This window comes from Lactuca serriola, chromosome 6, assembly GCF_051521515.1.
Source record: "Lactuca serriola cultivar US96UC23 chromosome 6, Lser_US96UC23_V15, whole genome shotgun sequence".
Lineage (NCBI taxonomy): Eukaryota > Viridiplantae > Streptophyta > Magnoliopsida > Asterales > Asteraceae > Lactuca > Lactuca serriola.
In genome coordinates, this window is record NC_136413.1 from 58,074,909 (window position 1) to 58,219,087 (window position 144,179).

The window sequence follows — 144,179 nt, forward strand, 5'->3', positions numbered from 1 at the left end:
TGGATTCACATGTTTTGTGAAAATTATCATATCCGAGTTCTTGTTATTACTACATAAGAAGTAAGGTAAACATCCAAACCCTTTTGTTATATAATTTTTGAGATTGTATGCTAGATCTAGGGTTTATTGTTTTGGTATTCAATTTGCATGTTCACCTAGTGAAAAACTTAGATCCAAAGCAATTACGTTTTCATGATCACATATGATGTAGTTATGCTCAAAACCCTTCATATGTAACTAGCTTGAGAAGACGTCTAAGGTGATTCTAAATGCTACCAAAACATGGGCCTGCTATGAACCAAAATTCCACACTACCATTATGGATAAACATACCCAGGGACCAATAAAACATGTTGAACTTCATGATAGGTCGACACATCCATTGAACTTCAACTGACTCAACCCAAACTTCCGAAAAACCTCCGCTTTGATGATACATGAAACGACCAATGGTTGATAACACATTGACACTTAATCCAGGGAACTAGAACCCACATGGAGCTGAACATACCCGTCTCTGGAACCGATTTACCGATTTACATCTGCCCATTCTAGACTAAAAATAACAACCCAAACAACTAGATGACAAATTCTCTCAAGAATCCTCCTGCTCACTCCCACGCCAACATACTATTGCCAAACACCATGACCAATAGAATCCATGCAGGTTTTACATCCTAACTTTCCTTAATTCAAGTATGGATCCTGTGCTTCCGGTAGTATGGGCCTAATACTACCTTCCACACCTATTCAGACTTTCCTCAAGGATCATCTCGGGTCCTCTTAGACATACTCATAAAATTCTCCCGATACCTGCTAAACAGCGAAATAACCGCACGAAAAATACTTCCCATGTTCTCCTAGGATTCCCCACATCCCTTGCCACCAGATTCTGAGGGGCTCCAATCAATGCCAGCAACCACTTCATGAATATAATTACATGAAACAAAAATTGAATAGTCTTTCGATTAAAGGACCCAAACCTATAACGGTTAGACTCAAACAAAAGCTACGTAATAGGGCCAAATCCTCCACTCTAAGATTATTTAACCACCATAACATGTAACTTACTGTATTCTTTGATAGTTAGTTCCCATCAATGTGAGTACCACAAAGCACAAAGCAAGCAACATTCGAGCAGTGGAGTCGACTGACACTAAAATACAATAGAATCAGATAGATCCTCATATGCAGTTCTCGATCTCTATCTCCCAGCATCTCAGATACACGTTCACCCTGACCTCACTCACTCAAGAGTAGTTGATAATCCTCACGCTGACCCGCCATATACTGCACCCACTCATGAAACTTCCACCAACCCTGCAACACTCGTGTATGCTAATCATACATAACACTGGATCCTATAGAAATTCAAATACTCGATTCTACCCTAATCCCTTCATCGAACAAGAACAGGAAATAAGGCTAAACCAAACATTCTCAGGCTATACAATCTTTGTTAAGTACAACTATAATGCATACACTAAGTAACAACTATAGTAATGATGTCAATTTCATATAGAGAAGACCCTAGGCTATCATGCATCATATAATCAGACAATTCTATCATGCAATTCCTAAAGATCCCTAGCCTATCGCTAGCATGATGTTCTAACATATCATAATATCAAATAACGTGTGGTAATTTGGGTCTACTTATTGGCTCCCGCTGATCATACACATCACATCCTCGTTGATTATTTTAAAAACATTTTATAAATCATTTTTAAAATCTTTTTGCTTAGTTTGAGACTGGATTCACACAAGTGTTCCTCCAATTCACACAAACCAAAGCACTGATACCAACTTGTAACATCCAAATATTTCAACAAAATTTAAACCTTTCAAAAGAACCCATTTAGTAATAAAAAGCTTTACAAAATAGTTGTTTCCTAAAGATTATTTAAAATCAAAGTCTCCCAAAATCAACAACATAAAAATCAGGAAGTGTATAGTCACGCCTTCGCCTTGCCAAGGTCCTCTGAAGTACGTGAAACCAAAAACTAAAATTATAAGCACGAAGCTTAGTAATTTCACCCAAAATACCACCACATAAACAAATAACGTATATAACAACATGTCGGGTCCGATCATCCTCGGGATGGAATACCCCAGGCAAAATGCCAATATATAATGGGTCTACAACCTATCGAGGTTGGAATGCCTGTACATACTAGGTCCACAATCTATCGAGGTTGGATTACCCTCGGCCCACAACCTATCGAGGTTGGAATGCCCACACATATTGGGTCCAAAAACTATCGAGGTTGGATTACCCCCGACCCACAACCTATCAAGGTTGGAATGCCCACACATACTAGGTCCACAACCTATCGAGGTTGAATTACCCCCGGCCCACAACCTATTGAGGTTGGAATGCCCCAGTCTGTTGACTGGCGCACAACGCGGTAGAGTCTTAACCCACCACAATATGTCAACATATAAAACAAATAAACATATAACCAATCAACAGAAAATAAGGTAGATCTACAAATCACTAAGCATAGTATCATCCTATATACCAGGACACCCATCTAACAGATCACAACAACATACTACCATATCATAGGATATCCAATACAATGGGCCGGCCTTGGTGCCTTCGACCCATACGTACAGTCAGGAAAACTCGCCTCTCGATCTGAACAATAGTAGATGAGGTCCCAACTTCGAATCTCAGCTCTAACCGCGACATATCCAACTATAAGACCACTTCTCAAACACCATCCAAAATACCCCTCAGTCAAACTTGGTCAAAAGTGAACGATCAACGAAATTCAACAGTCATAAGACCCTCACGACGTGACCATTTATGGCTCATGTCGTGAGCCACTCACAGGATAAAATTGTCGCGTCTTATACTCCTCACGACATGACATGCATCTTCCTCATGTTGTGATATTCGTCTGAGTGCCATAATGTTTCAAAAACCTCTTAATCCATTAAGCTATTGATCCACCTATTCCACGAGGCTTCCTAACACCCTAAGGATCATAAAAATCAGTGTTTTAAGATCTTGTATGTCCAATACAAGACATAAGCTCAAAGTGGGTCATTCATGAAGAAAAAAAAGGACCAATACTCACGCATGAACTCAAACATCATTCAAACTTCAAATCCATGACATATCTAGGGACCCTAAGGACCCATAAAGTTGCCAACTTTATGGATTCCCAACACTCCAACACTTAAGATATTGGATAAATATGTGTAAAACCTTAGATCTCGCAAGAAGAGAACATAAAGATTCGGTGTTGATTATTCACATTGGTTCAGAAGTGTAGCTAAAGTTTGCAAATGAAACTTCCAAGCTGCAACTGTGCTTCCATGGTGATCTCCTCCTCTTCAGTCCATCAAAACACCACCAAAAGCTCAAAAAACACAAAGATAGGTTAGGGTTAGGGTTTTATTGAGTTTAGGGAAGAAGGAGGCTGGTTTGGAACCCTAAAATGAGGTTTATGGGGTTTAAATATGATGGAAACCCTAAAAGATTGCGGGCTTGGGCTACAGCGCACCTCACGTCATGAGCTCTTAATGCTCACATCGTGATCTCTGTTTAAATCAAAATCCTTATTGATTATACCTCACGTCGTGACCCTTCAATGGTTACGTCGCGAGCCTTGAGTTTACCCAAAAACCAGACCTTTGACTCCTTGAACCCCAAAATGGATATGATTTGGAAACGGAGTGTTACATTTGGCAAGCCTAAAAACATATTCTTCAATATGTCATTTTATATCTTCCACGTAGCTTATCAACTAGGTTTAATAAACATCATTTTTATCAGCTACCTTATAAGCTAGCAGCTAGTTTATAAGATAACAACTAATTTTTTAGTTACCATCTAACTTTTCAGCTAGTCTATTGAACTTTTATTTACAAATATAAAATAGTTTTATTACTTTCAAAATAATTTATTAAATCAAGAGCTTGGTAACTAATCTGTAAAATTAAAACTAAAACGTTAATTTATAAAAATAAATTTTATAAAAATATTGACAAAATTGAAAAAATGTTCCTTGTGGTTTTTCATTTTAAGTGGTTATGGTCCAAACCTTTGAAAAGTTGTAAATTTGGTTCTTTTCAACAAATTTTGTTGTGGTTTGGTCTCTCTTCTGTTAACTTTAATAGATTGACTTTTAACTATTTTTAAAATGATTATTTTACCCTCATAGACTATTTCTACTACTAAACTACAAGGATCATTTCTATATATCTTCTTTTTGCTTTTATTGAATTATTATATATTAATAAATCTTATTTTTAATATATACTATTTATATATTAATAAATATTATTTATTAAATTATTAATTTCTTTTAATTATTTTTTTAATTTCTTTGTTATCAGATATTTTAATTGGGTTATTATATGTTAATAAACATAATTTTTAATATATAATATTTATATATTAATAAACATTATTTTTAATATATAGTATTTATATATTAATAAATATTATTATAATGGATTATTAACTTATTTTAGCTAATTTTGTTATTCGAGTAATCCTTCTTTATTGGATTATTATATATTAATAAATATTATTTTTAATTTATAATATTTATATTCTAATCAATATTAAATTATCATATTATCAATTTCTTTTGGTTAAATTTTTTTATTTCTTTTCTTGGGTTAATTCTTTTTTATTGTAGTATTGTTTTTAATTTCTTATTTTTTTATATAATAAAAATTATTTATTATATTATTAATTTATTTTTATTGTATAATATTAATTCTTTTTAATTTTATTAGTTCCACCACAAAATTGTTGGATACGTAAAAGCACCACCTTTCATCAACTAAAATTGTCGGGATGACTGCCAAACCCTACTAACTTTTTCCACCCAACATCATCGCAAGTCACCTGCGACAACCTCTTCACGATCCGTTGAAATCCTCCATATCTTACACAATGCGCAACAAACATTAAAAGTGGTGATGGTGATCAGGTGATGGTAGTGATGTTATCGTAGGTGACTACCGTCACCATTGGTTGGAAAATGTTGGTGGATTTCTGTCAAACCTCTGATGAAGATGTTTTGTGGTGATCCTGACAATTTTCGATGATGAGAGGCAACACTTTTATGGTATGCAGTTATAGCGGTTCAAAATCAAATATCGGTCAAGGACAGATATTCCATATATAGGTTATCGCAGTAGGATATAGGTGGGATATCGGTTTTTTAATGTTATGTAGGGCCTTTGTAACCTTGTGTTTTATTGGATGAATACATGGTCATTAAGTAAAACATATAGTAAATTAGAAAATGTTTGAAGCAAATGTTTATCAATCTCATAAAACCCCCACCATATATCTACATTTTAATAACAAATGAAGCGACTTAAATTTTTTTTAGCTATAAACGCTATTTCACTGCTATCCCACTGATATTTGTCAAATATCAGTCAAATATCGGTCACTATCACCACTATTTTGGACCGCTATTTTACCAGCTACCGATAACCGCTCTCCCACCGCTATTGACTGCATAACTTTTACGTATTCAGACGACTTTGTGGTGAAACTAATAAAATTAAAAAGAATTACTAGTATACATTAAAAATAAACTAACACTCCAACAAAATAGTATTTATTATATAAAGAAAATAATAAATTAAAAGTAATAATTGAATAAAAGAGAATTATTCCAAAAAGGAATTAAAAAAACTTAACAAAAGAAGTTAATAATCCAATAAATGTAATATTTATTAGGATATAAATATTATATATATATATATATATATATATATTAAAAATAATATTTTTTTTAATGTATAATTTTCTAATAAAAAAGAATACTCAAATAAAAAAATTAACTAAAATAAATTAATAATCCAAAAAAAATAATATTTATTAATATATAAATATTATACGTTAATATTAATATCTATTCATATATAATAATCCAATTAAAAAGTCCAATAACAAAGAAATTAAAAAAGTTTAATTAAAAGAAATTAATAATCTTATAAAATAATATTTATTAATAAGGTTATTGTCACTGGAGCCCAACAATCTTTAGTATATTGGTTTAAATGACCCCTCATGATTTTTTTTTGCCTTTGAAGGATATGAACTTTTGTTTTTAGGTTTTAAAAGGTCATTATGGAAAATTTGAAGGGGTCACTCAGTGACTCCTCATCCTAATCATCATTTTTCATATGCCACGTTGGTTTCCTTCATCCTAATCATCAGTTTCCTCAAAAGTCAAAGGTCTTTGCCTCACCCATTCCCTCAAATACACCATCACAGCTTCGTCTTTACATCTTTTATTGTTGTTTTTGTTTGTGAAGTTCTATACAGAGAGAGAAAGAGATGGGAAACAACAAGAGAGCAACCACATTCTTCATTCCTCTCACGATTTTTCCCAAATGCTTCAAGTTGGGAGTAATCTAAATCGTTTTCAGAAAACTTCGCATAAACAAATGACACAATCAAAGGATGAAGACCCATTTGGGAATCGATTTCAGAATGTTTGATCTGAATCGGAATCATGTAAATGTAAATTCTATTGGAGTTACCAGATGGAGACCCATCGGGGAATCGATTTGATTGAGTTGAATGTGATTGAGAGTTGTGTTTTGTTAAGAATCTAACGAGTAAACTGGAGATGAAGAACAACACGGTCAAAATCACGACAATGAACAGAACAGAACAATTGTGCTAATTTTCGGAGAAGATGAAGAAGGGCATCATGTTTTATGGAAAGTTATAGTAAATGAAGGTGAAATCGATGAGCTACAATGGCAGACGATGAGTCGTCATCTATACATATAGCCTCGGAGAACCCCATCCCTCCACCGCTACATCCCTCTCCACCCCCTTCACAAAAAATGCATTGTACTCCTCCAAAACCTTATCGAGTTCATCGGAAGAGTTTTCGATGACCGTCAAACTGTAGTTCAACACATTCTCCAATGCGACATCGTTTTCGAATCGGGAAGGTACACGAAGTGTGAAGAAGTATTGAGACCCGTCTAGTTTCACGACGGCTTCGTCCTTGGCTAATGGCCATTCGATTTCGCAAATGACACGAACGAGAGCCGTGATGAAGGTGTCACCTTGTCGGATACGGATTATTTCGAACACTCCGGAAGCAAATTGGATGCTCTATTGTTTGTCGATTGAGTGAATGATTAATCCATGGATTTTGATTAGAAATTCATCTGAAGATTCAAAAGCAATTGCTTGTTGTTCTTGTTCATGGCTTTGATTGTTGTTCGGGAACAGTTTCTCAACGAGATCTTTGGTCTCGAGTGATGGGTACATAGATGGAGCTAAAGGATTTGATGAAGAAAATGAGGAATATGAATCTGGGTTTGATTGATCAACTCGTGGGTGATTTTTAGAGGAGTGTGACACCATGTTTGATTGTAGTTGTTGCATGTTTTCAAGATTTTGGCGATATTATTGACTGACCTGCTTACTGGGCACTTGACAAAGTAGTGTTACCTTCTAATGTGGGTAAAAGTACCAAAATGACCGGTAAAATACAAGTTGATACCCTTTAAAGGCAAAAAAAAATCACGAGAGGCCATTTAAACCATTATACTAAAGATTGTTGGGCTATAGTGACAATAACCCTTATTAATATATAATACTTCAAGAAAGCTAAAAAGAATATATATATATATATATATATATATATATATATATATATATATATATATATATATAGAAATGTTCATTGTAGTTTCGTTGTAGAAATGATATCTGAGGGTAAAATAGTCATTTTAAAAAAAAAGTTAACAGCCAAACTGTTATAGTTAGCGGAAAATGGACCAAAACCACAACAAAACTAGTTGAAAATGACTAAATCTATAAGTTTTCAAATGTTTGGACCTTAACCACATAAAATAAAAAACCATATGAACCGGTTTTACATTTTTGTCAAAAATATATTCTGAATTGTTTATTCGGTTATTTGGTTTATCCAAAATAGAGAAAAATTAACCAAAATCAAACCAAATAAAATCCTCTTTATGCTTATTGGGTTAATCAAATTAAATTCCCCGAAATTGATAAATCCAACTAAATAATTCAAACATCATTAACTTTACTTGATTATTAGGTTTCTATCTATCATTTAATTCAAGTGATCTCCCCAGGGACAACCAAAACATATAAAGTTAAAAATAAAAAAAATAAAAAAAATAAAAAAAAGTTCCCTCGACACGTGAACATCCAATCCTAACATGAAATCCACAACACAGTACATAATCCACAACACAGTACATAATCAACAACTCTATATTCAAAGCAGAAAAATAAAACATTAGTCCTTCTCACTTCTTGAAAAACAATTGTTTAACAATGGTTCTTCAACAACGAGTTTTCAACAATCGTGTTCAACGGTTTTTCAATAGCTCTGTTTAAAAAAGATTACAGAGTTTCATGAATTTTATAGTCGCAATCCGTAATGGTTAAGCACAGGGATGGGTCATTGAAGAGTGTTTCACGGGGTTGAGCAATATATGTGTGACCACAAAATTCAAAGACAATTTAGTTTAACTCGTGGATAAATTTGTCAATTTCAATTGGATGGAGAACAGAGTGAAAAAAACGAGGTTTAGTAAAGAATGAAAAGTCTGAAAGGTTAAAGAGACACGATTACTTATACATTGAATCATTATTTTCCACAAAACAATACAAGGTTTTTCTGGAATGGAATGTTTCTTTCTATTCTCTTTCCATTCAACTATACCAAACACAATTATTTTTCTCTTTATTTTAAATTTTAAATGTTTTTAGTCCTAGTTTTAAGAACAACGACCTCGTCATTTTAAGACTAGTAACGATCTTTATGTACAAATGCACCAAATTCCTCAAAAAGTCAAAAGTGTTTGCAAGAAGTGCTCTCCTACCAACTCGAGTACCAAATTATAAAATATATCCAAAAAAAACTACAAAAACGTATGACTAGACTACACGTTAACATTTTCATGTAATTCATCCCAATCAAAATTTGTGGTCGTTTCATTTTAGTTTTATAAATTCAATGACTTGAAGTATTTAATTCGGATATCCGTTTTTTGTCCACTTAGTCTCAACTTAATAATTTAAGGGTAACTAACACAAAAACATTCTGTATATACCAAAATTCTAATTTGACACTGTATTATTTTTTGTCTCAAATTTGATACTGTATTTTTCAATTTGTTACAATTCTGACCACTTGACCCGTCAACCAAGTTACATGCTGATGTGGCATGATGACGTGTCAGTTTTGATGACGTGATATGCTGACGTGTCAAAATTGAATTTTTTCCAAAAAAAAACATTAAGTTTTCATTTTTTTTTTTGATTTTGACACTAAGTTTAATTTTTTTCTTTCAATTTTCACACTATGTTTTTTTGTTCCAAAACGGACATCATTTTTTTCAATTTTTCTCAATGTTGATAATTTTCTATTTAAAATCGTATAAATATTTTTTAATACATTTAAACCGTATAAATACGTTTTTTTTCAATTAAAAACCATAGTTTTGTACAAATAGAAGGTTTTTTTACATTCAAACCATAATTTTATGGATAAATGTGTATTGGTTATATATAAAAACCGTATTTTATATTAATTACGCAACTTTAAATGAGTTTGAAGGTTTGGAAGCGTGTAGTCGATCAAAACTCAGATGTCAAGTTTGCAACCCGTGAAATTTTTACATCTTATTAGTAGATTATATTTAGTTTGATTCTCATGATATAATTAATGCATATTTATACATTATGCTTTGAATGTAAAAAAAATACAAAAAAACAATAAAAAAAAAATCACCTTGTATTTAAATAAAAATGTGGTTTTTAAACGAAAAAAAACATATTTATACGGTTTAAAATGTAATAATAAATATATTTATATGGTTTCAAATGGAAAATGGTCAAAATTGAACAAAATTTGATAAATGATGTTCAATTTGGAACAAAAAATCGAAGTGTCAAAATTGAAAGAAAAAATTAACCTTAGTGTCAAAATCAAAAAAAGTGAAAACTTAGTGTTTTTTGTGGAAAAAAAATTCAATTTTGACACGTCAGCATATAATGTCAACATGTCACGTCATCATAAAGGCCTTGGGCTTCACATGAATATGGTTTAGACCCTATTGGATTTTGATAATATTGGATATATGATCTAAGCCCTTAGGTTGTGTTTTAGAGCCAAATGGTAAAATAGGAAAAGATATATGTTAGTCTTATTACATGGATTTTGGTTTTTAGTTCGATATGTTTAAGCCAAAATTAACTATATAGAAGTGTGGGGCTCGGCAATACCTTTCCGTGGATATAAAGATCGCCGAAAACGGAGTTGAAACGAAGAAGTTATGGTTGTTTGAAGTTGAAGTAGATTTGGGTTTAAAGTCGTGGCTATGACGTGGGGATCAGAGCCCACTGTGTGGCGATCAATCAGGCCCAAGCCCATGATTTTAGGGTTTTCAACATATTTTAGCTTAATGTTCCGTATTTTTGGACATTTTATCAGTCTCCATCATCTCTAGAACCCCTTAGGGGAAACCCTAGCCTCCACCTTCAAGATTTGAACTTCTCTTCTCTCTTCCCTCCTCTTTCTGGACTATTGTAAAAAAAAAGTCTCAATCTTGCTATCTAGTTCTTTAGATCTTGTCATTTGGGGTTTTGACACTTTAGGTCCATTTTGTGGGTGATCTTGGAGTTGAGGAGGCTCCAACATATTTTGATCAGTATGTTATGTTTCTTAGACCCCATAGACTAGGATAGTTATACTCTTTTGCCTTTCCTTTTAGCCATGCAAGTTATCTTGGTCCATTATGCCATTTTGGTGAATCAAAGTTTAGATCTTGAATGATTGGGGCATTATTATGGATAAAATTGGAAACATTATCCCACTAGTGTAACACCAGTAAAAATAGGTCAAAAACAATCACATGTGATTATGCCAATCATGTAATGTGATTTTGTTAAACTAGTAAAGTGACAAACTTTCTATATAATTCATGATAAAGTATGAACTTTCATACATAATTTATGATACAACTCAAAGTATACATCCACACGATTCCAAAAATATAGAGAACATCTAAATCTGACTCCGCGTGAAGAAGTTATGATAAACCGAACACTATAAATCTCTATAATAAGAGGAATTTAAAATAGAATTAGAATTAGATATTTAAGTCTAAAATAGAGTTGTAGTGCTCGTAAATACCTACGCTTTCATATAAAGAACATCAAAAACGGAGTTCGTATGCAAAACTTATGGCATTCCGAAGATTTAGCTTTTAAAAACCCTAAACTAGCTAATTCACGACGTGAGTTTTATGACACTCACGAAATTCTTTCATAATTCGGAATCTAGAAGCTGCGAGAGGATAAGAATCAATTCACGACGTGAGTTTTATGACACTCACGACGTGAGGAGAAATTCTGTCATAAATCGGAATCTAGAAGCTGCGAGAGGATAAGATCCAAAAATTCACGACGTGAGTTTTATGACACTCACGAACTGAGGTGTCACATGGCCACCTTTCGAAGCTAGGGACGCAAATGGCAAGTCTACGGAGTGAATCATGAGACTCACGACGTGAGTGTCATAAAATCTTACTATAAATTGCCATTTCGACCCCAAGGCTTATTACACCATTTCTTTCATTCTCTCTCGTTTCCGAAGGCTGTTTTCCCTTCCTGAGCTTGACAACGACAAATCTCTGACCGTTTAAATTCTATAAACACGCTACTAAGGTGAGTTTTACGGCCCCACTTTCTATATTTCGAGGGAAAACGCATGCTAGTCATTGTATATATGTTATTATTATGTCTATATGATAATATATAGTTATAATAGTCGGGGTATAGTTGTTCTAAATATAATATTTTGAATATATACAACTATTATCAACTTATCGGTATGTTAATATATTAATGTAGATCTTGAGTTATACTTAAGATTCTATATATATTTTGTGTGCGATATAGTTCCGAAGTTATATTCGGAAGTTTTATATGTTAAGTTATATAGTATGTTGCAATTAATAGTTTTATGTCAAGATAAAACTAGAAACGTTATATGTTGTTATTATTGGTTTTAGGTCAAGATAAAACCTGGTTTTTACTTCAAGATATAACTATTATACTGTCTAAATATTATGAAGTTAGGAGTAATGTTTAAAAGCAAAGTCTAGTAACCTAAGGTTTTAGACATGAAAATGCTTTTGTTGTTAGAGCTATAGGAAGCCGTCAAAGTCTACATGAGCTACCTCATTCATCAACTAAGATTGGGGATCTTAGTGGAAGTCCTCTGACCTGTAACCGTTAATCCCGTGGGAGCGAGGAAGTCGTGTATAATTAGTATATGGGCTGACCACCCCACTTGTGACTGTTAGCTACAGTCAACCAAAAACAAGTGATGAACTACCCTTTTATTTTTTATCATTCCGGCGTCGATGAAATGTGCGGAAACTACCGCAAGGTGTGACCCTTGTACTACCACAAGGTGTAATTCTTGTACTACCGCAAGGTGTGATCCTTGTACTACCGCAAGGTGTAATCCTTGTACTACCGCAAGGTGTAATTCTTGTACTACCGCAAGGTGTGATCCTTGTACTACCGCAAGGTGTAATCCTTGTACTACCGCAATGTGTGATTCTTGTGATAATAATAGGATGTATATGACTATGTCATACAGTCGCAACTACAGACTCATGGTAGCAACTTGTTAGAAACATTATACTTCGTCGCTATACAAGTATTAATGTTAAGTATAAGTTTCCCCTACTTATACCCTAGGTACTACTTCTATATTAAGTAGATAATTATACCTAGCACACATACTCGTATAGAATTGAAATAGATTTATACGTAGTGGTTTTACTCGTATAGAATTGAAATAAGATTTATACATAACAACTCTCGTTTGTATGGAATTACATACACTTATATCCATAGTATATGAGACTTATAGGTAAACTACTTATTTGGTAAGTAAACTTTTATACCTAGGATATATATATAGTAAATGTTGGAGAGTCAAAATTATACTTTCAAAACTATACTTTTGAAACTCGGAATATGTATTATTTTATATGGAGTCAAAACCTGTGAACTCACCAACTTTATGTTGATGTATTTTAAATTGCATGTGTTTTCAGGAAGTTGATAACTATGATACGAGAAATGACGTTACACTGCCCGGTGTTTCCGCCGACGGCCGGGGTGTGACAGATTGGTATCAGAGCTATTAACTATAGTTACACTACTAGAAAACAGCCTTTTACTACCACAAGGTGTAATTCTTGTACTACCGCAAGGTGTGATCCTTGTAGTACCGCAAGGTGTAATTCTTGTACTACCGCAAGGTGTGATCCTTGTACTACCGCAAGGTGTAATCCTTGTACTACCGCAATGTGTGATTCTTGTGATAATAATAGGATGTATATGACTATGTCATACATTCGCAACTACAGACTCATGGTAGCAACTTGTTAGAAACATTATACTTCGTTGCTGTACAAGTATTAATGTTAAGTATAAGTTTCCCCTACTTATACCCTAGGTACTACTTCTATATTAAGTAGATAATTATACCTAGCACACATACTCGTATAGAATTGAAATAGATTTATACGTAGTGGTTTTACTCGTATAGAATTGAAATAAGATTTATACATAACAACTCTCGTTTGTATGGAATTACATACACTTATATCCATAGTATATGAGACTTATAGGTAAACTACTTATTTGGTAAGTAAACTTTTATACCTAGGATATATATATAGTAAATGTTGGAGAGTCAAAATTATACTTTCAAAACTATACTTTTGAAACTCGAAATATGTATTATTTTATATGGAGTCAAAACCTGTGAACTCACCAACTTTATGTTGATGTATTTTAAATTGCATGTGTTTTCAGGAAGTTCATAACTATGATACGAGAAATGACGTTACACTGCCCGGTGTTTCCGCCGACGGCCGGGGTGTGACAGATTGGTATCAGAGCTATTAACTATAGTTACACTACTAGAAAACAGCCTTTTACGACGCTCATTGCGCGTCGTAAAGGGACCAGACGACGCGCAAATGCGCATCAAGGAAGGCCCTATCATAAAGAGAGACGATGCGCATTTACGACGCTCATTTACGACGCACGTTTATGACACGCAATGCGTATCAAGAAAGGCCCTGTCATAAAGGAAGACGACACGCATTTGCGTATCGTAACCTTACGACGCGCGTGTTAATGACACGCAATGCGTATCAAGAAAGCCCCTGTCAAGAAAGGCCATGTCATAAATGCAGATGACACACATTTTTGCGTATCATAATTTTAACTGTTTAAAAAAATTATTTATAGATTTACTAATTTTCAAATTAAATTTCCATTTCATGTCTCATAATAGAAAATAAAATACCATATAGAAAAAATATAATACATTGCACAAAAGTTGATGTCATACAAATAATCATTCCAATAGTAGGCAAATGGATAAATCTCAAAGGGATCAAAAATATGTTTGTCTTCTAATAGAACTTATACACAAGAAAGTAATGAATTTGCTATTGAACTTATACACAAGAAGAAGGTGTTTGAATTCAGAAAATGTCGCAGCAACTGAATTGGCCCCGGAAGCTTGTGATTTGACTGCAACTGAGATAAGGATACCATGTTTATTCTTCTTAAGCTTACTAAACAAACTTGAAAATAAGATAATATAAAACTGAATTATTATTAAGATTAAGCCATAGATGCACTCAAGCTATACAATAAGATAATTGGGTAGATTTTTCGAAGTACAATGTTCTAATAAGAAAATATGAAATTAGGATGTTATAAACTTGTAATAAATAAATAAATCAATGAAAGTGCATTGTTACTTTATGAATCTAACCCTAAAAAAAGCTATAGAACTGAGGAGGCGAATATTACCACAACTTTATTTTGCAGCATGAATGTCCCTGTTATGATGGATACCTGTTGATAACAAGAAACCAAATTATCAAGATAAAAATAATTATAACATTTCTTGCATTTTGCAGAAATATGTGCAAATATTATCTTATATTAAGTAATAAACTAATAGTAGCATGCAATTAATGAAGTAGACAGATTTAGTCCCTAAAAAACTTACAGATAAAACATTCTTTATAATGGATGCACAATTTAAAGTCAACGAGAGAGCAAATCCAGTCAACATGGCTATGAATGGATAACTTGTGAGTAGTGGTATAGACACAACCTACACAAAACATATTCAAGACCTCACTTATCAAACAAACATCCCATTTTTCAAGATTCATATATAAAACTTTTTTTCTCTCATGCAAAATCAATATTTACATAAAAAATGAATAATTAAATTAAACAAATGGTAAAAGAAAAACTAAATTAAAGAAAAATTGCTTACTCCTGCAAACGAGCTACTACTATGGGGCCGAATATCCTCTCCATAATTGGATACATTGTGAACTGGAAGTGTAAATCATATTCATACCTGTTTATAACCAGGAAGCAGCTATGAAACATCATTATGTAGCTCCTCGCTTCTAATTTCCTGCAAGTGTAAATCAAAATAATAAGCTAAATAGTAAATATGCATCAAGCCAAGGGCAAAAGGTGGAATTTTTAATACCTGACTTAGGAGCTTTGGTATGTCTATTGTTGGAAATGTGATCTCATGCATAGGCCTGCACTATCCCAGTTTAAAAGGAACATTTAGTTAGATGATTGTGTACAAAAGTTAATAATTGTCCTGATGTCTAGTGGCTTGGGATTAAAGGACTTACAACAAATCTTGTAAGAGCATACATAAACAAATAAAATCCATAACAATAATGGAATAGATCATTACATTCCATTATCATGTTTGGTTGGCTAGAGGAAATGGAATGAATTTCAGTCAATTCCATACGTATAGTTGCACAATTGCTATAACAGAAAATAAGAGGCTGTATACAAACGCCAGGTGTCTCTGTATGTTGTATTGAACTAATACCCTTTGAATAACATACTTCAGCTTCTGATAAATCTCCACTCTTATAAGCCTCGTTTCCCCTGCACAAATCAATTTATTTTAGAAATCAAAAGCATATTAGGTTTATACAAATGTAAAATATCAAAAAAAAGGGGGGGGGGGCTAAAACAACACCTTTTTCGCCAATTGTCACATGTTTCTTGAGCTGTAGCCTTTGTGTGCTCCATGTTACCAGGTTTATGAGAATGGGACACATTAACACAGCCAGTTCTTAGCTTATACATCTTCCGATGTGGTTGTTGTCTCACTGCCATGTCAGCACTAGCAAAAGATGTAACAGAAGGTGAATACATAGATTTTCATGTAAAAAAAAACTTACAAGAACAACTAGCGGATCACGAGTAAGAGCAAGGCCATTGATCAAGTTAATAGGAAGCATGTTCCCATCTCGATCTATTGTGTTCACTAGAGTCTCATCAACACATTCTAGCTTTGAGTCTTTCATCATTGGTATATGGCTGACACTTCACTTGATAGACCACATCCTAATTATGTATCACAAATAAACATATTTTATGCTAATATTAAGCTAAATTTGTTTCATGTATGCAAAATAGTAGTTTAATTATATACCTCCATCTACAATTTCTCCTTCAGTATTTCTGGAAATATGGAATGCCAGAGAAAATATGGTTCCATTTGAAAAAGATTATGTTATCTCACATCCCTACATCATATCAAAAAGAAACACTTTCACTTTGTGAGAATCCATAATTAGAAGATATTGCCATTTATCTTATGATGATGATTGATGAAAATGAAATCCAAAAGTCAAACAACAAATGGAAAGATATATGATTACCTCAGAATCCACAGACATGTTGTTGATTGCAATATAAGAATCATTATCCAAACATATGCCTCTAGCATTTAAATTAGTTGCATCAACATTCTCCTTGCTATCCTTTGGGTAGGTGGCTGCTGCTAGTTACAAAAGATATAGATACATAAAGCATCCAAATTTATAATCCTCAGTGAACAAAAAGTAATAATAATGTCAAAAAATAAAAAAGGGTAACCAACTAACCTGGTTTTTTTTTTTCTAGCAGAGGATGTAATCATCTGAGAGGCTTTGTTCTCTTGGTTGTTGACATCTTCAAGCACCTTCTTCTGAGTTTTTGAAACTTTTGGACTAGCAAGTGCTTTAGAAGAATTTCTTCCCATTGCTACTTTCTTGGCTTGCATCTCAAACTTGGGAAAGAACCAGATTCAGATGCTTAACAACTTCAATTTTTTGGTAGATATGTTTATAAGTTGTGATCTTCCACAGATTGTCTGACTGACATAAAGTTTCCTAATAGATTGGGAAATTTTATTTTAAGTTTGAACAACAACATGAATAATAATAATAATAAAGAATAGAGATTGAAATGTAAAGAAACATATGGGCGGGGGTATGATGTTTGCCTGGATTGTATTGTGTGCAAGGTATCTTTGGTTACTTCCTTTAAAGCTGACATCAACCCGTTCCCAGCTTATTTGACTCAATCCCTTAATCATCATTTCTGCATTTTTAATTGATGGTATTAGAATTCATATAACTCAGCAGTTGAATAATGAATTAGTTGCTACCTTCCATGCTGGCAGTGGCAGTGACTGTCTTAGTCTCGTGGGTTTTGGGCTGTGGGTCCAGAGAGGTTTCTTATTTTGTGATATTTTCTGCATCTTCCTTGAGAATATGGGGATATCTACCAATTCTCACAAGATTTTTAATCTATAAAAATACCGAGATAAATTAATTACACTATACCCAATAGTATTATTTTATTTTATTTTTTTACCTTAGGCAGCTGAATCTGATGACGGATTGATGATGTGCTCCATCCCACAAGATCTATTTCAAGTGCTTGAGTTAAGGAAAAAAAACATCCAAAACTTAATGGTAGATTTTTTTCAGGAAAAAATATTAGGATACGGTCTGAATGGACATTTGCATAAACAACAAGGCGTTTGAACGACTGCAATGCGGATCTACAAAATCAACCACAAAATTCATGCAAACAGATCTCCAATTTCTCCTTCTTTTCTACTGTGTTTAGCTGGAAAAAGGGGGGGGGGATGTTAATGAAAGACTTACATGAACTTTAGGTGTTCTTAATCATTGGCCATCTAAACCAAGAGAGGGGTCTGTCTCTGTCTATTAGCCTTGTCTTTCAAATACAGATGTCTTCCTGTTCTTCTAACCACCACTGAACTGTGGTACCCTACTTTCTCAAGGCCTCTAACTCCACAGAACATTCGGACCTGAAACCACCAACACTTCCATCAACTATTTCCAAATAATTAACTCACAATTTACAAACCTGTCTGTGTCCTCTTGAGCCAAGGTGTGGAGTTGCAACTGTAATAAAGTTAATAGCCTCAACTCCAACAATTTTTCCAGATCTGTCTTGGTATGTTTGATTCTGTACGTAGAGCTTAGCAATAGCATATCTTGATATCAGGCCACCAAGTGAGTGACCTATAAATGATATCTTTTCAACTTTAGGATTGCGTTCTATCACAGATATCACCTGCAACCAAAACCACCACTTTTACTTCAAACTACAATGTTGTGTCATAGTAGAAATGAATATTTCTAGGTCTTGGATTTAACCCTAAAAATGATTAAGGAGGAGGATACTCACCTCATCTGCTAATCTGCTTCCCATCACATCAATTCCATCAGGTGCTGCTAGTGCAGAGTTACGTCTAGTGCCTGTAGAGCATATCGATACACAAGATATAGTATGGAAAATAAAAATGATAATACCAATAATACAACCAAAGTTCAACAACACTTTTAACCAACACTAATTCTTTTTCTCAGCTTCCAGTAATAACATCAAGTTCATAAACATTTGGTATGCACAACTGAGAAGTATCTTCTGAAAAAAGGAGAGGAGTGCTATAGAAATGATTACAGTGAACAATAAGATCCTTGGGATACTTATTTAACAACTTCTAATAAAATTTTTTGGTAGATATGTTTATAAGTTGTGATCTTCAATTTTTTGCATCTCAAACCCCAAGTCTCTACGAGAGTTCGCTGCACAGCATTCACCTGTTACGAAATCAAATTTTACCAAACCCATATAAGCAATAGATCGAACACCTTATCTGCACGACCCAAACAAACTACTAAAAAAGATGATCGAACTGAACACCTACCTCATGAGTACGAGAACCTAGGAATGCTATTGTTAAGGACTCAGCAAGAGTTGGCGAATCTAAACAAACAAAGACTGCAGCAGCGAGCCCGATCAAACCTTTAGCGATTGAATCAATCAATTTCTTATTGGATTCAACTGATTCGTTCGAATTTGCCTTGGGTAAAGCTTGAGGTGTTGTTGGTACTTTACACTTGCTATGGTAACCATTGAAATTGGAAGAAGATAATCGATACTTATAGGGAAAAGTTGAAGAGGTTGGTATTTGAGGGGTTTTGGTGTAAATTGATGAAATGGGTGAAGAATTACTAAGATCGAGATTAGGTCGACGTACAACATCCATGGTAGATACTCTAACTGGGGGATTTAGGGGGTTTGTAGATCATAATCAAGATGAAGGGATTTATGGGGAATGAATGAGTAATGGTTGGATTTAGGGGGATTTATGGTAATCCGTAAAAATCGGACCCAAAAATCTCTATATCGGGTTTACAAATACACAAACCACGCTTTTTCCTTTTCGTTAGAACCAAGTGAAGGTCAGATGACGGCGACGATAGTGGTAACTGATACACAAGGAAAACCTTTTCAACCACCATGAAACAATTAAGACAAAGTTACAATGTTTTCGTTGCTTCAGCCTTCGGTGTGTGATTCGCGGCGACGACGTGATTAGGGCAAGAGGGAAACAACCATCGAAATAGAGAAACAAAAGGGGAGATTCGATTGTGAAGATGAAGAAAAGAAGGTAGAAAAGAAAGGCGGGTTTTCAAAATTTTAGGGTTTCGTTTCCCCCCGTTATCTTCTCAAGGCGCGTTTCCTTAAAATTATAAAGCGACACCTAGAGAAGATGCGCGCTTAAGATAAAGCACCCTCTGTGTTTTTAATTTTTTTTCTTGAAACACTAATTTAAGGGCACGCAAAAATGCGCGTCCATTATCCTTCAAATTTTGGAAGTCTGACAATATTTTTAAGGACGCCCAAAAATGCGTAACGTGAATCAGCGAGTATCATTGTTTGCGCGTCATTAAAGGCTGTTTTTCTTGTAGTGTTAATTAGTACTTTCTTAGGAAAGAACAACTATAGTTTAGGGCTTACTCTGTTAGGTTTAGGTAATATCCCGTAACCTACAAATAAAAAGTATTAGTAATTATACTACTGAAGGACTAATTACGGGAGCGGTGACAAGGATAGACATGTCGATTTGGGTTGCTGGATTTCAGAATGGCTATATGCTAAAATGATCCTGCCCTTTCGACTATCCTGACTGGCCGATGCCTTATCAGCTAGACTTGAAGTAGCAAACAATAATTAATACTACTCGTGAATACAACAAACACAAAGATATAGAGTTATGTATGAACTCAGTCCCGCAATGAGAACACATGTATAAACCAAAAATATAGAAAACCCAAACCCTCGATAAGAATTCAACACAATGTTTTAGGCCAAACTACTTAGTCGAGTTTTATTGTACATGGGACAAACCACAACTAAACGTAGACTGATCACCTATGTTTAATTATGGTTAGACCGATGCACAACTAAAATTGGATATGGTGTTTGGTAGACTAAAACACATGAAGATTCTAGAAGATTAAAAATAGATCTCAGATCATGATACCATCAACTCGGAGTACAAGAAGACGATGTTTCGAAAACAACATTTAGGACTCGGTATGGTCATTCAGAGTTCTTAGTTATGCCTTTGGATTGACCAACGCTCTAACAATGTTCAAGGACCTCATGAATAGTGTTTGCAAACCGTACTTGGATAAATTCGTGATAGTATTATTGATGATATATTGATATATTCACAAACCAAGGAAGAACACGGTCAACACTTGCAAATAATCTTGGAACTACTAAGAAAAGAAAAGTTGTACGCCAAATTCTCCGAATGTGAATTTTGGATTAGAGAAGTACAAATTTTTAGAACATGTAGTTAGTAACAAAAGGATTCATGTCCAACCCTCCAAGATTGAAGCAATTAAGAATTAGGAAGCATCGAAGACGCCAACAAAAGTGCGTCAATTCCTAGGACTTGCTGGCTATTACCGCAAATTCATAGAGAATTTCTCCAGAATAGCCAAGCCGCTTAGAACACTAACCCAGAAGGATATGAAGTTCAACTGGGAAGATAAACAAGAAGCAACTTTTCAGAAACTGAAGCAAATGTTGTGTAGTTCACCAATCCTATCCCTTCCAAAGGGGACAGAAAATTTTGTCGTATACTGCGATGCATCAAATCAAGGATTGGGATGTGTGTTGATGTAAAGAGGAAAAGTTATTGCCTACGCATCACGACAATTTAAGGTGCATTACACTACCCATGACCTTGAATTGGGAGCTGTAGTTTTTGCACTGGGAAGTTGGAGACACACAATTGGCCAGAGAACATATAGGTGATACCTTATGTGCCGAGCTAGAAATAATCCACGAGACAACTCAAAAGATCATGCAAATTAAGATTAAAGGCAGCACGTGATCGTCAAAAGAGCTATACTGACGTAAGACGTAAGCCTTTAGAATTCCAAGTTGGAGATAAAGTAATATTGAAGGTATCTCCTTGGAAAGGCATGATTTGATTCGGGAAACGAGGCAAGCTAAACCCACGATATATAGAACCTATTGAAATTCTAGCAAGAATTGGTTTTGTCGCATATTAACTTAAGTTACATCAAGTGCTAAGCAATATCCACAGAATTTTCCCCAAACTAATTAACAATTTTCCATCCACAAGATAAATTTCGAGACGAAATTATTCTAACGGGGGGAGAATGTAACACCAGTCAAAATAGGTCAAAAACAATCACATGTGATTATGCCAATCATGTAATGTGATTTTGTTAAACTAGTAAAGTGAAAAACTTTCTATATAATTCATGATAAAGTATGAACTTTCATACATAATATATGATACAACTCAAAGTATACATCCACACGATTCCAAAAATATAGAGAACATCTAAATCTGACTCCGCGTGAAGAAGTTATGATAAACCGAACACTATAAATCTCTATAATAAGAGGAATTTAAAATAGAATTAGAATTAGATATCTAACTCTAAAAGAGAGTTGTAGTTCTCGTAAATACCTACATGTTCATATAAAGAACATCAAAAACGGAGTTCGTATGCAAAAGTTATGGCATTCCGAAGATTTAGCTTTTAAAAACCCTAAACTAGCTAATTCACGACGTGAGTTTTATGACACTCACGAAATTCTTTCATAATTCGGAATCTAGAAGCTGCGAGAGGATAAGAATCAATTCACGACGTGAGTTTTATGACACTCACGACGTGAGGAGAAATTCTGTCATAAATCGGAATCTAGAAGCTGCGAGAGGATAAGATCCAAAAATTCACGACGTGAGTTTTATGACACTCACGACCTGAGGTGTCACATGGCCACCTTTCGAAGCTAGGGACGCAAATGGCAAGTCTACGGAGTGAATCATGAGACTCACGACGTGAGTGTCATAAAATCTTACTATAAATTGCCATTTCGACCGCAAGGCTTAGTACACCATTTCTTTCATTCTCTCTCGTTTCCGAAGGCTGTTTTCCCTTCCCGAGCTTGACTACGACGAACCTCTCACCGTTTATATTCTATAAACACGCTACTAAGGTGAGTTTCACGGCCCCATTTTCTAATATTTCGGTGGCACGCATGCTAGTCATTGTATATATGTTATTATTATGTCTATATGATAATATATAGTTATAATAGCCGGGGTATAGTTGTTCTAAATATAATATTTTGAATATATACAACTATTATCAACTTATCGGTATGTTAATATATTAATGTAGATCTTGATTTATACTTAAGATTCTATATATATTTTGTGTGCGATATAGTTCCGAAGTTATATTCGGAAGTTTTATATGTTAAGTTATATAGTATGTTGCAATTAATAGTTTTATGTCAAGATAAAACTAGATATGTTATATGTTGTTATTATTAGTTTTATGTCAAGATAAAACTGGATATGTTGTTATTGTTAGTTTTATGTCAAGATAAAACTAGAAACGTTATATGTTGTTATTATTGGTTTTAGGTCAAGATAAAACCTGGTTTTTACTTCAAGATATAGCTGTTATACTGCCTAAATATTATGAAGTTAGGAGTAATATTTAAAAGCAAAGTCTAGTAACCTAAGGTTTTAGACATGAAAATGCTTTTGTTGTTAGAGCTATAGGAAGCCGTCAAAGTCTACATGAGCTACCTCATTCATCAACTAAGATTGGGGATCTTAGTGGAAGTCCTCTGACCTATAACCGTTAATCCCGTGTGAGCGAGGAAGTCGTGTATAATTAGTATACGGGCTGACCACCCCACTTGTGACTGTTAGCTACAGTCAACCAAAAACAAGTGATGAACTACCCTTTTATTTGTTATTGTTCCGGCGTCGATGAAACGTGCGGAAACTACCGCAAGGTGTGATCCTTGTACTACCACAAGGTGTAATTCTTGTACTACCGCAAGGTGTGATCCTTGTAGTACCGCAAGGTGTAATTCTTGTACTACCGCAAGGTGTGATCCTTGTACTACCGCAAGGTGTAATCCTTGTACTACCGCAATGTGTGATTCTTGTGATAATAATAGGATGTATATGACTATGTCATACATTCGCAACTACAGACTCATGGTAGCAACTTGTTAGAAACATTATACTTCGTTGCTGTACAAGTATTAATGTTAAGTATAAGTTTCCCCTACTTATACCCTAGGTACTACTTCTATATTAAGTAGATAATTATACCTAGCACACATACTCGTATAGAATTGAAATAGATTTATACGTAGTGGTTTTACTCGTATAGAATTGAAATAAGATTTATACATAACAACTCTCGTTTGTATGGAATTACATACACTTATATCCATAGTATATGAGACTTATAGGTAAACTACTTATTTGGTAAGTAAACTTTTATACCTAGGATATATATATAGTAAATGTTGGAGAGTCAAAAGTATACTTTCAAAACTATACTTTTGAAACTCGGAATATGTATTATTTTATATGGAGTCAAAACCTGTGAACTCACCAACTTTATGTTGACGTATTTTAAATTGCATGTGTTTTCAGGAAGTTGATAACTATGATACGAGAAATGACGTTACACTGCCCGGTGTTTCCGCCGACGGCCGGGGTGTGACAACTAGACATGTTGTTGACTCAAATTTGGAAGTGGGAAACTTGGACTTAATGAATTAAGTTGGGAAAGATGCATTTTTGGGTCCTTTTGAGACTTAAATTCAAGATCTTTGTGGCTTGGACGTTCCTGATAGTTAGAAACTTTATTCATTAAGACCTTGGAAAGAATCAAATCTAAGCTTTGGAGCTCTTGAAATCGGAAGAAAATGGATTAAGCTCGTTTGAGCTGTTCAGAACAATCCCCACGGTGTGGCCTTTGGCTGCCATAACGTGGCGACTAGGGAATCATCGACTATTTTGGCATTTAGTGCCTACGACGTGGCCAAGGAAGGCTAAGACGTGGAGGGATGCTATTGGCAGTTTTGACCTTATCTTTGACCGTTGAATTTTTGACCGTTTTTTACTTTTGGTCAAACTTGGGTAGAATTGAATATTTGTCTAAGGTTGGTTTTGGTTTGGCTTTAGGAAACTTGGGTTGGTTGTTTTGATGTTGAGGTAGTTGTTAGGCTTCTGTTGAGTAGTTAAGGTGAGTCTCTTCACTGTACTTATGGGTCGAAGGCACCAATGTCAGTCCATTGGATTATGTTTGTAGGATGATAGTTCTCTTTGTGACACTTGTTGATATGCCTGTATGGGTTTGTTGTCTTTGTAACTCATGTTGATATGTCTATATGCTTATGTATGTGGGGTGAAATAGACCCGGGGGTTGTTACGGAACCGACACAACTACATGTTATTATATGGAGTCATTATGGACTCGAGGTTGATTTGGACCCGAGGATTGTTACGGACCTGACACATCTACATGTTGTTATATGGAATCATTATGGACTCAGGCTTGATATGGATACGGGGGTTGTTACGGACCCGGCACAACTTCATGTTGTTATATATATATATATATATATATATATATATATATATATATATATATTGCATGTGATATTTTGGGGAACTCATTAAGCTTTGTGCTTATGGTTTGTGGTTTAAACATTTTCAACTACTTCCAATTTCAAAAGGAAGAACCCGGCTTTATCACACCTCATCCCGTAGATGATTGTTTATGATTTTACTATGATGTTTTTAGAATACTCTTACTCTGATCGTCTTTTGGGATAATGAATGAATGGGTTTAAAAATGAAATTTTTACTCGGTATTTTTGGGACGTTACATAAAACTTGTTATTCGTTAATGGTACCTTTAGGACGGTGTCTAATGATTTTTATTCATGGAAAAGTAGAAAACGTTAAAGAGCATCTACAAAGAGACTACTAATGTCTCTTGATTCCTCCATTAAGAATACCAATGTCTCTTGATTCCTCCATTGAGCAAACTACAAATGTGAATTTTTCAGAAAGGATGTGTAATACTTTCTCTACTATCTTGTTATCTTGCATGTCTTCACTTAGGTTTCACGTCTCTATGTTCACCAAGATAACTCATGAGAAATACTCGGTAATGGTCACGCCTTCCCCCATCTCTAGTATGTAACGACGTAAATTTTCAAAACAATTTTTTTTTCATTTTTAAATCATATTTTCAATCACCAAAAACAATATCCAACAACTGTATCTAATGTCATCATAACAAACAAATCCCAGAATCTCAAAAGATCTCAACTACATAAATCCTCTCAGTGTCTACGGATCATGCCGACGCCTTCCCACAGTCCTCACTAGTACCTGAAACACTCAACACAAAAACTGTAAGCATAAATGCTTAGTGAGTTCCCCAAAATACCAGATACAACACATATGCCTTTCCAGGCCATAACTCTGTGGGACCTTCCGGTCCAAGTGTCTCAGGGGACTTCTGTCCCAAATCCCGGTAGACCTTCCGGTCCTACCCGTATCAACCTTCCGGTCCGTAACTTCCTGACCTTCCGGTCCATATCCTCTTGACCTTCTGATCCATATCATCTTGACATTCCGGTCCTTATCATACATAGCATACATATCACATATCAGCATATAGCACATATAAGACGTTCCGGTCACACATAGGTACCCTTCCAGGTACAGTATAGTAAGAACTGAGAAGACTCACCTCGGCTATCTCGGATAATCTCGCACACGTATACACAGATCTAGCCTCCGCCTAAACACATAAACAATTATCTCAAATCAATAACGGCTCTCCAGGCTAGACTAGTCTCTTCCATGTCCCTTAAGAAGGCTAAAAGACCATTTTACCCTTCAAATGGTCCACAAGTCCGATTGTTGACCAAACCCTAAAAGTCAACAGTCAAACTTTGACCAGACTCGTCGAGTGCACTCGTGCGACTCGGCGAGTCCATGCATGTCCTCTTCGCCCCTGGTCCTCACTCGACTCGCTGAGTCAATCCTATACTCAACGGTTTATTACAGGTCGCGAATCGCGGGGCAACCCGACTCGATTCGTCAAGTCCCTTATGTGCTCGGAGAGTTCCTCCCATGAAAAACTCAAAAGATCCTTTGAGTTCAGATCTGTCTCACCAACCAGTAGATCTAACCTCCTAATACTCAAAAGTCACGTAAAGGTTCAAACTTTACATTCATGCAACGCTTATAAGACCAAAAATGGAGAAATAACCTTTAAAATGGGATTCTATGCTCAAGGCTCACATGAAACCTCATAAAGCTGGAAGCTTGGGACCTCATATGCTTCACAATCTAACTCAAAATTGTGCAAAGGAAACCCTAGATTCAAGGAATCTACCAAATACACGAAATGGGAAGGAACTTATACCTCAAAACGTGAATCTTAGTGTGAACAACACAGATCCAAGCTCCACAATCGATCTAGCTTGGATTTTCCCACTCCTTCTTGCAAGATCACACCAAAGGATGAAGAATTAGCCTCCAAAATGCTCTCCAAGCTCTCTTTGCTCTCTAAGGTTTTCACAGGGGAGTAGTGGCTGCAAATGACGGCCATAAGGGCCTTTAACTAGAGCTCAGGCCCTGAAATTTAGGGTTTCACTTAACAGCGTGGACTCGCTGAGTCCACCCATCGACTCGTCGAGTCCGGTCATTAATCCAGACAAGAATTTGCGATCCTGCTCGGCGAGTCTGAGCGCCTACTCGCCGAGTCCCTCCCTAAAACTCAAGATATAAACTTAAAATAAGATATCTGGGAATCTGGATGTTACATAGTATCTCAAATTCTCTTCAGAGACGTTGGATTTATGCTCGCTAAACATGTTGATTCCCTTGGTATACCAGTCTTAACATACTCCCATAGTTGCTTGGTTGTATCTTTATGAATGATGGGTTTCATAATCGACTTATCTATATTAATGTTTGTCTCTATACTACATTAAGAATTTCACCTCGTCCAAGCTCAGCATATCCAATTTCAATCAGTTGCCATCATTCTTTAGATCTTAGCGGATTCTTAATCAACATGATCCTGTGTCTGTAATCACCATCAAACTTAGGAATGATGAGCATATTGTCTCTTTCTACTGTCATCTCTTAGTCTCCCCTCTTTTACACTTGTGTTTACCCGGACTTGCCCGATATCAGATGTTAAGAAAAACAATTAGGTAACAAAGAAATACACTTGCAATATTGAGACTTCAACCTCTCCATTTTATTTTACTAAGGACTCTTATAAATGGCCTAGATTACAACCAAAATCCTAATAAACAGGAAAAGACCAATTCATCCTAAATAGGTGAAATACTTAATTAAACAAGTTGTTATTCCTAGTACATATGTATATTTATTCAAGACAAATTAACCAACATATTTGTACTGTTCTTAGTCATGTGGATTTTTTTTTCTTATGATTTTAAAAGTTCAAAGACTATTAATTGTAACAATATAAAAATCAGTAAGATATATGACAATAACTTGAAATACTAACAAACTAATAAATTAAATACTTAACAATTAAAATCTTAACAACTATGACAATAACTTAAAATACTAACAAACTAATAAATTAAATACTTAACAATTAAAATCTTATAAACCCTCTGATTTCAATAAGTTATGTAAAAATTAAAATACCACCAAACCATATTTTTAGAAGTTCAAAACATTTTAAAACACCATCAAACAAATAGATTAAGTGATTATATTATATATTATTATTAACTTAATAATATATATATTATAGTTAATTGTTTCATATATTAAATTCAGTATGGTTCTCTTATTTGTGGTATTGGAAAATTAAAAACTGCATCGCATCGAAAATTTACAGACGATACATGAAAAAATAATTCATTATTAAATCCAATGTGATTAGGCTCGTAGATTTTAATTTGTATTTTGTACAGAAACCATAGAACTATCTCTTTAAATTGAGATTTTATTATTTAACGGTTCAATTGAGTTTTTTAGAAACCTGACCGGTGTCATTCAAAACAGAAATAGCCAAATACCCGTTAATAATTGATCCACTCTCTTCACCCACTCATGGTGAAACAGGTTGAACCACCGGGTCAATCCATATTTTATAACGTTAGCAAGATTTGTTTATTTGTCTTTTTCCCTCTTCAAATTACTCTAGTGTTAAAAACTTAAATTAATAAATATTTAAAGATGATTGATATTATAAAGTTTAATTTTTTCATATGTAAATTGGTCACCACGTCTTTCTTCATACGGTTAATTAAATATACAATAAAGCTAACATTATTTATACATCATTTTATACAGTCAACCATCAATATTCAATCATTTTACCAAAAACATAACTTTGAAAATCAAAAAAAAAACTACGCTTTAGCATTTATTACTTCTTGGGATCGTGATCCAAGTCGCATGCTTTTGGTCAAAAAATATGAATAACTAATAGGAACACAACATTAATAAAAAAATTTCATATTGTGTCACGAACATAATAAATCAATATTATTTTTCTGCTAGATCTCTATTTTAAACAAACATAACATACAAATATTTTGATCTCATATAACAAATCATCAACAAAATAAAACTACAAAATAAAATAACCAAAATATAGTTTTGGTTTTCATCCAAAGTTGGCATGTTTCTTTTTCCTGATTTAGTCAATATTTAAAAGAAAAAGTCGTCTAAATATACAAAAAAAAAAAAAAAAAAAAAAAAAAAAAAAAAAAAAAAAAATCATTTCAAAGAGAATAAAATGAAAAAAAAATGTAAATTTAGGTCTTATTAACTTAACTCTTCGTCGCGTATATTAATAAAGAAAACTCTTTCTTCTTCACTTTGTCTTCCAACCATAACCTGCTATCCAACCCATTTCGTGTTCTGAACAAAAAAACTGCCTGACCCGAACCGGATCCGGATCTAGACCCGGTATTGAAGAACCAATCATGAACATCCCACATTAGATCCACTGACAACCCGTCAACGAATATGGTTTGGTTCCCTCTGAAATTCCATTGGAGCCTCTTGACCCGAATCACGACCCGTTTATCGATAGAAACTGATAAAGATGGGTACTTTACACCGTCGTCGTCTCCGTTGCACTGGATCATGATATCATGGCAAGTTCCGGCATCGGAAAACTGAGCTTTTGTAGCGTAAAGGGTGTTGCCATAAAAATGTTCCCGGCGGGAAAGTAGGGAGAATTTCGCCGTTTGTTTGTTGGTTTTGACTTTCTTCACGACGGCTTCCTCCGCCATATCTCCGACGAATAACGCCAGCTCGGAATCAACCATCACCAAAACGTAGTACCCTTCAACTGGTTCTGCTCCGGCATGGTATTGCGCCGAAGAAAGATCGTAGAAAACCTCGAACTTGGAGTTGTTGATTTCGAACGCTTTGCTGCCCTTTTTCTTCCGAAATAATCTTGAATTTGTGTTTAGACGGAAAGCCATGGTGGGATCGTCACCGGAGCTTATCTGGAGGCCTTGGGTCGTGGCGTTCCGACACCATGTGACGGTGATCAGGTGGTGATTGCCAGTTGAGAGGGTGGTTTTGTATAGATTCGTAGCGGCGGTTAGGATTGAGGGGGGTAAATTCGGAGAAACACAGGAGGAAACATTCTTGTAACTTGAACATGATGAAGATTCAGAAACTTGAACTGAAAACTCACTGTAACAATTAATCAAACCCATCATTTTTTCTGCTACTTTTTCCGGTGAGGAAACTCCGATGAGAGATATCTCTGTGTGTGAACTGTGAAATTAATGCGTAGAACCTTGTGTTTAGGTGTGTAATGAATATGATTTTGTGTCCTATCCTCATAAGTTAAATTTTGTTGCATCTAATAAGAAATACGAATGGCAGAATAGCAGTGTATATATTTGGAAAACTTCGGGATATAATCAACTTTATAAAAATAAATTTCATTATATATTATTTTAATCAGACATAATTATGTAAATAGTCCCTACAATTTTCAGATTCTTGGTTTTGGTCCTTATCGTTGAGGGCTGGTTTGAACTTCTTTATTTTTATTTTTATATAATTGTTTTTAATACCTACATAATTATATTCAAAAAGTAAAAACCAGCTGGGCCCACCAGGGAGGGAGGGGAGGGTTTTGTTTTGATTAGACTTTACAAAACATGAAACGACACAAGAATTCGATACTAAATTAGCGGGTTAGGGTCAGAGATTTCAACACGTTTATATAAATGGATTGACACGACACGATACGATAATTAAACGGGTAGCATTAGGGTCAAAATTTTCAACTCGAAGATGTCTCGAATATGACCTGTTTAATTATATATTGTTTATTACAAATTTCATATTTTTATAAATATATTATATGTTATAGATTTATAGTCGGCCAAACTCAATAATTAGAAGTAATATTTAAAATTTTAAAGAAACTTAATTTTAGTCATCCCTACCATCTATCTCTTTGCTCTCCAACTTTAACTTTTTTCATTTTTCCTTCTAAACTTACTATAAATTTTGTCATTCCATCTCATAACTCCAGTGTTTCACTTTTTTCTTTTTGCCTCTACAACTCCTATTTTCCAACCTCTAAAATATTTCAACCCGACATGACACAACATATTAACAAGGTCTAAACCTTAACTCGAAACCCAACACGAATATAAACGGGTTGACACGACACAACACGATAATTAAACGGGTCGGGTTAGGGTCAAGCTCTTTCAACCCGTTTAATGTCTTGACACGACACGACACGTTTGTCAGGTCTAAATGTAATGACTGCTTAATATTTTCGTATGCAGTTTAAAAAATTTCGATTTTTTTTACTATCGTGTCACCACTTAAATTTCTTGTATTATCCTGTGCCACCTCTACTACTTAAATTTTTCGTAGGCTCACCACCCTTCTCTCTCTCTCTCTCTCTTTCTCTTTCTCTTTCTCTCTCTCTATCTCTCTCTCTCTCTCTCTCTCTCTCTCATCTAACCTTATTCCCTCCTTTTCCCTTAAATAATGACCCATCCTCAATTACTTATTTCTCTTTCATCGTCTACCACCACATATCGTAGCCACTAGAAATCCTCCACCACCCACCACATTGTTGAACATCATCCAATAACGTAACCCTCCGATCGTCACGGTTACAAGCTAAACCAGGGTCATCGGCAAACCCATCCTGCTCACACCCTTCGGTACTACAAACTAATTATCGAAAGTGAGTGGTTCAAATTCCAAACCTATTTAGGTCTAAAAAACGCTTAAGCCACAACCCAAGAAACATCAACAGGGTTAAACAAATAGGTGATTCCTACTCATGTCTTTGGTTCAATTTTAAACTTGTAACGATGTTGAAATCATGTAAAGATCCATCATTTTTTTCCATTAATGCATCTTCCGATCAATGTTTCACTTCAATTCTAAACTTGCATCCACACCAATATATAATTATGGATCCTAAAACCCTAATTGGACACAACTTATAGCTTAAAACAATCACAATAAACCTTAAATTCAACCCACTGCCACATTTTAGTTATAAGAGGAAGGGAGGGGGAAAAGGTTGAAGAAAGATAGTCACCTGATCTGTAACACCCATGTTCCAGTGGGTTATGAATTATATTGAGAGACCGATTTCCATCCTCGACAAAGAAGACAAAAACCTTTAGGAACAAGGTTGTGGAGTTGGTGAAGGTGCAGTGGCAGCACCGAAAAGGGTCTAAATGGACATGGGAGCCTGAGGACGAGATGAGGAGCATTACCTAGAGTTATTTGCAAAAACGAACTTCGAGGATGATGTCTGATTCAAGTGGGGGAATTTGTAACGCCAGTTTCCAGGTATTTGCATTGTTGGCCTAGCTTTGTGTTAATTTTGCATTTTGGTCCCAAACGCCGAACGTTAGGAATGGAATGGTAGGCGTTGGAACGATAGGCGTAAGTTTGTAGACGCTAGGCATTCGCACGTAGAGGACAAACCCTAATTTTTAGGGTTTGCATCTTATTTAAAGGCCATTATAGCCTTAAAACATTTCTTAACTCCAGCCTCTGTCCCTTATAGCCCTCATTTCGAAACCATAAGTGTTTGTGAATGTTTTAAAGCCTTGGAGTAACATTTTGGTATCATTTTAGTGTTCTTGTTGGAGAAGGAAGATCTTTGGAATGTCAGTGTTGCAACATAAAAATACATAACATTTGACTATTACCCACAATATCCTTCAAAAGTCAACAAAGACATCAATGATACAATCTTAGCTTCAAATGGAAGCTACAATCTTCATTCTACAATAATTCACTCCATTCACCCTCTCCATATTCAATACCTCCTTCTAATTCTCTTTTTTGGGGTTCTCGGTAATCACCTCCTACCAGAGGTGTGTGATATCTTGGCCACCGGAGAAAGGGAAAATGACCTTCCTTCTCCCTCTTCTGGCGTCGAGAAACACCACCAAACATCCCAGCTGCGATTTCCGAACAACATTAGCTGAACAAAACCCTTCCCTCTCATTTTGTGGTGGACCGTAGAAGAAGAAACGACGAGGAGCTACCGAAGAAGCCCCTCTCACCACTGTTGTCGGTGACAGCAGCCACTTGTTGCTTGTGTCTTCGTTCCTTGGCCAGCCAAAGCAACGATGGTGCTTCTTACTTCAACCACTACCCATCCACCCCATTGCACCTACTTAGCTTCACGTGAAAGGTGTATTAACGGATGAAGACACCCTTTTATTTTGTACCTTTGGTCCACCACCAGACGACCACCTTGGTTACTTCCGTCGTTCCTTTTTCCCCGATTAGATGAAGACACCCCTTTCTTTTGTACCTTTGGTGATTTTGGCAAAACAAGCCCCTCGCCTTTACTGATCGACCAAAAAAAAGAAACCATTGTGGTGTTAATATGACAAATTAGTCCCTCCTTTGATAAGTATTACAAATCAGTCCCTCCAGTTGTAGTTTTGAAATCAAAACAACCCTTATTTGAATTTTTTAACCAAAAAAAACCCCTTAGTTTTATTAATAGATCAAAAACAACCATAGTCTGGAAATTTTAACAAAAATAGTCCCTTTAGTTAAAATATTACAAAAATAGTCATGAGCTTTGTTTTAATTCAAAAAGATGTCAAGATACGGTTTCTTACGACAAGCTTCACAAAACGAACCTAGATCGAGATCATGCATCGAATGTGAGTTTTTATGGCCCCTCTTTTATGGTTTTTAATATTTGGGGGAGAATACATGAGTGTCTATTAAAGTGTTGATGATTTTCAAGTTTTATACACAAAATAACATCATATTTTATTATTGGTCAAAATTTATGAAATAGCAATCTAAAATGTATAAATCGTCAATAAATCATATAAGTTATAATAGAATGCTATAAATTATATAAGTATACCTTGTTGTGATATATTATTTAATATTAAGAAAAATCACAATTTTTAAGTAGATTACTATAAAGATATAAGTTATTTGACAAATTATAAATTGTAATACTCATCGTATGTGTGTGTGTGTGTGTGTATATATATATATATATATATATATATATATATAGACTTAGGTTCAAATGTTTTTACTATCTATTGCGTGCATGTATGATTAATTCTGGACCAATCATTTTAGTTATTTTAAGAAAGTAATTAATGCATATTAAATGTTGAAGATGTAATTAATATTCATTATATCTTCAACATGTAAAATGCATTAATTACTTTCTTAAAATAACTAAAATGATTGGTCCAGAATCAATCATACATGCACACAATAGATAGTAAAAACAAAATAACCTAAGTCTATATATATATATATATATATATATATATATATATATATATATATATATATATATATATATATATATATATCATACATACTTATAAATCTAGCATTTTTTCTTGAATCTCATGTATTTGAAACCCCCATTCTTTTTTCCTTTCACCACATTCATTTGAAACTCCCATGACTTTTCAATTTCTTTATAATAATAATAATAATTATAATTTGGTAATTAGGTTAAATAAATATCAAACCTAAAGTGTAATCATATATAAACTAAATTTCAATATTAAAATAATATCTTTACTTCTACTTATAAAATTATGTTTTTTATAAAAATAATATATTTACTTCTACTTATAAATGATGCATTTTTCCTTTCACCACATTCATTTGAAACTCACATGCATTTTTCCTTTCCCCACATTCATTTGAAACTTCCTTGACTTTTCAATTTTTTTCTAATAATAAATATAAGTTGGTGAATAAGGTTAAATAAATATCAAACCTAAAGTGTAATCATATATAAATTAAATTTCAATATTAAAATAATATTTTTACTTCTACTTATAAAGTTATGTTTTTTAACTTTTAACATATTATAGTTAATTTATTAGTTTTAATATATTGTTGGATGTAAACCATTATCATTTTAAATATACAATTTTGGAAAAATTTGTATAATATACTTACATTATTAATTTAAATATAATATTATAGGGTCAACTTAAATATAAATTTTAGTTTGACTTAAACAACCCAAAAAATATATTGTAAATAGTTAAAAATGATAAATTGTAGTGTCTTTCTAATAATGATTATAAGTTGGTTATTAAGGTTAAATAAATATCAAACCTAAAGTGTAATCATAAATAATCTAAATTTCAATTTTAAAATAATATAATTACTTATACTTATAAACTTATGTCTTTAAGTTTTAACATATTATACTTAATTTAATAGATTTAAAATGTTGTTATATGGAAACTATTATCAGTTTAAAGCTACAACTTTTGAACAGTTTGGACAAAATACTTAAATTGTTAATTTAAATATAAAATTACAGTGTCAACTTAAATATAAATTTCAGATCTACTTAAAAAACCGAAGAATATTTTGTAAATAGTTAAAAGTGATAAATTGTATTGATAAATGCAAAAACTAAATTGTAATATCAATTTAACTAAAATATTTCTTAAAGATATTTTTATAATCGTGAAAATTTTTCAAATAAGTAGCTTAAAATAATTACAATAAAAATAGTTAAAAATAAATCTATATAAATAATTATATTGTTACCTTTAAAATAAAAAAACAATGTTTGATATTTTAACAAGTTATAATGATAGAAATTAAAACATTAAGCAAATAAATTTTAAAAATTAATTATTAATCAGAACACTATAAATAACATTAAACCATATATTATATTTAAATTTATTCATGAGTAACTCGTTGATAGAAGTCATTCAAACGATTGATATTATGCAGTATAATATATTTATATATTATCATATAGTTCAAAATAATCTATATATTATATCAATTTAGTATACAAATTATTATATCAAATTTAGCAATAATGTTATTGTTATATTTAAATAAAAACATATATTTGTAAAGACTTCAACTATATAGGTGTTTTTGCGCAACGCGCGGGTATTCGCCTAGTATATATATATATATATATATATATATATATATATATATATATGAACGAATATGTTGAGAAAGCATGGAAAGACATTATACATAAGACCAAATATGTTATTCAACATAATTATGTACAAAAGAAATGTACATTGCTTAAACGGTTGATAAATGAAGATTTGATAAATACATAATAATTAATTGAAAATATTCCAAAATCCAATTATTGTTATTATACTCTAGATCATCATCTAGAAATGATTTGTAAATAAACGATATATTTTATTTTTATAATTATTATAAAAATATAAATCATTTTAGTTGTAATATGAAATTCGTCATATATGATAACATAATTGATTCTTGGATTTTAGGAATTGTTACCTAATAAATTAAACATCATATCAATTATGCAACTTATCGAATATTATGGAAATAATTGGTTTTCACATTGGTTGAAAATTGAAAAATATTATAAAAATACCTGTTAGGCTGTCCGAATTTCGTCATGACAGACAATAAGATTTGGAAATATATTAATTCTTATGAATCTCAAATACTAAAAGTCATAAATCAAAATCATTCCTAAACATCAAAGAATTATAAGTATTCTAAAGTTATATATCATAGAGTTTAGGATTAGGATTCCTAGGCATATTGTTAGGTTCCATCACACCTACGGGACGCTCTATGTGAGCTATGTTTGTTTCTAAAAGCTTTATGAGCTAGGATTATTTACTAAGCTATGGACTATGTTGTTGTGTAAACTAAAACCAGTTGTCTTATTCAAAATCCTCTAAGTTATAATCGTTAATCCAGGAGGGGTCTTATAAAGAACTTTGGTGTAGATCTATTATGTATGGAAAGATTTAGGCAAGTCGATATTCTCCGTCTATGGCTGCTAGCTACAACTTTGTCTAACGAGGAAACAGGCGTCAAATGTTTCTTTCTTTGTTACTACACGACTATTCAAAAACATTAGTAATGATCTAGATACCTCTAATGTATTATTCTCTTACGGGGCAGGAACGTGTATAGTGTCGGTTAAATGCTCGTCTTAGATCTCAAATTTGTTTGTTAGCGTATAAAATTTGCATTAGATTTATACAGGGTCTTTGTTTACTCATACTATTTGGAAGATACTATATCTAGTGGGATAGTTTATGACTCAAAACGATAAGTGTCAATACCAGAAATTAAGTTATATAACACTTAATTAACAATATGACACGACTGGTTAAGGTTTATTAACTTACAATTAATAAGTTGTTTATATAAACCCTTTGTTTCTATACGAAAACACAATATTTGTGGGGGAGGAGTTTGCCCCACTAGTTAAGTATCGATTTCCAAAATGAGTAAGGTAACACCTGATTAATACTACGATATGAATTTACAAAGTTTATAAATTCGAAACTTGTCAATTTTAAATATAAACTATACAAACACATGTACAAGGTTTCAAAAGTAAATTTGGATATTTTATGTTTTCACAAAGAATGATATGACTTTCTTTTATATAAATTGGTATCCAGAATCCTTATATAAAAACATTTTGGTCATGGGAGCCGTAAAAGTTTGTTATAAGCTTGAATTATATATATATATATATATATATATATATATATATATATATATATATATATATATATATTCAACTAGATACATTTTATAAAACAATTTTTAGTATAAAATTACTTTGTGTCAAAACCTGAAGAACACACTAACAATTTTGTTGACTTATCTTAATGAATGTATTCTCATGTTATTTATAAGGTCGAAAGTGTTCGCATAGAAGACCCTCCATTATTTTTATCATACATTTGTGTACGTTGGATTGTTAGGCGTGTGTCGCGATTTAGCAATAGCTATAGTTAATGTAAATTTATTTCAGTAATAATAAAAGATTTTATTTGTACTGTTCAATGTATTTTCAATAACTGTGATCACTGATTTATGTTGTGCACCTCGGCGTTTTCACCAGCGGCCGAGGGTGTGACAAATTGGTATCAGAGCTATAGGCTATAGTGAACTAGTACTTACTTAGGTAAGCACGACTATAGCCTAAGGCTTATTCTCTTAGGTTAGGTATATTCCTTAACCTACAAAAATAGGATTACATATATATATATATATATATATATATATATATATATATATATATATATATATATATAAACTCGAACCCTCGAGTATTAATACAATGCAAGGTTTTAGGTCAAACACTTTAGCTAAGTTGATTTTAGGTGGGGCAAACCACATCTAGATGTAGACTGATCAACTATGTTTAATTATGGTTAGACCGATGAACAATCAAGCTTGGATTCGATTGTTGATAGACTAAAACGTTTGGAATCCACAATATTTAAAGAAAATCACAGTTCGAAATGCTTAAGAACCTACACGAGTTTAATAAACACTTTACGAATATTTGGCAAATAGTTACCTCAAATGCTCATGAAACTGTAAGTATCATAAACATAAATCATGTTCGAAGTTTATTTCAGAATTCTAATTTCTCGGCTATGATATTCTATGAGTACTTCTGTTAGACATCTCATGAATACCTTGCAAAAATACTCACATTCATGAATCATTTTGAATTTGAATTAAGTATTCAACCAATCTGTTTCTTTCTATTGTGAACTGTCCGACTTATGTTTGAACCATCCAAGTTCAAAAGAAGTCCTCCTACACCTTTAAGGACACGGGCTTTACTGGGTAGAACTACTATACATAAATCATAAGCATTGACTCCACTTATGCCACGACTTGAGAATAACTAAATATGATGCTCATGGTAGTGAGATACAGAAATAAGAACAAGCACTAGTTAAAGAAAAGCTTGTTATGAAGGTGGTGAAACTGCCCAAGACCGAAGAACCAGGAGATGACAACTTGAGTCAGAGCAATCGTGATCGGAACAAGGAATGAAATCCAGGAAACATCAGTAGTAACTAGCGTGTTAGGATATGCAAAGAAATCCTTACGAAGCCTAAACCTAAACCTATTATGAGTCATGGACCTACTAGTTTGGAGAAAACCTGTAGAGTAGAGACAACTAGTGAGCTGTCGGAAATCTACTCGCGAAATTTTAATAAATTTCATCCTAAAACTTACCAAATCATGTTTGTCACGTTAATCTAGTGCGTATGTCACCGAAAGTCCAATATCATTGTCTATATGACACGACTTTGTTTGTGTCACGTTAGGTCGTATACGACTCCCTTTAACTGATAAAATAACCATGAACAATCAATCTTTACTTATAGACTTTATGCCAATTTTGAGCGGAAGTTTCGACATTATCATAGGTATGAACCGACTACCTCCTCATTGTGTCTAGATCTGTACTAAAATAAATTTGTACAATCAAATCTACCCACGACAAAACCATGGTCATTCATGATGACAAGTCGGAGAAGAACTTAAAGTTTCTTTCGTACCCTAATAATCAAATGGGAAGGCTTTGATAAAATGTGAAGGATTTAATCAAATGAGAATGATTTGATAAAATGTGAAGGATTTAATCAAATGAGAAAGATTTGATAAAATGTGAAGGATTTAATCAAATGAGAAGGATTTGATAAAATGTGAAGGATTTGATAAAATGTGAAGGATTTGATCAGACGTGGACGATTTGGGGAAGATTTCTCCTTAAGGAATGAATGCTAGAATTTTAACAACAAAAGAATTCATGATGGTTACTACTAGAGACCTATCATGGATTTATCCAAAATAAGCCCAACTGTAAACTATGTTAACACCAAAAGGAAACAAATTTCAACTAGAGAAATAAGCAAGAGATTATATTTCAGAAGTTGGAACAACTATGGTGTAACGCATCGATCCTACTTTTCTGAAAGACCAGAGAACTTGTTCGTATACGCCGACATGTACATAAAAGATTGAGGTGCACATAGATGAATCGAGACAAGGTTTTTGCCTATGCTTTTGGTTGAATGACATAAATGAGAAATTTGTCGTCATCATGATGTATGAGATTCGTTAACATTGTAATGAGCCGAAAAGAATGTACCAAACCTCGTTGAGTACGAATATTAACTATGAATATCCATTCACAGCATACGGCTCAAATTTGAGAAGTTTTACTCGAGACCTTAGAGAGAAAAGCTTCGCGAGTGAAGCTCTATGAAGAGCGGATAAATAGGTAAAGTTCATGGATGACGAGACGTGACACTTTTATGAGCCAAATTTGTACGCCTAAGTGTAGTGAACGCGGGAGTATAGTCTTGGACGATGCTCACAGACTAAATTGTCCCATCCATGTTAAATTCTTATGTGTCACGATATGTAAACAATAGTAATGATAAATCATTAAAAATGTAAGTAAAAATAATTTATTGTTACAACTTAATTACATTGTTGTCTCTAAAAATCAACAATAACCACGATAATATCTATAATCGGTGATTATAAATAAAGATTTTTCATTGCATAGACGAAATCATGTCATTATAAGTATTTTATGGTGACTATCAAATTTCTGGTGGGTAACTACATGTAAACATTTGTCACTATATAGAAAAAAAAACATGTCACACTATGTATTTTATGGTCACTGTCGAATTTTTTGGGGGTGACTACACGTAAACATTTGTCATTGTATAGGAATAAACATGTCATAAGTATTTTATCGTCACCGTCGAATTTCTGTAAGTGAGTAAACGTACATAATAGTAATTTTATAAGAATGTTCCCATCACTAAAACTACTTTATAGTGGCTCTTACCTTCTACTGGTGATACACAATAGTCATATAAAATAAATTAAAAATGACTATAAGTGTATTATTATTGACGGTTATCAAAATAAGATAAATATAACTCAAAAAAATCCTACCAAATAATGACGTGTTTAATATATAACGACGGACATGGATTATAGTCACCACAATTCAATGTCATCATAACTTATCATCAATGACACGACCTTTCCTTATGCATTAAATGAAAAAAAAAAAACATAATAAAATGTCTTTAACGACAGGTTTTTTGTGTCAGCAAAACCCAGTTTTGTACTAACGAAAGTGTTAACAAATGAACTAGATATCAAATTATCCGTCATGTTAACTTACCACACCAATATCAAGAGAACCATCCCTGGCTACCACCCTTTGATTCCAAATGATCATATCATGTATTTATTTATTTATTTTATTTTATTTTTTGGTTCTTAAAACAACAAAATTAAAAAAATAAAAAGGTAAAACAAAAAAATCCAGATATACATGTGTTAAACAACTCGGATTCAAAACATACTGTTAGAACAAAAGCCTTCCCTTTTTTATTAAAAAAAAAGTTAAAAGCAGCCAAATCTATTTTTGATTTTTACTTCAAAAACGTGATTTATGTCATCATGTTGCTCATATTCATTAATAAAGAAAGTTGTTTCATAATTATGTAAAGTTGTTTTTTTAAGAGTGTGTGTTTGTACCCAATAACAAAATGGTTTTGACATTATTACCAATTATAGAGATGTTCCAAACCTTAGGCCACTTTTGTTAGTTGCAACAACACAAGATCCAATTAGGCCACTTTCATTAGGCTATAAGCAATATAGAAGTCAACTGTAGATAGATCCAGTGTCGTTTTCATATCATTTTAAGTGTAATCACCACAACTTCTAGGTACCTTCGAACACTCTTCAATCATCATTGACAAATAGCTAAACTAATCCTTTACTTATGTACCATTCAAGTTTATACCCGTTAATTAATTATATTATTAGTCTACAGAATCTTTATTTGTATTAGAAATCTTCATATTGAGATATAAATATTCAATGTTTGACATAAAACACCATTTTAGTCTGTTTTATTTTATAGATACGAAGTTAAATCATGATAGTTTTTAATCGGCAAGACAACTACAACTACAACTAAAATTGATGAAAATGTAAGAAGTTAAAAGAAAAGTCAAGGCTTAGCAGATGAAAGCCCATGAAAACCTGCAAATTGGAACATATATTTAATACGAGTTTTATAAAGACCCGATATTTGAAAGACCGACTTAATGGTCATTTTCAAAATCAACATAGAAGATAACTTTACCCGTACTTTTACATATTTAAGTATCATTTTGTAATTAGTAACTTAAAAGCAAGATAACATTTAAATTGTATGGCAAAAGTTAGAACTTAATTTGAAACAAAAGGAATGTAATATAATTGTGTTAAGGCGAAAATTTTATGTCGCTTCTAATTAATTAAGGTAAAGAAAACCATATTTGTTACGTGACTCATGTAGTCATGTTTAGCAAAAGATTAATCCAAGGCCGTCTTATATAAACACGAAACACGAAACAGATCAATGACAAAATGAAAAGATATGTCATTAATTTATGCATCTCTAGTTACATTGAATTATACAAAACTTCCAAAGATAACAAAATGACATCTTATAGGAAATATATGTAACTATGAGCATGTTCGGCAAAACTAGCTGGTAGATGGTAGCTTCTAGCTTGTAGCGTTTTGTTAAATGCTACATGAAGTATCATTTGGATTTGGAGCGTTTTGATTAAACTAAACGCTAGAAGCTTGTACTGCCAAACGAAACTTTTTGTTTTAAACGGAGCGTTTTGTCAAACGCTAGAAGCTAAAAGCTCTCAAACGCTCCGTACCGAACACGCCTATTGTCTCTCCAAAAAAATTATTGTATAGAGAATGAAGACTCCAACATATATAGTTATTTATAAGACCCCTTAGAGTTGGAGGCTCGATGATGATACACATAGATGTCCTGAGCCATAGGGGTGCGTGACTATTATATAAATATATGTAGAAGTCAAAATTGTTTCTCCAAAAGAAGCTTTGTATAAAGAACGAAGACTCCAACATATAATCATCCAAGACAAAACTTCAAAAATGGTCCCTGTGGTTTTCGAAAATATCAAGTTTAGTCCTTAAGTTCAAAAAACCTCACAGATGGTCCCTGAGGTTTCAAAACTTTTAACAAATGATCCTTTTCGCTAACTTCGTTAACTCTTGGTCGTTAAATGAAGGGCATTTCTGTTTTTTCACTGTCATATGGACCATTTATGAAGTTTTGCCTTAGAAACAATAATAATAATTATTTAATATTAAAGTCTCTCTCTCTCTCTCTCTCTCTCTCTCTCTCTCTCTCCAAACTGGATACCCAAATTCATAATCTTCGTATCACAAATTAATAATTTTCGTATAAAAAATTAGTAAAATTGCAGAAAAATAGACAAGTATATATCACCACAGTGGTAGAAGAAGTAGCGATATCAGTCCTCATCGATTATCGTAAAGTTGTAGAGATATTGAGAGATGGGTAAGGGAGGAAAGAGTGATCGCTTAAATGTTGAAGAAGAAAACATGGCTGCTTGGCTTGTTTCCACCAACACCCTCAAGATCCAACCCTTTAAGCTTCTACCTCTTGGTATCCTTTCTATCTTCATCTTCCACTTCTTAATTTCTAGTTTGTACAAGTAAATCAAGATTAATTTCAAAAGTTGATCAACTTGATTGAATCAATTCAGGGCCTTATGATGTTAGAGTAAGAATGAAAGTTGTTGGTATATGCAATAGTGATGTTCACTATCTCAAGGTCCGTCATCATCCCCCTCACCCCTTTTAGGGTTTCATCTGATTATGGATATGTGATTTTGCCAAATTGAATAATCAAAATCCTCTTTTGAATTATGGGTGCTTCTTGATTGTTATTTCTATTTACTTGATAGAATATATAGAGTAACAATCGATGTAATTGATCCCCGATACAAATTTTACTGTGAAAACATACACAGACATTAAGATGTGCATATTTTGTGGTGAAAGAACCGATGGATATCGGATATGAATGTGCTGGCGTGATTAAAGAAATTCTGAGCAATGTGAAGGATCTTGTCCCTGTTGATCGTGTAGCTCTTGAGCCTGGAACTAGCTGCTCGAGATGTACACAATGCATAAAAGGCCGATACAATCTTTGCCTGGATATGAAATTTTTCGCCACTCCTCCCGTCAACGGATCTCTTGCCAATCAGGTAAAGTTTATACTTTTACATCATCATCATCCCCAATAAGATGTTGAAACCCTAATTTTGATTATGGGTACAATCAACAGGTGGTGCATCCGGTGGATTTATGTTTCAAACTGTGGGAATCCATCAGATTTAATAAACTTAGGATATGGAAGGAGAAGTGGAATCCATACAGAAAGCCATGGGAAGTGGAGTGGATGTGAGCTTTGATTGTACAGGTTTCAACAAGATAATGACAACGGCTATCACCGCCACACGTGCCGGCAACAAAGCGTGTCTGGTAGGGATGGGCCACCATGAGATGAATGTTCTGCTTACGAGAGGTGTGAAGTTTACATCGGGATTTTTGTGAATGAGAGAGAACCTTTTATATTAAATAATTATTTTTAAAATAAGACAAAACTTCATAAATGGTCCCTGTGGTAGTGAAAAGACATAAATGTCCTTAACTTAACGGCTAAAAGCTAACGGCATTAGCGAAAAAGACCATTTGTTAAAAGTTTTGAAACCACATGGACCATCTATTAGTTTTTTTTAAACTTAAGGACTAAACTTGATATTTTCGAAAACCACATGACAATTTTTGAAGTTTTGTCATTATCCAATTAAGATCCTCCTAGTTTGACTCAAACAAATCTATTTTTATTTGATACTTTTGTAAAAAAAATTGTTATTTTTGTGTTGTTTTTTTTTTTCTCTTTTGTCTTTTAATTTTCTTTTAATTTATTATTATTATTATTATTATTATAAATTTCAATAACCATATAAAATTTGGACAACATTTTAAAATTCAACAACATTATAAATTCGGATGATATTATAAAATTTGAACGGCTATATAAAATGAAACAAAAGTAAAGTTTATTTTCAATCCACATAACGCACCACACAAATGTAATACCGAACCAATTAATATATCCGTGATAAATAAAGACAAACTTTGTTTTTGTTCTGTTTTATATAGTCGTTTGAATTTTATTATGTCGTCCAAATTTATAATGTCGTTCGAATTTTAAAATTTCATCCGAATTTTAAAATGTTGTCCAAATTTTATACGGTTATCGAAATTTATAATAATAATAATAATAATTATTATTATTATTATTATAATATTAACTAGAAAAGTGTCCCCCGCATAGAAAATCTACCTAATCATAGCATTATACTTTATAAAAAACTATCCTTATTAGATATTATATGTTTGAAAATCTACCTGAATATGATAGCTTATTATAGAAACCTACTTATGATTATTTCTTTAACAACAAAAATCTATCAACATTCAAGCATTCCCTACAATTAACCATAAGAAACATAAGACAATTTTTTTATAATAATCTTCAGTTTGAAGTACCAAAGACTCAAAAAAAAGTTAAAAGAACTATAAAACAAAATGTATAAAAATGTATAGATTTGGGCATTGAGATTTAGCATACATTTTTGTCACTAATGACCTTGAACAGATCACACCTTTCCAATGATCTCCACAAGCATCGGCACCATTTGAGGTCTATTTGGTCAACTTTCCTGGACAATTTAAATATACATAATCCTCTAAGCAGAGAATGTAAATAACAAAGTCACCAAACTTACATTTCAAAAACATTCAAATTTTAAAGAAGATAATAATATTATACACTAAAACCCAATAATTATCATAGTGGAATTCTATTTTCTAGTTCTTTTTTTTTTTTTTTTTTTTTTTTTTTTTTGTAGAAAATGGCTAGAAAATAGCTCGAAAAATTATCATATTCATGTCTTTAAAAAGTTTATAAATAAAAATGTATACATCATAGTTTTTCATTTCATTCCATTCTATCACATTCCTTCATAAAATTTTTATTCCATTCCATCAAAGAAAAGAAACAACCTTATTTTGCACTCCAACGTAATTGAAACAAATAGGTAAGATGGTTAAGATTCTAGACCTCTCTAACTTGATTATATTAATAATTTAATTAAAGAATTAAATATTAATTTAAAGAAATGAATAGAAAAAAGAGAGATGTTCACTTTGTTTTCTTTTCTTGTTCTGTATGTTATTCCGTGTTCCTCTATCCCATAGATGTGCTTCAAAAAAAAGATAATAAATCAAAACATATGTAATATTGATATATCATAAAAAAAAAAAGGACATAAGAAAAATTCACCATTTTCCGGAGGTAACATTAATTGAGCCCTTGATTTTAATATTAATTATACTTTGTGTTCAAGCAATTTCACAGCATTTTCAAGGAAGTAGTGTTTGACTGCATATTTAGCATGCATGTTGACAGCACGTTTAAGCAATTTGACAACATTTTGTAACCATTAATTTGATGGCATATTTAAGTAATTTCATAGCATTTTCAACCTTTTCGACAGCATTTTTAACCATTTGACAGTTTTTTTACCAATATGTCAGCATATTTAACGCAACATATTTAACAAATTTGAGAGTAACTTGAGATAACTTATTCTGCAAAAATTTAACAGACTGGAAAATTGTCATCAGAATAGCTTAGCGATGATCCAGACCAATGGAAGCGATTTAAACAACAAACTACTATAGTCCAACTTCTAGGCTACTAATGTGGATAGAATATCAGAAATAACCTCTAAAACTGTGTAACCGGATAATAAGGTCTTCCCATTAATAACAATGCTTATATATGATATTGCTTTGTGTCAGCGACGTGAAATGTAAATTATAGGCATTAAGTATTCATTCTTTGATATTAAGTGTGCAGGAATGTTTCATTAAAAAAGATATAGGAAGGGCATTTTGGGAAATCTAATTTGTGGAGTACTTTCTTGATAACCTAAAAAAAACCTTTAGATCCTGGTTCGGGCTACCTTCATTGACAATGCCTTTGTCTGGTCCGGTAACAAAAATTCTCAGAACTGATGAAGTGAAACCACTAAACCTGCATGCAATATTGTAGCATTAATCAAAATTATATACCAGGAAATACATACTAATAGACATAAAGGATAAATTCAAAAAGAAAAAATATACAATATACTAAGTAAATGAATATAACTTATATAATTAGATGAACATTCAAAGCATAATAAACTTATAAGTTGTTTTTTAGTGTTTTGGCTGATTCCGATTATATATGTAACATGACCAAAGAGCACATTTTTCAATAACTGTAATAATACTTTAAAACTATTTGTCGCCTAAACATAAACATCTTAACATATATAATTTATCATCTATATAAACTTAGATTTGAAGAGCTTTAGAAGCATTAAATTAGAAACGGATATCTTAATAATTTTGCAAATATTTATAGTTTATCTTCAAATATCTATTATAAAACGAACAAAATAAAAGCAATTCAGCCGTTTATTATTAAAATATCTATCACCTGAAGATATATGCATCAAGTCCAAGCCCATAGTAACCCTCGATCCAAATTTTCATCTAGAAATAACTTTCAAGTAACCTAGAAATTACACGGACCAGTTATGTGCATATCTGATTAGAATCCACAGGGAGAAATGAAAAACTTAAATGTTGATCTCCATTTATTTGAACATCCAAGCACACACCAATATAAAACATAAAATTTTAATTTATACAACAATCATAACCCAAAAAAAACCTTTTAAATTGCAACAATACACTACACCTGCTATCCAAATTATTAATAGAATGAGAAAGAACCTGAAAGATCGATCAATGATGGTTTCTCTAGTTTCATTAATCTACATCGAATTCATGTAAGAAAACACAATAATAACAAATAGTACTTACATAAAGTTGGAAAGTGTTCGTGAGCTAAATGGATATTGGCATTTGAAAATGGGTTCTTACCGGGAGATCTGGATTTGTGAACTTCTAACAAATAGATTTTCCCCTTTGTTTTCGCCATTCCACCAGGTTCCTTGAAAATACATAGTATACACAACAATTAGCTTGAGCATTGAGGGCATTCATGTCTTTTTAACATTGTCAAATCCACAAAAAGTTAGAAAGTTTGTCCATCGGTCCCTGATCTGTTAATAGTAATTCCAATTTCATGTAGATTGTTGCTTATGTTAACTCTCACGATTTGATCAAATTCAATTTCATATAGATTAGTTCTCATTATTTTGCAACGCATTAAAAACAAATATGTGAATTTCTGTATGAATTTCCACTGTGCTTTTGTGATCATGATGTAAAGGAAACCAAATAAACCAATTGAAAGGAAGCAAACTGAATATTCACACAACTAGTCATAATAAAGTGCAATAATCGGTTGTCATCATCAAGCGATTAAGAAGTCTTCAAAGTTTACCATAAGACAAAAATGACCATCTTCATCTACAAAACACAACAACACAACAAATCTCAAACCTAAAACTAATATGATAAACCCTAAATCGAAACTGATGCAGGCGATTGTGGGAATTTAGAAAAGAAAAATAATCAAAATTTATAAAGGCTTGAAAAGATGCTTTACCCGGGGACCTTGTCGAACTCAACTTTGACGCCGTCTATGTCTTCTGTGGGTGAAGAAGAATCGACGTTGTCTAGAAACTAATAACCCAAAAAAAACACTAAATGATGGTAGATCATTGAAGAACCAATAACCATCAGTCCAAAACCTCCCAACAACACCTGAATCCTCTGAAAATGGAACCACAACGGAAAAAGATGGAGAATCGGTTTAAGTGGTTGACTCGGTTGATGAGAGAACCTGAAGAGATGACGATGAAGAGAAAAATACAGAAGGAACAAACCAAACAAAAATACGACAATAGAAGAAACAAAGGAAGAAATTCACCAGGGATAGAAAGAAGAAACGACGCAGAGAAACAGAAGCGGAGGGTGAACAAAAAAGAGAGAAAAGAAAAAGAAGAGAAGATGTGGAAAGTCAAACAACAAGAAGACTATGCATGGAAAGTAAAACATTTGACACGAAGCAGGAAAGTGATTAAAAGAAAAAAATATTAAAAAAAATGTTAACCCAAAACCAACAATGGAAGTAAAATAAAAATAAAAAAGTGACAAATATAGAAAACACAGGGACCTAGAATGATAGAAATGAGCAATGGAAGTACGAGGGCCAAAATAGACAAAAAAGATGGTTGTTTACTGTTGCTAAGGAAGGACTTCCTTAATATATATATATATATATATATATATATATATATATATATATATATATATATATATATTAATAAAATTTAAAAAAATAAATAAAAACAACAAAAAAAAAAACAAAATAAGGAAGAAATAAAAAACAAAAAAACAAAAAAAATCAAATGGTGGAATTAGAAAAGAAGGAAGTGTACTCATCAAATATCACTTTCACCATTCCACCTTCAACTTTGTAATCTGTCACTTTTTTCTATCACTTTCAACTCCTCTATTTGAAAAATGATATTTTTCATACCTTTACTTTTTAAAATATCACTTTCACTTCTCCAGCTTCAACTTTGTAAATTTATACTTTTACTCATTCGTTTCTATACTTTCGTGTTTATCCACTGTCCCTGTAGTGTGTGTGTGTGTATATATATATATATATATATATATATATATATATATATATATGATTTTCCCTCCTATACTTTACTAATAATCAACAAAATCACATAAAAGCTCGCGGTAAAGCGCTGGCTCAAATACTAGTTTAAATAATCAAACAAAAAAACAATTGGACTTTAATTTAGGAACTTTGAAATTAGAAAGAAAGTTGAATTAATGAAATTAATATACATTGACTGTTATATATATATATATATATATATATATATATATATATATATATATATATATATATATATATATATAAAAGAAGGACCATGTTAGGAACAGTAAAGTTCTTAAGCTTTTGGCAAAATGGGTCATTCGTTTATGTGTGTGGTTACAATTCTGGTTCGTTTCTTTGGGGGGGGGGGGGGGGGGGTCATATTTTGTCATTTTGTATACACTTGGTGGATACGTGTTCTTCCACCACGACTAGTTTTTGATAGGATTACATACGTGGTTTTCTCCCTTTGTTTCTTCTTCATCTCCTTGCTTCATTTCCAGTTCCACCGCCAATCTAAACCAATAGACATTGGATTGGTGTTGATCAGTCGGTGTACTCTCCCAAAAAAAGCCCTGATTCTCTCAAATCTTTCCATCAATGACGATTGCTCCACCGGCGACTCCACCACCATTGGAGTATGGTTGTCGCCTACGAATCCTTCCCACCGCCTCTCTTATCAAATATCTTCCGTTTCTGTCTTGACCCCCTTTCTATATCTGGAAGGGAGGTAGTTCCTCATATCGCCGGCTTCAAACCCTCTTTAATCGTCTCCTTTCACAGAACGCCGATCCAGATATACATCGAGACGCATTTCGATCCGGTTAAACGGGTTACGATCCTTCTCCAAGACTGATGCAAAATTCCCAAAATTTGTAAGGGAAACACACATTCTGAAACATCCCAAAAATATGACCCCAAAATTTTTGTTTTCAAATCATTATTAAAATCATAAACCATCCAAATTCATAAGTAAAATCGTAAATCATGTATCATAAAACATCATAGTATCTGTCTTAAATCAAAATCTCATAACAAAAATATCAGAGTAAAACTCCCAGGCTGAAGACTATGGTGTGTGCCATGCGAACATCCCGAGCCCTTCCCTTTGCTAGTGGAAGTACCTGAAACCAAAACTGAAAACCGTAAACACGAAGCTTAGTGAGATCCCCCAAACTACCACATACCATACAATAACACATATATCACATAGTGGGCCTTGCCCACTGCATCAGTCCCCGCCCGACATCGGACCGAAGTCTGAAATAACTTGGGCCTCGCCCAGCATCGGACCGAAGTCTGGAATGAACTGAACATATCATAAACATGAACACATAACATAAACATGCATGAATCACAAATACATCAAGCATACATAACTACTTCTCGGGACTACCTCGACATTGGACCGAAGTCTGAGAACATATGTCTTATGTGGGTAAAGAAGAATTGACGTTGTCTAGAAACCAATAACCCAAAAAAAATACTAAATAATGGTAGATCATTGACGAACCAATAAACATCAGTCCAAAACCTCCCAAAAACACCTGACTCCTCTGAAAATGGAACCACAACGGAAAAAGATGGAGAATCGGTTTAAGTGGTTAACTCAGTTGATGAGAGAACCTGAAGAGATGACGATGAAGAGAGAAATACAGAAGGAACAAACCAAAAAAATACGACAATAGAAGAAAACAAAGGAAGAAGAACGGAAGAAATTTACCAGGTACAGAAAGAAGAAACGACGCAGAGAAACAGAAGCGGAGGGTGAACAAAAGAGAGAGAAAAGAAAAAGAAGAGAAGATGTGGAAAGTAAAACATTTGACACGAAGCAGGAAAGTGATTAAAAGAAAAAAATATTAAAAAAATTGTTAACCCAAAACCAACAATGGAAGTAAAATAAAAACAAAAAAGTGACAAATACAGAAAATACAGGGACCTAGAATGACATAAATGAGCAATGGAAGTAGGAGGTTTAAAATAGACAAAAAAAGATGGTTGTTTACTATTGCTAAGGAAGGACATCCTTAATATATATATATATATATATATATATATATATATATATATATATATATATATATATATATATACACACTAGGCGAATGCCCGCGCGTTTCACAGAAACAACTATATAGTTGAAGTCTTTACAAATATATGATTTTTTAAATATGACAGTAATGTCGTTGTTAAATTTGATATAATAATTTGTATATACTAAATTGATATAATATATTGATTATTTTGAATTATATGATAATATATACATTTATTATAACTTCATAATCTCAATCGCTTGAATGACTTCTACTCGCGAGTTACACATGAATAAAATTAAATATAACATATGATTTGATGTTATTTATAGTTGTTTTTATTGTTAATTAATTCTTTAAAATTTATTTGCTTAATGTTTTAATTTCTATCATTATAATTATTTAAAACATCAAACATTGTTTTTTTTTATTTTAAAGCTAACAATATAATCATTTATATAGAGTTGTTTTTAACTGTTGTTATTGTAAGTTAATTTAAGTTACTTATTTGGAAACTTTTAACGATTATAAAAATATATTTAAGAAATATTTTAGTTAAATTGAGATTACAATTTAGTTTTTGCTTTTATCACTATAATTTATCACTTTTAACTATTTATAAAATATTCTTTAGTTTTTTTAAATGGAACTGAAATTTATATTTGAGTTGACATTGTAATGCGCAGAAACACCTATATAGTTGAAGTCTTTACAAATATATATTTTTTAAAATATATCACTAACGTTGTTGTTAAATTTGATATAATAATTCGTATATTAATTTGATAGTATATTGATTATTTTGAATATATGATAATATATAAATCTATTATAACGTCATAATCTCAATCGTTTGAATGACTTCTACTCGTGAGTTACACATTAATAAAATTAAATATTATATATGGTTTAATATAATTTATAGTTGTTATTTTTAACTAATTTTTTAAAATTTATTTGTTTAATGTTTTAATTTATATCATTATAAGTATTTAAAACATCAAACATTATTTTTTGATTTTAAAGGTAACAATATAATCATTTATATAGAGTTATTTTTAACTATTGTTATTATAAGTTATTTTAAGCTACTTATTTGAAATTTTTAACGATTATATAAATATATTTAGGAATTATTTTAGTTAAACTGATATTACAATTTAGTTTTTGCATTTATCACTATAACTTATCACTTTTAACTATTTACAAAATATTATTTGGTTTTTTAGTGGAACTAAAATTTATATTTAAGTTGACACTGTAATGTTATATTTAAATTAACAATTTAAGCATTTTGTTCAAACTGTTCAAAGATTGTAGCTTTAAACTGATAATGGTTTATATACAATAACATTTTAAATCTAATAAATTAATTATAATATGTTGAAATTTAAAGACATAACTTTATAAATAGAAGTAAAGATATTATTTTAAAATTGACATTTAGTCTATTTATGATTACACTTTAGGTTTGATATTTATTTAACCTTATTAACCAACTTACAATCATTATTAGAAAGACACTACAATTTATCACTTTTAACTATTTATAAAATAATCTTTGGGTTGTTTAAGTTAAATAAAATTTATATTTAAGATGAGCCTATAATGTTATATTTTAATTAATATTTTAAGTATTTTATACAAATTGTTCAAAAATTATACCTTTAAAATGATAATGGTTTACATCCAACAATATATTAAAACTAATAAATTAAGTATAATATGTTAAAAGTTAAAAAAAAACATAGTTTTATAAGTAGAATTAAAGATATTATTTTAATATTGAAATTTAGTTTATATATGAATACACTTTAGATTTGATATTTATTTAACCTAATTACCAAATTATAATTATTATTATAAAGAAATTGAAAAGTCATGGGAGTTTCAAATGAATGTGGTGAAAGAAAAAAAAAGAATGGAGGTTTCAAATGCATGAGATTCAAGAAAAAATGTTAGCTTTATAAGTATGTATGCATTATATATATATATATATATATATATATATATATATATATATATATATATATATATATATATATATATATATATATAATATTTAATAAATAAATAAAAACAACAACAAAAAAACAAAATAAGGAAGAAACAAAAAAAAAACAAAAAACAAAAAAATCACATCAAATGGTGGAATTAGAAAAGAAGGAAGTGTACATACCAAATATCACTTTCACCATTCCACCTTCAACTTTGTAAACTGTCACTTTTTTCCATCACTTTCAACTCCTTTATTTGTAAAATGATATTTTTCATACCTTACTTTTTAAAATATCACTTTCACTCCTCCACCTTCAACTTTGTAAATTTTTACTTTTACCCATTCGTTTTCTATACTTTCGTGTTTATCCATCGTCCCTGTAGTGTGTGTGTGTGTGTGTGTATATATATATATATATAATATGATTTTCCCTCCTATACTTTACTAATAATCAACAAAATCACATAAAAGCTCACGGTAAAGCGCTGACTCAAATACTAGTTTAAATAATCAAACAAAAAAACAATTGGACTTTAATTTAGGATCTTTGAAATTAGAAAGAAAGTTGAATTAATGAAATTGATATACATTGACTATTATATTTATTAATATTACTATATATATATATATATATATATATATATATATATATATATATATATATATATATTAAAGAAGGACCATGTTAGGAACAGTAAAGTTCTTAAGCTTTTGGCAAAATGGGTCATTTGTTTATGTGTGTGGTTACAATTTTGGGTCGTTTCTTTTAAGGGGGGTCATATTTTTTCATTTTGTATACACTTGGTGGATACGTGTTCTTCCACCACGACTAGTTTTTGATAGGATTACATACGTGGTTTCCTCCCTTTGTTTCTTCTTCATCTCCTTGCTTCATTTCCAGTTCCACCGCCAATCTAAACCAATAGAGATTGGATTGGTGTCGATCAGTCGGTGTACTCTCCCAAAAAAAGCCCTGATTCTCTCAACTCCTTCCATCAATGACGACCTCTCCACCGGCGACTCCACCACCATTGGAGTATGGTTGCCGCCTACGAATCCTTCCCACCGCCTCTCTTATCAAATATCTTCCGTTTCCGTCTTGACCCCCTTTCTATATCTGGAAGGGAGGTAGTTCCTCATATCGCCGGCTTCAAACCCTCTTTAATCGTCTCCTTTCATAGAACGCGGATTCAGATATACATCGAGGTACGCATTTCGATCCGTTTAAACGGGTTACGATCCTTCTCCAGGTCTGATGCATAATTCCCAAAATTTGTAAAGGAAACACACATTCTGAAATATCCCAAAAATATGACCCCAAAATTTTTGTTTTCAAATCATTATTAAAATCATAAACCATCCAAAGTCATAAGTAAAATCGTAAATCATGTATCATAAAACATCATAGTATCTGTCTCAAATCAAAATCTCATAACAAAAATATCAGAGTAAAACTCCTAGGCTGAAGACTGTGGTGTGTGCCAGGCGATCATCCCGAGCCCTTCCCTTTGCTAGTGGAAGTACCTGAAACCAAAACTAAAAACCATAAACACGAAGCTTAGTGAGGTCCCCCAAACTACCACATACCATACAATAACACATATATCACATGGTAGGCCTTGCCCACTGCATCGGGCCCCGCCCGACATTAGACCGAAGTTCGGAATAACTTGAGCCCCGCCCGGCATCGGACCGAAGTCCGGAATGAACTGAACATATCATAAAAATGAACACATAACATAAACATGCATGAATCACAAAGACATCAAGCATACATAACTACATCTCGGGACTACCTCCACATTGGGCCGAAGTCCGGGAACATATAACTGCATCAGGCTAACCTTGGCATCGAGCTTACCCTGACACACTGCTACTACATAAACGAGTCGGCATTGGTGCCTTAGACCCGTTCCTACTAGAGGAAAACTCAGCTCGTATGACTGACTGCTGAAAATCTGGGTGGGGGATCCCTATCTGCTGCTCCGGCGACTCTCTGGCTATAAATTCCATAACAACGCTCAATCAAAAAACTAATGATCCTTCTTAGGGTAAAATGACCATATTACACCTGGTCAAAGTCAACGCCATGGTCAAAGTCAACCTTTTGGGTTGACCTACTCGCTGAGTCAGCCTATTGACTCGCCGAGTTATAGAACTCAGAAACCCTAAAATTTGCGACTCGACTCGTCGAGTCACCCTTGACATGTCGAGTCCCCAAGCTAACTGTCATCGTGATTGGATGAACTGACTCGTCGAGTCGTCCTCAAAATCGCCGAGTCCTAGCGTAATCAGAAAAGGGACATATCGACTCTAACTCGTCGAGTGCCTTCTTAGACTCGTCAAGTTCTTCAAATTTTGTGTCCAAGTCCTGTCCAACCCACTGAGTCACCACCTCAACTCACTGGTCCTACTCAAAATAAAAAAAAAAAGGTGTTAGGGTTCACAGCCCGACTCATCGAGTCCAAGAACAACTCGTCGAGTCCTCCTTGTGACATATCCATTCAGTCGATTCTAATCCATTTCAATGCTTCCAACTCACAGATCTGGATTCCCTAGGCTAGCTTTACACGTAAAGTTGCCAACTTTACGTTCATGCATGATGATATGGAGCTTAAACACCAAAACTTAGCTAGTAATGGATGTTAAATGCATAGAATGGGGACATGGCTGAATAAAGGTGGCAACTTTGAGCTTCTGGAGCTCATGAGTGCCTAGATCTGAAGTCCTTACATCCCCAAATGCTCACTACTCGAAAATGAACTTAGAAATGACCCAAAAGTGACAACAAGCAAGCTTTCATGAAGATCTAAATGAAAAGAAGCCAAGGTATAAGCTTTATACCTTCAAAGGGTTTGAAATGCAACAAAAGCTCTGGATCTAATGCCTCTTCTTGAATCACCGAGGGTTTCCAACCTTCTCCTAGCTTCAAATCACACAAAATGGAAAGAAAAACTTAAGAACACTCAATGGCTACTAGGGTTTCGATAGTGAGGAGTGGAGGTAATGGAGGCTGGAATGGGGGCCTAAAATGTTGCTTAAATAAGGTGCAAAACCTAAAGATTAGGGTTTCTCACTGGCATTCCTACTCGTCAAGTTCATGCTTGGACTCGCCAAGTAGACTCTTTAAATCCCCGCGTCTTTTCAGTCATATACTCGATGAGTTACGGCTGCCAACTCGTCGAGTAGCTTAACTAAATACTTGAATAATTTCAATAATTGTATACCTGGAACGGGGCATTGTAATTCTCTCCCACTTGTCTTAGACTTCTTCCTCGAAGTCTGTTGCATCTGAAAACAACTATGGGTAGCGCTCCTTCATTTCCTCATCGGGCTCCTACGTCCACTCTGAACCCTTGTGGTACTGCCACTGCACCTTCACTAGCTCAACCCTTTTGTTCCTCAGCTCCTTGGTCTTGCGATCCAGAATCACCACTGGTCTCTCTATGTAATTCAGGCTGTCACCAACCTGAATATCCTCAAATGGTACCACCACTGAATCATCCACCAAGCACTTCCGTAGCTGCGAAACATGGAAAGTGTTGTGGATTTGGCTGAGCTCTGCTGGAAGATCTAGTTGGTAAGCAACCCGACCTACTTGGGCCAAAACCCTAAACCGACCAATGAACCTGGGGCTTAGCTTTCCCCGCTTCTGAAACCTGATGACACAGTTACAGGGTGACACCTTCAGGAGGACCATATCGCCCGCCTGAAACTCCAAGTCCGAACACCGCTTGTCGGCGTAACTCTTCTGCCGACTCTGAGCGGTCTGGAGTCTGCTACGAACTTGTTGAATCTGCTCCATGGTCTTGAGAACTACCTTCGTAATCCCCATGACCCTCTGACTAACCTCACCCCAATAGATTGGGGTCCTACATTTCCTCCCATAAAGCATCTCAAAGGGAGGTCGGTCTATATTGGCGTGGTAGTTGTTGTTATATGAAAATTCTGCTAACGGAAGATACATATCCCAACTGCCACCAAAATCTAGCACACATGCCCGAAGCATGTCCTTGAGAGTCTGAATCGTCCTCTCGCTCTGTCCGTCCTTCTGAGGGTGGAAATCGATGCTGAAATGGAGACGAGTACCCATCTCGTTTTGAAATTGCTTCCCAAACCTGAAAGTAAACCGGAAATCTCGGTCTAACACCACCGAGACAGGCACTCCATGACGTGCCACTATCTCTTGCACATAAATCTCGGCCAGTATCTTGGCCGTTATGCTCTCCTGGATCGGTATAACATGAGCACTCTTGGTAAACCGATCCACGATAACCCATATCGAATCGACCCTACGTGCGGTCTTGGGAAGGTTAGTAATGAAATCCATAGTGATATCTTCCCATTTCCACACGGGATTGTCTAACGGCTACATCTTGCCGTGAGGCATCTGGTGCTCCGCATTGACCTTCTCGCAGGTTATGCATCTCTCCACGTACCAAGCTACTTCCCACTTCATGCAGGGCCACCAGTAATAGGGTCAAAGATCTCTGTACATCTTCGTTGCCCCTGGATGGATGGAGAACCGGGACTTATGGGCCTCATCCATCAATACCTGCCGTACTATGCCCCAGTACGGTACCCAGACCCTCCTATACAGGATCAATAATCCTTGACTATCGTAATCAAACGAAGCCACTCGATCCACAATCCTCTCGCACTTCTGATGCTCCTCCTTCAGGCCCTCAACCTACGCCTCCCTAATCTGCTCTAGCAGTGGAGTCACCACTGTTATCCTCAAACAGATGTCTTGGATCGGGACCGCCACCGCCTTGCGGCTCAAGGCATCTGCCACTACATTGGCCTTTCCTGGGTGGTAAAGGATCTCATAATCGTAATCCTTCACCACGTCTAACCACCAGCATTGCCTCATGTTCAGATTCGGCTGATCCATGAGGTACCTCAAACTCTTATGGTCCTTGTAAATGGTACACAGGACCCCGTAAAGGTAATGACGCCAAATCTTGAGGTCGAACACCACATACCCTAGCTCCAAATCATGCGTCGGATAGTTAGCCTCGTGAGGCTTCAGCTGCCTCAAAGCGTAGGCTATCACGTGACCTCGCTTCATCAATACTGCTCCCATACCTATGGTCGAAGCATCGCAGTATACTACGAATTCATCTACTCCCTCTGGCAAGGTGAATGGTTCAATTTGATATTTTTCCCTATATCACATTCTAAGAGAATTGAATGGTTCAATTTCATCTGTTCACATTCTGCTAATCTTTTTCCCTATATCACACTTTCTGCTAGAAGGGTCTTAGAAATTTTGGAAATTGAAGTTCTATTTCTGTTCTTGAATTCCCAACCATAAAGAAGCTTCACATTTTAGTTTTATCCATGAAATGATGGTTTTAGGTTGTAAAATTTAGTCATGGTTCTCTTTAATGATCTGGACATTAATTTTCATGTAAAGAACAAGTAAAGTTCAAAAATCCTATTTTGATCAGGAAATTGACTGGGCATGTTGGCTATAATGCACCATGTCCATCTCCAAGAAGCAACAACAATTCAAAAAATGAAGGTGTTGAATGAGATTATAAAGGTAAGAGATGTGTTCAATTAAAGAAGATTAATGTAATGGTTAAATCAATGTTTTCCTTTCATTGATTATCTTCTACTTTACCAGAGATTGTTCCTTTCTTTCTGTTGATTAAGTTATTTTCCTAAATAGAATAGCTTCGTCGGTTTCTAATTGTTACTTACCTTTCTTTTTGCATAACAGCTTCAAATGATGTTCTTGAAGCATCTGAATCAACCTACATGGAGAACTTATAAGGTAAATGGAATTATACTCTTCTTCAGTTTTTATTTTGCACATATTTGACGCATGTTGTTTCGAGTTTGGACGTTTCTTTAATTAAATGTTCTACTCATTTACTGTTTTCCATTTTATTTTAGACCTCTTCAAAGCATTATATTTAAATTTTGTTGGCGTTGCTTTTTTTTATAATTTTCTCATGGAAAATAAGGTTATAATTTCAACAATGGAAGCTTTGAAGTTCCCTGGACTTGATGCTAGAAGTAAACTACTCAGATGGCAAATGTTTGAAACTGCCACTCATAAAGTTTGGAACCAACAATGAATCAACAAACATTGATAACCCGAAAGCAACATTGATGTATCGTTCATTTCGTGCAAGTGCAACTTCATAGGTTCTAATGCCATTGCCCTTCTCAATAATTTAGTAAAACAGTGACAAATGATATTACGATGTTTTTGACTTTTTTCTGTTTAAATAGTTGCAATCTATCAACCAACATTTTTGTCTAATCAACAAATTGAAATTAATGTTGCGAATTCCATTAGACAATCAAATGCAAGAATGTTTTTCTTTGTGAATGAAGTATATATAAGTCTCAAGTAAAGTCTAAAGGGTCGTTTCTTCTTTTGTTTAATGGCAATGCTTAATATGAAAATTTGAAAGTTAGATGTTATTATAAACAAAACTAACAAAAGTATGTTATTGTATCTATCAATAAGGATGTGGCATTAAAATTAACTAAAATTTAGTTTTTTTTTTCTACAGTGTATCAGTTAAGTTGAAAAAAACAACAAATTAGGATGTTATTATAAACAAAACAGACAATCGGGATTTTTTTCAATTGTTGAGACTTCAATAGTTTAGGTTCGAAACATCAAAGAAGGATATCTATCAAAACGCTTCTCAAATTTGAGGGGAGATTGAAAGAGAAGATTCTTTGTACCTGATAACTGAGGGATGTTGTATTATTGTCACAAACAATTAGCCGAACCTTCTGTAAGTGAATTACATTCATTCTTCTTTAATAAATGAGCACAATCTTTATCTACATATTTATCTCCCATAGCCTGAGCCTGGTAGACCGACCAGGTGGTTATATTTTCATTATCATGGTGGTGTGTAGGACAATCAGATTTGAATTTTGTTTATGGATTATCTCACCAATCAAGATATACACTTTACAAGTGACTTGACTTTTCTTTATATTTCTACTCATCATAATACCATCTTAAACATGATTTTTTTTAAATTATGATCCTCTAAAACTATATTGTAACATCCTGTTTCGGATCGTTTGTGATTTAGGGTTTGTGGGCTACAACCCAGACATGAGGAAGCTTGGAGCTGCGACGGGTTACTAGAAGCATAGGGCTTCTCGCCACCTTTCCGTGGATATGAGGTTCATTGGAAATGGACTTATAACGAAGAAGCTATGATGGTTTGAAGTTTTGGCAAGTTTAGTCCCTTATTTGAGAAAATGTGGCAGCTGAGTAAGCGGGGTGTACGTGTGTGTACGCTTAGCGTACTCATGTGCGTGATTTGGAAGCGGAGCCACCTAGTACGTTGGGCGTACTAGGCACATGGTGAAAACCCTAAATGAGGGGTGTGTCCCTATTTAAAGAACATGATGGCCTCATTTCTGGCCACCATTTCCAGCCTTCAACCCTCTCAAAACCCTAATTTCTATTCCTTTAGCTTGAGTGTCTATTTGTGAGCTTATAAGTGTTCTTTTGGTACCCTTAGAGTGAAGAAGGAGCATTGATGAGAACGAAGTTGGAGTCCAGGCCTGAGATCTGAGCTTTTCTGTGGTTGGAGAATCATTTGAAGGTATAAAGCTCAAAGCTTTCTCATCCTTTTTTATTTGAGCATGTTATGGTCTATTTTAGGGTTTTTGGTCGCAAAGCTTGAAGCTTTATGAGTTGTTGAACTCCAGAGCCTAATATCCATCCTTTTAAGTGTTTCTAGTGGAGAGGATTCATAAAAATGATGTATTGGACGTTAAAGCCACCCCATGCATGAGATATGAGCATTTTTTGGAGTAAAGAGTGAGTATATTTGGGTTTGGGACTTTATCATCCATGCAAAGGCTTAAAGTCATGAACTTTATGGAGTATGAGCCTTTAGGAGTCCAGATCCGAGAGTATAGCTATGGTCTTAATGGGTTAAGACCAAGAGAGTGGGAAAAAGCAAGTCTGGACGTACGCCAAGTGTAAATCCAGTACACCCTACGTATTAGTCAAGTGTCCCCGATCAGGGTTTGTGCGTACGTTGAGCGTACCAAGGGAGGTATGCCCCATGTAACCTTGATGTGGGCCTTTTGGACTAAAACTCACATTAGGCCTTAAGTGTTGGGCCTGGATTTTAGGCTTATTTTGCTGGAGATTTTGATCAGATAAATATTGTATATGTCTTGGACCTTTGTGTTGAACTTCCCATTTGGACTTAAGTTTAAGAGTTAGGCCTTGGGAGAGCTCATTAAGTATTGGGCCTTGGTGGGCCCAAGGAGCTTGAGTTAATTGTGGGTCGGGTAATGAGCTATCTTTATACCTAAGGAGTGAGGTTTGGTCTTAGATCTTAATTGGGTTAATTGTGGGTTTTGGTTTAGTGTTAGAGGCTGATATGCAGTAGCAACATCTATAGGAGTTGTTCGTCATCCGAGGTGAGTCTTCTCATTATGCTTACCTAGAGTGGTAATCTTTGTGTGACCGGAAGGTCTTATGTGCTTATATTGAGTATTGTGATATCCTGCGTTATGTCTTTGTGATTTATGATGTGTATTATCCTGATCTTACTGAGTTAGGACCAGAGGGTCCACCCGAGTTGTGGGACCGAAGGGTTCCACTAAGATACATTGACTGGAGGGTCTTATTCGAGATATAGCCATGAGAGGCTAATGAGATATGTGTGGTATTTTGGGAAACTCACTAAGTTTTGTGCTTACCGTGTTATGTGATACGTGTTTCAGGTACTTCTCAGGATCGCGGGAAGGTGCCGACTTGATTGTACACATGAGATAGAGTTATGTTTTGAGGATCCTGGATTTTCATTCAATGATTTAAGGATATGTGTTTTTGGATAATTTTATACTTTGGGGTTTTTGTGAAATGTGTTATTGAGAATTATCACATTTTAAAATGAAAAAAAAATGTTTGAAAATTTACGGTGTTACATATATGCATGCATAAAAATCACTGGAACAAATGGATTGGATTGAAAAAAATAAATGGAGTAATAGTTTCACTCTTAAGTTCCCAATCATCTGAGATGGTAGGTTTCAATAGGGTATATGTTAAATATCAGATATTGAATGTCATAACTGATCTCAAGGGGTTGAAGCCAGTTGTACAACAAAATCTTGGAAAGTAATCAACAAAATATACATATCAATCAAATGGGTGGAGTAAACTTCCTCAAACGAAATTGTTAGGAAGCGAACTTCACTATATATATGTATCGTTATTTTTCTTCCATTTGTATTCATTTTGTGTGGATATTATACCTCTTTTATAACTTATATCATATTTCCTTAATTGCACTTAAAAGTTACAACCATAATAATTCTTGATAAACTTCATAAAACAATTTTTCGGATTTAATATTGAGTAATCACGTATATGTATTTTTGATTAGTATAAATTACAGGTAAAAAGGATGTACTTTCAATTTTGATCAATTTTTATTTTAGGGACTGATAACGTGCCCTAGCCTGCATGAAAGAACTGCGCCCGACACAAAGACTAGCACGCCCATCAGAACATACTCAATGGAGCTTTGTGCCCGCCAATGCCCCTAAGAGCAGGGCGCTCTGGTAAAAGGTTGGCGCCCGCTAGAGGCGCTCTCATTGAAAGCTCGCGCCCACCAAGGGCGCTCTCAGCTCCAATTCAAATGATATGGTCAGGCGACAAAACAGACGATCAGGGCATTATCGTCGCAACCAATGGCAGCACTCTGACAGTTAGAGGAGCAGGATCACTGAGTATAAATGGAGATACTCACGACCCCAAAAGGTAAGTGATCCACTATAAGAAATACCTATACTCACACTCACAACCCTACTAACTTGACTGTCGAAGCGTCTTTCAGGGAGCCACCTCTCGGGAAACGGCTGACGACCCTCATTTCTCTGTGACCTTGCAGGACCAGCTAGAAAATGGTTGTTGGAGCTCGAGCAAAATAGCAGCGAGGTCGCATCATTTGGCGCCATCCGTTTTTGTGACAAAGAACAAATTTAAAAGCACACTGTCCAACGAAAAAAATGGCATCTAACGACACCGGAGGAACTAGTGGGACGCGAGCCAGTCCCATCCGGTCGATGACGACGTTAGACGAAATGGCGCCGCCCATGGTGGCTAACAGGGAGACTTCAGGCAAAGGTGGTTCTACTATAACAGCCGAACCACTGGACGACCAACAACCACCAACTCCCGAAGGGCATCTCCCACCCACCATTGTCTCAACGGCGTCTGCCCCAACACCACCACCCCAACCGCCGCTACTGTTGTCAATGGCGAGCACTTATGTCACAACACTAATCCCACTTCAGCAACATACACTGGTTCAGATGACGATACCACCAACCACACTCCTCCAAACGCCGTTATCGGGCCAACCAGTAGTGGTGCAAACCACAATGTCCAAAATGCCACCACCACTCAACTCAATGACGCAAGGAAAGTTGCCAATCCTTCAAACAACATGGCCATTGAACCAAATTACCAGCACTCAATTGCCATTTTACGCGCCGCCAGTAAACCACGCACCGGTAGAAACGCAACCAGCATTCTCGTTGCCACCACTAGCCCAAGCCATGGCGACCCAGTTGCCAGCCTTTTTCTCTCCACCATTTGCGACAAATGTAACCCTTGTCGCTACAAACCCCTATCACCAGCAAACTACCATGAGCAACCAGCAAACCCAAAACCAACCCTCATCCTCTGGTCAACTGCTTCAACTACCGTTCCAGCACCAAGCATATTAAGGGCCAAACCCAGGCTATCACGCATTCCACAATAACACAGGTGCACAACCATACAACACTCCTCACCCCTACAACATGCAAGGGCCGCAAACCATCCCAAACCAAGATTGTTTATCAAGAAGTGTCACATCTCCATTCGCTAAAGAGCTGCTGGATAACGAAATACCGAACACCTCTAAACTCCCAAACTTGAAAACCTACAATGGAACCATAAATCCGGATAGCCACATAGATACCTACAAATAGACGTCACTCAAATTAGACGAGCGGTTATGGTCCATGTATTTTCCAACAACCCTGGACGGCAATGCGGGAACATGGTGCAAAACGCTACGCCCATACAACATATACAACTTCGGCCAACTAAAATACCTTTTCCTCACAAATTTCATGAAGTTGAAAAAGTACAAAGGTAATTCACACTCAATCATTGGTTTCAATAAAAAAGAAGGAGAGACGGTGAGAGAATACTTCACGAGGTTTAAAAACACCACGCTCGATGTCCCAGGAGACGACGAAGGCTTGATCGCAGGAGCCTTCACGTGGAGACTGTTGCCATGCCCCTATCCCAAAAACTCATGGGAAAAAACCCGTAAATGCGGTCCGAGCTAAAAGAAAATGTAGAATGGTAGTTGAGGCAAGAGGAAGGAGAGGCAACAAAACAAGCATACCTCAACGCCATGACTTTTCCCGTCAAGCGCCACGACCGGAATTACACAGAAGCGTCTGGTGGGAACAGACATTTCGGAAGGGGAAGGCGCTTACAAGGGCGTTTCAGACCATTCACCAGAGAGGATAGGCAGGACCGTCCGCCAGATGTCTACGTAGTCACAGACAAGTCACAACCGGTGAAAGCTGCGAAGGGATGGTACTGTGAGTACCACAAGAGCAAAACGAACGACACCACTAATTGCTCGGTTCTAAAGAAAGAAATGGAGGAAAACAATTAAAGGGAAACCTCATCGAGATAGCATGAAACCTCCTCGCCAAATTTGATGTCGAAAATGCTAAGGGTACAACAAAAGAGCACGCCCAGCCAAGGGAAATATTCATCGTACGCGTCAAGAGGGAACGGAAAGACGAACAAGGTGACCCGGTAAGTTTCACAACAACAGCGCAAGGGCTCATGTTTTCAGTAAGAGACCCCAGGCCTAGAGGCTGGAAAGGTGATAATCCACTCGTAATCCAGGGGTCCATAAAGAATGTCACCATCCACAGGGGCTACATAGACACGGGCAGCTCAACAGATATAATCTACGAACATCGCTTATGTCTCCTCCATGATATATGGAAGGATAATCTCAAACCTACCACAGGAAGGATTGTGGGATTCACGGGGTACAGCTTATGGCCCACAGTGTAACGCCCACAGATCTTGGCTAGTCAATTTAGAGGCAATAAGTGTCGAAAACGACTTTTCAGCAAAAGATTATTTATAATAAATAGTCTTAACCAAGTTTTAGAATATGTCACAAGGTTTCCGTACATATAAATAACGCCAAAATCTGAGTTATAACGAAGAAGTTATGGCCCGTCGAAGTTTCGCGACGGAACCGGCACGACACCGGGAAGCGTAAACAGTGAATTTATGATAGAGAGAGATTTAGCCTTAGCGATCTAAACAAAATTCGTAGAATACGTTAAAATGAGAGAATCCATAAAAAGAACGCCCAAATCAAACTTCGTATGAGGAAGTAATGATTTTTCGAAGTTTCAGATTAGCAGTGTACAGCCCGAAAATCGAATATTAGATTGAGCGGTTTTTAGCCGACACAACCTAAACGAGAATCGAAGATCTCGTTAAGATTAGCGTAACGAGAAAAAGATGGGCGAAAACGGACGTCAGATGAAGAAGTTATGAGAATTTAACGGACCAACCCTGTCCCGGCCTGTTAATAATATAAATTTTAAAATAAAGTCAAAATTAGCCAACGGAGTCTAAGAGAAAGTTGTAGAGTACGTTCCCACCTTCGCGTGGATATAAAGAACGTCAAAAACGGAGCTCATATGCAAAAGTTATGATTTTTAGAAGTCGGAAAGTAAATTTGTGAGACCTGTTGCGAGGTTGATGACGTGGCTGCATCTGGGCCGTTGCTTGTTGACCAAGGCTTCGCTTCGGATTGTGACACGTCGCCCTCGCAGTATGCCCCGCGTCCGAAGAAGTTACGCCCCGCGTAGGTCCGATCTGATCCATCTGACGGTGCGAGACAGCTGGCTTCGGCTGGCAACCTTATTTGAGGTATACGCCCAGCGTAACCTCGGTATGCCCAGCGTAACCGAGGCTGGTGGCGCCTATAAAAGGGGTCCGAACTCCTCCGAATTTCTCACACCGTTCTCATATCTCTCTCTCTAAACTTTCTCTCTCTAAGGGTTTTAACCCTCCCCTAAGCCTAGGTGATCCCCTAGCACCCTAAGGAAGCCCCGAGGCTCCTGGAGTCCCGAGAAAAAAGGGTCTTTTGGTTTCGGAAACGCTGCTCCGAGTAAAGCCTGGTTTTCTTTAAAATCCGCTGTAAGTGAGCTACGCTTACGCAATTTTTAATATAGCTTTCAAATAGTTATAGGAATATTATTAGGTCCTTAAAATAATTATTTGGGCTATTATTATGAGTTATATTGAGTGTTATTTAACGCTTATATAATAATAATAATAGTCAGACTATTAATTAGCCACGGTTGACATTAGACTAAACCCTAGTGGTATTGATACTAGGTTTTATCGAAGGAGAATTGTTTTGAGAGTATCGAAGCGTTGTCCGAGTGCTAAGTCACCACCTTTCAGGTGAGTGCATGGTCCCTTTCAGCTTACACATAGATATAAGGTATTTATATAAATTACGTGCTATGTGTGCATATTATCTAAATACTTGCTATCTATGCTGGATGAACGATTTTATACACGTTTTAAATGATTTAAACTGTATATGTATTTCATATCTACGAAAATGTTGGGGTAAGACATGGGTAGATGTAATAGATGAAATATGAGTTGGATGATAAGTTGAGAGGTGAAATAGACCGTGAGGTGAGGGTGAGAGGTGGACGATGTGAGAAGCCTTTTTCCCAAATGATGGTCCCGTCATTCAGCAGAGTATAGATGACAACCACGGACTATTCTAGACAGTCCAGTGGAACACTAGCAGGCTCGCAACCTGTAGGTGTTGTAAACGATGTGTTCACCGGTGAACTCTAAAAACCCATTGACATGTATTGCGAGTGGACTCTCGAAAACGATACTGTCAATAAAACTCTGGCAGATGCGCCTAAAGGACTCTACCGGCAGAAGCGCCTAATAGAGAACCTCATAACCCCGGCAGATGCGCCTAAAGGACTATTCCGGCAGATGCGCCCCATAGAGAATGTCACAATTTTGGCGGTCGCGCCTAAGTGACAGAACTAGCAGTTGTGCTTGACAGATGTGTCATTTACAATGATGGAATTCGTACCTATTCCTTAGGATACTCCTTAGGAATGAATGAACAAGAAATAGCTGATTCTTAGGGTAGATCCTCAAGAATAAAGAAGATAATGGGGATGGGTAATTGGGTTAACTTTTTGATGATTAAACATAATAATTATATTATTGTGGGTTGAAAACCCTATGTACTCACCAGGTTTCCCTACCTGACCCACTCAGTTTATTTATATCACAGGTGTCGATATGAAGTGACATTACACTGAGAGATTAAAGAGATGTAGATCACTAGTGTAAATATATGTAAGCTCCGTTTATGCTTATGTTCCTGTATTGACAATGACATCCCAAACGTTTTAAAATGAATAAAATACGTTTCTTCAAAAATGTTTTGATAACGTATTTATCGTATTTTTCTGGGAACAAATTCCGCAACATTTTTATGAAAAGAAGTACTCTGATTTTTATAAAGCATAAACAAAATCAGTCTTTTCTGGCCGTGAAAATGGGGATGTCACACACAGGCACGATCTAATTTTCACTCACGCTGATCATCCACGACAAGCAACGAAGGAAAACGACCCTAATTGACTTTGTGGTAATCTGACACCTTGTGGAACACAACATCATTTTAGGAAAGACAGTCCTGCTAAAGCTTGGTGCGATCTCGTCCACAATGCATGGAATCATAAAATTCAGCACCACTGAAGGCCCGGGCACGGTCCTCACCACACCGCTAAAGGAGCTGTAGTGCTTCGAAATCATGCAACCAGCAGAAATGGTGCAGGAAACCAAGAAGGCACAGGTTGAATTGGTAAATAGAAAAGAGATAATCAACGAAGCATACCCACATCAGCCGGTTAGCATTGGTAGTAACCTTCCCAAGCGCACCAGGGGCACTAGTAAGCTTGCTCAAACGATACAAGCATGCATTCGCATGGACTCCCACGGATAGGGTTGGCGCAGATAGGAAGGTCATAAAACAACACATGCTAATGATCAAACTAGGCACGAAGGAGGTCAAACAAAAAAAGAGAGTCCAAGGAGGACCGCAACAGAGCAATTAACATGGAGGTAGCCAAGCTAGCAAAGGCAGGAATTTTAAGAGAGACAGTGTTCCCAACCTGGATCGCCAACCCCATTATGGTAAAAAAGCATGACGGTTCATGGCGCATGTGCATCGACTACTCGGATTTGAATAAGGCGTGCCCCAAAGATTGTTACCCCCTATCGGAGATCGATCAGAAGGTGGAATCGCTACAGGGGTTCAAGCTAAAATGTTTCTTGGACGCATACAAGGGGTATCTTCAAATCTTAATGAGAAAAGAAGACGAGGAGAAGACAACCTTTTACACAGATCACGGAGCTTTCTGCTACACCATAAATACATTCGGGCTAAAGAACGCAGGGGTGACATACCAGCGCTTGGTCGACTCCATATTCACCAGGCAGATTGGAAGAAACATTAAAGTATATGTGGATGACATGGTTATTAAGAGTCCGGACAAAGAGAAGTTGCTAGAGGATGTCGAGGAAACCTTTAAGACATTAGAGAAAGTCAAGACAAAGCTCAACCCCAACAATACACCTTTGGAGTGGAAGAGGGCAGTTCTTAGGATACTATGTCACTAGGCAAGGAATACAGCCTAGCCCAACCAAGGTAGACGAGCTTATTGTCACAACTATCCTTTTTGGCTAGGAAATTTCATCCTCAAGTAAGCAAAGACTATTGTGAGACTTGTGCTAACACACCTAAGTGTACAATATGAGTTCCTAAGGAGCCATGTAGTGTTAGGATGCAAATCTCTCTAAGTATGTGAAACCTCTCCCAAATCTCTCTAAGTATGAGAAATCTCTCCAAGTATAGTGAATCTCTCCCAAATCTCTCTAAGTATGCGAAATCTCTCCAAGTATAATGAATCTCCCCCAAATATCTCCAAGTATGTGACATCTCTCCCAAATTTCCCTAAGTATGAGAAATCTCTCCAAGTATAGTGAATCTCTCCAAGAATGTGAAATCTCTCCCAAATCTCTCCAAGTATGTGAAATCTCTCCCAAATCTCCCTAAGTATGTGAAATCTCTCCAAGTATATTCAATCTTTCCCAAATCTCTCCAAGTATGCGAAATATCTCCCAAATCTCTCCACGTATCTCAAATCTCTCTAAGTAGCTTCCTCAGTTGAAAATAGCTCAAAACCGGAAGAGGAAACCCCAAAAGGATCCTTTTGGTCCGGAACCCTCTTGGTCTTGAACCTTCTTAGTTCGGAATGCCTCCTAAGGAGCCAAGAGAAGCCACACCCTTCGGAACCTTCTTTGTTTCGGAACCTCCTTCACTCCGGAATAAGCTTCTCATCCGGACATATCAGTTGGCTTCGGAAGTCTAGCCAGCCTCGCACCTCGGTCCGGATTCGACCAATTTCACGTTTGACTCCGGAAAAATTGAAGCACCTTCGGAACTCACCCATCAGCTTCGGAAATGACCCAAATGACTTCGGAACTTTAAGAAATGCTCCGAAAATCAGAAGTTGACTCCGAAACTTCTCCTAAACCCTTCGGACCCTCGAAGGAACAACCCCTCCACTCCGGATTTTGGTCATTTTCAGACTTTTTCACCATTTTAAGGCATTTTGACGCCGGAAATCACACCAAGCTCGTATTTTCCTATCCTAAACCCCTTAAATCCCTATTTTATGCCAAAACTAATTATTTTAGTCAATATTTACGTAAAATAAATGTTTGGGATTTAGGAAGATCTTATCCTAAATCAAGATAAGGACAATGATGTTGACGTTGTGATTTGACAATGCAAATCACAGTATCTCATGCTTTACCCACCAAGTATCCATGTATAGACCAGCACATCCCCATACACCAAAAATTCCTCCCTTTTCTTATACTCTTAAGCAAGACAGTAGAAAGATTGGGCTTTTCACATTTCCTCCCACTTTTCTCCTATACTCTCACCTACTCCTCCCAAGAGCAAAAATCAAGGATCTTGCTGAAAGCAAGATTTCTCAACTTCTTCTTGGAAATTTTAAAGTAAGTTTTCCACTCATCTAAGATTTTATATAATCTTCAAGATAAACTCATATTATTTTACTCATAATAATATGTGATAATCAACCTTAGGATAACATTCTTCCCAGAGGAGTTCCTCATCTCAACCAAGAGTTTAAGCTTGAGATCTTCCCTCCATAACTCCAAACAACTCCTCAACCAACTCAATGTGAGCTTCATACCCCACATTTTTCAATGTTTTAGCATTTTTGGGGGAGAGTACAAGTCAAATCTTGCCTAAATTCTTAAATGATTACATGTATATGTATGTTTGTATGTGTGTGTGAAATTTTATTAAATTATTATTTTAGTAATATACTCATGAACATAAGATTTCACAACTTCATAAAGAACAGAGTAAACGTTGTGTACAAAAGAGCCTCCCAACTATTGGGTGTGTCCAACTTAACCCCTTTATCTATGCTTTCATGTCTAGAGATAAAAGTTATAAAAAGGGATCTTGATAAGTAGACACCATTTCTAGTAACTTTCGAAAATGGAAACTTTGTGACTATTTACAAACTATCAGGGGGTATTTTATAAATATTCAATATAAAAGTTTATGTCAAGAAAATATACAAATAGATCCTTTATGACAGGAATATTTGCATGTCATAAGCTGCTATCGTAAAACCTCCAAGAACATAAGTAATGTTCTATATGTCATAAAACAGAAAATGCGTGTCATAACCGAAAGTTATAAATTTATACAAATTATAACTTGACACTTTTTCTCTTGACTAAAATGAATTATTTTTCAATAAACGAAAAGGAACGAACACAAGCATCCAGTTATCGAGCACAATCAACGATATGGAACGAGAATGATATTTCTATTCAATGAGTACGAATTTCATTATTTATCTAACAAATAATGGATCTCTAACGATTGCTCAAAAGTTTGTTAATATTCTAGTCAGACAAATCTCAAAAGTACCTAAATATAAAAATATTAGTGTACGTCTAAAGTCCTATAAGGAGTTATAGCCAGAGTCTCCTGGAGGGAGAGCAGGAATTTGTGTATAGATCTATACGGGGTTGACACCCCGCACCTTCGTTGTTCGCTACAGCTAAACAGGCCAGTCTAGGGTGACAAATGTCTTTTCCAAATTTAGGGCGCCTGAGAAACGCCAAAACAAGCACTCCGTCAGATTAGTATGGTTATAATGACTCACTAGAATATGTTATATTAACTAGAAAGTTATGTAAGGAAAACCTCATAAATAAATTTGACACGTTGTGTTGACTGTCCTATACGTGATAGGTGATGGTCCGCATTTGTTGCGTCGACTGTCCTTTTTCACCATGTAGAATGTCCACAATTGCCATGTGGATTCTTTCTCCTAACAAGTATAGAATCGTAATACTGCTATTTTACAAATTAAAACGCGTAGGACTCTATGGAAAATGTTTGTAAACGATTTTGAAAACGATAAACTAACCCACACATATACATAGTTGGAACTAGAACTTACAAATATTTTATAGCAGAAAATATAGGATTTTCTGGAGAAAACGATTTTCTATTATATCGATAACGATAAACTAGAACGCACACTCAATTTTACTCGATAAGAGGAACAAGATTTTCAACCATATTTTCCTTTCGAAAATAACGGATTTTTATTAAAACGGTTGACTATTACTATTCAAAAGAACAATTCTCATACACAGCTCGTTTCTACAAATCACACTACTTTTCAAAATCACTCCTTATAAGGATGAACAAAAGTGATGACATACACACACATATATATCCATGATTTTCAAGGCAAGATTCCAAACGATTTCCTAGAAAATATCAGATTTTCTGAAAGTACAATTAGAATGATTCTAAACAAGTGTAAACGATTTTATACAAAAATGCTTATGAAATCACCAACTTTTTAGTTGACGCTTTTCAAAATGACTTGTATTCTCATGGATCTAGTAAGTAGGTAACAAGGGACGCAGATGCAGGACTATTTAACTGTAGTTTGAAGTTTTCTACTTATGTATCTTTTGTGTAACTCGAAGAACAAATACAATATGTAAACTATGTAAGTTTGTTATCTCAATGTATGATGTTTGGATGGCTCTGTTTCATTTATATTCAATTGTTATGATATTGCACAATGAAGTCACCTGCCTCCGGACGTTTCTGCCGTCTGGTCTGGGGGTGTGACACTTATGGAGACGCCACCACCAAATACCCTAAGAGACGCCCAAGGTCTAAATGGAAAACTCACCACTCTCAGTCACTTCATTTCAAAATCAGCTTAGAAGGCTATGCCACTTTTCCACACGCTCAAACGGTGCATTGAGAAAAACAACTTTCAATGGACAGCGGCAGCGGAAGCAACACTCCAGCAAATCAAGGAAGCCCTGCACAAACTACCAACATTGGCAAGCTCTATCCCAGGAGAAACACTACAAGATATCTCTCAACCTCAGTCGAAGCCCTCTCACCCATTTTGGTCGTAGAAAGAGAAGGAAAGCAAACACCAGTGTACTTTGTTAGCCGGGCACTACAAGGCCTCGAAGTCAATTACCCCGTTCTCGAGAAGCTAGTGTTCGCACTTATATATGCTACACGAATCTTGAGGTGCTACTTCTAGGCACATCAAATCAAGGTCCTAACAAACTGTCCGATCAAGCAAATATTGTTCAAGCCGAAGACCTCAAGTCGACTAGCAAAATGGACAATCGAACTAGGTGAGCACGGCATCAGCTACCACCCATGCACAAGCATCAAGGGGCAGGCGCTCGCATATTTCTTGCTCAAGATTCCTGGAGGAGGAGAAGATATGAATCACGAAGGAAGACCGACCGTAGGGAAACCCCCAAAGAATAACCGGAAATGGACCCTATAAACGAATGGGGCATCCAACAGAGAAGGCTCGGGGGCAGGTTTAATTATGACTAGCCCGGGAGGGGAGGAAGTCGTGTATGCCCTCCGTTTCGACTTCCATACATCCAACAATGAAGCAGAAAATGAGGCCTTACTTGCTGGCTTACGGTTAGCCAAACAAATGGGCGCAGAAGCAGTGATGACACTAATAGATTCAAGACTAGCCGCCAATCAAATCAATGGGAGCTTCGAGGTAAAAGACAAAAGAATGGAGAATTATGTCAGTATTGCGCGTCGACTTATCAAATCTTTCAAAGAATTCACAATCAAACAAATACAAAGAAGTGAAAATAGAAGAGTGGACGCCCTGAGCAAGTTGGCATCAACAAGCTTTGATCATTTGTCCAAAAAGGTCTTAGTTGAAGTGCTCAAGGAGAAAAGTGTAGACGAACGGCAAGTGAACACCTTAGCAATGGCTAAGCACACATGGATGACCCCATTGATCAAATACCTGCAGCACGACGTTCTACCAGATAGCCATGAGGAAGCCAGAAAAATTCGCATAAAGGCACCCACATACACACTTGTGAACGGAGAGCTATATCGGAAAGGGTTCACAACGCCCTGGTTAAAGTGTGTGGATGAAGCCAGGAGTAGAAATACACTCCAAGAAGCTCACATTGGTCAGGCAGGTGCGCATGAAGGAGCGCGGGCCCTGAATGGGAAAGTGCTTCGCATAGGAATCTACTGGCCCACCACACATCAAGATGCAATGGAACTAATAAGAAAATGTGTGAAATGCCAGACGTATTCTCTGGTCCAAGGAAATCCTCCGGCCCCCCTAACGAATATATCTAGCCCATGGTCATTCTACCAATGGGGAATAGATATTGTGGGACCATTTCCAGAAGCCCCATGCTAACTCAAATACATGGTGGTCGTGGTGGATTACTTCACAAAATGGATCGAGGCTGAGCCGTTAGCGTGCATATCAGGAAGGCAGATGATCAATTTTATGTGGAAAAACATAATGACTAGATTTGGAACGCCCAAGGTGCTAATCAGTGATAACGGGTTGCAATTTTCTGAAAAATCATTCAGGGATTGGTGCACTGATAAAGAAAACACTCAACGATTTACGTCAGTAGCATACCCCCAGTCAAATGGACAGACAGAAGTATCCAACCGGACGATAGTGAACGGTATCAAGAAACGACTGGGGAAAGCCAAAGTCAACTGGGTTGAGGAACTACGAGCGGTGTTATGGTTATACAGGACGACACCAAGAACAGGCACACAGGAAACACCATTCAGCTTGACGTATGGAGCAGAGGTGATCCTCTCGATAGTGCTGACAATAGGAACCTTAAGGACAATCCACACCGACAAAGAAACTAACTCCCAAGACCTGAGGCTAAGTCTAGACCTTCTCGAGGAACGAAGAGAAAAGTCGAGCATGCGGAAAGCTGCTTACAAACATGCTGTCGTAAAATACTACAATCAGAGGGTCAGAGGGAAAGCCTTTAAAGTGGGAGACTATGTGCTAAGGCGAAACGAGGCGAGACGGGCCCAACCACAGGGAAAACTAGGCCCCGTATGGGAAAAGCCGTTTAGAGTTGTCGAAGCAAACCACAACGGGGCATACGCACTGGAAACAATGGAAGGAACGCAGATCCTAAGAACTTGGAATGTGAGAAATTTAAGGAAATTCTACTTCTGACAGACCCCACCAAGTTGAACAAGGGCAAACAACACCAAGAATGCGAGATCCCCGGATAGATAACCCTACTTAGTGGCTAAGAGGGTAAATTCAATCTGTAGCGCTTAATGTATCAAGAACAAAATGCTCAATGTAATACTTAGTGTATTAAGAGCAAAACTTACATGCTTAAATACTCAGCGTACTAAATGCAAAACTTTTATACTTAGCGTATTAGCCTTAAATAATCAGTGTATTAAGTGTGAAATTCTCAGCGTACTAGCTTAAATACTCAGTGTATTAAGTACGAAATTTTCATACTTAGTGTATCAGCCTTAAATACTCAGTGTATTAAGTGCAAAACATTCGTATTCAATTTACCAGCCTAAATACTCAGTGTATTATAGACAAACTCATCCACACAATACTAAGTGTATTAAACTAAACGCTTAGGGGCATTGCAAGGACTTTCCCACTCACAAATTGATGCGCTAAATCAAAAGTGCTTAGAGCACCTTCAACAGTTTTCCCATGCATGGATGAACTTAAGGAACAAACATAATAACACAGCTTGAAGGCCACAGTCAATTATAATATGCAAAGAGCCAACACAAAAGCAAAGCCAACAAGGCCAAAACCCACAAATTGTTCAAAATAACAAGAAACAAGCTTAACAAAAGTCTTCACATCCTAGAGGGGCAGCACACGGTACATTAGTACCCTAAGTATTAACAGAACCAACATCACCACCAACGTCTTCACTCACACGCCCACCATCATCATCGCCGTCACCATCACCAATATCCACATCAACGCCACCAATAGGCCCACCATCGTCATCACCACCGTCGGCACCGCCACCACCATCTGCCTCAACACCATCAATAAGCTCACCATCGCCTTCACTATCCCAACACGGTCACTAGCATCCCCACCACTGCCATTACCACCACTAGTATCACCAACAACATTCTCATCATCGTCAACCATCATATCCTTAGGGGTACCCTCAGAGCTAGTGAAAGCGCAAAGAGCATGAACCCCATGAATATCCAAATCCCCCAACCCCAGTAAAGATGCATGATCCATACTAGCGAAAGCAAGAAGAGCATCATTCACGCTAGGAACAGAGCCAATGTTGGATCGGACGAACCTAGAACCTGTTTCAGACATCAAACCACTACGACTGGACTCCATGCCAGCAATGAAAGCAGAATGGCGGATGAGACTCATAACACCGGTAAAGTCTGGATGCTCAACCAGTTTATCCACAACTCGAACAAGGCCCACATGCAATAGCCAATCCAGGTCACACCGGGTAGCTTCAACATCCGCCTGAATGGTGGCAATCAATTTATCGCGGTCAGCAATGTCACGTTTGAGACTCTCGTTTTGGATCATCAACCCTTCGTTCACCTGTGTAAGAGCATCCACCTTACTGTCCAAAACGACCCTAACTTCTTCCACAGTAGCTTTCTCAGCAGCAAGCAACGAGCACTTTTGATCCAAACCCTGAATGTCATTACCAAGTTCAGAAACTTGGCACCTCAACCCAGTTTCGCGAACGTCATATCCTGCATGAGTGGCCTTAACGTCACCAAGCAACTAAATCCGCCGAGCATGCACCTGCAACAAGGTAAAACATGGATTGTGCAGCGGCATAAGATATGTTGTACGAAAGAGCGGAGCTACTCATAGCTTCCATATCAGCAACCGTAGTGGGAGGAAGCGCATGGTGTGCAAACTCCACTACGTTGGCACGTATAGACAGGCAAGAGTCATTGTTGAGATTCCAGGCAGGAACAAAAAGGTGGGACCTAACAAGGTCCCCAAAATTTTCCCCCACCAAAAGTCAGGGACCACTCCACACCACCAGAACCCCGGGGAGGGGAAGAATCAAAAAGAACTTGAGAAATAACTTGAACAGGAACATTGGGCTGCTCAGACGCCCCATGACCCCCCTCGGACTGTTGAACGTCGTCATCGGGGATCACAACAACCGATTCTAGTGTCGAGAATAATGAATTCAAGAGACGGGAGAAGTTGCGCCTCATCTAAACCTGTTTACCAATATTGAGCGCACCGGTGACCGTTTCCCCCATGGCTAAGACAACTTTCCTCTTTGCCTACAAGCGATAGACATTCAGGATTATACCCTCCTTGTTGTCTTTAGTTGTGTCCACCGAACCAGAGTAGGTGCTGACCGGAGGAACGACGGTTGAAATAGGATGGGCAGCCAACGGAGTTCCCCCAACCAATGTTGGTTCCCCCTCAACCACAGGAGGAATAGGAACAGTCACAGACGAAGCAAGCTGATCAAGACAACAGGGAGGATGGATACTGTCGACCAAATCCACCTCCTGAGGCTTCAATTTCCCTTGATAGCATTTCTGCAGCACATCATTCATGGATAGCAGGGTCTCAACACCTGCCAAAAATAAGACGCCAAGAGAAAACACAGCCAAACATGAGGATTGAGCATACCAACCCCTAACTCTTCTCTATGCAAGTAACAGAGGGAAAGAAAAGAAAGAAAGCAAAGAAGGAAAAAGGAAGAGGAAAGGATATATATATATATATATATATATATATATATATATATATATATATGTATAAGGGGGAATACAGTGCAAACGACTCACCGTCAACAATGGAAGAAAAGATCGTCATTTTCCCCCGCCTCCTACAAGAATGGCTCATCCCCACACCAACCAACAATGCCTCAGAGTAATCCTCAGGGGTGACCTGGATACTCTTGAGTAGGTCGATGACACCCTGGTTGCGTGGGAACAACTTCAGAGTGACATCGACGAAGGAATTAGCACGATACCGACCACCGCCCACCACCTCATGGTTTACCCACAATCACTTGTCTTGCCAATTCTCAGGGGTTTGTCCAACGGGAACCAGAGTGCCCCCCTCCCCCGCCAGCCGGAAAAAGTGCACTTGTCACCGGTACAACAAAACCTAAAAAAGTATTTGAATACAAAGTAATTGAGGAGGATGTTGTTGGCACGACAGATCATTTCAAACGCCACTAACCTTGTTCACGGTGTTGGGGTCAGCATTTGCACGCTACATCCAACCTTCTATAAGACCTCCTCCTGAAAGTCAGTAAGGGGAGGCGCGAACCGGCGTCGAGGGTTTTCAGATAAACCCCCACTTTACCGGGTGGAGGAGACAGAATGGACGAACTAGGTAGTGGAAACTCAACGCCATCGACCGGAAAAAGGCCATACGTCTCTTCAAGAAACTGAAATTCAGCATGAAAAGGTAGGGTTACGGGTTGGCCGGCCATTAGAGGAGGGTAGGAAGAGCCCTAGAAGAAGGAGAAGAATAGAAGAAAGGTAACGTGAAGGAAAAAGGGAGAAAGATGATAGGCGCCCTTATATAAGAAAGGAAAAGGGCGGGATGTTTAAAACCCTTGACAAAATGACATAACCACTCGCCATGATGAGCGGTCACGTCGCCATTAAAACTAAAGCGGCAAATGAACCGGGAGCGGACACGTATTGAGCAGTTAAGCCCAGAATACAGTAGCTAGCGCAACAACGCTACGTCTATCGGACTAAGGGACTTGATAACGTGCCCCAGCCAACACGAAAGAACTGCGCGCCTGCTAGAGTTAAGTCCAGAACACTGTAGCTAGCACAGCAGTGCTACGTCTACTGGACTAGGGGACTTGATAATGTGCCCTAGCCAACATGAAAGAATTGCACGCCTGCTAGAGCTAAGTCCAGAATGCCATAACTATCACAACAACACTACGTCTACCAGACTAAGGGACTTGATAACATGCCCTAGCCAACATGAAAGAACTGCGCCCGACCCAAAGACTAGCGCGCCCGTCAAAACAGACTTAGCGGAGCTTCGCGCCCGCCAACACCCCTAAGAGCAGGGCACTCTGGTAAAAGGTTGACGCCCACCAAAGGCGCTCTCATGGAAATCTCGCGCCTACCAAGGGCGCTCTCAGCTCCAAGACAAATGATATGGTCAAGCGACAAAACAGGCGATCAGGGCATTATTGCCACAGCCAATGGCAGCACTCTGACAGTTAGAGGAGCACGATCCTCCAACAAGCGCCTCTGATCCTGTCGCTTCTGGCGATCCTGTCTCTTACGGACAAACAGGAGCGCTGAGTATAAAAGGAGACGCTTACGAACACAAAAGGTAAGTGATCCTCTCCAAGCAATACCTATACTTACACTCACAACCCTACTAAATTGACCGTCAGAGCGTCTTTCCGGGAGCCACCTATGACTAACGACCCTCATTTCTCTGTGACCTTGCAGGAGCAGCTAGACAACGGTTGATGGAGCTCGAGCAGAGTAGTAGTGAGGTCGTATCAGGGATTTTTTGTCGTTTTGATTGATTTTGGAAGTGGGATTGATTGATGACTTAAACGAGAATTGAATTCCAAAGAATGATGAATTCTTTATTGTTTTGAAAGATTTCATTATATTTGATCATGTAGAAACAATTATGGATCGATTTGTATTTTTATTCACCATTTTCTTTTTTGCAGGTTGTAAAAAAAGTGACAATCCTGATGCATTGTTCTTTGAGTTGACTATGGTTGCTAGAGAAGAAGCATGTGCTTTCGTTCAAGGTGTTAATATTCTTGGACCAAATTAAAATCTTGACATTGTTGTTTTTTAGTACAGCTTGTGCAGGCAGAGTTGAAAAAAAATCATAATATATGTACTGTTACTTTTTTATCTACTTAAGTATGATGGTTTGTTTGAAAAAAGACAAAATGGGCCTAAATATTAAGAATAACAATGTACTTTCTTTACATCTACTCATAACACAGCACACATAACCCACAACGGACCAAACAGTCAAATCGTACCAAAAACGACCAAAACAATTGATCAACAATCCCTTATTTTCTATACAGTTAACAAATCCATACCCCGCAAAGCGGGGTTCCTCATCTAGTATATATATTAAAAAAGGACCATCCTTAGGAGCAGTAAAGTTCCTAAGGTTTTGTCAGATTTGGTCCACAACTTTTCATATTTTCAACGGTTCATATTTTTTGCCACAAAAGTTTGTCATATTGACAATTTGGTCCTTTAATATATATTTTTGCACCAATTTTTTTCTTTTTTCTCAACCTGTTCTTGGTAACGGTGTTTTTAGTAACATGTCTGTCACCAGCTTTGTTTTTGCTATGTGTCCTTCACCTCAACCATCGTCCAATAGATATGCACCACTATTTAGTCTCCTCCTAAAATAATTCGACCCCTAGATCTTATCGGAAAAAGGCATCTTCTCACCGTCTGTTTCTAGTACGTCTCCTCTGAAACTTGATAGTGGTGACGCCGTCTCAACTACTCATCTCCACCACCGCCTTCCATTCCATCTTTCTTTGCTCATAATTTCATCTACACCTCTGATTAACACCATTCTACCTAACCTTTTCTCCTTTGAGTTGTGGCTTGGGTGGTTTGGCTTGGCTTGAATAGCCCCACAATTGGGAGCCAATGACCGATCCCATCTTCCAATGTAATCCACTGCTTCTTTTCATATCATCGCAAACCTCTTTCTGTCTTCATCTTTCTCTAAGAAAAAAATCGCCACCACCATCGCCGCTTTCTCCTAATCGGATGTCATCTGGAGCCGCCTTTTCTGCACCACCTCTTCATCTAATCGGATGCCAGCTCTTCTACTACTTTATGGTATTTGTGTGTATTTTTTTATTGAGAAGATGCGGCATCAACATGATGATTTCACGATTTGGTGCTTTTCTTCTATGAAGATGAAATTGGTTGTCGATGGATGGGGGTAATTAGCTGACTGTGCTCAATTGCGTTCCTCATGCCGACGTATACTGTTTGATTACCATTAGAGGTTGAAAGCGACTAAAGTTGAAAACGATATGTTCATAAATCAAGGGTTTTGTGTCATGGGTTTTCAAATGAAATATGAGTAAACAAAAAATACATAAGCATCAATTGCATTTAATTAATACACTCAATCCAAAGGACATCCTTTTGATCATCTCTTCTGTGCAATGCTATTGGTACCATAATTTCATTCTTGTCTCCTTCAGGTTCGTACTCAAACTTTTCTTCAATTTAAGGTTTGTGTGGTCACTTTCTTGGTTTCACATGTCTTTAGAATCAAGCCCTTTTTTGCTTAGAACCTCTTCAATTTCTGCTACTAATGTTGAAATTGTGTTCCTTAATCAGAAGAAGAGGAGTAGTGTGAAGGGTATGACATCTGGAGGATTTTCCCATGAAACTAACATGTTCAGTGTTGGAGCTGAAGTTCTGCCCTCTAGGTATTCTATGAAATGATTATGTTAGTTTTTCCATTTCCTTATCATCCTTACATCTGTAATTTATGATTTGTTCTGAAAGAGTTATCTGAATCCATGGTATAAAATAATTATTCTTATCTTTATATTTTTTTTTCATGTGCATAGAACTCATTCAAATTGTTATTAGTGTAGTGTAATCCCTTAGATAATATATACTTCTACAAGTTTGTAATCTTTGATTAGGTAAAATGAAAAGAGTTTATAATTTTATAAAATTTATCCTTTTGGTCTTTTATGTTCCAGCTAGAAGGTAAAAAGATTAGTGTTCTTCCATCAGATACACATTATACATTATTTTTAGGAAACCTTAACAATGGTTTGTTTTAACTTTTAATAACCTCTTCATTATAATGTCAGTCTTTCAATTCCCTTTATCTTAGGTATATTCTTCATTTAGGGTCGAGTGCTAATGATTTTAATAAAGTCGTATGCCAGGAAAATTTATATATATATATATATATATATATATATATATATATATATATATATATATATATATACTACCTCTGGATACATCGGTTTATCATATTTTGGAGCCGCTCCCGAAACTGTTGGGACCGGAATCGGTTCCACATACTTAATTTCTATTTTTTAAATATTTTTATTGAAAGAAAACATAAATAAATTGTAATAATCTAAATAGAAAATTTCACGGTTGGTCCCGATGGTTTGGTGTTACTTGCATGTTTCGTCCCTGGAAAGAATTTTTAACTCGGACCATCCATATTACTTTAATTTGTTACCCGCCTAGTCCCTTACTTAACTTTCCGTCTGATTTGGGGTTAGGAACCCCTCACGTGAGAGGTACGCTGGGGGTATTTTTGTCCTTTCATAATTCAACGGACTTAAAACTACTACTCCTTCCTTCTTTACTCAATCGGTGCTTCCATTTCTCCTCTTCTACTCCATTTCTCTTGATTCGTGAAGATTGAAGATCCACAAAATTGATTATGGTGAAATGCATATGTGGAGCTGTAGTGTTATACGAACTTCAATGACAAAGAGAAACCTGGTAGGCCATTTTATGCATGCCCTTTACAGGTATTGAGTTATCAATTTTTTTGGTAATTTCTATTTTAACTATAGTTTGTGCTAATCGGGGCTATTGAAAACTTCAGGGACCAAGTAATGGATTTATTTCGTGGGTAGATGAAGAAAATCATAAGCATGAGGTTGAATGCCAAAATCTTGAGCTTGAAATCCACAATGAAGAACTTCAAATCCAAAATAGTGACCTTGAAATCCATAATGAAGAGCTTGAAATCCAAAATCGGAACCAAAAAATGTTGTTAATTGTCAGTTGGATTTTGTTTTTTGGGATAATTGTTTACAAGTTGTAGTATTAGGTATATCAGTAGGTTTTTGGTTGAAGATCATCTAATGCAAGGGTAATATTAGCATGTTTGTATTGCTGCATTTTAATGAAAGGGTATATTTTGGTACAATTAATAGTTGCACTTTGTTGTCTTATAGTAGATTACAATGGATTATTACCATCTTGTATTGCTGGAATTTGCAGAGAAAGGGTATCTTTTGGTACATTAATAGATGCACTTCAAATGGTATCTTTTGGTACTTTTCATTCAACATATGACCAAACACATGCCAAATGAAATGACTAAAAACAAATGTCAAAGTACCAATAATTCATCCATTAGATAACATTAAAACAAAAGCATTAGATAAGAGTTTTACCAAAAACAAATGTCTAAGTACCAACTGTAATTGTTTTGGTGATACTAAACACAATATAGTTTAACCAAAATACAAACCTCACATGACATAAGAGTTTAACCAAAATAAAAGCATCACATGACATAAGAGTTTACAATGGAGCCTTCTCTTTTCCTTTCTCCTTTTCTTTTCCATTCTCTTTCTCAATAATAGTTTTAGACTTATCCAAGTGGGAGACTGTTGGATTAATTTCTAAGTCCATAACTATAATTGGTAAGACTTGACCCGACCCGGCATGGTCCATTTGGGTTGCATAGCATCATGCATTTGGATTGACTAAAATGAGAGAAATAACACTTAAGGTTTGGTAATATATTATAAGTTCTAATATATTAATAAGATTATTTAATTAGTATTGATCAAGAATTAATCTAGAATTAATTAAGTGATCAAAAGAAGACTAATTAAATATATGGGTTGATTGTGTAAATCATCCATATTTTTATAGTGGGCTAAGACTCCATGGATTATCAAGTTGGGCTAAAACCCATAGGATGCTCCATGGTGTATTTGAATCCATGGATCCAAGGAAATGGAAAGCCATGACAATTAGGGTTTACCCTAATTGTGACACTATATAAAGATCATATTCTTGGGAAAAATCGGACATTATGTGTGATGTTAAAGGGCTAGCCGATTTTCATGAAGTGTGTATATTCTCTCAAGTTATTCCAAGTGTATTTGATGTTGTGTGAACCATTTGAGGTGTCACACTTGGGGCACTAGGCACTCAAGCTTCATGAAGACAAGTTACAACAAAGAGGTATGTATTCTAACTTGTTATATTACTGTGTATCAAAGTTTTGGTATGTTAGTTACGATAATACCTTGGATATTCATATTTGCATGTATAATAGAGAAAACATAGCTCCAAGGTATTTAGGGTTGCATGTACACTTAGGAGTGTTAGAATGCTTAAAATCCCAACAGTGGTATTAGAGCCTCGACTTGTTTTCTTGTTATACTTGCAAAATTGGCTGAAAAATCAAAGTTTGGAACTGTCTGCACAGTAGACTCGCTGAGTCCATGAAGGGACTCGACGAGTCCAAGGCTAAATTCATCCAACTCGCCGAGTTGGTTCCTGTACTCGACGAGTTGGACCCCCTGACAGCATATATTCGATTGTTTTGGCTGGAATTGGACTAGGAACATTACCCTAAGCTGTTTTTGGACTTATAAACTTATTTTTGATGTGGTAATGTTCATACTAATCCAATTTCAAAGATAATTGTCAATAGATTCATGTTTTGTATTATTTTAAGAGTTATGCTAATTAAATGAAAAATTTTGATGTGAATTATCTTTGTTCATATAAGTTGCTTAGATTAATAGAAAAGTTGATTGATTATGTGTCTTTAATCCATTTTAATCTAAGAGTTGATTCTAAAATATGTTTGTGTAACTTATCCTCAAGTTACATGAAAGGTCACATTTAAGTTTCTTAAAACTCATAAAAGTTGGGAAAGGTTACAAAATGAAGAGTCTTGCCCTCATAAAATGGTTTTATAACTCCATAACTTGTCCTCAAGTTATGGAGGTTCAGGAGTCTCTTCATTAAATAATAAAAATGTGTAATCTTAATTAGTTTCATAAGTTACAAACGAAGAAGAGTTACATTCTTTAATAGTTTAAAGTCTTCCATAACTTGTCCTCAAGTTATGGAACTTGAAGAGTTTTTAGTTAAAACTACTTTAAACTCATAAGTTATAGAATTAATTAGTTTTGAATAGTTTCAAAAACTTGCCCTCAAGTTTTGGAATTTAAAAATTTTTCACTTATGAATACTTTAATTCCAAGTTAAGCCCTTAGAATTTAAAAGTTAAAATTCAACCCTTATACTTTATAATATTATAAGTTAATAATATATATATATATATATATATATATATATATGTGTGTGTGTGTGTGTATATATATATATATATATATATATATATATGTATAAGAGCAAGTCGTCTTACCATTAGTAGGCCTCATTCACGAAGCCGGTCTATAAGGGGGGTATAAGGTTACTGCCTATAAAATGGCAGTTTAATGGGTGTCCACTCTCACCCACCGCTTCCTTGATTGGTGGAGGGTCGTTAGCCGAACAGGTAGGACAAGGACTGTAATTCTCCCTTCATTAAAAGTATTAATGATAAATACTAAGTAACTAAACTCTTAGTAATACCCAATCTTAGTTACTTAGGAAAATGTGTATTTGGTGCTAATCAATGAAATTACACTTAGCACTTTGTTTAAGTCGGTTAATGGAGCATGTGTGGTTAACTGGCACACTAACTTGTATTTAACAAGGTAGGCAAAGGGTAAATTAATGTTTATCTTAGTATCGATGGAGCGTGTTTGGTTAACCAGCACATCGATTGAGGGGTAAAAAATTAAGGGTACCAAGTGTATTTGCATGGTTATTCACACCTTGTTTTGTGATTCTCAGCATCCCAGTCACAAAACCTGAAGGGCACACTCGAGATTGAAACATGCCATTGAAAATTTCAATGAATCTCAAAAGAATCTAGGTGTTTCAAAACCAATTAAAACCTAATAATACATTTCATTTATCTTGGTGGAAATTGGTGAATCGTCATTCACCTACCTTCAAATATTTTATAGCTTGGATTATGGCATCCCTCTTCCAAGTTATTAAATAGTTTGTTGGGTCCTAGCCTTAATATTTCATATTAGGTGTTATATTAGGGACTTTAGATCAACTATCTTGAATATCTCCCAAAAGATGTCTGGTTCAGACATCGATGATCCTCCTAAATCTCTTGGAACTTCACTTCCTCCACCTCCTCCAATTATTCTCTCTAACACACAAGTTCAAGGTCACTCAAGGCCTATTAGCAAGCAAGGTCCATGTGTGATCTCATATTGGAGATAAAATCACATATTGACAAGCCGGGAGAGTTGGGTGTCAAAGTCTTGAGAAAGTTAGTGGTTCAGTCACTTTCTAAGTCACATAGTGAGTTCCTTTGGGACTCCTATGAAATAGATTATGACAAGACCCTTAATGATCTTATCTATTTGCTTGGTACTGCTGAATCAACAATGATTTGGAAGGCTAGTAAAGCAAATTTGATTAGAAGATCGACTTCCTAAAACTTTATGGACATTGACAATGGTGACATTGGAAATCCAGAAAATGCATTCTCTTCCCAAGGAAAGGGATTAACCATAGTCAACTAGGTTGACCAAATGGTAAAGAGAAAAGCTAAGTCTGTGATAGTACGATGTACCATTACCAAAGGGTCCATATGTTAAATTTCCAAAAGAAGCGGCATTGATTGCGAAGCTGCCAATTTTACCTAAGGATGTTAAAGTCATTAAGTTTGAGTCTACTTCAGGTAAAGTCCATTGTCTAACTCTATTAAGCTCCTATTTGGAGATTCTTATTACATAATGTGACTGAGTCACATGGTGATGTTATAAGAATCAAAGAAAAGAGAGAAAGCTTAAAGGAAGTATATGTTGATTCTGATTGCGAAGATGGATTTTGATCGCATCAGAATTTTGAGCTGTTACTTAGGAGTTATGACACATTGCTTAGGAATAGATAACAACAAGGTTTTCATATGGGTTGTAAGGATGAGTTTTTCGTCATAGTTTTAAAATAAAAGGAAATTTTTTATTTTATTTATTTTAAGTATCCTTACAATGGCATTTGTGAAATATTGTTGTTTATATGATTCCATTGCTAGTAATATAGGAAAATGGTTTTTTGATTCTTTCATTTGTGGTGATGTCTAAATTTACCAAATAAGGAAAGTTTCTCTTCACCCAAGTTTCAATTGGACCGAAACTTGGAATCATGCAAGTTGTACAGTATGATGAATGAGAACTTTCAGCTTTGGAAAATTAAGACTAGTTCCTTGTTCACATTTATATATGAGTCAAGTGAAGGACTAAAGGATCGAGTACACATTCTTGTGCACTGATCAAGTCCACCACAAAAGATCTATAAGACTATTCGTCATGATTTACTAAAGTTTAGTAAATATGGTTACACTTACAAGTTTAAGTGTAATTCTGATACATTGGAAAAAATTTCGATGTATAACAGAACGAATGAGAAGAATCAAATTAGGCAGAAGGATAAAAGTTTCTCAAATCTGAAAAGATGGGAGAGTACTTTAGTATCATGTAATATGATCATCTTAATGATTAAGAGACCTTAACACAATTCATCCTCTAAGTGCATTCTGATAGCTAAGAAGAGGAGCTATGAATTGTTGAAGTGTTCAAATCAAGAAGATGATTCATATCTCGTTCCAAAAAAAATTCTTAAAGTCATACTCCAAGATTGTAACTTGAGTGACATATCTTAAAGGAAGGTTTTTTAACACTAGTCAAATGTAAGAGTAGAAGTGTCCTACTCGTGTACATTTGAAATTGGTAAGTTGTGATGTTTTGGATAAAACAAAGACCAACTGAGGCCAATTGTGTGAAGTGTTTGTCTTAACAAAGAATCCGAACTATCTCTTGAATATTTGGAAAAATAGTCTTATACGTCAAGAGGACAGTGGGAGTCTTAAAGGTCAAGTCTCAAGATCTAATCAAGAATAAAAACCTGTAGTTTAACACTAGCACATGGTGTGAGGTTTATAACCTATCGTGACATATTTCTATTTCTGTTCCAATTCCAGTTAAAGTTGGCTTTGCATATGAGTTCTTAGAGTTCTCAATTGGTTGCATAACAACTTGGAAGCAATGGCAGGCCCTTGTGCTACCAGGTGGCAAGAAGTTAAGACTGCATAAGTTCAATCCATATGGGTTTGGATTTGTCATTATCCTTGTCTTGTGACTATGGTTTTGACAACTCACATGGATAAGAACACATACACCATAAAATCTAAGGGTCATAAGGTTTCTCTCCGATTCATGAAAATGATGGTGAGGAAACACTTCCACCAAGTAGATTTGAAGCAGATAACAAAGATCTAAACAATTGATACTATGATTACGACATCCCTTTTCATAGTTCTAAAATTGTTTAGACACACCTTTGAGCTATCTAAGATAAGGTGTATGATATTGATAAAGTCTTATCAAGGCAATCTCACCTCAGAAATCTGAACTTTGGTAAGAAAGTCAGTAAAGTATTGACTTCTAGAAGTCCAGATAATTTCTGAGTACATGTCAAAGCTAGTGGGAGCATAAGTGTTATGCTAATAATCATCATGTTAGTGGGAGCATGATAATTATGATAAGTATTGCAAGTTAGCAATGTTAATTATAGAAAAAAAAAGTTTCAATTTGTGAGGTTGCAGCGGTTGAAAAAGTTGTTTGGCTATAATTAAGGGAGAGGAAATTATACTTCATTTTAGTTCTAAAAGCTTAGATTTAGGTTTTAATCATCTTTAGTCAAGGATATATATGAATTTTGTGTTGGAATGGCTCAACATAAGGAAATTCTATATATGGGTCTATTATTTACGTTCTAAAATTTGATTATGATTACGACATCCCTTTTCATAATCTGAATTATGAGAACTTGGCAAATAGAAATATTATAGCAAAAGGACTGGTCTAGAATCATGTATTTGTGTGAGACATTATGAATCGTGTCCCATATGCTTCGGATATAGGATTGATTGCATGTGCTATAATATTCATCCTTTCTAAATTTTCCAAATGTCTGGGTCATTAAGAGGGAAAAGGTCTAGAATTGGAGATAACTAAAATGATTAAGCAATTGTCGAGGACAATCTAAGGTTTACCAAATATTGGTTACTCGGGGACAGTTGGAAGTATAGTTTTAATTTTTGGAAGGACCATATTGACATATTCTGAAAAAAGGAAACTCTTGTTCAGAAATGATAGTCAAAATGGGAATGTTTCATAGGTGGAAGTTATTAATGTTGGATTAGTGTCTAAGTCCATAACTATTTTGGTATATACTTGACCCGATGGTGCATGGTCCTTTTGGATTGCCTTCACCAAAGCAACTTGATAGGATGAATTATGGAGAGAAAGGATTAAATATGATTTATTAATATATTATGAGAATAATATATTAAAGGAGAAATCATATTGTTTAATTAATATTAGTCAAGAATTAATAAGAATTAAGTTTGTGACTAAAAGAGATTAATTAAACTTAAGGGACTGGAATTGTAATTTTAAGATAATTGCAATTGGGCTATGGATTGCCTTATATTATAAGGATGGAGGAATTCTATGGGGAAACCCATTGTAAATCGTCCAAGGCCTTTAAGGAAAGGAGTCCATGGGTTGCTTAGGGCTTAAGCATCCAAATTAGGGTTTCCTTGTTAGATAACCCTAATAGCCTCACTATTTAAAGAGCCCTTATGCCCCAAAAACATGGACAAGCTTCCTTCTAGGGTTTCCACATGTTTTGGGCAGCCTCCTTCTCTTCTCCTCTTCATCCTCTTGCTCTTGGTGTTTGTGAACCATTAGAGGAGTGACATTTGTGACTCTAAGCTTTCTAAAGTCAATACAAGAAGGATTTGAGATTGTTATTGCTACATAACAATCAAGGTATGATCTAAACCCTAATTTATATGTTATATCGATTATCATATACTAGATCTAGGGTTTATAGTCTTGGACGAATTACATGTACAATAGAGAAACATAGATCCAAGCATTAGGGTCTGTATGAGCACATAGGATGTTCTTATTGCTAAAATCCATCAGTGGTATCAAAGACTTGATTGGTTTCTATTGTATTGATGCATTATGTAGCTAAAAATCGTATTATGGCTTACTGTTCGACCTGACTCGGCGAGTCACTACTTGGACTCGGTGAGTCAGCCCTACTCGGCGAGTTCCAAAGTGTGACTCGGCGAGTTGGAGCGTCAGACAGAGGAAATTTCAGATTTTGTTGCTGTTTTGCTTAAGGATAATTACCATATTTGTTTTAAACCTATAAAATACGAATTTTATTGTTTCTTAATGAATATCCTTGCCAAAACACAAGATAATTACCAATTGATTAGATAATAACTTCCTTATATGATAAAGATTGGATTATTTGTATTAATTGGGTAACTTATTTTGCAAGAAATTGAAATTAGGCCAAATATAGATAATGATGAAATTAATTGTTTAATTTATATTATTTGTTATTTGATCCTTGTGTTATGAAAACTTTCATATTTTCCCCTTTAGGTTTTATAGTTTAAATTGGAACTCAAAAGTTTAGTTTTGAAATTTAAATAGTTGAAACCCTAATGTTTTGAAAAGGTTTCAAAACTTGCCCTCAAGTTTTGGAATTTTAATTTTGATTAAAAGTTTAATTTTGATGTATATTTAAATTCTAAACCTAAATGTTTTGAAATGTTTCAAAACTTGCCCTCAAGTTTGGGAATTTAAAAGTTGATTAAAAGGTTTAATTTAGGAATGTTAAATTCTAAAACCCTAGTATTGTTTTGAAAAGTTCAAATCACACCCTTATGGTTTTATTAATTAATTAAGGTGTATAATTAAAAGAGGTTTAATAAATCCATAAAGTTTTTGTTTACAATTTAATTAAATTAAAAATATAATTGTTAAATTTGACCACCTAGTATTTTAAAAGTGTAAAATACACCCTATACTATATGTAACATTAAAAGTCTAACATTATATATTAGTAAAAGTCAGTATTACCGTTAGTAGGCCTCATTCACGAAGCTGGTTTATAAGGGGTGTTTAAGGAAATTGCCTATAAAATGGCGATTGAATGGGTATCCACTCTTACCCACCGCACCCTTGACTAGTGGAGGGTCGTTAGCCGAACGGGTAGGATAGGACAAAACCTTCCATTATAAGTATAATGAAGTACAAAAGTAACTAAATGTTTTACAAATTCCCAATCTTAGTTACTTAGGCAAAAGTGAATTGATGCAATTCCATGAAATTACACTTTGTCCCCTTGCGAAGACGTTAGTGGAGCGTGTGTGGTTTACCGGCACACTAAATGGTTCTAAGCATATGTAGCAAAGGGTGACTCAATGTTTGTCATAGTTCGGTAGAGCGTGTGTGGTTTACCGGCACATCGAATAGGTGACTGTAACATGTGAGGTCACCATGTAAGTTTACATGGTTATTCACACCCGCTTTGTGATCCTCAGTATCCCAGTCACAAACAAGAGGGGCATATCGAGATTTAAATATGCCATTGAAATGTTCAATGAATCTCAAAGGATCTAGGAGTTTTCATAGATTTAAAACTTAAATTTCTTTTTCGTTTTTCATGGTGGAAATTCGTGAATCGTCATTCACTTACCTTCAAATATTCTGCAACTAGATTACGACATCCCTTTTCTAGGTTGTAGCATATTGTGTTGGGTCCTAGCCTTAGTATCTCATTTCGGTGATTTACTAAGGACTCAATCAATCAACTAACTTGAATTCATTTTCTCCCGTTTTGTAGATGTCAAAGTACGACATCTATGGTCTTCCCAAATCCCGTGGAACAAGCATTCCACATGAAGATGATATTCCACGATTCGATCGAGGAACAAGAGATCATGCTTCACTTCCTCCACCTCCTCCAGTTATTCTCCCTAACCCACAAGTTCGAAGGCTTGAAAGGTTCAAGCTCACTCAAGCCCTTTTGGCAAGTAAACATAAAGAAGGAAAGTCGGTGTGTGCAGACGTCCTAGGGATGAAGTCACACATTGATAAGTTAAGAATGTTAGGATCCATTGTATGTGAGGAGATGGCTGTTGACTGGGTTCTTCAGTCACTTCCTAACTCGTATAGTGAGTTTGTAAGAGAGTACTATATGATGAACCACGACGTGACCCTTATAGATCTCACTTATATGCTTATTGCTGTTGAATCAACAATGGTTTGGCGCAATGGAAAAGCAAAGTTGATTGGTGAATCTGCCTTCCAGACCTCTATGGATATAGGCTATGGCAACAAAAGACATGCCATGATCAAAGAGTTTGATCATAAGAAAAAGGCAATATCTGAAGTAGTTCCATGTGCTGTTCCAAAAGAGTCGATTTGCTTTTATTGCCAAGAGAAGGGGCATTGGAGACGAAGCTGCCCTATTTACCTAAGAGATCTAAGAGATGGGAGAGTCAAAATGTATGGCTCTGCTTTAGGTAAAATCCATTGACTAACTCTTTTAAGCTTCTATTCTAGATTCTTAATACATAATGTGATAAGATTACAATTGATGTTTTGTAGGATTGAAGAAAAGAAAGGAAGCTTAAGGGAAGAAGTGAGCAGAATCTAACCGTGAAGAAATGGATTTCGATCGCATTACTTGAAGATTAGATTTTGAGCTACTACTTAGAGTTAGAATAAGATTGCTAAGAAAGATGTATTAGCATAGTTTTTCAAAGAATTGCATTGTAAGGACAAATTTTTTCCGCAATAAAATAAATTTTGATTTTATATTATTTATTTATCCTTGCAATGGCGTGTATGAAAAATTGATGTTAGAATGTTTCTATTATTAGCAATAATGGATTTGATTCTTAATTATGGAAATGTCGAAAATTTACCAAATAAGGAGAGTTTCTCATCGCCCAAGTTTCAGTTGGACAGAAATTTGGAATCACGCAACTTGGTTGCATGATGAATGAGAAATTTCATATTTGGAAATTAGACTAATTCGTTGACAAAGTGTCAAGTGAAGGACTAGGAAATCGAGTACACAAAGTTGCGTGTTGATCAAGTCCACCATAAGAGTAACAAAGATATTCGTCATGATTTACTAAAGGTTTAGTAAATATGATTATACTTATAAGATTAAGTGTAATTCTGAATTGATTGAAAAAGTTTAAATCAATAGCAGAACGAATAAGAAGAATCAAGTAGGCAGAAAGATAAAAGTTTCTCCATTCTAAGAAGAAGGGAGAGTACCTTTTATGCTTTATGATAGGTCTTAATGATTAAGACCCATATCTCAATTGATCCTCTCAGTGAGTCTTAGTACAATTGTATGTCTAAAAAGAGGAATCAAGAATTAAAGAAATGGTTAAAATAAGAAGTCAATCATACTTCGTTCCAAAACAACTCTTAGAGTTAAGACTGTGACATTGAGTGAAAAAGTATTAAGAAGGTTTATAACATTCATCAAATGTGGAAAGTTGTGATGTCTTGGATAAGAAAAAGACCAACTAGGACCAATTTATGAAGTGTTTTGATAAAAACTACACCAACTCTTGAATATTTGTTTGTCAAAAAATGTTTATTGACAAGAGAATCTTATATCTCAAGGAGTCAGTGGGAGTCTTAATTGTCTTGAAAGGTTTCAAGAACAAATCAAAATAAACCTTATCGATCATCACTAGTACACGAGTTGAGGTTTACAACCTATCGTGTTGACACTATTTTGTTTCTGTGCCATTCCAATTGAGTTAATTATGCATGTGAGTTCTATGAGTTCTCATTTGAACGCATAAAAGGCAGGCACCTTGATCAATGGAAAGTACATTGATAGGAAAGGGTGAGCTGCTCAACTACTTGGAAGACATGGTGGGCAACTGTGTTACCATAAGGCAAGAAGTCAAGATTAAGAAAGTTCGGTCCATATGAGTTTGAGTTTGTTGTAAACTTTGGTTTTGACAAATTCACATGGATAGGAACACATACACCATTAAAATCTAAGTGTCATAAGATTCCCTCCTTCATGAAAATGATTGTGAGGAAATGCTTTCACTAACAAAGATTTTAAGAAGATAGTGATTGTGAAATTGTATTCTCGAATTCGATTATGGTTACGGTATCCCTTTCCATGATTCGAATTGTGAGATTTAGCAATTGGTCTGAATTGTTTAGACACACATATGAACTATCTAAGGAAAAGGTGTATAAGTTTAAGAAGCCTTGATAAAAGACTATAAAATCATTGGGTATTAGAAACATGAACTTAAGAAATTCAATAAGTATTGTTTTTCTGGAAGTTAAGCTAGTTTCTGAATACATGTCAAAGCTAGTGGGAGCATAAGTGTTATGTTTATAATAATCATCATGATAGTGGGAGCATAAATGTTATGATTGTATGATTACTATGGAAAGTATTGCAAGTTAGCAATATTAATTATAGAAAACAAGAGTTATACTTTGCAAAGTTGTAAGGGTTAAAAAGTTGTTTTGCTATAATTAAGGGAGAGAATATTATGCTTCATTTCAAATTTAAAGGTTTAGGTTGTGAAATGTTAATAAATTTAGTCAAGGAAACATAGTGTGTTCTCAAATTTCGATTATGATTATGGCATTCCTCTTCATAGTTCGAATTTTGAGAACGTAGCACATAAAATATTATGGCAGAAGATTGATAAAGTATCGAATCTTCATGTAAGACATTATGCATCGTGTCCCATACGCTTCGGGTATAGGATTGATTGCAAATGCTATAATATTTGACCATTCTAAAATTTTCCAAATGTCTAGCGCATTTAGAGGGAAAAAGGACGAGAATCGGTTTTGACTAACATAATTAAACAACTATCAAAGTACAATCCAAAGTTCGCCGAGGATTGGTCGCTTGTGAGTAGTTGGAAGTATAGTATTAGATGGACCATATCGACATTATTATGAATAGATAAGATTCTATTGAGAATGAGTTGTCATATGGTAAGTATGGAAAGGTTTCCATATTGGGAGTTGGATATTGAGAATCAATGTCTAGATTAGAGATTTTATGCAAAAGGATGTTCAAAGGAATGTACTTTGAGTGAGAGACATCATATCTAAGGAATTGTCTTGTAACAATCTCCGATAAAGGACTTTGTAATTTCATTGGCAATAGTCATTGTGACTTTAGTGCAATGACATTACAAAAGGATCATTGCATAAAATGTTAGAATCTAGCATATTCTATAAATGGCAAGAATTGATATTCTTTCACTTGTGAAAAGGATTGTGAGTTGTGAAATGAGTATGATTGGAAATGTGTTCATTTGATCTATTTCACAAAGTAAGAACCATAGGTAAACATTGTGTGCATGCTAAGATCATGGGACAAGTGTTGTAATAATTCAAGTAAAAAGTTGATTACCCGAAACAACAAATAATGAGTAATCGATATGGTGATAAATAAAAAGTGTTTTATTTATAATCAAAGGTTTGAGGCCATATGGGATTAGTATTATCCTTGTGTTTCACTTTGCATGTTTTGACTTCCTGAATAATTTAATTGGTTGAGAACAGTCAAATTATTCAAACAGGCCACAGTCGTTCATATGTTGGAAGTAGGTATGAATAAAGACTGTCGTGAATTGGTGTGTGGATTGTCTAAAGAGTATTAGACATAAGCAAATGTTTGTTGCAACGTTCATGAATGCTTATGAATATGATTTGAGCATTGGATTAAACCCACGCTCACTTGGATCACTCCATGAATTGTATCATGAGTGATTGGTGAGACGATAACATTCTTGAAACCGAGATGTGTGAGTTGTATCTTGCAAATCGGTTGCACATTGATAATATCTAAATGCACCAGTAACTTGGTGTCATAAAACATATTGTTGTGTGTGATTCGGTGAGTGAGTGCAAGCGAACATTGAATCAAATTTTATCCGTTCCTTCTATCCAAATCAGGATAAAAGCGATATCTTTGGGCCCCTCGATGATTCAATGATGATAAGCGTAAATGCTCGGCCGGGCTAGGGCTAATTTGATTTGTTCAATTAGTCAGTCGTAATAAATAGGAAGTCGAGAAATAGTATAGAGAGTGATTAGAAATCATGTCTCATACGATATCTAGAATGGAGGAATATATGATCCCTTATCTAAAGGACACGCGTATCTGATAGGATCATAGTTGACAGCGGCTATGGAAAGCTACGATTGCAAATCAGGATCTAAAGTCATACGCATAATAGTTATTAGACTTATCCAAGTGGGAGACTATTGGATTAGTGTCTAAGTCCATAACTATTTTGGTATATACTTGACCCGATGGTGCATGGTCCTTTTGGGTTGCCTTCACCAAAGCAACTTGATAGGATGAATTATGGAGAGAAAGGATTAAATATGATTTATTAATATATTATGAGAATAATATATTAAAGGAGAAATCATATTGTTTAATTAATATTAGTCAAGAATTAATAAGAATTAAGTTTGTGACTAAAAGAGATTAATTAAACTTAAGGGATTGGAATTGTAATTATAAGATAATTGCAATTGGGCTATGGATTGCCTTATATTATAAGGATGGACGAATTCTATGGGGAAACCCATTGGAAATCGTCCAAGGCCTTTAAGGAAAGGAGTCCATGGGTTGCTTAGGGCTTAAGCATCCAAATTAGGGTTTCCTTGTTAGATAACCCTAATAGTCTCACTATTTAAAGAGCCCTTATGCCCCAAAAACGTGGACAAGCTTCCTTCTAGGGTTTCCACATGTTTTGGGCAGCCTCCTCTTCTCCTCTTCATCCTCTTGCTCTTGGTGTTTGTGAACCATTAGAGGAGTGACATTTGTGACTCTAAGCTTTCTAAAGTCAATACAAGAAGGATTTGAGATTGTTATTGCTACATAACAATCAAGGTATGATCTAAACCCTAATTTATATGTTATATTGATTATCATATACTAGATCTGGGGTTTATAGTCTTGGATGAATTGCATGTACAATAGAGAAACATAGATCCAAGCATTAGGGTTTGTATGAGCACATAGGATGTTCTTATTGCTAAAACCCATCAATTAAATCTATGTAAGATTAGAAAACTTTATGCAAGAAGGATGTTTCCCATGGAATTGATCTCCATTGGAAAACTTTGTAATATCTTTTGACAAGTCTTTGTGACTTTATACATAGTCATTACAAGAGGATCTGTGCATATAAGCTTAAAATATAAAATATTTCGATAAATGATAGGAATTTGGAATTCTTACATTTTCGATAAGGATTTGGGAGTGTGAAATTATAATCATTGAAATTATGTTCAATTGGTTTATTTCACAAAGTAAGGATCATAGACAAACATAGAGTGCATACTTAGTGTATGGCAAAGCTATTGTTTAGAAAACACAATATACATGCTTGGAGCATGGGACAACTAGTGTTTTTAATTCAAGTATAAAGTTGATAAAACCAAAACAATGAATAACGAGTAATCAGTATGGTGTTAAATAAAAGGTGTTTTATTTATATTCATAGGTTTTGATACCATATCATATTCAATTATTCTTTTGTTTCACTTTGCATGTTTTGACTTCCAGAATAACTAGGTCGTTCTTCCTGATTGACTAAGTTATTCAAACCGTCCACAGTCGGTCATATGTTGGAAGTAGATATGAATCAAGACTGTCATGGGTTGGCCTGTAGAGGTCTAATTTGTTGGACAAAGTGGTGCTACAGCACTCATGAGTGCTCATAAGTTCTGAGTATTGGATTCAACCCGCACTCATTGGAATCACTTCACGGATTTTATCACGAGTGATCGTGAGACGATAATATCTTATATTCTTTAAACCTAGAGATATGAGTTGTTACTATGAGTTAGTTGTACATTGATTGCACGAAAACGCATTGGTAACTTGATGTTATAAAACGTGCCTTTGTGTATGATTCAACAAGTAGTAGAATAAGCCATATGAGTCGAAGTTTATCCATTCCTTTTACCTTCAAGATAAAAGCGATATATGTGGGCCCCTCGATGATTTAATGATGATACATGTGAGTGCTTAGCCAAGCTAGGACTGATTTGATTTGTTCAATCAGTCAGTCATCACGAATCGGAAATCGGGAAACAATAAATGGACAGAGAGAATGATTTATAATCCATGTCTCAGCCCATATGATATCTAGAATGGAGGAATATATGATCCCTTATCTAATGGACAAGTCATTGACAAGATCAGAGTTCAATTATAACGTCAGAGTTCAACAGAAGCTTTTGAGAGCTACGATTGCTAGTCGAGGTTTGAAGTCATACTCAATAATAGTTTTAGACTTATCCAAGTGGGAGACTGTTGGATTAATTTCTAAGTCCATAACTATAATTGGTAAGACTTGACCCGACCCGGCATGGTCCATTTGGGTTGCATAGCATCATGCATTTGGATTGACTAAAATGAGAGAAATAACACTTAAGGTTTGGTAATATATTATAAGTTCTAATATATTAATAAGATTATTTAATTAGTATTGATCAAGAATTAATCTAGAATTAATTAAGTGATCAAAAGAAGACTAATTAAATATATGGGTTGATTGTGTAAATCATCCATACTTTTATAGTGGGCTAAGACTCCATGGATTATCAAGTTGGGCTAAAACCCATAGGATGCTCCATGGTGTATTTGAATCCATGGATCCAAGGAAATGGAAAGCCATTACAATTAGGGTTTACCCTAATTGTGACACTATATAAAGATCATATTCTTGGGAAAAATCGGCCACTATGTGTGATGTTAAAGGGCTAGCTGATTTTCATGAAGTGTGTATATTCTCTCAAGTTATTCCAAGTGTATTTGATGTTGTGTGAACCATTTAAGGTGTCACACTTGGGGCACTAGGCACTCAAGCTTCATGAAGACAAGTTACAACAAAGAGGTATGTATTCTAACTTGTTATATTACTATGTATCAATGTTTTTGTATGCTAGTTAGGATAATACCTTGGATATTCATATTTACATGTATAATAGAGAAAACATATATCCAAGGTATTTAGGGTTGCATGTACACTTAGGAGTGTTAGAATGCTTAAAATCCCAACAGCTTTTTCAATTTCTTTGTCAATATGCACGATCCTCTTCATGATGTACTCCCGGATGAACTCTAAGCAATTGATAATTGGTGCATCACGTCCTTCTAGTATTTTGCTATTAAAGCACTCACATATGTTGTTTATCACAACATCAGAATGTGCTCTCCCTATTAAATAATAGAATACATGTAAAAATGGTTAGCAAACATTAGAGTATATAACAATAGTTATCAAACATTAGAATAAATAACATGGTCAAACCTATAAAGTGAGAACGTGCCCAATGTTGAGGTGGTATTTGTTTAAGCCACTCATAACATTCTTGGTTAAGTTTTCTAACTTCTTCCATTCCTTTTTCAAACTCTTGCACAGTACATGTTGTTGAAAAATTCCAAAGCAGTTCCTTAAACTCATCCCTTCTCCAATGTGACCTCATATTGTCGTGTATGTGGCGAAGACAATAACGGTGCTCTGCGCAAGGAAACAAGTCTGCGATGGCTGAACTTAAACCCTACAAGAAAGATACATTACGTCAATGATATCTTTTCCTTTAGATATTAGTATACAAAACACAAGAAAATAACCTTTTGTCTGTCTAATATACATGTAAATTTTGAATTTGAAGCCAACCCTAGGTCATCACCCAAGTTAGTTAAAAACCATGTCCAAGAGTTCAATGTCTTAGCTTCAACCACAACATATGCTAAGGGATATATTTCATTATTCCCATCTAAATCCTGTGCAATACAAACCAATAAATAAAAGTAAAAAATAAATCAACATATGTGCTTCAACCACAGCATAAGAGAAAATGTACCACAACAGATAAAATTTGACCATGGAAAGGTCCTTTCATGAAAGCCATATCTACCCCAAGAAAATCCCTCTTCCCTGCTGCAAATAGTTTCTTCAAAGCACCAAGGCACACGTACACGTGTCTGAAGGTTCTTGTCTCAACATCAGGATTTGGTTCACTTTCGACATCAAGCTTGATAGTGGTGTCTGGGTTTTGAGTCTGCACCTTTAACAAATAATCTTGTAAGATCTTGTACTGAGTGGCATAATCACCCCTGATAATTTTTAAGGCTGCTTCTCTTGCCCTAAAGGCTTTCATCTTAGAAATATCTACTTTGTAAATATGTTGAAGTTGTTCCCTTAAAGCCTTGACTGGAATTTTTGGGTTTGCTTCCACCAATTATAGAATTTGCTTTGAAAGAAACTTGTAATCACAAGCCCTAACCTTTCTTGTTTGAAGACATTTATGCTCACTAACATACGTTTTAATTGTCCGATACTTTTCACGTTTCCACTTACTAGCTAAAAGAACCCAAGGACACTTACCTTCTTCGTTGACTACTTCTTGACTGGACCACCACCTAGGCTTGTTATGGTTCCCTTGCATACAACCCTTACTCTGTTTTTATCATTCTTCTCAAAGTCCAATTCCCTTCTTGTGTCTATTACATGTTGGTTAACCCTATCAAGGTCACGATTTTGGATTTGAAGCTCTTCATTATGGATTTCAAGCTCAAGCTTTTGGCTTTCAGCCTCATGCTTATAATTTTCTTCATCTACCACGAAATAAATCCACTTCTTGGTCCCTCAAGTTTTCAATAGCCTCGATTAGCACAAAATAGGGTTAAAATAGAAATTACCAAAAAATTGATAACTTAATACTTGTAAAGGGCATGCATAAAATGGCCTACCAGGGTTTCTCTTTGTCCTTGAAGTTCGTATGATCCCTACAACTCCACAGTTACATTTCACCATAATCAATTGTGTGGATCTTCAATCTTCACGAAGCAAGAGAAATGGAGTAGAAGAGGAGAAGTGGAAGAACCGATTAAGAAAAGAAGGAAGGAGAAGTAGTTTTAAGCTCGTTGGATTATGAAAGGACAAAAATATCCCCAGTGTGCCACTCACGTGAGGGGCTCCTAACCCCAAATCCGACGGAAAGTTAAGTAAGGGACTAGGCGGGTAACAAATTAAAGTTATAGGGATGGTCCGAGTTAAAAATTCCTTCCAGGGACGAAGCGTGCAAGTAACACCAAACCATAGGGACCAACAGTGTAATTTTCTCTAATCTAAAAGTTTAGTTATAGAATATGCTTTTTATATGATACTCTGATGTATTATGATGTTTGACTTGCACTCAGGGAGCAAGAAATACTTATTAATAATGCTTCTTGGTTAATTAATATGACGATCTATCCTCAAAATCAACACTCTTTGTCGCAAGTCTTTTTAGTGGTTTTTTTTTTTACATTTTAATTGTTTATGAAATATTTTAGAAATCGACATTCGTAAGGAAATAGAAAGAAAAGTAAATAACCGTAGTACATTTGTCTGACAGCCAACATTTTCTGTATGAACTCATTCTTGCAATGTTTATCACGTGCATAAATGTAGCTTGAGAGCATACACTACAACTTGAGAAAGCTTTGGTTCGTGCATTTAGTGAAGCAAGGAGAAGTACACCTTCCATACTCTATTTACCTCAATTTCATCTTTAGTGGGAAAATGTTAGTACCCTTTTACAGTTTCTTTCATTTTTACTGATTATATAGAAATTTATTCTAATACATCGTCTTTTGTTCACAAATTGTAATGGAATCCGAGCCTAATTAGAATTTGAGATTTCATTCTATGGTGTGTTTGGTAGACAAATGGTGTAATATGAGGTTTTATCGTTCCAGTTGTTAACCATTTTCACCTTTTATATATATATATATATATATATATATATATATATATATATATATATATATATATATATATATATATATATATATATATATATATATATGAAAATGTAAACTGAGAAACGCTTGAAAATGTTAAATACTCTAAATGTTGTAGCGTACCCACCAAACATCAAGAAAAAAATTTGACCCATGCAACGCATGGGCCTCTTCACTGGTTATAATTTTAATATTTAAATATTATGTAAAATTTAATAAAACCATAAAATAACATGTTGAAAAAGATTAATTTAAAAGGGAAAATGACACATACACCCTATAAAGTTTCTAGGGTTTACTCTTTTAGCCACTTAAGTTTTTTCATAGCTTTACGAGGGAACCAAGTTGTGGGCAACTTGTCCTTTTAGTCCCTTTTACTTGTTTTAGCCAGTTTTGGGGACACATAGGCAAAACTTGGGGCCCACCCATCTCTCTCTCTCTCTCTCTCTCTCTCTCTCTCTCTCTCTCTCTCTTCGTATCTGTCATACAGGATAAGGTTTCCCCAATTCCCTCCATTTCTTCAACCTTCCACCATGTTCTCTTTAGCTCCAAATTCTCGTAAACCTACCCCCACTTTCCTCCATTCATCATTCCTCTCCTCCCCGTTTCCTCTCACTTCCCACCACAGACGCAATAAACCCTTCTGAAAACCCATCTCAGCCACGTTCATCCCCGCCTCTAAGCCACCGTCTCAAAAACTCTACCAACCCTTTCGCCCACCGACATCGCAATCTCCAATACCACCCCAATATCGTAACCATGACACAAAAGCCCACCTCGATGTTCTTTCGAATCGCCTTGGTCTGTGGTTTGAATACGTCCCTCTCATTCCTCCATTGATTCTGGAAGGATTTGCCTCATCCACCCTTGAAGAAGTCGCTGGCATCAGTGGTGTTGAGCATAATCGACTCGTTGTAGCTGCTCAGGTTTGGGAGTCGTTGTTTCAATCTGGTATTGATGAGGAACTTGCTAGGGCAATCAAGGATTTCATTATAATCTGGTAAGCCTAGCACTAGGAACTCAACGATGATAGATGGAGAACGAGAACTTAGCGGAATGACTGCTCTCCACACCCATCGATGGAGCTTGAGAGACCAATCCAGAAATTAGATCTGATCCGGGTTTGAATTCCTTCTGGGTCTTGTGTATGTATTTGTGAGACGTTCTTCATTGATAATGGTTGTAAGTGGGTTTTTTTTGGTTTGAAATTTCTCACATGGGTCACTGAGAAGACGAATCAGATAGGGAAGGGAGCTAATTATCAGTCGAAGATGACAGAAAGACGGGAAACACCACAACCTGGAACGATCAGATGAGTTGGGGCATGTCGGATCGATGACTAAAAAAAGGGAGGGAAAAGACTATGGAAGGAACTTGCATGTGTGTGTATGTGTGTGTTATGGGGAGAGAGAGAGAGAGAGAGAGAGAGAGAGAGAGAGATGTTATGAGACCTTTTAATTTTTTTAATTTATTAAAATATAAAAATAAGTGAGCTGACACAAGGGGGTAACCGGGTTACCCCTTCATTTTCTCGAAAAGGACATATTGGACCAAACAAAAGCAAATTTGTTCCCTTAAAAACCCACTTAAAAAGTTAAGTGACTAAAAGAGTAAATCCTAGAAACTTCATAGGGTGTATGTGTCATTTTCCCAATTTAAAATAACCACAAAATTACATATAACAAAATAAAAATAACAAAAATAACTTCTCATATTAAAGTAGATGTAATTTTCAGTTAAATACTACATCCATATATAATTAAAATTTTGTAGTGCACATAGCTATAAAATTGACTACAGTTACCGAGAAGCCAAGGATGTCTTGATTATACAAATAAAAGTTTGCCTCTGAAAATGTTTTTAAGATTTATGTGAAAAACTATATTCTAAATTCATATATTTTGTAAAGTTGATCATGCATTCATGTTTCTTTGAAAGGAAGAGAATGTTATATTATTATTGCATGTTTCAACTTGTTTTTGTAATATAGTATATACCATGGTGAACAAAACATAATCATATACTATTTTAGTTTATATTAATAATGATACACGTCGATCTATTTTTTGTCTTATAAATATATAATATAAATTATGTAAGGAGTTTGCTAAAAAGACACATCATTTTATCATTTAGACATCCTATATAGTTTTTAAGGTATTTTTATTGGTTGAAATTCCATTGTTTTCTAAAAAATATGATTATAAGTAGTTACCTATAAACTTTTGATAAATATGTCTATGGGGTGTGTGTTTTAATAGCAACACCCTTATTAATAATAATAATCAATAGTTTCTTTTCCAAAAACAATATAAACCCTATTTAAAATAACCAAAACTAGAAATATAAAACCAAACTAGTTTTCTAATTTTCTAAAAACAAAAAATGAAAACTCAAAATATTTAACCAAACATGCTTTCTAAATTGTCCAATAAAAACTAAAAAGGAAAACTCCATTTTTTTTAACTTTTCCAAAAAAACTTAAAACTGTTTTTTTTTCAAGCAAACGTAACCTAACTATTTTGTGTACACGACTAATTTGTTAACATTTAAAAAAATAAATAAAAGTTCAAAAAAAATATACATTTCGTAGTTTTAATGTGATTATGCATAACTTTTGATATGGCTTCAAGTTACTTGGTCACAAAAAATGTCTATTTGAAACTAAAATCGAAACAAAATAATAAATATATTAGAATACAACTTTACAGCTATTCATTTGAAAGGTTAAAAAATGAAATCATCTTTTCAATAACTATAAAAAATAGGTAAATTAGTTTTAGTTTTTTATCTTGTCCGGCTGATAAGCCCATGAAGCTGGTTCTCTGTTTACATCAATTATAGCCATAACATCATGTTAATATGTTACTGAAATGCTTCTAATATTTTGTCAAATGTTGAATATGTCGACAAAATGCTAAATATATATGCAAAGGTGTCATGTTGGTTTAAAAAAGGCTGTCAAATGGCTAGAAAATAGTGTCAGACGGTAGAAAATGCTTCCACATTTGTTAAATGTGCTGTCACATTGGTATTAAAAAAAGGTTGTCAAATTGATGGATAAAAGTGCATTTGGTTTAGCTCATGTGTAAGGTAGGCATTATAACAGGGCCATAATTTTAAGGTGCCCAATTTCTTTTACTAATATATACAATTTTTGGCCCAATAATCCAAATGTGCTCATCACATACAGGCGAGGAATTGGATGAAACAGAAGCAGCATCATGATCGACTGTCGTATTTGGTTCGTCGTTCAAAAAAAATTGGCACCTAATGTGTTTGTGTATTAGTGATTAAGCGATGACATGAGCAAGGGACCAAGAGTGAATGCAATTCATCATTCACGAATTCTGCCAGCAACTCAACAAGGGTCGAAATTGAGGATTTGAAATTGGAAAACGGTAATACAGGTCGGAAGTCTACGAATTGCTTATTAAAAACAACTTTTGCTAATCAGTCAATCAGGTATGATTTATAAGAAATTGAAGATTATGAGTTTATAATTGTCAATTGCATACTCTTAATCTAACATTATGTGATATGGTTAATGTTGCAAAATTTAGTATAAATATTTATATTTTTACTAACTTTGGACACATATAAATATATACATATGTTGTGTATATAATTAAATCTAAATGGGTTTGTGTTCTCCTCCGTGAGAACTTCAAAAATATATATTATATGTCCAAACTATAGAGAAACTGGTTTTTCAAAAGCGATTGTTGAAGCTAAGGAGATTGGTATTGAAATGGGTATTGATCTAATATTTCCACAAAAGCATTTGATTGAAAGGAAAAAAAGATTTGATGAGAGTCCAAATAGCAAAGAAGTTTCATTTACACCTGAAGAGAATTTCAGAGTCAGTTATTTCTTATACATTGTTGATCAGGCTATTTTTTCTCTTGAGACAAGATTTGAACAATTCAAAGAGTATGATAAAGTATTTGGTTTTTTATTTCCACATAATTTGAGTGAAATTGAAGATAAAGATCTTAAGTTGTATTGTCATCGTCTTGAAAAAGCACTCAAGTTTGAAGAAAGATCGGATATTGATGTCGATGAACTTTATACGGAGTTGAAATTATTTGAGACATAGGAAGCCAATGAATTTAGCAACCCTATAGATGTTTTGAAGTTTTGAAAATAACTTGATTATTTCCTAAATGCAAGCATTACATATAGAATATTATTGACTGTTCCAATAACGGTCGCATCTGCAAAAATAAGTTTTTCCAAATTGAAGTTTGTGAAATCTTAATTACGCTTCATAATGACCCAAAAAAGACTTATGGCTCGTTTGATATGGTATCTAACTGGGTCCAAAGAGGACTGGGTCCATAAAATACCAGTTGACACGTTTGATATTGATTATAGATGGAGGGGACTCGGTCCAATAAAAATAGAAGACTCGGTCCTTGCTTTCAACTTGATGGACCGAGACAAATAAAAAAAACTCGTCGATGCCCTACATCCCTCCCCTGTTAACCTCCCAGCGACGAAGCAAGAAGTCCCAATAGCAATCCAAATCTGTCGTGCAACAACATCAATTAACAGCAACAGGAACGATCAACAACAATAGCAACAATCAACAGCAACAACATCAATCAATAGGTTTGTTTTTCTGTTTGTCCTTATTTTTTTCTGCATGATCAATAGCAACAACATCAACCAATTGGCACGTTTTTCTGTTATTGATTCTTAAAATTTCCATATTTTCATGTTCTTGATTTTTCACCTCCATGATTTATTGTTTTTCATGTTCGTGATTATTAGCATTCTCATGTGAGCATGCATCTTATTTGTTGATTCTTGAAAACAAGAAGTGAAAATCTTATAATGTAGAAAATTGAACATGAAAAAAATATATATATATACTACCACACGACATTAGTTAACCAACAATTTGATGATCCAGTTTATAATATTCAATTCATTATTTGACAATACTCATGGATAAAGCAAACGTATGAAAACACAAACAAAGCAATAAAACAAAATTGGTGAATATGTGTATAGAACCTTTTTTGGATGATTCTTTTTATTTATTAATTACTATACATCTTCCAAAAACAAAATCGGTGAATGTGTATATATTTGCATAACATGTGTGTTACATTTGTGTTACATCTTTTTGTATATGTATATATATTTGTGTTTATATGTGCAAATATGTGTATATATTTGCATAACATGTTATACATTTATTTATTCCTTAGACATGACGGAAAAGAGAAGTAGAGCTAGTTGGTCTTCGGATTTTGTGAACAAAAGTTTTCTTGATGCATGTATCCAAGAGCTGACAAGTAACGGTCGGGAGGGTAGTGGTCTCAAAGGTACCTTATGGAATACAATAGCTGAAAAACTAAAAAAAGAACACGACTTTGTTGTTGACAAAAAACAAATGAAATATCGTTATGACTACTTGAAAAGCAAGTATTCAGTTTGGTTGAAATTAAAAAACAAAACTGGGAATCTCTATAATCCTATCACAAACACGTTTCAAATGACGGATGAAGAGTGGAAAGCAGAGGCGAAGGTAATCTTTTAATTTAAAAAACATTATTTTTTTTAAACTTTAATAATAAAGTAAAATTTTCAAACAATTGAACAAGATGGTTGAGAAATTAAGAAATGCACCATTCCTTTACCCTGATCTATGCATCCAGTTGTTTGAGGGTGCGACCTCGACTGGTGCTGCTAGTTGGGGACCATCTTCAACACTCCCTCACCCTGCAGAAGGCTTTACTACACAAGATTATGAGGATATCGAGATGATAGATACACCACCTCAAATGGATATCCCAGCCTCAGCTTCAACAGTACCCCCACCTACAAGTGCATCACATGCAAGTGGAGATTCGTCTGGTCGGTCCAAAAACAAAAGAGGAAAACGAAATGCACCCACGGACTCACTTGATGATGACATAAGAGTGGTTGGCAAGGAAATTATGAAGGCGGCTCAAGCGTTCGCGCAAACTAATAATCTTGACAAGGAGATGGATGAATGTATTGAAAAATTGAGAGGCTTGGAGTGGGGAAATTCTGATCCGAAATACATCACTACTCTCATGTTGTTCGCTGAAAATGCTGGTAACAGGAAAATCTGGATACGCCTCGAGTCTTCGACTTGTGAGTTGTGGGTGAAAAGTGCGGGAAAGAATTTTGGATTACTTGGTTGACTTTAGTATGACTTTAGGATGTTTTTGGCTTTATGCTTTATGGATTTATACTATGGTACATGTTATGGATTTTTATATGTAGGGTTGTTATGTTTTATGTTTAGGATTTTTAAGTTTAGGTTGTTTATGTGTTATGTTTAGGATTGTTATTTGGTATTGACTTTTATGTTATGGAATTTTTAAGTGATGGATTTTTATGTTATAGAGTTATATGTCATCTATTTTAATGTTACTGATTAATTTTATGGTTTTTGCTATAAAATTTATGTGATTTGTATTTAACATGTAACAGGTTACTTATGGATAAGGAATGTGAATTTTTAGGTTTCCTTATACTCTCATGCTATTGGTTGATGTTGGTTCGAAAAAGAAAAAAAATATAATTGGGAGGATAAAAGCTAATGAATCGGAAGAAACCGGGCATGCATATACACAATATTTGATATACGGATGTCCTATACAATGTTTTGATATGATGCGTCTTTCACAAGATGCATTTGTATTATTATGCAACCATTTTACTCAAAGAAATTGGTTGCAACGTAGTAGGACAATAAGCGTTGAAGAGAAGATGGCTATATTTTTACATGTTATAGGACATAATGAACGTTTTCGAGCTGTTAAAGAAAGGTTTCACCACTCCATACAAACAATTCATCAATGTTTTCATGAAGTGCTAAAAGCAATGATGTGTTTTGCAAGAGAAATTATTGTACCAACATCTTCTAATACACCAAGAAATCCCTCGGAACGACATAGACGGCTAAAAAACATATTTCCTGGAGCATTAGGTGCACTAGATGGAACACTTGTAAACGCAGTTGTGGCCGTTGATGAACAAACTCGCTATAGGGGAAGAGGAAAATGTGAATGTTATCAAAATGTAATAGGAATTTGTGATTTTGATATGATATTCACATTTGTATGGGCTGGATGGGAGGGTGTAGCACACGATTCTAAAGTTTTGAAAGAAGTAGCATTTAATCCGACTTCTGGATTTCCATTCCCTCCACCAGGTTTGTCATTTTTCTATAAATTTTATTATCTATATTATTTATATGATTAATTTTTCACCCATGTACAGATAAATATTACCTTTGTGATGCCGCATACACCAATACTCGTGGATTTATGGCTCCTTACCGCAATACTAGGTATTGGTTAGCCGATTTTCGAAGAAACAGAGCTTTAACAAAGGAAGAAAGGTTCAATCATGCTCATGCACAACTTAGAAATATCATTGAACGTGCTTATGGTGTATTGAAGATGAGATTTCCAATTTTAAAACGTATGGCTCCTTATCCTTTTCCAGTGCAAAGAGACATAGTTATTGCCTGTGTCGCGGTCCATAATTTTATAAAGAAATACGATATTCAAGATGACCTATTTACGAACTTTGAACAAAACACTATGGTTACTCCTAATGTGGGAGGTGGAGGAAGTGAGGCCCAAAACATACAAGGCATAGATTGGGGTTCAGAAGCCGTTGAGTATATGACTACTTTGCGCGATCAGATTGCTAGTCAGTTACTTTCAAATGGTTCACGTTAAATGATATACTTTTTATTATGCATGACAGTGTGTATTTGTGTTTTGTATTACACTTTGTATTTGGATTTTAAATTATGTATCTTTATTTTGGATTTTATGTGATAATTTTTATTTTTATAATTATTTTATCCAGCACAAAAGGACAACATAAGGATAATATGGTCATTTTTATCATTCAGCACAATCAGTCAGATAAATAATCAAACAGCATAAATTCAATCAGATATGGACTCAGTCAGCATTTCTAACCCAGTCAGCATTTCTAACCCAGTCAGCTCTAACCCAATTAGCAACTATCAAACGACCCCTTAGAGGTTTGGCGATGATATCTATCAAGAACAAAATCTTAGAGAGTATAGACTACAAAGAGTTGATGAACCAATTTGCAATCAAGAATGCTAGGAGAGCTTCACGGATCGTCGGTTAGCTATTAGGATATGTTATTAATCATTAGAATATTATGATTTTGCTATGTTAATTGCTATTAGGTTTATCGTCATTTTAATAAAATAAAAATAGTTTATGTAATTTAATTCGTTACATGTTAAGGCCTAAGGGCATTTTTTTATCTGTTTTGTCCTGGACATTTGAATCCTTAGAACCGGCCCTGATAAATGTTGTCAAAATAGTTACAAAATTATGTGAAATTGCTTGTAGTCGGATTGTTACAAAATGCTGTCAAATTGGTTAAACATGTAGTCAACATGGTAAATAAATATGCAGTCAAAATGCTTAAAATGCTATCAAAATGATTAAATTTTGTTAAATATACAAGCCAAAATGCTAACTACGGATATATAATTGGTGTTAGATTTCTTCGTCATGTGTACTACTAAAGATTCAAAGCAAATTGTAAAACAATGTAAATATAATTGGTTTGATTTTTAATTTTTTTCAATTATCACTATGGAATTAAGGATCCCAACTTGCAAATCTTTTATCCAAGTTAAGGAATTTTGATAAAAAAAACACAAAACTAAAAGAACAATTCAATTCATACTTTTACGTTAAAATCTCACTACAATCTCTCAAACTAATCTATTACAAAAGAAGAAACAACTAATCTATTACAAAAGAAGAAACAATAGACTACAACTAACTAAGAATTAAACTAGTCGAACAGAGAGAGAGAGAGAGAGAGAGAGAGAGAGAGAGAGAGAGAGAGAGAGAGAGAGAGAGAGAGAGAGAGAGAGAGAGAGAGAGAGAGAGAGAGAGAGAGAGAGAGAGAGAGAGAGAGAGAGAGAGAGAGAGAGAGAGAGAGAGAGAGAGAGAGAGAGAGAGAGAGAGAGAGAGAGAGAGAGAGAGAGAGAGCTTATGTAAGGCTAGGAGGGAAATGTTTTTAATAGCTTGTTATTTAAAAGATCAATTTTTTTGTAAATATTTTGGTTTTGTATCTTGTACTTATATTGTTTCTATATGTTGGTTTACATGGCATGTATAAAATAACAACTTTTAATACTCAAGAATCCGGGTACCCAAAACCGGAACCGGTTCCGACGGTTCCGGGAGCAGTTCCAGTTTTCTAGGAACTTGTGTAGGTGGTTCCGGTTTCAATTCCAAAAACTTAAGAACCGTCGGTTCCGGTTTTAGCTAAAATAGGCGGGTACCCAGTTATGCTCATCCCTAATTATATGCACCATAAATTTACACATCTAGACCCTCTATTCTCTTTTATAGCCCGTAACCTCCAGAATTTGTATAGCTTATTAGCCGCCATATCTTTAAACTCTAACAATTTTTATCATACATTATCAAACAAAGTTAGAATTTCTAAACAATTTTAGACAAATTAATGCTGAAGAACTTTTAAGAATAAATTGGAAATTGCACGATAGCTAATGAAATAAAATAACTCGCAGTTTCAACTTATATGTCTCAAGGCCATTTCAGCAATAATAATAACAAAATATGAAGATAAGTTTCAAAAAGTTGTAAATGATATATCTAAGGGGCAAAATTGTCGCTTTATTTACAACCAAAATCGCAACAAAAACAAATAATAAATAAATCATTTTTATACCAACCATAGTTTTTATATTTGAAGTTAACTTGATTTTTCCATATAGTGTTTCATGACCGAAGGCTACCTGATGAGCAAGTTCTCATTGCTTATCATGAATCTCGTCGATGATGATGATAACGTGTCAAAATTTTATGTTATCATTCTCGTGACAATGAGATCAAGTTAAAGCCAAGATTACCTAATGTATGACACTCCATAGAAAGTCAAAATAAGAACATAGGGAGAGTCAAAACTGAAGCTTATACCAAGGATGCTATAATTAGAGGTGTGATTAAAAACTGCAATCGAATAACTGAACCAAACCAAATAATGTTTGGTTTATTTGGTTCGGGTTATTAGGCTATTCGGTTAATTCGGGTTGGTTAACTGAATAAGAATGCATTTGGTTTGGTTTTGGTTAAATATTCATTATTTTTGTTAAAACGAAAAAAAAAACTAAATAAGCTTAATTAGTATATATTTTTATAGTTTATATCTACAAATTAACATCTTATATTTAAATTGATAGATTGTTTTCTAAAAAAGGATTTACGTAACTCATTATTTAAATATCAACCATTATAAATTTGTGATTGTTATATTTTGTATTAAAAAACAACAACTAATTTTCCAAATGTCTATTAATTCTTCGGTCATTTCTTTCGTTTTCATACACGGCTCAAGTTATATTTACTCGTATCTACAACTTGTATGGCTATATTTACACTTCAAGACAACACATCGTGAAAGACCAAATATTATATGTTATGTAGTAGTGTGTTTTTTTCAATTGGTAATATTTTAGCAAAGTTTTTTTGTCTATAAGTCTAATATTTATTTTTACATGCGAAATTTTATTTGGTTTAACCGGTAAGCCGAACCGAATTAACCAAAACCAACTAAACCAAACCTTATTTGGTAAGGTAATGATTAGTTTTAAGACGTAAAAAAAACAAAAAAAACCAAACCGATTAAACCGAAAAAAACCGACTGAATAACACCATCAAACCGGTTAGAAATTTCAAAGTAGCTAAAAGGGAAGCAAATAATTTTAAAAGTTTGGCTGCTATTAACACATTGTTTTCCTTATCCACCCAATTATATTTTAATACTTCTTCAACTTCAGCAAGAAAATTGAATATTTCATATCTTTGCAAATGATAAGGGGTATGAAGATTGTCAAACATACAGATCTATCCTCATTAGACCCAGTTTATTAATGGAAAAAAATTGTAACACCATAGGCTGCCAAAAAAATTGAAAAGTAATGAGAGCGGATGCATCAATAGCATCAATTGTTTTGCACAGACCCTCCATCAATTGTTTTGCACATGCTTATCAATTGGGCCAAAAATGCAAGGGGATGCATCAATATCATCGATATGACAATAATAGCTATACAAAAGTAGTTATGAAATGATAACACAAAGTCACGTAAATGTTATGCTCTCTAGAGAACAGATAACAGTAGTAGGAAGATGAAAAGGTCTAACATGATTGAAAAGAGGGCATTAAGTTGGCCAAGAAATGAATGCCTAATGAACCAAACAAGGAGTCATTTTTTAGCGGCTTGAGTTGCCACTAGGCAATTCATCCTTGGCTACCTAATAAGAACACTCTTCTCTTCATGTATGATCCTCTCGTCACATTTGTTTATTAGTTTATTTGTCTCATTTTACCTATTGCAAAAACTATCTATTTATACACAAAGTAATGCATGATGTCGTTTTCCTTGTGAGAGAATATATCCATATCTTGGTAGATTAGCAAAGATTTCTACAATATTCGTAAGCAATGTTGGCTACTTCTACTACTTCTTCATGGTTCTTAAAAACCAGTTGAATGAACTTCTACATCTATTTGACGTAAAAATTACAGAATAGGATCGACCAGGAGTAAAGTGATAAATGGTATTCGTCTAATTAATGGACAAATTAAATCTTGTATATGCATCGACTTAGGTTTTGTTTCTTTTCTCTCAATAACTATTGTACAGGTAAAGTGTTTTCTAGATTGTTTCACACTTTGAGAATAAAGGAAAAACTAATTGACAAAATACAATATAAAAGTTAGAACTTTTTATTTACTGATCGATTATGTAAGAAAAGAAAGAAACAATTCCACTATTTGACCTTTGCCGACTTGAAAGCGACAACGGGATTCCAATTCTCAATCAATCTTATGAATCCATATCAGGATGAATCTAACGTTTTAATCGCATATGTTTCAATGCAATAAAACCTATCTTTATATACAAAGTTGATTTAATAGATTTACAAAAAATATATATATTTTATTATATTCCATTGGACATGTATAAACAGTGACACCATTTGACTCTTATAGGGTTTGAGATTCCATCATCAAGCATTGTCCATAAGTGGTACTAAAAGAGGATAGAAATAAACCATATGATTATTTTAGAGTTTGACATTCCAATATAAAGCATTTTTTATAAATGGTTATAAAACGAGATATACATATATAGAATATATCATCAAGAAGAATACCAGACTTCAATCAAAATTGGGTTGTAGATGAGCAATATCAATCAAATGAACGACATTGGTTTAATTCTTCTAAATACTTTTGTTGACCCCGAGATTAAGGTTGTGTTTGGTTATGGTAAGCTCTCTCTCTCTCTCTCTCTCTCTCTCTCTCTATATATATATATATATATATATATATATATATATAGAGAGAGAGAGAGAGAGAGGGAGAGAGACGAGAATTTTCTATTTTCCCATATTACAAAAAAATTGAAAAAATTAATAATTACTGTTTTTCATACTTTTTCATTTCTAAGATATATTCATACACACATCCAATGTGACATACACACCCCCACCCTACCCTCTTCCCCACCCCACCCTTACATGCACCCATGCCTACCCACCCACCCCACACCATACCACTTCACGTGCTCACCTCGCCCCATCCTACACCCACCTCCTATCCACTCCTAGCCCTATTTAAATAATATTAATAATAAAATTAATAGTTTCTTTTCCAAAAGCAATTTAAATCCTATTTAAAATAACCAAAACTAGAAATATAAAGCCAAACTAGTTTTTTAATTTTCTAAAACGGAAAATGAAAAAACTCAAAATATTCAACCAACCGTGTTTTCTAAATTTCCCAATAAAAACTTATAAGGAAAACTCCATTCTTTTTCTTAACTTTTCCAAGAAAACTGAAAACTCATTTTTCACAAACAAACGTAGGCTAACTATTTTGTGTACATGACTAATCTTTTGACATTTAGACAATAAATAAAAGTTAATATATATATATATATATATATATATATATATATATATATATATATATATATATATATATATATATATATATATATATATATATATCGTAGTTTTAATGTGGTTATGCATAACTTTTGATACGGCTTAAAGTTACTTGGTCACAAAAAATGTCTATTTCAAACTAAAATCGAAACAAAATAATAAAATATATTAGAATACAACTTTACAGCTATTCATTTAAAAGGTTAAAAAATGACATCATCTTTTGAATAACGATAAAGGTATTAAAATAGGTAAATTAGTTTTAGTTTTTTATCTTGTCCGGTTGATAAGCCCACCAAGTTGGTTCTCTGTTTACATAAACTATAGACATAACATCATGTTGATATGTTATTGAAATGCTTCTAATATTTTGAATATGTCAACAAAATGCTAAAGGGGTGTTTGGTTTGGCTTTTCAAAGCCAAAAGTATTTTTTGAAAAATAAAAAAAAAAAAAAAGTAAAAAGTGTTTGGCAAAATGGTTTCTTTTGAAGTTTCTACATAAGCAAAAGGAACTTTTTGAAAAAGTCAGGAAATCCTGACTCCTGACTTTTTGTAACTTTTCCAAAAAGAACTTTTGGAGTTTAAAAAGCTAAGCCAAACACCCTCTAAATATATATGCTGTAAAAAAGGTGTCATGTTGTTTTAAAAAAGGCTGTCAAATGGCTAGAAAATGCTGCCAAATTTGTTAAATATGCTGTCACATTGGTATTAAAAAAAAAGGGCTGTCAAATTGATGGATAAAAATGCTGTCAAAATAGTTGCAAAATGATGTGAAAATGCTTGAATATGTTGTCGGATAGCTACAAAATGCTGTCAAATTGCTTAAACATGCAGTCAACATGGTAAATATGCAGTCAAAATGCTTAAAATGCTATCAAAATGATTAAATTTGGTTAAATATACAGGCCAAAATGCTAAATACTGATGTTCAAGCAAACACTCAGCCTCCCATCTATTGTCAGAAAAGGCTATTTAGTTTTTTATGTAAAATTTTCATATAAATGGTGTTAGCTTTTTTTGTCATGTGTACTAAAGATTCAAAGCAAATTGTAAAACAATGTAAATATAGTTGGTTTGATTTTTCATTTTTTTTAATTACCACTATGGAATTAACATGGACAGATCTACATTGGATCCCGGGATGCCCCTCAAAAAATTATTTTATAGTATAAATTTTTCAGGAAAGTTTTGTTTATGTTGCGGTCCTTAATATAGATATGTTTAGCAAATAATAACTAAATTTGTAGTGGGACCAGGTGGTTATGGCGATAAGGTGTTATTCTAAAGGTTGCAAGTTTGAATTTTCTTTCTAACATTTATTTATTTTATTTTCGCAGCTGTATAAAGGATTTTGTATAACATTATATGGATTTTATACCTATTATATTATAATGTTGTGGAAATTAAAACACAAGTACCAAGTTGTCCAAGAAGTAAAGTGTTGAATTTCTAACTTGGATGTCCCTATTTCGAATCTCGGCCTTGACACTGTAGTAGTGTTGTTTATGATGACATATGCGGAATTGATTAGATCTAGTAAATCGTTGTAAGAATCATGAACACAAGGAGTAAATAAATTCAATTTAAGCTCTTATTAGATCTAGAAAGAAAATACAAAGTGGGTCTTGTACAATTCTCTCTCTAGTCAAACTCTCCAAATGAATGTCACTCACTTCCTATTTATAGAAAAGAAAACTCATTACAAAATACAAGAGGGTAAGCACTAATGACATCCAAGAGTGACTTTGCACCCTAACACACATGGGTGTATTTTATTTTTTTTATCAATTTTTATCCTATATCACTTCAACTTCTTTCTTATAACTCTAAAATTATCACACATCGGCCATAACATGAAACATAGCACCTATACATATGTTACATAAGCAACACAAACTTCTCAATTCTTAGCAAATTAAACTTTCGAATGGGTTTGGGTTTAAACCCAAAACCAAGTCCAGAAAACCGAAAAACCGAGAAATAGAATCATCAGTTTGGGATACCCCTCTCCTTTGATCCTGGCTACGCCACTCGGAATTAAGGATCCCAACATGCAAATCTTTTATCCAAGTTCAGGATTTTTGATAAAAAAAAACACAAAACTAAAAGAACAATTCCCTTGAATGAAAAATATGTTCATACTTTTACATTAAAATCTCACTAGAATCTCTCAAACTAATCTATTACAAAGAAGAAAAAGTAGACTATAACTAACTAAGAATTAAACTAGTCAAAGATTGTTTTTGTTATACAAAGAACAATGAGAGAGAGTTATAAAAAATACAAACCAATACGTAGTCAAATCCTTGTGTGATATGAAAGTTATATAGACCATAAATTTACACATGTTGACCCTCTATTTCTCTTTTATAGTCGGCAACCTCTAGCTTAATTTGTACTACTTGTTAATAGCAGCCATATCTTTAAATTCTAACAATTTTTATCCTACATTATCAAACAAACAAAGTTAGAATTTCTAATTACCACATTTTTCAAGTTTATGATTGAACGGGATTTACTTCTATTTCTCAACAATTTTGTCTTTTTGATAAATTAATGCTCAAGAACTTTTTAGAATAAAATGGAAATTGGACGATAGCTAATGAAATAAAATAACTCCCAGTTACAACTTATATGTCCGAAGGCCATATCAACAGCTAATAATAACAAAATATGAAAATAAGTTTCAAAAAATTGTAAATGATATATCTAAGGGGGAAATTTTCCGCTTTATTGGACAACCAAAATCGTAACAAAACAAATAATAAATAAAAATCCTTTTGTATCCAAACCATAGTATTTATATTTGCAGTTAACTTGGTTATTCTATATAGTGTTTCATGATAGAAGGCTACCTGATGAGCAAATTCTCATTGCTTATCATGAGAAGTAACCCATTTGCAAATTGATAGCTTATTTTATTTCCTTATTTTTATTAGTTTATTTTAGATTTTTAGCTCTTTTTAATTAGTTTTGCATTGTATATTCTTTATTTTCTTTTTCATGGATCGTATCGGGGACTTTTTATTTTGCATAAGAAATTTTGCAGGATTTTGGAGTTCATTGCGGTTGCGGTTTGACTGGAGTTGGGCTTAGTGGGCTTTCCGATGCATTATTGGGCTTGGCGGAGGCGGATCCACCAAAGAAGATTTGGGCTTAAAAAGCTAAAGGCTTGGATGATGTGGGCTTGTGAAGATGGGTCATAAACTTTTATTTTTGGGCTTGGAGCATCCATATTTGAAGCTAAATGATGATTGGTTGGTTTAAATCACATGGATATGGAGGAGACCAAAGGAATCTTTGGTAGTGGAAGGGTGAAGTGGAGGATTGAGGAGCCAATAACATTACAGCAACACTTGCGCGGGTGGAATTTTCGTCGCGTGGGTACCCGCGCAACTGCCCAGTTTGGGCATTTTGGTCATTTGGCACACCATAACCTGGGGGGATCAGATCCATCAGCTACATTCTCGATTTTTCACCATTGGAGACCTGTAGGAGGCGATTTTGGAGCTTGAAGACTCATTTCTTTTCATCTTTCCAAGATATTGATAGTTTCTTTATGTAATTAGACTTTTGTGATTGTTTTTCTATTGCCATGAGTGGCTAAACTCTTTATTTTGGTAAACCTTGGCTAAAACCTCTGAATGTTTGTGGGTTTTTGAAGGACTTATGCTTATTTATCATTTATCTTATGTCTATGATTCTAGTTCATAATTTCTATGCTTGTTTAGTGCTTTGATCATGAGCTTGGTACTTTAATAAGCAATTGTTGGTTTATTTCTTTGGTTTAGCATTGAATCATTGAATTTACTTAGAACAAGAGTTTTATGATGGTAGAAATCATCTCTAGTTTATGAATCATAACTCCTTTATGGATGTGTAAGCATTGACATCCTCTAGGAATTAGGGATTTCTTCATTCTTAAGGCTAATCAACTTATTGGGTTCAATTGCTTCAATTGGATCTTTGATTTTGATTAAGAAGGTGTGTTATGGGCTTCCCCAACCTCCATACTACCTATGAGAAATCTTGGCATATCATGCTTCATGATTGCTATAACCAATTTGGGATGAATGATAAGCTTCATGTTAAATCCTAATGATAAACACACAAATGTTCATTGTGTTGAATTGCCTTGGTTTACCAATTCTCTCCACTATTTGAGCATCTCACTTTCTTGCTTAATTGCAAGTTTTTAGTTATTAAAGTCTTTTAGTTTTCAAGTAATCAACCCCCCCCCCTTTTTAGTTTAATTGTAGTTAGTTAGTTTACTTACAATAGTTCTTTTAGATTGCATTGGCGATTGAATACAACCATTTCCCCGAGGATCGATACCCCTTTTTACCATTATATTACATTTTATTTGCAAACAAAGGGTGTAATTTTCTTGGTGGACTTGACATCCCATCAAGTTTTAGCGTCGTTGCCGGGGAAATTGGTTATTGTTATTTGATTGTTTATGCCTAGATCTACAAGAACCGGTGAACTAATCTACAATCCAGAAATTGAAAAAGAAGCAAAAAGGTTGAAAAAGTTAGCCAAACAAGAAAAGCAACAACAACTCGTTCAAGCTTCTCCCTCTTCTCCACTAATCAACATAGAAGATCAAGTTCATACTTCAAGTGATACCGACACCGAGCCGAATTCTCCAATTGTTGGTCAATCCTTTGGAGACATTCCGTTTGAAAACTACATAGCCATGAATCACACTCCACCTCACAATCCCAACCCAAACCCAAACAATCAAGATGCCAATACCCCAACGCAACAACCAAGACAACAAAAACAAGAACCTCTCATTGATATGCCACCTTGGAATCAAGCCCCTCCTCAAAACCAACCCAATTATCAACCCCCACAACTACACAACCAACCGTTCCACCAAAACAACCAACCTCAAACCAATGCTTTTCAAGTTCCACAACAAGTACATTACCCAAATCAACCCAATTACCCACACCCTCCAATGTACCAAAACCCAATGTACCCATAACAACAACCTCCTTACAACCAATACCCTAACTACCAACCTTATCCACCACCAATCTACAATCCCCAACAATATCCATATCCACCTTAACAACAATCATCCAATTACATGCAACAATATCCCAATCACCCCTTTCCAACCAATCCCCCTAAAGAGTTGACACTTAGACAAATGATGGAAACGGATGTTACTCATACACCTCTTGTTATTGTTTATCCTGCAAACAACCAAGGAATTGAACTGAAGTCAAGTTTCATACATCAACTTACCAAGTTCCATGGTTTGGATAGAGAATATCCTCAAAAGCATTTGAAGTCCTTTCACATGATATGTGTTAGCATGTTGCATGAACATGTGACATTGGATGATTTCAAGTTAACCGCCTTCCCGCTCACCTTGGAAGATAAAGCTAGAGAGTGGTTATTCAACTTACCACTGGGATCCATTCGCACATGGGAAGAGTTACTCAAAGCCATCAATAGCAAGTTCTATCCCACATCCCAGATAACAAGCCAATGAAGTGACATTTTGGGGATTCGTCAAGGGGAGAATGAGACTTTTCATGATTTTTGGGAGCGATTCAACAATTTATGTACAAGTTGTCCTCAACACAACATTCCCGAACAATTACTTCTTCAACAACTTTATGAGGGTATGAATGAAAGAGACCGAAGGATGATTGATGCTTCAAGCGGTGGTGACATCTTCAACAAGACACCTCATGAGATAAGATCACTTTTTGGAACCATCTCTCAAAGTCAAAGGAACTTTGGGGCTCGAAATGAAATGAAGAGAAATTCTCCACAAATGGTTGGTGAAGTTAGCAACACTCAACACTTGGAATCAAAGCTCTTAGATTTGACTAATGTGCTAAGTCAAATGGTGGTGGGAAGTGGTCAACAATTGATGGTGTGTGGCATTTGTGCAATGACGGGACATTATACGGATAAATGTCCCTCACTTGGTAATGAACCGGAAGATGTGAATGCAATGGGAGGATATCAACAATCAAGACCCATGGGATTTCAAAACAATTTCAACTCAAACTGGAGGAATAACCCAAACAACCCATACCCACCAAAGCAAAATCCACCAAACATTTTGATGAGACTTCAACATCCACAATACCCCTCCCAAAAACCTCCATATCCACAAACTTCTTTTCACCCTCCAAATTACCAAAACAACCTCCATAACAAGGCCAATCAAGTGGTAACCATCAAATGAGCCTTCAAGAACTCGTTACTTCTCTTGCTCAAAGTCAAATCCAATTTCAACAAGAGACCAAGAACACCTTCTCCAACATTCAAGCACAAACTGGAGACTTGGCCACCGCTCTCAACAAGATGGAACAAAGGAGAAAACTTCCATCTCAAACCGAAAAGAACCCCAATGTGAGTGCAATAACTTTGAGAAGTGGGAAAACACTTGGCGAAAGCAACCCTAAAAGAGTTTCAAGAGAAGAAGAAGATGAAGTCATCATTGTTGAACCTTCAAAAGTTGTAGCTCCCTCAAAGGAACCGGTTTTGCCAAACGTTGATCAACCCGACTCTTCCAACAAACCCATCAAACCATTGGTCATACCACCACCTTTTCCATCCCAGTTGGCTTCTTCAAAGAAACAAGAGGAAGAAAAAGAAATTCTTGAGACTTTCCGCAAAGTTCAAATCAACATTTCACTATTGGATGCCATAAAGCAAATTCCGCGCTATGCCAAATTTCTTAAGGATTTATGCACCAATAAGAGGAAGTTTAAGGCAAATGAAAAGATCCAAGTCAATGCAAATGTATCTGCGGTTATCCAAAAGAAATTACCACCTAAGTGCAAGGACCCGGGCATGTTTGCAATCCCTTGTACCATTGGTGATTTGCATAACGAAAGTGTAATGCTAGATCTTGGAGCATCAATCAATGTCATGCCATACTCAGTTTTTCAATCTCTTAATGTTGGACCTTTGGAAGAAACCGGAGTCATCATTCAATTAGCGGACAAGTCAAGTGTATTTCCAAGGGGCGTGTTGGAAGATATACTAGTGCAAGTCAATCAACTAGTGTTTCCCGCGGACTTCTATGTCATTGACCTTGAAGAGAAAACCTCTTCCAAGTCTTCTATGATCCTTCTTGGAAGACGTTTCATGAATACCGCTCATACGATAATATATGTCCATAATGGGAAGACCACCATGGAGTTCGATGGAGAGACCATTCACTTCAACATCTTTGAAGCAATGAGGTATCCTAGCAATATTTCTCCATTGTATCGGGTCGATGTGATTGAACCAATCACCCAAGAACTATTCGAGTTATCACATGGAGATATTTTGGAAATGGTGCTCAACTTGAGTCTTGATTGTGAAAGTTTGAAGAAAACATTGGATATGTACATATTGGACTCCGAAGTTGAAGAGATTATGAAGACTTTAGAAGTTAAAAATTCCACAAAGAAGGATGTTTCTCAAGTTTCCTTATCTCATTCTCCAAACAAGATGCCCCCTTCAATAATCCAACCACCCACACTTGAATTGAAGGTCTTGCCTAGCCATTTGAAGTACGTTTATCTAGTTCAAGACGAAACTCTTCCGGTAATTATCTCATCTCAATTGAAAGACTTTGAAGAAGATCAATTGGTTGAAGTCTTGAAAGAACATAAAGAGGCAATGGGATGGACAATAGCGGACATTAAAGGGATAAGTCCTAATGTATGCACTCACAAGATCCTCATGGAAGATGATTGTAAACCTAGAAGAGAAGATCAAAGAAGATTAAATCCTCCCATGATGGAAGTTGTTAAGAAAGAAATAATCAAACTCCTTGATGGGGACATGATTTACCCGATTTCCGAATCCAAATGGGTTAGTCCGGTCCAAGTGGTTCCCAAAAAAACGGGAATCACAGTTGTTGAGAATAACAAAGGAGTAATGGTACCCACTTGAGTTCAAAATGGATGGAGGGTATGCATTGATTATCGAAAGTTAAATTCAAGCACACGAAAAGACCACTTTCCTCTTCCTTTCATCGACCAAATGCTCGAGAGATTGGTGGGCAAATCGTATTATTGCTACCTCGATGGATACTCGGGTTTTCATCAAATACCCGTTGCCCCCAAAGATCAAGACAAGACAAACTTCACATGCCCCTTTGGCATGTTTGCCTACAAGCGGATGCCATTTGGATTATGCAATGCCCCCGCCACATTCCAAAGATGCATGGTGAGCATTTTCTCCGAGTATGTTGAGAATATAATCGAAGTATTCATGGACAACTTCACAGTGTATGGCAATTCATTTGACGAATGCTTGGATAATGTTAAGAAGATTTTGAAAAGGTGCATTGAGAAAAAGTTGGTATTAAACTTTGAAAAATGTCACTTTATGGTCAATCAAGGCATCATCTTGGGTCACATTGTCTCCAAACAGGGAATTGAAGTTGATAAAGCCAAAATTGATGCATCCAAACCCTTCCTTACCCAACATGTGTTAGAGAAGTGCGATATTTCTTAGGCCATGCAGGATTCTATAGAAGATTTATTAAAGATTTCTCGAAGATCACGCGACCGATGTTTCTCCCTCTCCAAAAGGATGTTGATTTTGACTTCAATGTTGAATGCCAAGAAGCCTTTGACAAACTCAAAGACTTGCTCACATCTGATCCAATAATCCAACCTCCAAATTGGGAACTTCCTTTTGAAATTATGTGTGATGCAAGCAATTTTGCTATTGGAGCGGTTTTAGGTCAAAAGGAGGGCAAAGCATCACATGTTATCTACTACGCCTCCAAAACCTTAGATAATGCTCAAGTCAATTATTCCACCACCGAGAAAGAACTTCTAGCAATTATATTTGCATTGGATAAATTCCGGCAATACATTCTCAGGACAAAAGTGATTGTGTACTCCAACCATGCCGAATTGAAATATCTCATGACCAAGAAAGATGTCAAGCCACGGTTGATTCGGTGGATTCTTCTCTTACAAGAATTCGATGTTGAGATAAAGGACAAAAGTGGTGCTGAAAACCTAGTTGCGGGTCACTTAAGTCGGTTGAATATTGATGATTCTTTTTCTCCCATCCTTGATGAATTCCCGGATGAACACCTCCTCTACATTTCAAACACTATTCCATGGTATGCGGATATTGTGAATTACTTAGTTATGAAAGAAATTCCCCACGCGTTTACCAAGCACCAAAAGGCCAAGTTGAAGAGTGATTCCAAATACTACATATGGGACGACCCTTATCTTTGGAAACATTGTCCGGATCAACTAATACGGAGGTGTGTTCACCAAAATGAGGTTGAGTCTATCTTGAAGTTTTTCCACGAGTATGCATGCGGAGGACATTTTGGTCAAAACAAAACCATGCAAAAGGTGCTCGAATGTGGACTCTATTGGCCAACAATGTCAATAGATACTTATCTATTTTGCAAGAGTTGTGATAGATGTCAAAGAATGGGCACCATATCCATGAAAAACGAAATGATTCAAAGCCTCATCCTCATTTGTGAGATCTTTGATGTATGGGGAATTGACTTCATGGGCCCATTCCTCATTTCTTTCAGTTACACTTATATCCTCTTGGCGGTTGATTACGTCTCAAAGTGGGTGGAAGCAAAGGCTACAAGGCAAGATGATTCTAAAACTGAAATTGACTTCTTGAAGTCAAACATTTTCACATGATATGGTGTACCGAGAGCTTTGGTGAGTGATAGGGGCACTTATTTTTGCAATAAAATGATGGAAGCCATGATGAAAAGATATGGTGTCACACACCGGATATCAACCACTTATCATCCGCAAACAAACAGCCAAGCTGAAGCGTCAAATCGAGAAGTCAAACAAATTCTTGAAAAGACATTCAACACTACACGAAAAGATTGGAGCTTGAAGTTAGAAAATGCATTGTGGGCGTATCGGACCGCCTACAAATCTCCAATTGGTATGTCTCCATTCCGCCTCGTCTATGGAAAGTCTTGTCATTACCGGTGGAATTAGAACACAAGGCATATTAGGCGGTTAAAAAGGGGAATTTCAATCTTGAAGAAAGTGGAAAGCACCGAAAAATGCAACTTCAAGAAATAGAAGAGTTGAGGAACGAGTCTTATGAAAACGCAAGCATCTACAAAGATAAGACAAAAGCGTTTCATGACAAGCACATCACTCGTAAGCATTTTATTCCAGGCCAAAAAGTTCTCCTTTATCATTCACGCTTAAAGCTATTCCCGGGAAAGTTGCGATCTCGATGGCACGAACCTTTTATTGTTATAAAAGTGTTTGATCACGGTGCGGTCGAAATTAAAAGTTTGGAAACAAATCAAATATTCAAAGTGAATGGGCATCACTTGAAACCATTTTATGAAGGCTTTGACACTGGGGAATTTGACAACATAACATTGGAAAATCCGAATTATGAAGATTGACGGAGGCGGGACTATGTCTTGGCAAAGACATAAATAAATCCATTGTAAATAAATAATCTTTGCTTGAAGTTTTGGGTGTTTCTAAACTTGAAGTTAGCCTACAAATAAGCATATAGAAGTATTCCAGTGATTTAGGTGAAGTTTAAAAAAAAAAAATTGACTTTTGCGCGGGTACCCGCGCAAGTTTTGCGCGACTGGCCCCTAGCCGCGCTGGTTCCGAGTTCCAAATTGCACCAACATGGGGTGCTCTATGATTGTTGCGCGCGGCCTGATCCTACCCTTGCAGATGCTTGCGCGGCCAAGCACAAGCTGCTACTTTCATTTGCACAGCTAGCCAATGTCACCCACAAAGAAAATGCCCGCCCGGTAGCCCGCTCCATACCCGATCCATGCCCGGAATCGACCCGCTATTCGACCCGAACCCAACCCGTTCCATCTTATCCCTCCCGTTTGCAGCGAACCCCCATAGAACTTCCACCGACTTCAACCTCTCCCGACTACCCTCCGCTGCCGCTGCTTACGCCATCGATCGGCGCTGCCAAACCCGCCGTCCGTCGCCGTTGTCCAACCTTATCTCTCCAGCCGCCGACTACCGCCAACAGCCCCCCTCGTCGCCGGTACATCGCAACTCGCCAACCGCCACCTCACCGTTGCTCGTTTCATCGGCGCTCACTCCCCACTTTACTCCATACCTAATTCCGACCAAACCCCACCTATCTATTCATCGGTAAACCGCTCACAACCACCATCCTCAAGCTCGCCAGAAAACTGAACAACACCCGATCCCGACACCACCTCCCATCCAGTTCCAAAATTTCTTGGGGCATTATTCACCAAACACTACACCACACACACGATTATGGTTAAGTGTTCCTACTTAACCCATTAATGACTTAATCCATTAAATCCACCACTCCACTAGTCCAAACATACAATGTGGTCGGGCGTAATTCAAAATTCCAAATCCAATGGTCCAAACGCGGGTCCTGACAAATCCAAAATACACATTTCCAAAATTAGGGTTTCCAAACCCTAATTAGGTTTTCCAACCAAATTACATGCCATTTAATCCAAATTATGTTTTAAGGTCAATTAGGGCTTCATTAGGTCAATTAGGGTTAAATAAGTCGGGCACGACCCACTACCACCTCGGGTAGTGGTGGTCAACGGTGGCTCACAGTGGAGACTACCACCTCATGGTGGTGGTTATGGTTCTAGTCCAATCAAGTCCAAGCAATCCAATCACACGCAAGTGCACATCGCCACCCAACATGACGGCTAGTGGCGGCAGAAGGCGATAGCCACCACCTCACGATGGTGGTGGTGCTGATCTCCTTGATTATTCTGACCAAAAATCTTATTATACAACATAATATCCCAAAATAACACACACACAATATAACACATGCACACACACGCAGTAACTCATGTGCACAACCACCCAACATGGCGGTTGGTGGTGGTAGGAGGCGAAGGAAGTGTATAAATGGCGACAACCACCATGGTTGGCTACCATGGTGGTCGTTCTCGGTTTTCTGGCCAACGAGCACATCCTCAATGTATAGAAACTCTGAAATACTCACACATACTTGCAACACATGGCTGAAACACACCAAAATAGCCTCCCTCAGAGTGATTGTTGACCGGAGCAGCGGAGAAGAACCGCATGGGCGGCGGTGGACGTGAATGATGGCAAACAGAACGAACAAAAGAAGAGGGATGAGGTGCGTCCGAGCATGGCGGCACACAGCCACAACGTCGAACTTCGGCGTTCTCGGGTTCATCGGCGGCAACCGAAGAATGCGACGGTGGCGCTCATCAGTGAGGTGGCATGCAGACCGGTGGTGTTCTAACTCGACTGGCAGCGACGGCCGCGGATTCGCTCATTCAACCTCCAACAGCCCCATCGTCCAAAATTGTCTAACTCGTTGAACCCTCAATCGCCGGTAGCAAATACGGTGGCATTGATGGGTGGTGGTGACTTCGACAGCATAGGGTGGCGACACCATCCGAGGATAGGGGATATAAGGATGACGGCTGGAAGACGTCTTTAGGGTTATGGTTAGCATGGGCGATCAAGATGACGGGTTTTAACCCATCTTAATTGAAATCTTATCGTTTTGACACTTCCATCGCCTTCCCCCCTCAATTCTTTTCAATTCAAGTCCATATTTTACTCTTTTAGCCCCTATCTCCAAAAATCATTTCATAACAAATCCTGAAATTACCAATCAACCCCTAGCATTCAAAAATCTATCCATTTTAAGTCCAATATTTTACCAAACACCCCCTGACTTTTGAAAATCATTACCAAATAAGTTCCAAAAATTACACTTTAACCCTTGAAAATCCAACTTATAACATTTGGCTCCTCGAAACCAACTCCCCGCTAAATATTATTGATTTGGCTATAAAATAATAATAATAATAACATCTCGGGGCTTTAGAGTTTATTATTTATTTAATTGATTTTAAATGGAATGTTACAACTCTCCCCCACTTAAATTAGATTTCGTCCTCGATATAATTCTTTACCACTCCTGACACGCCAAATAACTTGAGCAACACGGCTACAACCACGTGCATACCCCAGCCTTTCCAAGGCAACCAAAACTAACCCCGCAGGGTTCAAAAACCCAAAGATGAAAAAGTTTCCTTGCAACAAGATCCCCTTTACCCAATCTGAATCCTGAAGTCTTGAGATGGTATGTTTCCCTGACAGACCGCCCATACTGAATCACCGCCTGAATTCATTGCGCTTATCTCCCAACTGGCTACTCAACTTCTGATAACTTGAGGTTCCCACTAGAAAACAGAGTCACAGACCAAATTTTCCTGCAATACACTTATTCTTGACAGAAAACTCAGATAATTTTTCGAGTAGGAGACTTATCCCTATAACGATTAAGACTCAGACAAGTGTTGTGCAACAGGGTCAGACCAACCACTCTAAGATTATTTAATCTAACTGCAAACAACTTAGCATATACCCCAAATACAAACAACTCTACACCCGAATCCCAAGTCACTGAATCGTCTTCGTCTCTTCTTGCTACCACTCGTTGCTTCTCGAAAGCAGCCGAGACCTCTATGATCCCACCTTAACTGTCAACTACTCGAAACATCAGACACATAACCAATTGTTAGGACAAAAACACACGTAACAGTCCCACGTGACCTCCGAAGGATAAATCGTCTCACAATAACTACCCTATCTATACCACCACTCATGGTCCTTTCAATCCTTTGATCCATCCCATCATGATACACTGACAACCTGTCTCCACCGAATCCGACGCAAAAAGGTGAATGCTACCAGAATAACTACAGTCTTACATCATTCTCAGGCTCCTTTGACCTACTATTTCCTGATTCCAGTTATGTTGTGACTTACTCACATCCTTACAAAATGGCTCACCCTTGCCTAAGTCATCTGATTGAATATGTGAATGCCATGGCTACCTGTATTCTTTATGTACTTCCCACCCTATCTGACCGCTTGTGAATGCTACGATTATCCTACAGTCTTATAACCCTTTCACCTCACCACATCTGCAGCCCTATGCCTTACCCTCACTCTATCAATTCAAATACACTCAGAGTCAGCACACACTCGGCGCAACACCCAAACCAAACTCAATTCATGACTGGAACCCTAACCAGATTCCCCCAAAATCTGCTATTAAGCACCAGGAGTTCCCGACATCCCTTACTCCACCGATAAGTAAATACCCTTAAGCCATCCCCCGAGACTACTAGTCTCGCTCCTGGTTTAACCACCAAATTCTCAAGAGATCAATATCGAGGCTCCCTAGCCTAGACCCCTCTGCGTCACATACTAATTATCCACGTGATCCTGCAAATCAAGATTCAAACCCTTAACTCAACAATCTCTACCAGTTCCATCCTGAATTCCCATCAGGAGTTTGGGTCACACCTATGTATTCCTACTGCTAACTATGCATAATCAAGGCGATGTCAACCGGCGATTGGGAGTTTCCTGAACTCCCACCAATACAACCCAGGCCTAAGCAACCACTTGATTATCCCTTACTTGGGCTCGACAATGCTCTTCCACCTCTTACACCTTATGGACCTCCGATCCATTTCCATCAATATGCATGACTCGCCCAAATCCTGCAACGAACAACGCAAGCACCCCATAGTTAGCCAAACACAATGATCACTCAACTCTGGAAATCCTGACGAATATTCTTGTATTCTTAACCAATCAAAGGATCTAATCACTTCGCAAGGCGCCCTTTTACCAAATAAATCCAAAGGCAAATACAAATTTACCATCATCTTACCGCGCCGAGGGTCTGATAAATGTTACGGGCTACCACGCAAACTTACAACACTCTAGCCTCATCACAACTGTCCAAAATCTTACCACCAATCCATCAGATCGGACACCCTAAGTCGAGCATTCACTCACAATGTCACCTACTAACATGATAAATCTTGCTACGCTTGTAGCAACCCATAGTCCTGGAGTGATAATTGTTGGATTAGTGTCTAAGTCCATAACTATTTTGGTCTGTACTTGACCCGATGGTGCATGGTCCTTTTGGGTTGCCTTCACCTAAGCAACTTGATTGGAGAAATAAATAAAGAGAGAGAGGTTATTATGATTTATTAATATGTTATAAGAATAATATATTAAAGGAGAAATCATATTTGTTTAATTAATATTGGTCAATAATTAATTAAGAATTAATTTTGTGATCAAGTGTAATTAATTAAACTAGAGGGGCTGAATTGTAATTATGTGATAGTTACAAAATAAGGTAAGGATTATCTTAAATATAGGGTGAACGAATTTAAGGAGATAATGCCTTAGAATTCGACTAGGATAAGGGTTTCTAAGACTTATCTTATGGTTGCTTGGTGGGCAAGCAACTAGATAAGGATAAGGACTAAAACCCTAATCTTTACACCTATATAAACCCCCTAAGGCTCATGAATTCGTCTAAGCCTTCCCAAGAAGTCCTAAGGACGAATTCCTACCTCTCTCCTCTCTCTTTATACCTTCTCCATTTGCTCTTGGTGTTTGTAAGCCATTAGAGGAGTGACACTTGTGACTCTAAGCCTTCCAAAGTCAATTCAAGGAGGAATTGGGATTGTTATTGCTACATAACAATCAAGGTAATATCATAAACCTAATTATATGTTAATATTGATTTCCATATGCTAGAATTAGGGTTTATAGTCTTGGATTCAAAGCATATACAATAGAGAAACCTAGATCCAAGCATTAGGGTTTGTATGAGCACATAGGATGTCTTATGACCAAAACCCATCAGTGGTATCAGAGCCTTGATTGGTTTCTATTGTATTGATGCTTGATATGTTTGAAAAATTCGATTTTTGGTGTTCTGCTTGATGGACTCGGCGAGTCCCACTGTGAACTCAGCGAGTTGCCCCTACTCGGCGAGTTCCAGAGGGTGACTCGGCGAGTCGGTGCGTCAGACAGAGGTATATTCAGGATTTCTTGTTGTTTTTTATTATGGATGGTTACCTTATCATGGTAGATCAATATTAATCCGATTATATGATATATTTGACTATATTTTTGATCTAATTGAAGATATTTATCAATTAATAAGATAATTGTTTCCTTATGTGATAATTGCTTAAATTATTTTGATTAAATTAATAAATTGTTTTGCAAGAAATCATTAAATAAATCAAATATGGATAATTATGTGATTAAATGTTAATTTAAATTATTTGTTATTTGATCCTTGTTGTTATGAAAAGTTTCATATTTTGCCCTTAAGGTTTTATAGTTTAAATTTGAACCCAAAAGTTTTGTTGTTTTGAAATTTAAATAGTTGAAACCCTAATGTTTTGAAAAAGGTTTCAAAACTTGCCCTCAAGTTTTGGAATTTAAATTTTGATTAAATGGTTTAATTTTTATGTATATTTAAATTCTAAACCCTAATGTGTTGAAATGTTTCAAAACTTGCCCTCAAGTTTTGGAATTTAAAAGTTGATTAAAAGTTTAATTAGGAATGTTAAATTCTAAAACTCTAGTATAGTTTTGAAAAAGTTTAAATCACATCCTTATGGTTTTATTAATTAATTAAGGTGTATAATTAAAAGAGGTTTAATAAATCCATAAAAGTTTAGGTTTACAATTTAATTGAATTAAAGGTATAATTGTTAAAATTAGACCACCTAGTATTTTAAAAGTGTAAAATACACCCTATACTATATATAACATTAAAAGTCTAACATTATATATATATATATATATATATATATATATATATATATATATATGTATGAGTAAAAGTCAGTCTTACCGTTAGTAGGCCTCATTCACGAAGCTAGTCTATAAGGGGTGTTTAAGGAAATTGCCTATAAAATGGCGATTGAATGGGTATCCACTCTTACCCACCGCACTCTTGACTAGTGGAGGGTCGTTAGCCGAACGGGTAGGATAGGATGAAACCTTCCATTACAAGTATAATAAAGTATATAAAAGTAACTAAATGTTTTCATAAAATTGCCAATCTTAGTTACTTAGGCAAAAGTGAATTGATGCAATTCCATGAAATTATACTTTGTGCCATTGCGAAGACGTTAGTGGAGCGTGTGTGGTTTACCGGCACACTAAATGGTTCTAAGCAAAGGTAGCAAAGGGTGACTCAATGTTTGTCATAGTTCGGTGGAGCGTGTGTGGTTTACCGGCACATCGAATAGGTGATTGTAACATGTGAGGGCATCATGTAAGTTTGCATGGTTATTCACACCCGCTTTGTGATCCTCGGCATCCCAGTCACAAACAAGAGGGGCATATCGAGATATAAACATGCCATTGAAAGTTCAATGTATCTCAAAGGATCTAGGAGTTTTCATAGATTTAAAACTTAAATTTCTTTTTCGTTTTTCATGGTGGAAATTAGTGAATCGTCATTCACTTACCTTCAAATGTTCTACAATTTGGGTTACGGCATCCCTCTCCTGAGTTGTAGAATATTGTGTTGGGTCCTAGCCTTAGTATTTCATTTGGGTGATTTACTAAGGACTCTATCAATCAACTAACTTGAATTTGTTTTCTCCCGTTTTGTAGATGTCAAAGTTCGACAACTATGGTCTTCCCAAATCCCGTGGAACAAGCATTCCACATGAAGATGATATTCCACGATTCGATCAAGGAACAAGAAATCATGCTTCACTTCCTCCTCCTCCTCCAATTATTCTCCCTAACCCACAAGATTGTAAAATTGAAAGGTTCAATATCACTCAAGCCCTTTTGGCAAGTAAATATAAAGAAGTAAAGTCGGTGTGTGCACATGTCCTAGGGATGAAGTCGCACATTGATAGACTAAGAATGTTGGGATCCGTTGTCTATAAGGAAATAGCTGTTGATTGGGTTCTTCAATCACTTCCCAACTCGTATAGTGAATTCGTAAGAGAGTACTATATGATGAATCACGACGTGACCCTTATAGATCTCACCTACATGCTTATTGCTGTTGAATCAGTAATGGTTTGGCACAATAGAAAAGCAAAGTTGATTGGTGAATCTGCCTTCAAGACCTCTATGGATATAGACAATGGCAATGAAAGACATGTAACGATCGAAAAGTTTGATCATAAGAGAAAGGCGATGTCTAAAGTAGTTCCATATGTTGTTCCAAAAGAGTCAATTTGCTTTTATTGCCAAGAGAAGGGGCATTGGAGACGAAGTTGCCCTAATTACCTAAGAGATCTAAGAGATGGGAGAGTCAGAACGTATGACTCTACTTTAGTTAAGAATCCAATATCTAACTCCATTAAGTTCCTATTCATTGATTCTTAATACATGATGTAATAAGATTGCATTTGAGTGTTTTTGCAGGATCGGTGAAAAGAAAGGAAGCTTGTTGCGAGAGCAAGATGAATCTAATCACCAAGAAATGGATCTCGATCGCATGGACTTGAAGATTAGATTTTGAGCTTAAATAGTTATGATAGAGTTGTTAGGAATTTTCCTTTTACATAGTTTTCAATGGATTTTGCATTGTAAGGACAAATTTTTTCGCTGCTTTTATAAATAAAATAAATTTTGTTTGACTTATTTATTTATTTGTTTATTTCCTTGCAATGAAATCGTTATGAAAATTGATGTTTGAATATTTCTACAACGAATGGATATGATTCTTAGTTATGTTGTTTATGGAGATGTCAGGAATTTACCAAATAGGGAGAGTTTCTCATCGCCCAAAGTTTCAAATGGACAGAAATTTGGAATCATGCAACTATGGTTGCACGATGAATGAGAAATTTCATATTTGGAAATTAGACTAATTCATTGACAAAGTGTCAAGTGAAGGACTTGGAGATCGAATACACAAAGTTGCATGTTGATCAAGTCCACCATAAGAGTAACAAAGATATTCGTCATGATTTACTAATGGTTTAGTAAATATGATTATACTTACAAGATTAAGTGTAATTCTGAATTGATTAAAGGGTTTAGATCAATAGCAGAACGAATAAGAAGAATCAAGTAGGCAGAAAGAAAAAAGTTTCTCCATTCTAAGAAGATGGGAGAGTACCTTTTATGCTTTATGATAGGTCTTAATGATTAAGAACCATATCTCAATTGATCCTCTAAATGAGTCTTAGTACAATTATATGTCTAAGAAGAGGAATCAAGAATTAAAGAAATGGTTAAATCAATAAGTCAATCATACTTCGTTCCAATAACAAGTCTTAAAATTAAGATTGTGACATCGAGTGAAAAAGAAAGGTTTATAACATTCATCAAATGTGGAAAGTTGTTATGTCTTGGATAAGACAAAGACCAACTAGGACCAATTTATGAAGTATTTTGATATGAGCTACACTAACTCTTGAATATTTGTTTGTCAAGAAATGGTTATTGACAAGAGAATCTCATATGTCAAGGAGTCAGTGGGAGTCTTAATGGTCTTGAAAGGTTTCAAGAACAAATCAAATAAACCTATTCGATCATCACTAGCACACGAGTTGAGGTTTACTACCTATCGTGATGACATTATTTTGTTTTTGTGCCAATCCAATCGAGTTAATTATGCATGTGAGTCCTATGAGTTCTCATTTTGAACGCATAAAAGGCAAAGCACCTTAATCAATGAAAGGTACATTAATAGGAAAGGGTGAGCTACTTAACTACTTGGAAGACATGGTGGGCAGCTGTGCTACCATAAGGCAAGAAATCAAGATTAAGAAAGTTCGGTCCATATGAGTTTGAATTTGTCGTAAACTTTGGTTTTAACAAATTCACATGGATAGGAACACATACGCCATTTAAATCTAAGTGTCATAAGATTTCCTCCTTCATGAATATGATTGTGAGGAAATGCTTTCACTAAGAAAGATCTTAAGAAGATAGTGATTGTAAAATTGCATTCTCAAATTCGTTATGGTTACGGCATCCCTTTCCATAATTTGAATTGTGAGGTTTGGCAATTGTTTACACACATATATGAACTATCGAAGGCAAAGGTGTATAAGTTCAAGAAGCCTTGATAAAAGATTATCAAAGCACTAAGTATTAGAAACATGAACTTAAGAAATTCAATAAGTATTGTTTTTCTGAAAGTTAAGATGTTTATGAATACATGTCGAAGCTAGTGGGAGCATAAGTGTTATGTTTTATAGTAATCATCATGATAGTGGGAGCATAAAAGTTATGATTGTATGATTATTAAGGAAAGTATTGCAAGGTTAGAAATATTAATTATAAAAAACAAGAGTCGTACTTTGCAAAGTTGTAAGAGTTGAAAGGTTTTTTTGCTATAATTAAGGGAGAGAATATTATTCTTCATTTCAAATCTAAAGGATTAGGTTGAGAAATGTTAATAAACTTAGTCAAAGGTACATAGTGTGTTCTTAAAATTTCGATTATGATTACGGCATTCCTCTTCACAATTCGAATTTTGAGAACATAGCAAATAAAACATTATGTGTCGTGTCCCATACGCTTCGAGTATAGGATCGATTGCAAATGCTTTAATGTTTGACCATTCTAAAATTTTCCAAATGTCTAGCGCATTTAGAGGGAAAAAGGACTAGAATCAGTTTTGACTAAAATAATTAAACAACTATCAAAGGACAATCCAAAGTTCGACGAGGATTGGTCGCTTGTGAGTAGTTGGAAGCATGGTATTGGATGGACCATATCGACATCGTTACGAATAGATAAGATTCTATTAAGAATGATTTTTCATATGGAAAATATGGAAGCGTATCCATATTGGGAATTGAATATTGAGAAATCTATGACTAAATTAGAAACTTCTATGCAAAAGGATGTTCAAAGAATGTACTTTGAGTAAGAGACATCACGTATATGGAATTGTCTTGTAACAATCTCCGATAGAGGACTTTGTAATATCATTGGCAATAGTCTTTGTGACTTTGGTGCAGTGACATTACGAAAGGATCATTGCATAAATATTAGAATCTAGCATATTCTATAAGTAGCAAGAATTTGATATTCTTAAACTTATGAAAAATGGATTTGGAGTTGTGAAATGAGAATGATTGGAAATGTGTTTAATGTGATCTATTTCACAAAGTAAGAACCATAGGTAAACGTTGTGTGCATGCTAGGAGCATGGAACAAGTGTTGTAATTCAAGTAAGAAGTTGATTACCCGAAACGACAAATAATGAGTAATCGATATGGTGATAAATAAAAGGTGTTTTATTTATGCTCAAAGAGTTGAGGCCATATGGGATTAGTATTATTCTTGTGTTTCATATTTGCATGTTTTGACTTCCAGAATAATTGAGTTTATTAAGAATAATCGAATTATTCAAACGGGCCACAGTCGTTCATATGTTAGAAGTAGATATGAATGAAGACTGTCGTGAATTGGTGTGTGGATTGCCTAAAAGAGTATTAGACATAAGCAAATGTTTGCTACAACGTTCATGAGTGCTTATGAATAGGATTTGAGCATTGGATCAAACCCACGCTCATTTGGATCACTCCATGGATTGTGTCACGAGTGATTGGTGAGACGATAACATCTTATATTCTTGAAACTGAGATGTGTAAGTTGTATTTTGCGAATCGGTTGCACATTGATAATATGTAAACGCACTAGTAACTTGGTGTTATAAAACATATTGTTGTGTGTGATTAGGTTAGTAAGTGCAATCAAGCATTGTATCAAAGTTTATCCGTTCCTTTTATCCAAAGTAGCATAAAAGCGATATCTTTTGGGCCCCTCGATGATTTTGTGATGACAAACGTAAATGCTCGGCCGGGCTAGGGCTGATTTGATTTGTTCAATTGGTCAGTCGTCATAAATCGGGAATCGAGATATAGTACAAAGAGAATGATTTGAAATCATATCTCATATGATATCTAGAATGGAGGAATATATGATCCCTTATCTAAGGACACGCGTATTTGATATGATCAGAGTTGACAGCGGCTTTGGAAAGCTACGATTGCAGATCAGGATCTGAAGTCATACGCAGAATAGTTATTAGACTTATCCAAGTGGGAGACTGTTGGATCAGTGTCTAAGTCCATAACTATTTTGGTGTGTACTTGACCCGATGGTGCATGGTCCTTTTGGGTTGCCTTCACCTAAGCAACTTGATTGGAGAAATAAATAAAGAGAGAGAGGTTATTATGATTTATTAATATGTTATAAGAATAATATATTAAAGGAGAAATCATATTTGTTTAATTAATATTGGTCAATAATTAATTAAGAATTAATTTTGTGATCAAGTGTAATTAATTAAACTAGAGGGGCTGAATTGTAATTATGTGATAGTTACAAAATAAGGTAAGGATTATCTTAAATATAGGGTGAACGAATTTAAGGAGATAATTGCTGGATAATGTGTCTAAGTCCATAACTTATTTGGTATATACTTGACCCGACCCGGCATGGTCCATTTGGGTTGCATCTCACCCGAACTATTTATGGATAATTTTATGAGAGTTATACACATATGTTTATTAATATATTATAAGTTATAATATATTAATATGAAGTTATGTTATTTAATTAGTATTAGTCTTAAATTAATTATGAATTAATTTAGAGATTAAAAGGAAGACTAATTAGATTATGGGCTATTGGTTTTATATGGTGTGGGCTAACACTCATTTGTTAATGGGCTAGGCTTGGATGGAAGTCCATGGATGATCCATGGAGCTTTTAACCCATGGATCCTTGGAAAAGGAAAGGTCATGGGTTATTAGGGTTTCACCCTAACCATGCACTCTATATAAGCATGCTTATGGAGCATGAAATGGCAACTAGTGAACTAGTGTGTGTGTGCTTGTGTGTGGCCGAAAATACAAGTGTGTATTCTCTCTCAAAGTTTTCCAAGAGTTTGTGGTGTTTTGTGATTCCATTTGAGGCATTCACACTATTGGTGCTTGGCCCTCAAACTCCTCAAGAACCAAACTCATCAACAAAGGTATGTAATCTCTTCTAACTCTTTTATGTTGAAATGTTCCCCATGCCATGTTAGATAGGTTATGAGCCTTGGAAAATTATTATTTTGCATGTATTTAGACAAACATAGATCCAAGGTTTATTAGGGTTGCATGCACACTTAGGAAGTGTTAGATTGCTCAAAACCCAACAATAATGCCTTAGAATTCGACTAGGATAAGGGTTTCTAAGACTTATCTTATGGTTGCTTGGTGGGCAAGCAACTAGATAAGGATAAGGACAAAAACCCTAATCTTTACACCTATATAAACCCCCTAAGGCTCATGAATTCGTCTAATCCTTCCCAAGAAGTCCTAAGGACGAATTCCTACCTCTCTCCTCTCTCTTTATACCTTCTCCATTTGCTCTTGGTGTTTGTAAGCCATTAGAGGAGTTACACTTGTGACTCTAAGCCTTCCAAAGTCAATTCAAGGAGGAATTGGGATTGTTATTGCTACATAACAATCAAGGTAATATCATAAACCTAATTATATGTTAATATTGATTTCCATATGCTAGAATTAGGGTTTATAGTCTTGGATTCAAAGCATGTACAATAAAGAAACCTAAATCCAAGCATTAGGGTTTGTATGAGCACATAGGATGTTTTATGACCAAAACCCATCAATAATTCCATCGTACGGTTTCCCGCTCGTGTTGCACTGTATCCGACCCTGCTGGTCTCTCGAAAGCTGATCTGGAATCTTGGTTCATTTCCCGGGACCCTCCAATATATGCACCTAATATTGTCCCCTTTTCCCAATGTGCTCCAAATTAGTCTCCCATTCTCGAGCTCTAGAAATCATAACATTCAGGGTCTCGCACCCTTACACATTCATCAACTCAATCGTTCACAGCTGAACTGTAGTAGCTGAAGCAACCTCTGCCTTAAACCGGGATACAACTACCCCGAAGACATAGTCTCCAATCCCAAAAGCGCAATAGATCGCACAATCAATCCTTGTCTCCTGATACAAGAGATCCAAGGCGAACTCAAAATCCTGGCAGTCCTTCCACTAACTGGCTCACCACCGGAGTCGGGACCAAACCATGGTCCTTCCCCTTGCGTGCTCATCCTCATTCTGCATAAAAGTTATTCCCACGATCCAAGCAAAACCAAGAATTCTCCTTCCCATAGGCTTCTTAGATTCTCCAAGACTCCTACCGATTCGAGTATGGATCTTGTGCTTTCAGTAGTACGTGCCCAATACTACCTTCCACACCTATCCATACTTTCCTCAGAAATCCTCCCGAATCCTCTAAGTCACCTACTCCACTGATGCACCAAATATCCGCTAACAGCAGCACAATACTCACCGAAGCAGCTCCTAGGCTCCACCTGGGTTACCAACCTCACCAAACCGCCCCACTAAACTCACTGGAGCATATCCTAGGTTCCCAACCTTACCCTGTCATCAGTTGTTGAAGAACACCCATTAATGTCAACTAGATACCTCACTAATATAGCCACATGCAACAGAGATAAGATAATCCTTCGAGTAAAAGACTCAACCCTATAACGGTTGGACTCAGACGAGAGTTGCGCAATAGGGTCAAGTCCATCACTCTGAGATTCTCCGGCCTGTACCACATGTGACTTAGCATATTCACTTAGTAGCTAACTCACATGGCTAAGAGCCATACAAAGCACAAAGCAAGCAGCATTCAGACAACGAAAAACTAACCAACATACTCCAATCAAGCAATTCTATCCACACATAAAATTCGCAATCAGGTAACTCCTGTCACTAATCGCATCCCAGGCTTACCCTAGGGTAATCTTCGATCCATGAAACTATCATAGAACATTCAGACCACATACCACAACTCGTGTTGTCCACATCCACCCTCCCTGCCGGTTGCCTTATGCATGCAAATTATACACAGGACATGATCTAATAGACTGTCGAATAATAGACTCTACCCTAGGACCACAACCAGACAAGAAATAGAAAATAAGGCCAAATCATTTATTCTAAGGCTATAAGATCCTAACTGTATACAATTTTAGAAGCATACACTTAGCAGTTACTAATACCAATAATCATTCTCATTCTAGCATGGCATCCAATATTCCCAAGGCTACAAGCATCACATATCAGGCCAATCTATTGCTGACTACTCAGCACTAGCATGCAAGTCTACCAGCTCGTACAACATATAAAGGCATCTCTCCTAGCCCTAAATAGCATGCAATTCTCAGATTCATAACAGAAAACGTATATGGGTATTATGGGGAAACTTACTTGAGCTCGGCCGATTGCATGCACCACACCCTTTCTTGTCTTAGAAAACTTTTTCTTTGAAAACATTTTTCTTTTTTCTTTTTGAAAACTTTATAGATCCTCAGTTTAAGTTCAGACACACCCGAAAGTATGTCTGAATCCCTCAAACCAAGGCTTTAATACCAACTTGTGACAACCCAAAAATAAAGGGTAAAATTTTCATTTTTCAATACAGTCAAAACACATATATATTTTAAATCCAAATTCCAAAAATATGATTAATTAAAAACATTCATTAGAGTTCATCCCAAAATCATATATTGCGGAAACATGGGTGTGTGTGTTGCGATCAAGCCGGGCCCTTCCTTTCCAAACTGATGATACCTGAAACCATAAACAAAATTATAAGCACGAAGCTTAGTGAGTTCCCCAAAGCATACCCCACACAATCCACATAATCACATAATCCATATTAGCTACAAAAGCTACATACACCACATAAGTCATGCATACAAACATATAAGGAAGTCATGGTCTCTCCACATGATCTTACATCCAAGTGTCATGGGCTCCCCCATGGTCTTTAATAGGAAATCCAGGGGCTCTCCACATGGTCTTACATCCAAATGTCATGGGCTCTCCCCATGGTCTTTAATAGGAAAGCCATGGGCTCTCCACATGATCTTACATCCAAGTGTCATGGGCTCCTCCATGGTCTTTAATAGGAAAGCCATGGGCTCTCCACATGGTCTTACATCGAATTGTCACGGGCTCCCCCATGGTCTGTAATACAAGTATACCATATATACAACTAGCATACTTCCTAACATATAACCAACAATCATGCCACATAACACTACATACACTAGTATGCTACATAAAATAAAATGGATCGGCCTTGGTGCCTTCGACCCATTGGTATGGTGAGGAGACTCACCTCACATTGACGAATTCCCGCGGATAAAACTCTAGCTGCTGATTGACAGATTCCCGAACTGTCAACATCAAAACAACACTCAATTAATAATTGGGTTCCAATACATAACCATAAGTCAATGCTTGGGGTAAAAAGACTATTTTACCCATAACCTAACTTGGTCCAAAACCAAAGTCCAAACACACACTCTAAAAGCCCAAAAGCCCAATAATAAACAAAGGCCCAACATATGGCTCAATTTTCCAAATTGGGCCCAAACCTTTACATGGACTTAATTTATGGCCCAACCATTTTCCTAGCCCAAACATTTGGCATTTCGATGGACCAATATCTCATAATCATCAAGGCCCAATTATGGTCCACCTATGGCCCAATTTTCCAAATTGGGCCCAAGCCTTTCCATTGGGCCTTATCCTAAAGCCCAATAATTTCCTTAGTCAATACCTTGTTCCCATTCGGACCACGAAGGCCCACCACAACCCAGTCCAAGAAATGGCCCAACAAGAACCCAAACCCAATTAGGGTTTTTCACATAAAATGACGATTAAGGTTTAGGTGTTCCTACTTAACCCATTAAGGACTTAATCCATTAAATCCACCACTCCACTAGTCCAAACATACAATGTGGTCGGGGGTAATTCAAAATTCCAAATCCAATGGTCCAAACACGGGTCCCGACAAATCTAAAATACACATTTCCAAAATTAGGGTTTTCCAAACCCTAATTAGGTTTGCCAACCAAATTACAATCCAATTAATCCAAATTAGGTTTTTCGGTTAATTAGGGCCTCATTAGGTCAATTAGGGTTAAATAAGTCGGGCACCACCCACTACCACCTCGGGTAGTGGTGGTTAATGGCGACTCACGGCGGTGGCCACCACCTCATGATGGTGGTTATGAATCTAGTCCAATCAAGTCTAAGCATCCCAAAAGCAATCCAATCACACGCAAGTGTACACCGCCACCCAACACGGCGGCTGGTGGCGGCAGAAGGCGGCAGCCACCACCTCACGGTGGTGGTGGTGGTGATCTCCTTGATTATTCCGACCAAAAATCTGATTATACAACATAATATCCTAAAATAACACACAAACAATATAACACATGCAGTAACTCATGTGCACAACAATCCAACATGGCGGTTGGTGGTGGCAGGAGGCGGCGGAAGTGTAGAAATGGCGACAACCACCATGGTTGGTTGTCATAGTGGTCGTTCTCGGTTTTCTGGCCAACGAGCACATCCTCAATGTACAGCAACACCGAAATACTCATACATAATTGCAACATACGGCTGAAACACACCAAAATAGCCTTCCTCGGAGTGATTGTTGACAGGAGCAGCGGAGAAGAACCGCATGGGCGGCGGCGGACATGAATGATGGCGAACAGAACGAACAAAAGAAAAGGAATGAGTCGCGTCTGAGCATGGCGGCACACAACCATGACGTCAGTCTTTAGCATTCTCAGCTTCATCGACGGTAACCGAGGAATGCGACGGTAGCGCTCATCAGCGAGGTGGCGTGCGGATGGGTGGTGTTCGAACTCGATTAGTAGCGGCGGCCGTGGCTTCGCTCATTCAACCTCCAACAGCCCCGTCGTCTAAAATTTCCGACTAGTTGAACCCTCAATCGTCGGCAACAAACACGGTGGCATTAATGGGTGGTTGCGACTTCGACAGTAGAGGGTAGCGGCACCGTCCGGGGATAGGTGATATAAGGATGATGGCTGGAAGATGTCTTTAGGGTTTGGGTTAGCATGGGCAATCAAGATGACGAGTTTTAACCAGTCTCAATTGAAATTCTTATCGTTTTTACACTTCCGGCCCCTCTCACCTTAATTCTTTTCAATCCAAGTCCATATTTTACTCTTTTATCCCCTGTCTCCAAATATCCTTTCATAATAAGTCCCGATATTACCAATCAGCCCCTAGCATTAAAAAAATCTATTCAGTTTAAGTCCAATATTTTACCAAACACCCCCTGACTTCTAAAAATCTTTACCAAATAAGTCTCGGAAATTACACTTCAACCCCCGAAAATCAAATTTATAACATTTGGCTCGCCGAAACCAACACCCTGCTAAATATTATTGATTTTGCTATAAAATAATAATAATAATTACATCTCGGGGCTTTAGAGTTTATTATTTATTTAATTGATTTTAAATGGAATGTTACACTTAGTTATTACAATCCTAGGTATGAGTAGATGATGAGAAAGGTATTTGTTGATACCTAAGATATTGTAGATAGAGACATAGTATGATTATATGTAGTATAATCATAAGTATATGTATGCATGTCTAGACATAATGAAACGATAAGGGTAGAATACCTATATGTTAAGGTATTTTAGAGGACATATCTTACTTCACAACCCAACATATATGAGGTCAAACAAGACAATAGATTAGGACATGTTATCCAAATTCTACAATACAATGTGTCCGACCAAGAAATACAAAATCATGACCTCCATGTTTTTTTTTGGAACCATCAAACTAACATACTCCTAATACCACCTATGTCTCCTAGTGAGACTTGAACCCATGACCTCTTACTTGAGAGAGTCACTCATTACCACTAGGCCAAATACCCTTTGGTACCTCCATGTATCTAAAGCTTATATATCTTTCATTGATAATGTGGGACAATGTTTTATGACATTATTGTCCATAAATCACAATGATTTGATGAGCAATCTCATGGAAACAACATATAAGTGTGATGGGTTTGCAAATATTATAAAAACAACAATAACAACAACAAACTTTTTTCTCTTGTGTATGTAGTGTAGATCTTCCTCCGAGGTCAACCCAACACTTATGTTAATTAAACATGGACCATTTTCTCCATCACGTAAAAGTTATAATATTTGATCAGACACAAGTTAATAAAAATGGTTGATGGTTATTCAAACATTTTAATTGTGGCATGAAGTTTAAAAAGAATTTCCAGCATCAATATCATTAGTATGACATTATTAGATAAAGCTAAAAAACTATTTACAAAATGAAAAATCAAAGTCATAAGACAATAGTTTATAAAAATCCTGAACATTATGCTTTAGGGAGAACACCGGTAGCAAGATAAGAAGGTCTAACATGAGAAAAAAGAGTGAATTAAGTTAGTCAAGAAATGAACGCCTAATGAAGCAAACAAGGAAACATTTTTGACCCACTTGAGTTCTCATTAGGCAATTCATCCTTGGCTACTTAATAAGAGCACTCTTCTCTTCATGTATGACCCTCTTGCCACATTCTTCATCTATCAGCTTATGTTATTCATATTACATATCGCAAGAATTGTC

The 144,179-nt window shown here is 35.6% G+C and overlaps 7 protein-coding genes and 1 long non-coding RNA gene across 9 annotated transcripts; 5 read left to right on the top strand and 3 right to left on the bottom strand.

The window, feature by feature from the left end:
- Positions 1 to 17,652: 17,652 nt before the first annotated feature.
- LOC145059795 (putative lipase C4A8.10) lies at positions 17,653 to 19,502 on the bottom strand. The gene is given in 9 exon segments (XM_079007579.1): positions 17,653 to 17,724; positions 17,792 to 17,844; positions 17,926 to 17,981; positions 18,088 to 18,254; positions 18,314 to 18,523; positions 18,638 to 18,708; positions 18,914 to 18,953; positions 19,045 to 19,053; positions 19,161 to 19,502. Coding segments are annotated over 9 exon segments (1,020 nt in total).
- Positions 19,503 to 29,455: 9,953 nt separating this feature from the next.
- On the bottom strand, positions 29,456 to 30,361 carry LOC145059796 (uncharacterized). Its single transcript, XM_079007580.1, has one exon. It carries the CDS (start codon positions 30,359 to 30,361, stop codon positions 29,456 to 29,458), a length of 906 nt encoding a protein of 301 aa, XP_078863706.1.
- Positions 30,362 to 43,379: 13,018 nt separating this feature from the next.
- On the top strand, positions 43,380 to 44,444 carry LOC145059797 (sorbitol dehydrogenase-like). The gene is made up of 4 exons (XM_079007581.1): positions 43,380 to 43,491; positions 43,592 to 43,659; positions 43,859 to 44,095; positions 44,238 to 44,444. Exons 1-4 carry the CDS (start codon positions 43,380 to 43,382, stop codon positions 44,442 to 44,444), a joined length of 624 nt encoding a protein of 207 aa, XP_078863707.1.
- Positions 44,445 to 45,224: 780 nt separating this feature from the next.
- On the bottom strand, positions 45,225 to 48,900 carry LOC145059339 (uncharacterized). Of its 2 annotated transcripts, XR_013686738.1 has the most exons (3): positions 47,449 to 48,894; positions 46,106 to 46,998; positions 45,225 to 45,619 (listed from the first exon to the last, which is right to left on the bottom strand). It is a non-coding gene; the product is annotated as an uncharacterized LOC145059339 (long non-coding RNA). The 2 variants fall into 2 exon arrangements; XR_013686737.1 differs by lacking the exon at positions 45,225 to 45,619 and having other exon boundaries at positions 45,771 to 46,998; positions 47,449 to 48,900.
- A 24,849-nt stretch (positions 48,901 to 73,749) lies between these two features.
- LOC145059799 (uncharacterized) lies at positions 73,750 to 74,604 on the top strand. Its single transcript, XM_079007582.1, has one exon. It carries the CDS (start codon positions 73,750 to 73,752, stop codon positions 74,602 to 74,604), a length of 855 nt encoding a protein of 284 aa, XP_078863708.1.
- A 32,430-nt stretch (positions 74,605 to 107,034) lies between these two features.
- Positions 107,035 to 107,995, top strand: LOC145059800 (uncharacterized). Its single transcript, XM_079007583.1, has 2 exons — positions 107,035 to 107,352; positions 107,429 to 107,995. The coding sequence occupies exons 1-2, from the start codon at positions 107,035 to 107,037 to the stop codon at positions 107,993 to 107,995; spliced, it is 885 nt and encodes a 294-aa protein (XP_078863709.1).
- Positions 107,996 to 108,335: 340 nt separating this feature from the next.
- Positions 108,336 to 109,546, top strand: LOC145059801 (uncharacterized). The gene is made up of 2 exons (XM_079007585.1): positions 108,336 to 109,011; positions 109,080 to 109,546. Exons 1-2 carry the CDS (start codon positions 108,336 to 108,338, stop codon positions 109,544 to 109,546), a joined length of 1,143 nt encoding a protein of 380 aa, XP_078863711.1.
- Positions 109,547 to 121,068: 11,522 nt separating this feature from the next.
- LOC145059802 (uncharacterized) lies at positions 121,069 to 122,778 on the top strand. The gene has a single exon (XM_079007586.1). The coding sequence runs from the start codon at positions 121,069 to 121,071 to the stop codon at positions 122,776 to 122,778; it is 1,710 nt and encodes a 569-aa protein (XP_078863712.1).
- The last annotated feature ends 21,401 nt before the right edge of the window (positions 122,779 to 144,179 follow it).

Coding starts and splice junctions, on each gene's coding strand:
- LOC145059801 (XM_079007585.1), top strand. CDS start 108,336: ATGCTATTGGTTGATGTTGGTTCGAAAAAGAAAAAAAATATAATTGGG. Junction 109,012..109,079: donor ATTTCCATTCCCTCCACCAG/GTTTGTCATTTT, acceptor ACCCATGTACAG/ATAAATATTACCTTTGTGAT.
- LOC145059800 (XM_079007583.1), top strand. CDS start 107,035: ATGACGGAAAAGAGAAGTAGAGCTAGTTGGTCTTCGGATTTTGTGAAC. Junction 107,353..107,428: donor AGTGGAAAGCAGAGGCGAAG/GTAATCTTTTAA, acceptor CAATTGAACAAG/ATGGTTGAGAAATTAAGAAA.
- LOC145059796 (XM_079007580.1), bottom strand. CDS start 30,361: ATGATGGGTTTGATTAATTGTTACAGTGAGTTTTCAGTTCAAGTTTCT.
- LOC145059797 (XM_079007581.1), top strand. CDS start 43,380: ATGGGTAAGGGAGGAAAGAGTGATCGCTTAAATGTTGAAGAAGAAAAC. Junction 43,492..43,591: donor CTTTAAGCTTCTACCTCTTG/GTATCCTTTCTA, acceptor GAATCAATTCAG/GGCCTTATGATGTTAGAGTA. Junction 44,096..44,237: donor ACGGATCTCTTGCCAATCAG/GTAAAGTTTATA, acceptor TAATAAACTTAG/GATATGGAAGGAGAAGTGGA.
- LOC145059802 (XM_079007586.1), top strand. CDS start 121,069: ATGAGCCTTCAAGAACTCGTTACTTCTCTTGCTCAAAGTCAAATCCAA.
- LOC145059799 (XM_079007582.1), top strand. CDS start 73,750: ATGACTAGCCCGGGAGGGGAGGAAGTCGTGTATGCCCTCCGTTTCGAC.